This window comes from Neofelis nebulosa, chromosome 5, assembly GCF_028018385.1.
Source record: "Neofelis nebulosa isolate mNeoNeb1 chromosome 5, mNeoNeb1.pri, whole genome shotgun sequence".
Classification (NCBI taxonomy): Eukaryota; Metazoa; Chordata; class Mammalia; order Carnivora; family Felidae; genus Neofelis; species Neofelis nebulosa.
Window position 1 is genome coordinate 30,070,271 of NC_080786.1, and position 144,179 is coordinate 30,214,449.

The 144,179-nt window shown below is 47.5% G+C and overlaps 1 protein-coding gene across 1 annotated transcript; it reads right to left on the reverse strand.

Annotated features, from left to right (window-relative positions):
• Nucleotides 1–1,535: 1,535 nt before the first annotated feature.
• Nucleotides 1,536–85,188, reverse strand: SLCO2A1 (solute carrier organic anion transporter family member 2A1). The gene is made up of 14 exons (XM_058729942.1): nucleotides 84,662–85,188; nucleotides 47,269–47,406; nucleotides 41,995–42,157; nucleotides 22,278–22,505; nucleotides 21,325–21,423; nucleotides 18,867–19,003; nucleotides 17,000–17,078; nucleotides 16,281–16,445; nucleotides 15,037–15,226; nucleotides 12,970–13,135; nucleotides 10,459–10,622; nucleotides 6,993–7,057; nucleotides 4,446–4,569; nucleotides 1,536–3,499 (listed from the first exon to the last, which is right to left on the reverse strand). Exons 1-14 carry the CDS (start codon nucleotides 84,755–84,757, stop codon nucleotides 3,379–3,381), a joined length of 1,935 nt encoding a protein of 644 aa, XP_058585925.1. The 5' UTR covers nucleotides 84,758–85,188; the 3' UTR covers nucleotides 1,536–3,378.
• Nucleotides 85,189–144,179: the final 58,991 nt, after the last annotated feature.

Below are 144,179 nucleotides of genomic sequence, written 5' to 3' on the forward strand. Positions count from 1 at the left end.
TTTTTCCTCCTTGTCCCGTTTCTCTGCGACTCTCCTTTAACTCAGCAAGGGTAATGTTCTTGCCACTTGAATAGAAGCTGGGTAAATGAAGTGGTACCTGGTCCTCCCTACCTCCATAGCCTTCAGTAGATTCTGCCCCCACCATGGGTCAGTGAAGTTCCGTGGGAATAGAGGGGCTTCCCCCCATTTCAGCAGAATAACTCAGTAGGGGCTCTGGGGCTGCAGCTGGGGCTGGAGTAGAAAGATCTGGACAGCCTGGTTTAAGTCCAGACCCAGCCAGGTGTTATATGGGTGAAGTCGGCCACAATGATCTCCTTGATTTCAGATTCCTCGTCTTCAAGTGGGGCCTTAGGACCAGGCTGGTCTCCCTCATGGGGCTGTGGTGAGGATCACCCTAGAGGGCTTTAGGCCAAAGGATAATTTATGAAGATATGGTATTTGATTTTCACTGTGGGCCTAGCCCTGCATCTGGCCTCTGCAAGGTTTCCAGGCTCAGGGGGAAGCAGGGCAACTAGGGAGCCTCAGCCTGGGAAGGGACCAGAGATTCATAATGGCAGGACCCAAGTGCTTTGGGAGCCAGACCTGAGGATGGTTGGTGCTAAATTTCCAGCCAGCCAGCAGGAAGACAGCAAGAAATCAAACATAACTGATTTAAAGAATAATTGTGACTTTTTAAAGCACACGTAAGCTTGGAGAGTGAGAATTCCACTCTCAGTACTGGTATGAACTTAATATAAATGTGAGCTCTTAGACTGTTGTTCATGCCCGCTGCCTCCTGATTTCAGCCACCCAGGAGATCAGATTAACAGGCACCCCTTCCCTAATCATCTTTTACTTACCAAAGGCCTACAGAGTCTCTAAATTTCTCAGTGGCCTAGGCACAAGTGGGCGTCCCCAAGGTTCTGCTGCACTGATGGCCCACCACACAGGGTTTAGAGACCACCCACATCGGCCTCACATGAGGAGCTGGTTGAAAGTGCCACTCCTGGGCCCTCTTAGATCCACAGAGATCAACTCGGGGGCTAGCTGGAGAGGTCGGGAATTTGCATTTTAACCACATCCTCTATGAGTGTCTAGCACTCTAGGAAGTTCCTTCAGCTTTGCTCTAGAAGTGAAATGAAGGTGACACCATTATATTCTCTGCTGGCAGTCAGAAGAAAAGATTTGCTGTGGAGCCGTAGCACTGGCTGTGACCAAGTGACCGATGATGATTATGATATTAATTCTGATTTATGTCATGGACTTAGCTGTTGGTGTTCAATTCCACTTACAGCTATAAACTCAGGCAGGGATTATTAGGCCTCCTGAGAGCCCAGGACCATGGGCTTTGACAGTTATCTGCAGAATGTCACTGAAGGAACAGGGAGCGTCTGCGGCCTGCTCTATACCAGGCTAATGGGTTGAGAGTCTCATTATCTCCAATCTCCATGGCTATGGGCCCCTGAGGTTGTGGCCTGGGCACCTTCTCTGGCCAGAAAGCACAGTTCTGTGGGCTCTCTGACAGATACACATGACAGTACAAATTCATAACCAAGTTACAGCAATAGCAAAATTATAATATATTAATAGCAATATCATAATAGAATAAAGCCTTGGGAGGGCAACCAATCTTCCAGAATCTGCAGGCTGGCATCCGATGTTTGTGAGCTCAGCTGAAGGTAGTGCCTTCAGAATTTGGTTACATCGCAGCGAGAAGGACCAGGATTAGTTGCAGGGAATCATTTTCCAAGCAGACCCATTTTAAATGCTGAAACTGGCCCCTGAGGTTGCATGGAGCCTCCCTTCCTGAGTGAGATCTTTGGAAATAAAAAGGTGGCTTAGGTAATAAAGCCATCTCTAATGGTGGCTTTCACAAAGACTTCAGTCTCATGGCAGTTTGGCCACTGACATACATTTTTTGGCTTACTACCATATAAGCCGTTCTCAGAGGTGGCTTCTGGTATGCTTCTGGAGGGTTCTTCTAAGAGGAGTGGCACTCAAGAGAGTCGTGTATGGCAATAACCAGTTCCCAGCTGCTCCAGAGGACATGGTGAGCCAGGTGTCTATCTGGCAAAGGGCCAGGTTCAGGGGCAACCTGGTGGGACACTGATGGCCAAGATCCTGTTCATAAGCTCTGGGCTCGTGCTGTGCCTCTCCTGCTGCTGTCCACTGAGCACACTCTGGAAGAAGGCCCAGTGTAGACAGAGGGAGGTGAGGGGAGGTCTCAGGAAAGCTCGGTGGAGCACCATGTACTAGCACTGCCTTGCACAAAGCTGCTTTGCAATAAATAAAATACTTGTTGATGAAAGGCCTCCTTTGTGGACTTCTAACTCTGAACCTTTCCCACATAGCAGCGGGGTAGTGCAACCCAGGCCCACAGAGGGGCAGTGAGAAGAGGCTGAGAAAATGTTAATACAAGCTTGTTTGGAACAGGGGAGCCGACCATGCTGGCCTCTATTTTGTGAGCTGCAGCTTGCCATCCAGCTTGGTAGCCCTTGATGTCCCCTCAGCTTCATCACTTGCTCTGCTGACATCTGGACTGCCCGTCTTTACTCTTTGACACACAGGGTGAGGTCCAGACAGGGAGGCTCATGTGAGGCCACCTCGTCTGCTCCCAAGAAAACTTGGGGAGGGTCTTCTCATCAGTCTGAGTCGAGTGGTCTCGTCCTCACTTTGTGGGTGTGGGAGGTCGGGCTACAGACCACTTCACAGCCCTCCTCAAGTCTTCACCATGGTGTGGCTTTCTTAGCACAGAAGGGTCTAGAGTTAACGTGAACAGCATCTGGATGACCCACCCTCAGGGTTTCTTGGTCCCTGCTCTGGTGCCTGAGGATGAGGGAACTGAGAGGAGACTGGCCATACTTCCCAACATGGCAGCTTCCAAGATGGCCTTTAAGAGCAGAACACAAAGATCTGAGGGGAAGGAGGCCAGCCCCTCGTGGGCTCCGTGCTGATGCCGGATGGAGACTCAAAGGGGCTACAGCCAGGCTCCCCTCTCCTCTAGCCTGGATCTGGCCATTAATCATAATCCAGCCCTCTTCCTTTTTCCTCTGGGAAGATATGCCTTTCCTCTCTCCACTCAGGAAACCACCCCCACCTCCCAAGGCTGGTGAGGGGCCGGGGCTGCTTCGGTGGTCATCCAGCACTGAGGAGAGCCTCCTGAGGATCCAGAGAAGACCTGGCCCTCCAGCTCAGTGCCCATCCGGCCCAGGTGCACAGTGGACCTAAGGAATCCTGGGGGAGGAGGAGGCAGGGAAGGCAAATGGTGACTGGGGTTTCTCTCTTATTTAAAAAACAAAAAGGAAGTGATGTGTTAACAGTGAATACAGGTGGGTGTTGTGGGGGCAGGGTCCACTTTCTGGAGCAGGGCAGTGGCCGGGCCGGGCCGGGCATCCAGAGTCAGATGAGGCCCGCAGCCTTCTCCTGCACATTGTATTCCTTGTTCCTCTTCACCCGCCAGCTGATGAACACGAGCAGCAGCGTACCCAGCGCCTTGTAGCCCACCTGCAGGCCCAGGTACCTGTATAGCAGGAGGAGGCGGGGCCAGTGAGGGGGTGTGGAGGCTCTGTGGACCGGGTCCCAGGGCCGTGGAGAAGAGCATCATCATTTCCACAGTGGCTCAGGGACTATGTTGTCAGGTAAGGATCCATTACCACCCAGCTGGGGACCACTTTCCTCATCTCTCTGACCCACGGGCAGGAGCCTCCCAGAGAATAGGCATGATGTTCCCAATCCAGTAGTCCTTCCCCACCCCTGAACTGCCCCCCTCCCTGCTCCCCTTTCCCTGCCCCACCACGCTCCCAGGGCCAGAGACAACACTGCAGCCCCAGCCAGTTTGGAGTATCTGGTCCTCCCAGCATAGCCAGGAGACGGGTGTCTGCTCACTGCCCTCTTGGTCCAGCCCTCTCCCGGCCTTCTATGCCACTCTGACACCGTTTCCAGACTCTGTTCCACCCCCTCAAGCCCACTCTCCCCTCGGTTTCTGGTCTATATGGTGATGGGCAACAGGTGAGATGGCTGGAAGGGGTGCTGAGGCAGGTTAGGCCCACCTGCCCTTGACCTGTGCCATGAGCCACGGTGGGGCCACTTCTCTCAGAGCAGTGGGAGATGGCCTGCATCATTCCACAGCCACAGCCTCGCCTCAGACTCCAGCCAGTCCCTTTCCCTTTGACAAACTTCTTTCTGCTGCTGCCCCTCCTGAGGGACTGTGGACTAGGGGCTAGCTCCCAGTAGTGTGTGCGTGTGCTGGTGGGCTCTCTCTCTCTCCATCACCTGGACGGCTCTCTGTCACCAGTGACCCCTGGTCCCTGTCCATGGCAGCGCCCCTCTAGTCCCCTCCCTCAGAAGCCTGGCTGCCCCCTCCCCGCCCCCCCCCCAGAGCTGCCACAGCAGATGGCTGCCCTCTGCTCTGGGCTGGGGTCTGACCCCCCTCTCCAGCCCCCCAAGGCGGGCTGCCGGGCCCTCACCTGTCTCGAAGAGCATCATTGTTGTAGTAGGCACAGGCCCCGCGCCTCCCTGAACACTGCAAGCTCCACCGGATGCAAGAGTAGTCAATGGTGAGGCCGTAGAGGGCTGGAGACGGCAGCCAGGCTGGTGTTGGTGGGAAGAGAGTTGAGAGAGTCCAGTCACATGGAGCTGCAGGCTGAGGCACCCGACTGGGTGACAGGAGAGCACACCCACCCACCCATCGCCCCTGTGTGGTTTGCCTGAATGAGACCAGCTCTGCCCCAGCCCTGGGAACCACAGTGACTTTGAAAAGCCGAATAGCTTCCCGAGAAGCATGAATTCCTCTTTCACTAGAGGCTTAGAAAAGCGACCTGAGCCATCCTTTCAGGGCAGTGAGTCACAGAGGCCACCATGATGCCAGCTCAGACATACCACATCGTTCTCATGCTGGATTGGTCCCAAGTGGAGATAGGCTGACCTCCACCTTGTGGCAGGAGCCTCCTGAGGGCATCGACTCCTCAAATCCTCACAGGTGGGTGGGTACCCTTGTCTTAAGAAGGAGGAAGGTGGGCATGGCTAGCTCACCGTTGCACAGCCGGGAGGGTCAGGGCTGGGCTCTGAACCCTGGTTTCCTCTGGTCCCACCTTTCACCACAATAGGCTGCCTCAGTGGCTGAGACAGCACCCCCACAAGACCCCCCACACTCTGACTGCTCAGAGCCTCTACCCCAGCCCCCTGAACTTCCCCACAGCTGAGTGGTGAGGCAGAGGCTATGCTGTCCTGGTGTTAAATATTCAGAATGACTCCTGTATTGTTAGCTACGGTTCTAGGCAGTCTTGGGACTGGGGAGGGGCTTGTCCGGGATTCACACCCCAAACTCTGCCCTCAGAACAGTCTCCAGACTGTCTTTAGGGCCCTGTGAGAAGCTGCTTCAGGAGGAAAGAAAGAGGAAATCTGCTTGTGGCTCTACCCATAATGGGAACCTTTTAGAACCAGCCTCTCTACTCAGACCCTGCTCACTTCCAAGTCTCCAGCTAAGCAGGGGATGGAAACTGGCCACAAGGATTGTCCACCAAGGATGCTTCCCTAAATAGAAACAAAATCCAGAGAAATTTTCAACCAAATTTCAGTGGGTAATTTAAAACTTGCTGGGTTTTATCCATGTCCTTCTTTCCACCCCAGAGTGGGGCTGTGTTCATGGGTGATGAATGGAAATGCCTTCAGCCTGGATTTTCTAACTGTGGTTCCAGATGGAGTTGTCTGAGCTCCAGTGAGAAAACAAAGGCAGCAGGTGCTTTGAGCAGGGGACCGTGATTGTTTTCAAGGCGGCTAGGAGAAGGTCCTCAGAGCCCGTCCTCGCTGCTGGCTGTGTTGGGCACAATGCAGGGTTTCCTTCCCAGCAGAGATTTTGGAGCAAGTTATACATGAATCATACATGACAGGCTAAATGACAGCAAGGAGGTGTGGTGATGGCAGTGCCTCTGCCCCCAGGACAGGGTAGAGCCCACTGCCCTGCATCTTCCATGCTGGTAATACAGGCCTGAGGAGGAGGGTCCGAAGGCACCATGCTGGAAGGAGGGGAGCAAGTGACCCGAGCCTGAGAAATCCCATTGAAAAGGCTGGTTCATTCCTCAAAGGTTCTCACTCAGCAGGCCCCACCAGGGACATCACCAACACACCCCAGAACGATAATGGAGGGCCAAGCGCGGCCTAGCTCCTGGATAATAATGCACGGTGAGCCCTGCAGGGATTTCAGCATGTAGGGTCAGAAAGTCCACTCCCATAGCAACTGAAGTCCCTCTGGAGCAATTGCCATATTCCCCACTGCAGTGTGCACACACTGGGTCCTTCATACTCAGTTGAGTTTAGTCCCTTTACTTGGTTTACCTGTCACTGCAAGGGTCTGCACATTGATTCCTGAATGTGTCAAGAAGGGAGGATCCAGCACGAGCCTCTGGGAAAGGGCGGTGAGGTCCACACATGCCCCAGCCTCCTCCAGACCATGTCCCCAGGGAGCTTGCCCTCGGGTGGGGGGTGGGGAGCATTACTGATCCTGTGCTCACAGCTCCATCCCTCCGGAGGGTGGGCTCTGGGCTGCTGGAGCGTGGGCAGGGCTTGTCCGCAGAGGCTTCCCCCCGCCCCACCTCAATGAGAAATATTTGCTGCATAGAGGCAAGGGAGGGAGTTTTGTAAAATGGGAGGGAAGCCAGGGCTGGGCTCAGCTGCTGTTCTGGGACAGGAATGCAGGGTTTTTGTTCCTACAGCCAGTTCTTGGAGAGAGATGAAAAAATACCTGCCTTCAATTCTTTATTAGGTATTCTCAGCTGTGTCCACTTTTCATTTTTCTTACATGGTTTTGTTTGGAATTAATGCCATAGATGGAATCTTTCCTAACCTCAAGGAACAGGGAAACCGTCCATATAGGGTCTTGGCCTTTGCTGATGCTTGATTATGCACAGCTTCTCTTCACAGCAGAGATGAGAGAGGGCTTCCTGCAGCCCCAACCTGCACTTCACAGCCCTCAGATGCCTGGTGCCACTCCCCAGGAAGGAAGGGGAGACACTTACCCAGCAGACGCATCAGCAAGAACTGTACCCCAATGGCAAATGACTTTTCTTCCTGGTTCACCACACTGTAAAGGAAAATTGGAAGTCAGCAGCTGGAGGACTGAGGGCTGTGCGTTCGCTCAGGGGCAGCCAACCTCAGAGCATGCCAGAACCTGCCCTCCAGTGGCCTGACAGCCACCTGACTGACTGGATTCACCTCAGCCAAGTGCTCCTGTTGTTTATATCTGTGGTTCTCAAAGCATCATCGCTGGACCAGCAGCATGAGCACCTCCCCACACCCCAGGAACTTGTTAGAAAGGCAGATTCCCAGGCCCTACCTCAGACCTAAGAATCAGATCCTCTGGGAGCAGGGCCCGGCCATCTGTGCTTTAGGAAGCGCTCCACGAGATTCTGTTGCACACTTGCATTTGAGAACCACTGGTCCCTGTGACTTTCAGGGTTGCCCAGTGTCCCCTCCAAGAGGCAGAGGGCAGAAAAGGCTGGGAATGGACAGAAGGATGGGGAAGGGTGTGTTCAGAGCAGCAGGCCTGAACAACTCCCATGGAGTGTAAATAGCAATAAAGACAGCCCTGATGAAAGTCTAATTGAGGCCCCTGGGCTGTAGGCTTCTGTGTGCAACGAAAAGAATCCTCTCCCTGGGGCCAGCTTCCTGGGCGTGTGGCCTGTGCAGCCTCCCAGGCCCCCACCCTCGGAAAGGCCCCACGTTTGGTTTAACGGTCTGCTGCGGCCGTCTTGAAATTCTCAATAATTTTGGAACCAGGAGCCTCCCATTTTCATTCTGCACTGGATCCTACAGATTATGTAGCCAGTCTTACCCCTACCCTTCTTCCCTCAAGAGGGGATGAATGTTTGGCTGAGGAAGGAGATTCAGAGAGAGATGGGGAAGCTATCTGTCAGTGGTATTGCCAGGCCCTGCCATCCCAGCTGGGCGTGGGGCAGAAAGGGAGGACACCCCATCCACAAGGTGGGGAGCCAGGAGGTGGCCTGCAGAGGCATCAGGCTTCTCTGTGCTCTGAAAACCCACACTCCTGGGTGGGTATGTGTGGGGGAAGGGCATTCGGGGCCGAGGGGACATCAAGGAAGGGAAGTCAGAACTAATCTCCAGGTCTCTGCACACGTTTTGTTCTGTCCCTACAGTCCTGCCAGCAGAGTGGAATGGGACCCTCTTCCAGTTCCTCTGAAGGAAGGCCCAGTGAAAAGAGTACTCATGGGGTGCAGCAGGGGAAAAAGACAGCCACTTGGGACCCCCCAGTGGAAAGTGCCTCAAATCTCAATCTAATGGATGCTCCCTTTATGCCTATAGGTCCCTCCAGTGGACCAATTCATAAGTCTTGGTCATTGTCCCTGGGCAGACTCCCCTAGATTCTGAACTGAATGGGGCTTGGGCACCCCAGTTTGCCTTCTGATGGACAACTTGAGCCTCTTATGGTGTCTGCTGCCATTGGAGGTGAATTAACTCTGGCATTCTGCCCACTCTCTCCTTCCACATTTCTGGTGAAGCTTCCCTCCCAGCCTGTATTTCCATGCCTAGTTGGGGGTCAGGGTACAAACAACAGTTGGGTCACCTACAAAGTCATCTTTAAGCTTCACCTTCTCCACGCTAAATAGCATCCGTTTTCCCATCTTTCCCAGTGGGATTTATCTTTAAACAATTTTGGGGTCCTGGGGCCTCTTCAATTTCGCTTCAGCTCCTGCCAGACTTAGAAGGGAAAGGTTTCCTAGGAAAGCCCATCCTGTGGTTGAAATGATGCTCCTTCTCCACAGCTTCCCTATCCCTAAGGCTTGTTTTAGTCCTCTGGGAGGCAGACTGCTCAGGGACTTCCCTGTGAAATTTCCTTATCCTGTTTCCTCTCCTCATCCTGGCCACCCACAGATCTTTCTCAGGGTTAGAGGGTCCTCCACGGCCCATCTGGTCCTGGTGCAAGAGGTAACCCCACCCAGGGGCCTCAGGTGAAAGTACTCATACTTGGAATGCACAGGGTGGGGAGTGGTAGAAAGAGGGTACTGATGGTATTGGGAGAAGCAAAATGCTCTGGCTCTGAGCATCCCCACACGTTCCTGTGGAATATGCTAAGAACACAAGGTTCTGACTGCTCTTTTTCTGCGCCATTTCTCAGGATGGTGGTTGCAATGAGCAACCTGGAGGCATGGGGTAAAATCTTCCCCTGGACAAAGAGCAGTCTTGGTCTATATAGCTGTGCCTCTCTCAAGCTCAGTGCTCTTCACTGTGTCATAAGCTCACTGCATGTGAAACATACACCTGGGTGCTCCAGGTCACCCCATGGGATGTGGGACACAAGGATAAATGATGTTCACGCTCCTTACTGTGCTGTGAGTAATAGTCCTTTATCTTTGAACCAGGAGTCTCCTGTCTTCTGCCAGCATTCTTGAAACAGTAACAAAAACAGGAGCTCGGTAGTTTGCAAGCTAACTTATAATTAGGATAAAATCCCAGGTCCTGACAAGCCGCTGCTTCTGTTCTTCATCTCCTAGCCTTTTGGGAAAAATAGGTCATTGGCACCTAGCTACCTGTTAATGATTCTTAGAATTTGGTTAATAGTGATAATTAACTAATATGTAGGATACCTTATATTTACAAGGCAATTTACCAGGTAATCCTAACACCAGTCCTTTCCTGTCAATTATCATTAACCTCTTTTCATAAATGAGGAAACTGAGGCTCGGTGAGGTTGGCATTCAGCCAATGCATGGCAGAGCTGGGTCTCTGATCCCAGCGATGGGCATCCAAATCCTGTGTCTTTCCCTTTCTTCTTTCAAGGTGGGTGAGGACAGGAAAGAGGCGGGCAGGGGTGGGTTAGGTGAACTTGGTTGAAATGTTGTTTTCCCTTTTGCAGAGGATGAGGTGAAGGAAGGGTCAGTTCCCTGCTAAAACTTCAGAGACATTTCACCGCCACTGTAATGGAACACCTCTGTCCTCCCCTCCCACCTTGGCCAGCTTCTCCCTTCTGACTGGAGAACTTGGTCCTGGCTCCTCACACACTGGGCTTTTCTTATTTTCATTCTTCCTCATAGCCTTCATTCTGTCTCTGGAAAAACTTTTCACATTTTTCTTCCTTGATTTTGCGCATCTAACTCAATTCTCCTCCTTCTTCTCAGTTCTTCCAGGATTTAAATATGAGTGAATCTACAGGCATTTCCACAGCATGGAACCAGGCAGCCCGGCTTCATCAGGACTTAACTGTTCATGGCTCTGCCCTCCCAGGGCTGGGGTCTCTCAGTGCAGAGTGGAGGTGCCAACAGGGCACATGGGTGCCCTGAGACAGACTGAGGCAGCACAGTGAGGGGCTCTGCACCGAGTCTGGCTCGGCAGGGCCCCCGGCATTGTTGTGTTAGTATTACCATCCCACATCATCCAAAGAGCATTGCAGATTGGCGTTCAAAGGACTCTGAGGGAAAGGAAGGAGAGGCAGAAGCAGGCAGCATGGGGAAGGAGGGGCGCACTCACCGCAGAACCATCATGTAGAGCGGGTTGTGGGAGATGCAGGCTATGAGGGCCACGAAGGAGATGAGGAAGATGGCTGGGAGCAGGAAGTGGGCACAGGGGATGGGGCATGATCCTGTCTTGGCTGAAGAGGACGCCCCGGTCACACAGCTGCAGTTCAAATAGGTCTTGGGAAGGAGAGGGAGAGGGGAGGGGGAAATCTGCTGTTATTATTTGGCCTCCACACATGACAAACACTTGCACCAGCTCTAGCCTAAGAGCCCCTCAGGTTTTGACAGCTCTGCCCTGGGGAGCTGGGCGATGCTGCATGTGGAGGCTGGAGAGCAGACCCGGTGAGGGGTTCAAGGTGCCCCATGGATACCACCTCTGGCCTCTGTTTGGGCAATCAAAACCATCTTCACCAAAACCGGTCGTCTAGCATGGGCTGGGCCCCTCCAGCGGTTCCACTCACATCAGGACATGCAGGATCCCACTGCCAGGCAAGGCCTACCCAGCTTGGGACCAGGGGCTGGGAGGGCTCTCTTCAGGGCCAGGCTGGCCTGTGCCCAGCAGCAGTGGTTTCGTGGGTGGTTGTTCTTGCAGTTTGTGTGCTTATTGCACGGAAGGTAAGAAAGGTATAAATAGGAGACAGCAGTGGGAACCCAGCTGAATCCGCTGAGCTCTTCATCTGTTAGGCCTCTGCCTAAGCGGAACTCCTCCCGTCTGTGAAGGCCTCTAGCGAAGGAGGTCCCTGTCTCAAATCTGCAAGTCCAGATGGTTCAGCACTCTTGTAAGACTGGCCTTGGTGGCCACTGCCCGTGACAGGTGGTCTTCACCTTACCTTTCACAGCATCTGATGGACTAGCCTATGACCATTTAAGTGTCATAGCAGTTACAAGGCTAGGACCAGAACTAAGGAGCTAGTATGCCCTCTTCTGGCAGACAGCAGGAACTACACACCTTCTTTGTTTTGGCTGCCAGGAAGCTCAGAAATAAGTTATGTGCAGTATGGCTATTAGTTCCCTCAGTCTGGATTTTTTTTTAACATAGATCTTTTCCCTTTGTAATTTACCGTCTGTTCTTGATATTATGCTAATGGCTCTGTGTAATTATTGGAAAACTGTCAAGATGATTTCTGGAAGCAGATGAGTCAGAGGTAAGTAAATAAAGATAAGGAAACCACAGAAGCCACCACAGACTCATTTGACTAGAAGGCAATGAAGAGAGCATCATGTCTGCACTCCTTGTCCTCCACCTGCCCACAGAGGTGGCTGTGGGAGCAGCCTTGCCCTGTGCTCTCAGAGGATGATGCTAAGTGGGGCTAGCCTTGTCCATGCCTTCCACACAGGCTTAAAGGAATGAGGCATATGCTTTTCCTTAGGGCATCTTTACCAGAACTGAACAGACTTTCCATTGCTTTTAGGAAAAGGTAGATCCAAATCCTAGGCCTGGCCTGTCCAGCCTTGGCCTGTGTGTGACATGCCTCTCAGCACCAACCCTGGCCTTCTCTGCTTTCTCCTGCACCCAGCTAGGTCATGCCCTAGGGCATTGCTTTTGCTGTTTCTTTACCTGGAATGCCTCACTTCCAGGACTTTCTAGGGTCTTCCTCTTCTGGTTGTTCAGTTCTAATGTCACCTCTTCAGGGAGGCCCCCAGACACTCTCTGTCCATTAAGTCTCTTGGGGGCATGGATTACATTCTAAAACTATCTTGTGCGTTTATTTGATAGAATGCAAACTCAGTGAGAGCAGGCACCTTGTCTGATGGGTTCACTGCTGAATCCTCAACTTCTGTGGCCATGCTGGATGTTCACTAAATATTTGTTGAATAACTGAACAAATGTCTTGACTTGGTTTGCTGCTGAATGACCCTAGAATCCAGGAAGCATAGCACTCAGAGGGCTATTAGAGCCTTGCCAGGTGGGCATAGTGAATGTGGGTTGCACCACTGGAAGGCTGGTGGTGAGGAGATATATGACCTTGAACAGATGTGTCCCAGACTGAGGCCGGGTCCTGGGTTCTAGTCCCAGATCTGTCCCTAAATAGCTCAGGACTTCAGGTCAGTTGTGTGGCCAGGGGCTGACAGGTTCCACTGAATGCCCTAGGTCACACTTCCAGCTCTAACCTTCTGGGGCCACATCACAGAAGATCCTCTGCCCTCAGTTTATCTAGGCCTGCCTCTGTGGCTTTCCACATAGCCAGTATGCAGGATCCAGGATGCCCATTAGGATCCTTCGGGATGAGGCTCAAAGGCCTCAGCTGAAGCAGTTCTTTGGCTTGTTTCTGCTCTGAGCATTGTTAGGCCTCAGGAATGTGAATCTGTTGAACATCGGCCAATCTTTAATTGACTTTGGGCTGTAGGCATCTGGTCATGACCTTAGGGAAGGGGAGGTGGAGAGAGGGCGGGTGTGGCCCAGAGGCCAGAGGCTGGGAATGAGTGTGGGGCGGGTGGCAGTCTGCCCATCCTGGAGCCTAGGAGTGGTCTGCGAGGGCACATGCTAAGCACAGAGACCCCACAGGGCTTCTCCCACCCTTACCAGCTGCTTGGAGGCTACCGAGCTGACGTTAATCTCACTGCAGCCGGCATGGCATGGGGAGAGGTACTCCACTCCATTGTCTCCGCAGACCGGGTGGAAGATGGAATCTGGGCACGAGCAGTCCTTGCGGCAGGCAGGAGGCTGCGGATGTATAGGACTTGATGTCCTGCCAGCAAAACAGGAAATGGGGAATCAAACAAAGTAAGACCAAAGAAAAGTCTCCTCACGCCAGCCCAGTGTGAGTTTCCCGCCTGTTTAGTGTGCCTGTGCGTCTCTGTCTTGGGCCAGCGCCACCCTGGGACCTGAATGATGCTTATCGGAGCTGATGGTGAATTGACTGCCTGATCAGGGCTCATGGCATCACCAGGTGCAGCTCGGCAAGGCATGGTCAGCAAACCCCACACTGAAGAAGGACGTCAAGACACCCAACCAGCCAGGACTCCGATGAAAGAGACGGCAGGTGCTACGCAAAGTCACAGGCAATATTTCCCTTCCCTTCTCCTTCATCTGTGCTCAGGCCGAGGGAAGGCTGGGGCTCCTTGAGGCAATCTGGGGTCGAGAGGGCTCCAGTCTCTGGGTCTATGGAGACATTGCCTAGGTCACTCCACCCCCTGTGCTGCACCCAAGGGGGTTTCACCAGCTGACCTCACCATTCTCACCACCCCACCCCCCCGCCACATCTGATGTTCATGATCGTCTCTGGGGAGGGTCGGCATAGGCTGACAAACCACAAGCCAGGGGGCTGCTAAAACAGTGACACCACTGATAGTTAACAGTAATGGGGTGCCTCTTATGTGCCAGGAACCATGCTCACGGCTTTTCACACAGCCATCATGACAACTCTTCAATTAATTCCATTGTTTCTGTGATGAGAAAACTGCAGATGAGACAAGTAACTTTCCCCAGCTACAAAGGGCTGTGCCAGACTCTCCCCAGTCTGATGACAGAGCCCTGTGCTAAAAACACCCACTGAGGGGCACCTGGGTGGCTCGGTTGGTTAAGCGTCCGACTTCGGCTCACGTCATGATCTCACGGTCCGTGAGTTCGAGCCCCGCGTCGGGCTCTGTGCTGACAGCTCAGAGCCTGGAGCCTATTTCAGATTCTGTGTCTCCCTCTCTCTCTGCCCCTCCCCTGTTCATGCTCTGTCTCTCTCTGTCTCAAAAATAAATAAACGTTAAAAAAAAAAATTTAAAAACACCCACTGAGAGCAGCCCAGGGGCTCCAAGCTCTCTCGGCCCCTCTCAATCCACAGTCAGCCTGCAGGTGACGCACCCTGGTGGGGGGGGGGGTCCCCGCCCTGAGCAGCCCTCCCTTCCCTCCTTCACCCACCAAAGACAGAAGAGGTAATTTCGGAGAAAAAGAGAAAACACCAAGACAGAAAGGTACAGTATGTCCAAACGTCGCAACCTTGTTAGGCAAAATGTAAAAGAAGAAGTCGTTGGAAGGGGCACTCAGGTAAAAACAAATGCTCTTTGTTCAGCACCCTTCCCTCACAGGCCCCTAAAGCTCTTCCTGAACATGACACCAGATTCAAAACTTAGGACCAGGTTGCTTTATGCAAACTGACAGGTGTACTTTACCTGCCCTCTTCCTCACCTGCCCTAATTTTGTTTGAGTCTGCCATCACTTTCATTGTTCTTTCCCAGATCTTTTCAAGTCCCCTTCTCTCATCTTTCTTCAGCAGCTCAAGGAGACTTTGTAATTGTAGCTGGCACAGAGCTGATGCTAAACATAGCTTATTTCCTGGTTCCTGAGGCTCACAGCCCTACAGATTCATCCTGAAACCAAATTAACCAGTTTTTGGTACTTCTTAAAAACAAAACAAAACAAAACAAAAGACAGAACTCTGACCCTGATTGCTGGTGACCCAGTAGGACTCTCTGATTTCTTTTCATAATTGAGCATATTATTCAAGGCCTCATTTTCTAAGTTGCCACACAGGAGATTAGATCAAAAGCGGAAAGGAGAGAAGAGAGGAGTTGAGGAAGCAGAAAGGAAGATTCACGGCAGCCAGATCCAGGCTCTGGCCTCAGTGAAGGGGATCTTCTCACCTCTCATTCCCATTACCTGGGGGGGTAGACCTCCGCTATAGTGGGGGTAGAGCATCCCATGAAGAAGAGAGGGGCACAGAGGATCATGGAGATGGTGATGATGGTGGCAGCCACGCGGGGAATTGTTTGCAGAGAGAAAACGAAACGTTTCATGAGGATTCCTCCAAACAGCATCCCCAAGGCCGCAGCAGGGAGGTTTACAGCACCTACAGGTAAAGAGAAGCTGGTCTGGGTGTACAGGACTGGGAGTCTTGTGAGGAGCCGCAGACATTGAGCTGAGCCATGGACAAGGAGACACGACTACCTGGAGGGACATTTGATACATTCAAATGCTGTGGTAAGAGCTGACATTAATTCAGCGCTTACTGTTTGCCAGACACATCTACAGAGTTCTCTTGATGTAGCAGATTGTCCTGCTTGTGCAAAGGATACAGAAATAAATGGGGCCCTTGCAGTCACAGGGATGTGGGTTGAATGTGCATTTAGTAAGTGCTTTTCATTACCTGGCCCCTCATTGCACCCTCACTGTGACCACATGAGTCACACAGTGGTGCTCCCTGCCTGATGTGCCGGTTGGTGCCTGAAAGCTAGAGGGGTGAGGCCCTGGCCACCTTGCCACATCCCTATGGTCAAGCTCACCTGTGGACTGGGCTCAATAATTCACTTCGGTACTTGGTTGGGACCACATCAGTGATTCTCAATCTCAATTGGCAAAAAATACCAATGCTGGGCCCCACCCAGAGATTCTGCTTTCATTGACTGAGGGTGGGGCCTGGGTATCTGTACTTTTTAAAGCTGTCCAGGGGGTCCTAAAGTGCAGCCAGGGTGGAGAATCACTGGGCCACATACTCCTTACCCAGGCGAATGTATTCAAGTCCTTGGTGAAGAAGGGAAAAAACCAGGAGGCATTTTGCCTAGTCCCAGATTACACCTTTCTCTTTCCTCTGTTGCCCCGGATGATGTCAGGACCTTTGAGAAGCCCTTAGGCTTTCAGCCCCTCTGATGGAAAGGAAGGCAGACCCCAGCCTCTGCCTCTCCCTGCCTGGAATTATAGAGATCTGCCAGAGATCTGCCAAAGACCTTCTAGATGGCTAACCAGGAAAAGTGTCCTTAAAATTCTTTCCCCAGGGCCACAGTCCTCTTCTGGCTCTTATCTGTGTCTGGTCTGGCCTCACCCATCCTGTATGGGCAGCAGAGGGCCCAGCCTCTCCTTCAGGCAGGCCCCCTAGCTCCTACAGCGCCCTTACCCTCTGGACTCACCGATGAGGAAGTTGGCATAGGCTGCGGAGGCACCATACTGCTTCTCCAGAAATTTGTTGAGGAATGTGGAGAGGCCAGCAATGACAGAGGAGAAGGTGCACTGGGCCAGGACCACCAGCATGAAGAGCGGGTTCATCAGCAACCTCAGGAAGATGCGGGGAAACCCTGTAATCAGACGGCTGTCAGGGGCCAGGCCTTCGTGGTAGTCATCCCAGGGGTACCTTGATACTAGGTCACTGCCCTTCCTCCTCCTCCAGGCAGCTCTCCTCTCTTTCTCATGGCAGATCTGAGGCACCAAAGTGTTCAGTGGCCAGTCTGGGGGCACAGAGCCGCTCGACTCCCACTCAACATACTCACAGGCTAAGTAAAATGAGGACATGCCTACAGGATATCAGGCGGAGGCTGGATAGAAATAGGACTAACACCGGGAACATTCTCCTCACATGACAGCCACCTCCATGTGAAAGGAGGGGAGAGAACACGGGGCCAGACCATGGAGGCAGGGCTGACTGCTAAATCTGAGTCTCCTGAGACCTGCAAAGAAGCAGTCACCAGGACCCCTGGCAGAACCCCTCCTGGGAGATGGGCCAGTTACAGACCACCTGTTCTTACTGACCTTCACCACACACAACACCACATGGGCTGGGGTACCCCCTGAACCTCCCTCAAGACAGACCCCCCCCCCCCACCTCCAGGGCTTTGCCAGGTCAGTCAGTTACGTTTAATGAAATCCAGCAGGGAGCTTCTTGGCTTGACCTCGTCCATCTTCCTTGCCTCGTCCACTATGGCAGGAGAACTCTGAAGGCAGCGAAGGAGGTAAATGTTAATGTCCGAGGCTCCTTGTCGTGACCCTTCCCTGGGCCCTTGACCCTTCTGGTCTCGGTGGTTCAGGGATGGGCAGCAGTGAGCTGCCCACCCCAGGTGTGTGTGGGTGTGGGTGTGGGTGTGGGTGTGGGTGTGGGTGTGGGTGTGGGAGGGCACCCAGAGAATGCTCTCTTGAAACGAACACCACCTGCATGTTACTGAACCCAGAGTTGTGGCTGCCGGCCAGAACACATCTATGCCAATGCCTCCTGAAATACCTCTGAGCATGTTATCACCTCTAACTTTCCCTTGACTGATGCCAAAAGGTATCTGATCAGATCTCACTCCCTGTCTCTCTGTCGTGGCTGCACTTCTTCCCTGTCCTCAGATTCCAGGGGCTGCAGGCTTCTGGGATACACTGGTCTAGAATGACCTCTGTTTCCAGCTCTTTCTTTCTATCTCCTCTATGGAGTCACTGCTTCCTTCTGGGCCCAGAGTTGAGTCCTGCTCAACCAAGGCTTGGTCCCGGCCCCTGGCCCATGCTTTCTGTTCATACCACTTCAGTGAGCTCGCCTACCACTTATGAACTCGTCAGCTGCAGCTCTGCACCCCTACACAGGTGTGCATGGCCCCCCAGGGGAACACACTACCAGGCGTGGGAGCTCCCATGCACTGAGTGCTTAGTCCACATCGGACACCGTGCCCAGCATGCCACATGCACTGTCACTCCTCATGGCCTCCTCTGAGACAGGTGCTCTATCTCCAGTATTGTAAAGGAAACTTAGACACGAGGAAGCTTGTCCAAGATCACTTGGCAAGGTTTTAAGTGACACACCGGGACTCAGACTCAGGTTTGCCTGACTCCAGAACGACCACGATGTACTCCCAACCTCCAAAATTCTTCCCCAGGACAAGCGAAGGCTCTCCTACCCCTGTTCCTCCTCCCACACAGGGGCCTACATCTCACTGCCCAATGTGGAGCTTTGGCTCAGAACCTTGATGCTAACTTCGGTCCCTCTTCTCCTCCAGTCTGGCTCACTGCTGAGTCCTTGGCACCCCCTCCAAGAATATCTCTGCCTGCCCTTGCCTCAGCTGTCCAGCAACCACTGCCCCGGTGCTCGGTCTCATCCCTTGTCTCTACACCGGCTTTTTCAGATGGTCAGCCTTCACTCCTCCCTGACTCCCTGACCTTCAACCCAGCTGGCCACCCAGTTACTGCAGTGCCCCAGAACTTTAAGTTTTAGACCCTCAGCCTAACATCAGAGCCCCACCAGACTTCTCTGTTTTCCATTTTCATCCTTTCCTGACTTCGTTCCCAGCAGACAGGGCTGGCAGACACATGGAACGTCCAAGTGCTCAGAGTAAGCTCACTCTCAGGCCACCCTTATGCTCTCTAGCTCTAGGGACCCCCTTCCCACTCAGTCCTGCAGGTTCATATGGTGCCAGGTCATATATTCTGCTTTTACTAGCTCTTAACTCTTCATCACAGTTTAGATGAACTCATTTGTTCAACTACTCATGTAGTTTCCCAAACTACATTCCCTGAAGCTGTCCTGATACCTGAGGTGTTGAAGTGGTAAGGGGACACTGGTGAGAACCCATCTTTAGGGAATTCCCAGCACTCTCACCTAAAGCCTTTGAGAAGTCCTGTATCATGCAACTCATTTAGATTTCATGCAGAATTTGCATAAATTGCTGCAGCTTCTCAGTTCAGTTTAATTTGATCCCCACCTCCCTTTCTTGAAGTTCTATAGGTAGAGTCAGGGGTTCTCAGAACCTTACCTCCACTTCTCTGATCATTGTTCGAGGAAAGAAAAAAAAGGGGAAAGAGGTGAGAACCAAGGAGGCTGAGGAGATGAGCAGCCCGAGCCACCAGGCTCCAATCCACCGGGGGTCTCCGGGGCTCAGGTTAACTGCAGCTGGAGAGAAAGCAAAGGGAACAAATGTTTTCTGGATGAATACAGAATCTCACTTAACTGGAATGAGGGCCTCTGATCAAGGGAACTTTCCTCCCATGATAGAGAAGAGGTAAGCCATGAGCTAGAACCTGGGTCAAGACAACATTCCCTCTCCAGGCCATCTGGTTTCCAGAGCATAGTGGCCACTCTGCATAAAGGAGAGCATTAGAGAATCCCCAGGCTGAAGGAATCAGAACCTTGGCCTCACCTTATTTTATTCCCAACCCCTGGTAGGAATAATAGCAAAGGAGGCTGCATCCATTCTCCTCTAACCAATCAGAACACTGAGGACCAGAGAAGTCAACCTTGCCCTGGTGCAAGGTTAAGGCTAGTGAGTGCCATTTGATTGCTCAATTTTAACCATTCTTAACCACTGAGTGCTACTGCTTCCCAACTTTACTGACCCTAAGAAAGGAGTCCCCATAGTCCTTAGGAGGAGCCTGAAGGAACAACCATCATCAGAGTGGGCTCCTTAGCCTCCAAAGGAAATGGTTTTCCTGGCAGGTCTCCCATCTGCATCTGAGAGTCTGCCATTGTGTTTCTCTTTGTAAAGAAACTACAGGGGCATAGAGGGAAGGAGAAGGTAGCAGTATGGCCCTCAGCCAAACAATGACAGACATCTCTAGGCACTGTCCCTGGTACTGAGAGCTCAGCTGCAGTCTTTTGGGGCAATAAGAGGCAAGAATCAACTCAGGAAGTGCCAGTAAAAGGGCAAAGATGGCTTGACCCTGAGGCAGAAAGCTCCCCCTAGCTTTTCCCCATTATGTGAAGTCAAGGCAGGAGATACCGCAAGGAAGGCATCACGGTCTGATGGTCCCCAGGAACAGGAGTCTGTGGACTCTGGCAGCATGGCAGGTTTAATGCCTGTCTACATTCTTTGTGAGATGGGCAGACCCTGATCTGTGTGTGAAGAACTGTTGAGAGCATTATTCCTGAGGGTCTGGCTCAGACCTGCCTTCCAGCCATATCTTCTGGCTGGCAGGAACTTTACGTATCACCCTCACACCCCACACACATTCCACCTTTTGGCTTTGTCCACGAGTTTTTCTCCACCTGGAGGGCCTTCCCTCCCAGTACTACCTGCAGAAATCCCACCCATCAGTGGGGCTTGATGCAGACATCAGCTGCCTGAGAAGCCCTTCCTGCCCACCTCAGAAAGTAGCACTGTCTCCTGCCTGCTTGGAGCTTCCAAAGCACTTCGCCCGCCCCTCTGTTATAGTGCTGGCCCTCCCTGCCTTGTGGGAGGCTGGGTGCCATGGAACAAGCTTACAAAGTCAAGGAGCCCTCACAGGATTCTTCATGGGGCTGGCTCCATGAATGGTTAACTCAGTGCTTGTGCCCTGGTCTATGGATTGTATTTTCTCTTTCTAAGATACACAGTGATTTAGTCCATACCATTTTGTGAAGAACAAGAGCTCACACCTGTGAACCTCTTAATATATATCAGGCATGTGCTAATCCTTACAACGACTCTATTTTACTATCACTAGCCCCATCTTACAGATGAGAAAACTGAGGCACAGAAAGATAAAGACACTTGCTAGAGAGCACTCAGCCAGTGAGAAGTGGAATCAGCATTAGACACAGGTTGTCTACTACCAATGCCCACAGAGTTAAACACGATGTTATACCCTTCTGGATGTGACTCATAATCCAGGTGTATATTTTGTGTACTGCTTGGTTTTTTTCCCCTCAAAACAGCTCTTATCAGATCTTTTTTTTTTAAACAATCAAAACCATCTTAGAATCAAAGAACCATAACACTATTTTTTTTTTTTTTTTTTTTTGGAGAGAGAGAGAGACTGAGCACGAGTGGGAGGAAGGGCAGAAAGAAAGAAGGAGACACAGAATCCAAAGTAGGCTCCAGGCTCTGAGCTGTGAGCACACAACCAGACGTGGGGCTCAAACCCACGAACCATGAAATCATGACCTGAGCCGAACTGACTGAGCCACCCAGGTGCCACCCCCATAAAACTATTTTTAATACCACCACCAAGACGGGCAGCTGTGTTAGCAACACCTGAGGCCCTGCTCCAGGTCTCAAGGTGTCCTGTTACAAACTTCTTGAGGACAGAAAGTGTGTTTTCCAGCCCAGCCTGGGAAGAGGAGGTGTGCTGTCTGCTTCTGGCTGGCTGTCTGAGGCTCTGCAGGAGTGAATGAGTGAGTGAAAGAGGAGTCCTGAGCATCTGGAGTTGAAGTTTCATTTTTTCCTCGACTGTCTGGGGCTTGGGAGGCTGCTTCGTGGAACCGGTGATGGAATGGGCATCCTCGCCCACACTCACCTGTGTCCACTCTGCCGTAGTCCACGAAGATCTGCAGCATGACGGAGCCCAGCAGGTACCCGAAAGCTGGTCCAAATACAGAGATGGCAAATAAGATGGCTGGAAACGGGAGCAGAGAAAGGAGGCTGAGGAGACTGAAAGGGTACCAGGTTCTTTCCCTAGCTGAGGGATTCCTGAGATGTCAGGAATCTGTCCCCTGGCCCTGACAAGTCCACACTGAAGGCATTTCCCATAGACAAGACCGAATCCCTCAAGGATGCGCACAACCAAAACTGTTTCTCCTCCAGCCAGCTGCCAGAGAGATACACTTGCCGAGAGGAAAAGCCTCCTCAGCACTTAAAGTTTGCTGCTGGGGGTGCTGGTGGGTGAAGCTTCCTGCAAATGCAGGAGCTGTGGGGCCACCAAGTGGGTGGGTGTGCCCTGTCTGCTTTGGGATGTGGGCCCTGAGAATGCTCAATGTGCCGTGCTCTAAGGGAAGGATGGGGCTGTCAGATGGTCATCTGTTATCTGCTTTGCTTTTGCTTCTTTGAAGCCAAACTGCCCCTAAGTGGACGGTTTGAGAAGACATGTGTACCCCGGCCCGTGCCTGGAGGACAGGACAATAACATTAAGGGGCTGATAAAGGAGCTGCCGTGTGCCCAGCATGCGGCTCAGTGGTTATATACATTACTTATGTAATCCCACAGCTGCCCAGTGCACAGATACTATTGGCCCTGTTCTGTAGGCGAGGAACCTGGGGCCCTGGGGCCCAGCCACCTGCCCAGGATCACACATCTGGTAGATTAACAGAGCTGGCCTTCAAACCAGATCTATTTGCTCCCCAAAGCTCTGCCCTCATTTGCTGTGTTGTGGCACAAAGAGGGTTAGGCCTCAATTCAGCCCCTCAGGGCCTGAAGGAGTGCCACATCAGGACTGGGCCCCTCCCCACAGCCTTCCTCAAGCTTGTGACTCACAGATGTACAGGGGTGAGTTGTTGGGCTCAGAGAAGTCATCCACGTAGGAGATCCCGAATGGCTGAATGGGAACCGTCCCAACGCCTGCCAGCAGCTGGGCGACCACCATGAGACCCCACATGCTGCTGGTCTCCTTCCGGGAGTCCCGGGCGGTGCTGTGGCACTTACTGGGGGGCAGGTCCTGCCAGTGCTTCTGACAGAGCTCAGCTTGGAAGCGGCTGCTGTTCCCTGCAATGAGAGAGCATGCCGGTTACCACCACCCCAGTCTCCGGGTTCCACCAGCCGGCCTCCGAGGCTGGCCTTTCTCCCAGGCCTTTTGGGACTGAGTGGAGGTGACAGAAAGGTGAGTGTGGGCTTCCTGTCCTGCAAGCAGCCCTTCCTAGGTGGAAGAGGACACTATCCACTCATGGGGAACCATTCTTTGTCCTCTATGGGTAACAGGCAGGGAGCTGTGCATGGAGACCAATGCCATAATTCCTGGAGGAATCCCCCAGTTGCAAAAGGGGGATCCAGGATCAAACCCCAGGCTTACCAGCCTGAAGTGCTTTGTGCTCAGCCTCAGGCCTGGGGTCCCCAGGGTGTGGCTCTCTTTAGCAGGACAAAGGTTATTCTGTCTCACAGAAGACAGTGTCACCCCCACCTTGGATGTGTCCCTCCTGTGTCATGACTCCTGGAGCCTGATTCCTGGATAAGCCTGGCACTGTGTCATACTGGAGAGCCTTTTGCCAAAGGCATTTAATGTCCTTACCAAACATGGGCAGCAATCAAGAATCATACGACTTGGGAAGCTGGAAAGGACTTTGAGACCTTCTAGTTCAATCTCTCCTCTTACAAATGGGGAGCCAAGACTGCACACCCAGGAGCCAGGCTGCACCTTAGACCCTTCTGTGAGGCCCCCAGAAACTTCCAGTGGGCACCATGCTGCCTGTGGCTGTGGGGACCTGGTCAGGCTGGACTGCCATCTCATGCCCACACCAACCAGTAAGCACTGTCAGCTCTCCAAGGCCTTGAGAGCTCTTGAGGACTCCCTTCCCATAAGATCCCTTCTTTACTTACCTTGTCCAGGCCAATGGAAACCACTGAAGTCACCAATCTTGCTCTACTAACACGATTTCCTCTAATTCCCATTTGGGATGCTCCCAGAGAGGGTATAGCCCTGATCTTTGTGGGCCTCAAAGCCCTACAGAGAGGAAATATGAAGGCTGTGGACCAGATCTGCCCCTCATGCTTTGCCCAGGGCTGCTCTGGATGGTGGGGCTAGGGAGGTTCTGCCCTCCTCATTGCCCTCTCTCTTCCCCCAGGCACAACATGCTCTGTACAGCCTGGCCCCGCCCTCACCTGTCCTCTACGCTGGTGTTTGTATAGGACACACTTGAAAACTGCTGGCCTGCAGGGTTCCCCCATCAAACAGGGAGTCCTGTCCCAGGAACAGCAAGGGACGGCAAGATGTCTTCTTGTCAGGGCCATCCAGACAGGGAGAAAGCTTGGATGCTAAGTCATGAAAAGACTACTGGACCAAATTTCATTCGTCCTCAGTTGTTCAGTTATTTGGCCAATAGTGACTATGGGCAGACACACCACTCAGGTGAGGACAAGAAGGTGACTGAGACAGGCATAGGTTCTGCCCTTACAAATTCTCCAGCTTTTTGTGGTACACAGATCATTGAAGGAGCACCCACAATAGTGCCTGATCCAATCAAAACCCAATGAGATATCTTTGCACACTCATCAGAATGGTCATTGTGTGTGTGTGTGTGTGTGTGTGTGTGTGTGTGTGTATATATATATATATATATATATATATATATATATATATATATATACCAAAACAGAAAACATCAAGTATTGGGTAAAGATGTGGAAAAGTTAAGGCCCTTGTACGTTGCTGGAAGGAATGTAAAATGGTGCAGCCATATGGAAAACAGTATGGCAGTTCCTCAAAAAATTTAAAAATATAACTACCAGGGGCCCCTGGGTGGTTCAGTTGGTTAAGCATCCGATTCTTGATTTTAGCTCAGGTCATGATCTTGCTGTCTGTGGAATCGAGCCTTGTGTCAGGCTCTGCCCTGGCAGTGCAGAGCCTGCTTGGGATACTCTCTCTTTGCCCCTCCCCTGATCACACTCTCTTTCAAAATAAATAAATAAACTTTAAAAAAATACAACCACCATATGATTTAGCATTTACATTTTTGGGTATATACTCAAAAGAATTTAGAGCAGGACTTGAACATTATACCAGCCTTCATAACAGAGTTATTCACAATAGCCAAAATGTAGAAATAATCAATGTGTCCATCAATGGATGAATGGATAAATAAAATGTGATATAGACACACAACGGAATATCACTGAGCCTTAAAAAGGAAAGGAATTCTGACACGTGCTGCATACACAATGGAAGACCCCTGAAGACATTATGTGAACTAAAATAAGCCAGGCACAGAAGTACAAACATCGCATGACTCCACTTATATGAAGCAACTAGAATAGACAGATTCACAGAGGCAGAAAGTAGAATGTTGGTTACCAGGGGCCAGGGGCAAGGGGGAATGGGGAGTTGGTGTTTAATGAGGACAGCTTCAGTTGGGAAAGATGAAAAGTTCTGGAGATGGGTGGTGTTGACAGTGGTACAATAGTGTAAATGTACTTAATGCTGTTGAACTGTACGTTTAAAAATGGTTAGAGGGGCACCTGGGTGGCGCAGTCGGTTAAGCGTCCGACTTCAGCCAGGTCACGATCTCGCGGTCCGTGAGTTCGAGCCCCGCGTCAGGCTCTGGGCTGATGGCTCGGAGCCTGGAGCCTGTTCCCGATTCTGTGTCTCCCTCTCTCTCTGCCCCTCCCCCGTTCATGCTCTGTCTCTCTCTGTCCCAAAAATAAATAAAAAAAAGGTTGAAAAAAAAATTTAAAAATGGTTAGAATGGTAAATGTTATGATATATATATATATATATCATAAATGTTATGATATATATATGTATCATAAATGTTATGATATACATATCATAACATTTATGATACATATATATATATATATATCCACAATAAATAATATAGCTTGGTCCACATGAGTTGGGAGAGAACAGAAGGCACGTAGGAGGAGCACCATACCCAGTGTTGGTTGGCAGAGGGTTTGGGAAAAGATTCCTGGGGAAGATGGCCCTGAACTAAGAGAAAGCAAAGGGAGTAGACAAAGATTGGTAGTGAGGAGGACTGAGAAGCAGCTTGTGGCGGGGCTCAGAGATGTGGGTAACACGCTCCATGGCACAAAATGAAGTTCAGGGTGGTCAGCGTGCAAGTATACTCAGGGTGAGGCATGGCTGCTTCTGGAGGGCTTGTGTGTGCTGGGAAGGGGCATGGATTGTTTCCTAAGGAAAGTTCCAGAAGATCATGAGTGGTGGTAATGCAACGAACACACTGGAGGGATTAAGACCAGTTTGCAAGGCCCCTGTTAGGGAGTGGAATTGACCTGGTAAAGAGATATTTCAGTGGCAAAATAGGTAAGGCTGTGCATTCCAGGAGGGGCAGGGGGTGCTGGCCGCTCCGTGGTTATGTAGATGGTGACGCACAGCCCAGAGGCATATGTGAGACACAGGCCAGGCTGGCTGCAGGAGTGCAGGTGTGTGACAAATGAAGGACTGGAGAAGTATTTTTTTCAAGAGTTGTAGTTCTTGGAGTGCCTGGGTGGCTCAGTCGGTTGAGCATCCAACTTTGGCTCAAGTCATGATCTCACAGTTCGTGAGTCTGAACCCCATGTCGGGCTCTGTGCTGACAGCTCAGAACCTGGAAACTGCTTCATATTCTGTATCTCCTTCTCTCCCTGCCCCTCCCCTGCTTGCTCTCTTTCAAAAATAATGAACACTAAAATATTTTTTTAAAAATTATACTTCTTTATTTCTCTGATTCTTGTTATTTTACTACATTCACATTTAATAGAACACTGTTGCTGTCTTGGCTGGCAGAATTATTTTTTTGTGGGACATTTCATGGTCATCGAAGATCGTAAAAACGTTGACTGGCTTATTGTCTTCACACGGCACCTTGCATGCTACACCAGTGCCACAAAAATACTCACGAAATTTCACCTAATGAAATGTCCAGGAGGCGAAAACGATCTGGGGATCATTTGTTATTATTAACTTCTAAAGTATCAGATTATATGTCAGGAACTGCCTTTATTAAAAATGTGTATTTTAAAAATATAACCAGTTGGCCCCAACTCCAAGTCTACAGAATTCCTCTTTGGCTCTTCTGCATTCCAAATCGATTGAATATCTCCTAAGAAACTCTCTTTTCCTTCTGCCAGTCCTGAGTGGGGCCAAATCCACCCTGGCGCAGGCTGTGACTCATGCGAAATTCACCTGCAGAGGGCAAGGATTCCTTCACCAGGGAGCAGTGCCCTGAGGGAAGCAGCAGCTGGCTGTCCTGGAGGCAGCGAGACCTGGAGCCAGGAGGAACAGGGCACCACAGTGGGTAGGACCCACTGCTCCCTGGCTTGATGTAGGCACAGGTGTTTATGTCAGAGACAGACATAGTGTGAGCTTCCCAAGAACTCATGCCTGGGACTTTCTGCAGTGGGTAGTCATGGCCAGCTTGCTCTGGTGAGAGCAGAGTCTTCTAGAATTTAGACCAGTAGGCTTTTCTCTTAAAAACCTAGAGGACAGGGGTTGGTGAATCCAAGGGCTGGAAGAAGGGGGAGGAAAAGACCTTGTATCAGAAGACTTTGGCACAACTGGGAGTGGTGGGGGAGCTCGGCTTTCTTCACCTCACTGCATCCCTCTCCTCCCTCGAGTGGATTTCTCAGCTTCCTTCAGGAGCTCAGGCCCATGTGAAGGAGAGAGAGCAACCTCTCCCCATTTCGCAAGCATTCCAGCAAAGGGCCTATACCCAGTTACTCTCCATTGACTTATGGAAGCACATCACCCTCCTCTTCCAGTGTTGCTAGCTCCAATCTTCCCACCGTGTCAAATCCGGTGGTAAGGTCAGAAAAATGCCTGCCTCTTCCAGTCACCGCAGACTCCAGAGGCTGCCTGCCCACCCAAGGTCACTTTCCTCCATCTTGGAGGGCCCTGGGAAAGGGAGGGAGGGGAGTCTTCATTAGAGGGATGTCAGTCTGTTTCTCATCTTCCCTGAGGCAGACTTCTGGAAGGCTCAAGTTCATCAGAGCACATTCTTTTCCCACAAGACACCAGAAGTCTGGCTGTGCCAGTTTTCACAGGGCTGTGAAATGCTAACTAGAAACAGGTTGGGACCTCTCCCCTCCTCCAGCTACCCCAGCACAACCCCAGCTGCACGTGAGTCAACCCTCTGACTCATTCCACAATATAAATGCAGAGTTTCAGTTCTAATTTCTAGACCTCTCAGTGGGTTTGGAAAGATAGGGGACTGTGGGAAGAAGGTCCACTTCCCCAGAATGGAACCCATAAAGACAGGGCAAATCTGGGCAGACCTAGGTCTAGCCACTCCATTGTTCAAGCACACACGTTCCAGGTGTGGCCAGCCTGAGGTCAGGCTCCCAAGAACATAAAGATCTGAAACTGGGTCCAAGAGAGAAGCCTAGAAGGGTCAAGCAACACAGGAAGGCCATGGCAAATGGGGCTTTCCTTTGATCATTTCATCATTCTGGTAGAGGAAAGAGAGAGTTCTTCTGGGAAACAGCAAACAGAACAGCAGCAGTGAGTCCTCCTTCAAGTCATTTCCTTGAAAGCCACACATTACCTCCCTGCTAAGAAGATGGCGTGGCTTTGGGTGAGTAGAGTCAAGTGAGGAGGAGGTTAGCAAGACCCAAGTCTCAGATGCAATCCATAAGAGAATAATAGGGAAAGGTAGGAAGGTGCTTTCAGAGAGTTTTCTGGAAACATGGCCAAGGTGCAAGCCCTCAGACTATCAGCAAACTCCTGGAACCTCATTCAGAATGTTCCACTCTGAAGGACCTATTTCCCCATCCTCCTAAATTCAGCTACTCAAGTTCTTCCCGAAACTCTGGCAACACCCACCATCAGGCCTGGAACAGACTGTCCCAAACCTGGTCCATGATTCGAGATCTCAAAGCGGTTTGCAAAGTGGGTTGTTCACACGTCAGAAGTGATTAGATTCTCAGTGGAGTTCTCAAAGCCTTATTAATCTGTAAATACCCCTGTAGTAATATGTGGTCTATTCCCATTAGACTGACTTTCATTTTGGGAAACTAGGAGAACATATTCTTCTGCACCAGCAGAAAACAAAAGAGTTAGGGTTGACAGCCTGAGTCACATCATGGGGCAATGGAAGGAATTCACATTTTGGAGCCAGATAAACTAAGTTCAAACCTTGGTTCCACTGCTCACTGGTTGGGGGACCTCTCAGAACCTCAACGTCTTCATCTTCAAAATAGATATAATAATAATACCTACCTTGTAATGTTATATTAGGATTAAAAATAATGAGTATATATCATAACCTGGGACATAGGGATCACATAAAATCAATTTTCATCCAAAGGGGTCAGAAGCTATAAGAAATTTAAAGGGAAAAGGGAGATGGCAGAACTCTGGGGACAGGCAATAATGCCCAAGTTTCTAAGAACTTGGGGACTGGGTCTAGAAACCAGAGACAAGTAAGATCAGTGCTGATCACTGGCAGTGGATAGACTGTAATAAAGGAGCTGCTTGGAAGGTTTCCTCTCTGTGAAGGAAAAGAGAGCTTGAGGGAGGAAAAGGAGAATATTCTTGTGTTCTGCTCTCAGACTGAGTTTCCAAAACTAGTTCTGAGGCTGAGGCTGGGCACCCCTTCCCACACAGCCACCCTGGCACTAAAGGGGCCCTGGGGAAAATGCCTACTTGTACTGAGGAGGCCATGCAACCAATGAGCTGCGTTGAAAGGGCAGGTCCACTGCACATTATACTGCAGGCAAGGGGCTTACCCCACCCATACCTTTGCCCCTGCACCCTGAGGAATTGCCACCAGGCCAAGGAAGGAGGCATCACCCGGCTTGGCTTGTCATCAAAACTGTTTCTTAGTGGATAGGAGGGAAGGAAAACATACCTCAATGAGCAGGATGGTGGCTCAAAGTCATTTAATTTTAATTCTGGAAGAGATGTGCACTTACTATGCACCCTCCAACTGGGAATGAAGCAGAACTTATTATTCACAGATTTATTCAGTAGGCTGATGAGGAGCTCTTTGGAAAAAAAAAAAAGTGATTAGCTAAGCCAACATGAGTTCATCAAGAGTCAGCCATGCCAAACCAACCTCATTTCCTTTGTTAGTGGGGCTCCCAGACCAGCAGGAAGTTGTAACATGGTGTTACTTGACTGGAGGAAGCCTTTTGACAAAGCCTGTCATAATATCCTGGTAGACAAGATGCAGACACGTGGCTGGAGAGTCCTCTGGGGAGAACTGGCCCAAAGCATGCCCAGGGCAGGCATCAATGGGCCAGTGTGACCCAGAAGATGGTGGCCCTAACTGCCCACAACTCAATACTGTTGTCATGGCCTGGGGTGAAAGCAGGAACAGCTGACAAATTGTGAATGACACAAAGCTGGGAAGAATGGTTAACAAGATAGTCCAAAGCCTGAAAGCTCAAAATTAGGTCTGAGGGTATAAAGTGGGGCTGCAACCAAAGAGAACAAATCTAATAGAGTCAGTTTGGGCTGTTATACCAAAGTGTCATAGACTGGGTGGCTTGTAAATAACAGACATTTATTACAGTTCTGGAAGCTGGCAGTCTGCGATCAGGGAGCCAGCACAGATATGTTCTAACAAGAGCTTCTTCTGGGTGGCAGACTGCTGACTTCTATGTCCTCGCAAGGCAGAAAGAGAGTGAGGGAGTTCTCTGATGTCTTATAAGCACTCTGATCCCATTCATGAGGGCACGACCCTTGTGACCTAATCACCTCCCAAAGGCGCCACCTCCTAACACTATCATGTTGGTCCTGACTTCTCTTTGCTGTTCTCCCCTATTAGATCTGAGCCTCACATCCTTTCTGATGGTGGCCAATCCGAGCTCTGAACCCTGAAAATTCCTCTTGTCCCTGAGAGAAAGAAACTGCTCTTGCTGGTTTCCTGCCTCCTAGTGGGTAGCACACTGCCCAAATGTGCCTGGTGATTCCCATTTCAAGCCTTTGGGCCACAGGAGGTGTCTGGGTACCGCCAGAAGTTCTGCTCTACCAGGTGTGGCAAGAAGAGCAGAAAGTTCCTCCCTGTGTCCCCCAGGGATCCTCAGGGAGCCCCAGGCCTCCTGCAGGAGAGATCAATGGTTTCTTCAAACCATATACTCCAGCAGGACAGGGGCCTGCACTCTTTCTGTGGGGCTACCTCTCACTCCCTAACAGTTTTCCTGGGGTGCCCAAAGCCAGTAGAATTGTAACCAGCCTTTCTTTTCTACTCCATGTGCTGACTCTCCCAAGGAGACCCTCCAAGCCCCCCACCGCACCTAAGGGATCCTGCAGAAGTGACTCTCCCCTGGAGCAGGATGCAGGATACAACTTGCAGGATACAGCTCACCCGGCCCCAAGCACGGCTGCCACCCCAGCCTCATTCCTGAATGGGGGAAATGACTAAACAAGCCCTGAGGGCCTGACAGGGAGGGGGAGCCAAGCTCAGGTCCCCCCCTACTCAGACCTCAGCCGGAGACCCAGGAGAACAGGGGGTCTCATTTCCAGTCTGGCCAAGGTTGGGGGCGGGAATTGTGGCTTGCCCACAAAACAGATGGGAAGAAAGCCTGACAGAGTCGACTACTCTCATATCAACTGCTTGGGCCTTTAGAGAGACCATGGTGCTATTGCCATGGAGATGACCCATTGGCTCCTTCCCCTAATGTCCAACACTGCAGCTCAGCATTCTCTATCACTTCTCCACAGTGGTTTCTATTCTTTCCTGCACTCCGCAGTAAAGAATGTTCCACATCAAATCTCATTAGTTTTTGTTGGGCTCATCCGTTTGGGGCTGTTTTTTCCTCAGTTGATTTAATAACCCCCATGTGTCTTGTGATTTCTCCCCTCTTGTTGTTTTCTCTTTCTTTTCAGGTTAAATAGATCCAACTGCGCCAACTGCCCACCCACTCATGCCCCCCAACACACACACACACACACACACACACACACACACACACACACACTTACACCTCCCTCCATATGCCCCCCACCTCCACACCCCCTCCAACCCCTGCCACACACACTTTTCCCTCTCACGTATATCCCCATCTCCACCCCCCGCATATCCACACTGTTCCCCTACACCCTCCAAACACCTCCCCCACCTTTCTTCCCTTGCATATGGCTCCACCCCCACCTTTCCCATCTCCAAATACATCCACCTCCCCTCCACACCAGTACACCTCAACTCCCTACACATAAAACACCTCCCTCCCCTCCACACCTATACACAATTACCCCACAAACACACTCATACTTCCCGTCTACCCCGCACAGCTTCTGAGCATACCCATCTCACACCACAGCTGGGTGTTCCCCCACTGAACACCCCTAAGCTGGTCTGCCATGAGCAGCTCTCCCAGCGGAAGGGCGCTGCATGACTCCCACCATTCAGTGGAGTGCATTCTGCTCTGGGGGTTGGGGAGCTCATTCTAAGCCTTGCTTATCATCCACTGAGCAAGGGGCACAGTCACTCAGGGCCCAGAGGCTTCCCCTCCCTACACCTCCTTCCCATCCTCCTTCTCAGGGATGAATGAGCCTGGGTGAGGGGCTGGCACATTTATGAATAAAGGACTAGAAAATGACTCTTCCCTTTCTTTTCTTGACTGCTCCAAAAATACAATCCAACCCCCACCTCTTATCTTACAGGAAACTCCTTGCCTGTGTGCATCCATTGTCTGTGTAGGGGCCCACTTCCCTCTGGACTTGGCCCAGGAGCCTTCAGAGGTTACACCTCGTCCTGCCAGACTCTGGTTTCCGAAGACTCCTCTCTTATCTCCTGAGAGAATTGGTGTCACATTGGCCTGTTTCCCATCTACCGAAACATTGCTGCGCCTTCCAGAAGTGGTCTTGGAGGTTTGGCTGGGTAGCTAGTCTTTTCTCTAAAGGCGCCAGGGCACATTTCCGGACCCCTCTGACATTTAGAAAATCTAAACATTCATAAATGTCTGCCTGGCCTTTTTAAAATTAGCAATTAGTTGTTAAAGGTCTCCATGATTTCCACAATGTTCAGCCCCTCTTTTTTTTTTTTTTTTTTTCCTAAAATACATAGTTACTCTTCATTTCCCATGTTCATTTCTGGAGTAGCTTTGCTCCAAGGAGACGAAATCAGCAATCAGGACATAATAGGTCTGGGGGTCATTACTCATGAGTAACAAATTTCAAATGTCACAACAAGGGCAGGCCAAGAAAAATGTGCTGGACAGCTAACACAGGCCAGGCACTTTACCTATACTATCTTGTGTTGATTTTGCCCCCAGGACACCCTGAAAGTGAAGGTATTATGGGTTCTATTTTACAGATAAGGAAACCGAGGTTCAGAAAGTTAAAGTAGGTGCTTGGCAAGTAGATGGCTTAGCCATTTAAATGTTGAAGTCCGTGCTCTCTCCATAATACCAGGCTGCTCTAACTGAGGGTCTGGGAAGAGAGCAGAAAAGCAGCCTAAGCTTCAACTAAGAGGAATCCTACTGACTCACATATGGAGGATGCAGCAGGGACTAGGTTGAGGGACAAGCCCTGCTCTGAGCCAGAGCAGAAGACCTACAGTGAGGACCGGGGGGAAGCTGCCTTCGAAGCCCCCAGGACAACAGGCCCATCAGTCATGAGCTGTGAGACTCTGCTCACCACAGGAAGCAGGGCCCCCCCCCTCATTTGGGACCCTAGTTTAACCAGCATAATACATATCTTGTCCCCACCAAATTCTGAGCATGCATCTTCCCAGCCCTTGAAGCCCTGTGAGCGAGGGTCCATTTCATGTAGGGAGGAACTGAGCCTCAGAGCTGTGGAGGAGGTTGCCTGGGCCACACTGTGAGGGAGTGTCAAATCCTGAGGACTGCCTGACTCCAGAACACCACTCAGGGTGGTGCATTTAATAAAATTCACTTGTTCCTGATCGCCTTGCATAATTCAAAACTAAAGTTCCCATAGGAATGCATTTGAAATAGGAGTCGCATTTCAAACTTTTCCCATGAAGTAAGACTTTCTGAATATTTTCATTTGCACATTTTAGCATAGCGCCAGCCCATGCTGCACTGGAGCCCAGCACACAGCCCCTGATAGATCCGATGGATGTGGCTCCAGAGCCAAAGTCCTCCTCATCCCACCTCCTGGCACTGGGAAGATGCCCTGAAGGTGGCTCTGCCCAAGCACTTCCAGCTGCTGCTCTGAACCCAGCCAGAGTAAGGGAGACTGCTGGCCTCACCATCGCAGATAGAATTTACACACACAAAATGAGCAACAACAAAGAAAAAGTTTCCTCTACTGGCCTGCGATTCCTCCCCACAGGCTGAGAGGCAAGCTGTGGTCCCTGTCCCCATGCCCTTCAGTCCCCTCTCACTGGAGTTTGGCTAAGAGCACTGAGGTCAAGGAGGGAATGGCAGAGTGAACTCTGAGCAGGGAAGATCTTGGTGGGCTGAACCCCAGCCAACGGACCATCCTTAACAAGGAGCAGAGTGACTGCTTTCAGAGGCCCGCCTGTCTCTAACCACCCTCTGTGGTGGCTTCTCTGTGCGAAGGAAATGCCACTGGTATGTGGCCCAGGCTGCAGGCAGCCAACCCACCAACCCATGGTGTGTGGTGCCTGGCAGGAAGCCCTCCCATCAGTCTGGCCCCTGCGCCCCAGGCTCCCTTGCTGATTTCATCAACCCAGTCCTCATGCTGGTGGGGAAGGGCAGGGACACTGGGTCTGGAGTGGGCTTGGCACACAGCTCCTTGGGAGGGTGGCCAGGAACGCCTAACTCTCCTTCAGAGCTGGCCTCAAACCCCTTGTCTAGACTGAGGAGGAGAAAGAGCATGGTAGAACCCCTAGATTTGGTTCTGTCTTCCTCCTGGACCTACCTGAAGGATTCACTCCCTACACAGTCCAAATAGACACAAGGCCACAACGTGTTCCTGATAAAAGATTAGTTCACTGGTGATTTATGTAGAAATCTAAAATATTCCCATGATCAGAACCCAACAGACATCTCATCACTAGATGCTATTATTCCTGTTCCATTCTTTTTCCAATCCAGCCACCTGTCTCTCTCTACCATAGGTCTCACAACCTATAAAGGAATCCCTTCTATCATTCTAAGGGATTCACCTCTCGAATCTGACCTCCACATATAACAACAACAAAAAAAGCCTGGTATTTAAGCAAACAGAAATCAGTTGTCCCTTGGCCTGTTTTCTGATGGCTCATTTATCCTCAGACATCTTCAATTCCAATACAGCGGGGCCAAGGATGAGCATTTGTGGATTGTCCTCTCACTGCTGTTCATCACAAAACCACTGTCCCTTCTTACATCCCTGAAAAGAAGTGCAAGTTTATCCCAAGCCAATACATTATCATAAAATTAGCACCAAAGCAGGGTTTTCCTGGTGTGCCAAGTGAATACAAATGCAAAACCACTTTGTAAGGCTATTTCCCAACCAAGAACACACAAATTTCTGCAGAAGAAAAAAATCCCACTGCAAATGACCCCACAGCCAAACATGACAGAACACACAGGAAATAAGCCACTGTGAACAAGAACAAGCAAACACAAAAATGGGAGGATTAGCATTCCCAAAACTTCAGCTAATGTTCTGAAAAAGACTATAAAATTAAAATGTTTAAAATAACTCAAGAGACCTAAATAAAAATATAAATCATAAGTAAATATCAAAAATCATGAAGATCGAGCAGATAGATTTGAAAAACTATCATAATAACTTTTGGAAGTTAGCAAAATATATAGAGCCATTAAGATATACAATGTATACTAGGAGTTGGACATCAGATGAAGAGAGTTGGAGGGAGACTAAGTGAACAGGAAGACATATCTGAGGAAATCACAAAGGAAGCAGCTTAGATGAATAAGGCACTTGAAACTATGAAAGATGAGAGACAAGGAGAACGGGAATAAAAATATATATATTTATGGATCTTTAGAGGAAAGAAAGGAGAAATAGGGCCGTGCAATATGCAATATCAGGAACATTCTTGACTGAAAACTTCTCAGAATCAAAGAAAAACTTTAATCTTCAAAAGAAACAGCACATTGAACTTCAAAATAGACATGAAAAATTAACACATGCAATACCACAAAAATAGAGAGAAAAATCTTAAAGACAACTAGAGAGAAAAAATGGAATTCCTACAAAGGGATGACAATTTGACTGATGGAAAAGCCCCAATGAGAGAAGCCTGAAGACAGAGGCTTTGAGGTACTTTCAAAGCACTGAGAAGAAATAACTGTGAATTTAAAATCCTGCTTGCAGCTAAACTAAACTAACTAAACTACAATGTAAGAACAAGGGTAAAATTGTCATTTTTCTGACATAGATTTAGATATTTTCTCATCCATGGGTTCACCTGAAAGTAATGCTAAAGAATATATTTCAGGAAAAAGGAAATTAAATCAACAGGGGGTAGGTGAAATGCAAGAAGCAATTGTGAGCAAAGAAACCAGTAAACGTGTGGGTAAATGTGCATAAGTGCTGACTTTATAAGTAACAACAATTATAATGAGCACTGGGGGGAGGTTAAAGACAGGCAGAACTAAAGTACTGGTCAACAAAAACATGGAAGATGGAAGAGGAGACCAAGTAGTAAAACATCCTAGCAACCTTACTTTGTTCTGTTGGAAAATAGAGACATTTGTCATCTTTAGAGTTTGTTAAATCATAGGTCAGTGTGAAAATGTGAGGGTAAGGGTGAGGCATACTGTGTTCATGGACTTGCCAACTGAGTAAACATGTCCATTATCCCCAAATTGATCTATGAATTTAATGCAATTTGAATAAAAATTCCAGAAGGATTTTTTTTAGATATACACAAACTGATTATAAAATTTATATGGGAAGAAATAAGAATTGATAAAATAATTTCAAGAAAAATAAAATTGGAGGAATCACAGTACCCAATTTTAAGTCTCAAAACTATAAAACTGCCTCTTAATTATGATATAATGCTCTTCTTCATCTCTTGTTACAGTCTTTGTTTTGAAGTCTAGTTTGTCTAAGTATGGCTACTCCAGCTTTCTTTTGACGTCCATGAGAATGATAGATGGTTCTTCATCCCCTCACTTTCAATCTGCAGGTGGCTTTAGGTCTAAAATGATTCTCTTGTAGGCAGCATATTGATAGATCTTGGTTTTTTATATGTTCTGATACCTTATGTCTTTTGATTGGAGTATTTAATCCATTTACATTGAGAGTGATTATTAAAAGATATGAATTTAGTGCCATTGTGTTACCTGTAGATTTGGTGTTTCTGGTGATGTTCTCTGATCCTTTGTAATCATTGTTGCTTTGGTTGTCTTCCCTTCCACTCAGAGAATCCCCGCCCCCTACACTCAGAGAATCCCCACTAAACTTTCTTGCAGCGCTGGTTTAGTGGTCACAAACTCCTTTAGTTTCTGTTTGTCTGGGAAACTCTTTGTCTCTTTTATTCTGTATGAACAGCCTTGTTGCATAAAGAATTCTTGGCTGCATATTTTTCCCATACAGCACACTGAATATTTCTTGCCACTCCTTTCTGGCCTTCCAAATTTCAGTGGACAGATCTGCTAATCTTATGTGTCTCCCCTTGTAGGTTAAGGACATTTTGTCCCCTGCTGTTTTCAAAATTCTCTCTTTATCTTTGTATTTTGCAAGTTTCACTATGATATGTCATGGTGTTAACCTGTTTTTGTTGATTTTGAGGGGAGTTCTCTGTGCCTCTTGGACTTGAATGCCTGTTTCCTTTCCCAGATTAGGGAAGTTCTCAGCTATAACTTGTTCAAATAAACCTTCTGCCCCCTTTCCCCACTCTTCTTCTGGGACTCCTATGATACGGATAGTGTTTTGTTTCATAGAATCACTAAGTTCTCTAAGTCTCTCATGATCTAATAATTTTCTTGTCCTCTTTTTTTCAGCTTCATGATTTTGCATAATTTTATCTTCTATATCATCTATTCTCTCCTCTGCTTCTTCAATCCTCATTGTCATTGTATTCAGTCTGTATTGGATCTCAGTTATAGCATTCTATATTTCAGCCTGACTAGTTTTTAGGTCTTTGATCTCTGCAGCAAGGGTTTCTCTGGTGTCTTCTATGTTTTGGGAAGAAGTCCCCATCTTGTTATTTTGGCTAAGTTTCTGTTGTTTGTGTGTTTTAAAAGCTTGTTATGTTTCCAGCATGTAAGAGTAATGCTATATCAAAATCCAAAGGAGAACTCAGGCAGCAATCTCTTTGACCTCGGCCACAGCAACTTCTTACTAGACATGTCACCAGAGGCAAGAAAAACAAAAGAAAACATGAACTACTGGGACTTCATCAAGATAAAAATCCTCTGCACAGTGAAGTAAACAATCAACAAAACTCAAAGGCAACTGACAGAATGGAAGAAGATATTTGCAAATGACATATCTGATAAAAGGTTAGTATCCAAAATCTATAAAGAACTTATCAAACTCAACATCCAAAAAAAACCAAAAAAAAAAAAAAAAAGAAAACAAACAAAACAAAAAACAAAAAACAACCCAGTAAAGAAATGGGCAGAAGACCTGAATAGACACTTTTCCAAAGAAGACATACAGATGGCTAAGAAACACATGAAAAGATGCTCAATATCACTCATCAGGAGGGAAATACAAATCAAAACCATGATAACTACTTCACACCTCTCAGAATGGCTAAAATTAATAGCACAAGAAGCAACAGGTGGGGGTGAGGATGTAGAGAAAGGGGATGCCTCTTACACTACTGGTGGGAATGCAAACTGGTGTAGCCACTCTAGAGAACAGTATGGAGGTTTCTCAATAAACTAAAAATAGGGGCACCTAACTGGCTCAAGTGGTTAAGGGTCTGACTCTTGATTTCAGCTCAGGTCATGATCTCACAGTTCATGAGTTCTAGCCCTATATCAGGCTCTGTGCTGGCAGTGCAGAGACTGCTTGGGATTCTTTCTCTCCCTCTCCCCCTCTCCTGCTCACATGTATGCTCTCTCTCTCTCTCAAAATAAATAAACATTTTTAAAAATTAAAAAAAAAAAGAAACCAACTAAAAATAGAACTACCCTATGATCCAGCAATTGCACTACTAGGTATTTACTCAAAGATACAAAAATAAAGATTCAAAAGGGTACATGCACCCAATGTTTATAGCAGCATTATCAAAAATAGCCAAAGTATGGAGAAAGCTGAAATGTCCATCAAGTGATGAATGAATAGAGAAGATGTGGTGTGTGTGTGTGTGTGTGTGTGTGTGTGTGTGTGTGTGTGTATTCCATTTGCAATGAATTGGATGGAACTAGAATGTATTATGCTAAGCAAAATAAGTCAATCAGAGAAAGATCAATATCATATGATTTCACTCATATGTGGAATTTAAGAGACAAAGCAGATGAACATATGGGAACGGGAGGAAAAAGAAAGAAAGAGAAACAGACCACAAGAGACTCTTAATGATAGAGAACAAACTGAGGGTTGTTGGAAGGAGGTGGGTGGGAGATGGGCTAGATGGGTGATGGGCATTAAGGAGGGCACTTGTGATGAGCACTGGGGGTTGTATGTAGGTGATGAATCACTTAATTCTACTTCTGAAACCAATATTGCACTGTATATTAACTAATTAAAATTTAAATAATAAATGAATAAAATGTTAACCAATACAAAAAAACTATAAAACTGCAATAATCATGACCGTGTGATAGTGGGAGAGAGCAGACACAAAAACTAATGGAAAAGAATAGAAAGTCTAGAAAAAGGCCCCCACAAATATGACCAATTGATTTTTTTTTAATGTAGGCTTCATGCCCAGCCCAGAGCCCAACACGGGGCTTGAACTCACAACCCAAGATCAAGATTTGAGCTGAGATCAAGAGTAGGGTGCTTAACTGACTGAGCCACCCAGGCCCTCCCATTGATTTTGGATAATGGTGCAAAAAATATTAGTGGAGAAAAGACAGTCTTTTTTGACAAATGATACTAAAACAACTTAACATCCATATGCAAAAAGAAGGAAAGGATCTTGTAAAAAAACTGACTCAAGTGGATCATAGATCTAAATATAAAGCTATACAATTTAAGGAAACACAGAAACACACACACACACACACACACACACACACACACACACACACACGAGAAAATCTTTCTGATCTGGGATTAGGCAAAGAGTTCTTAAATGTGCACCAAAAGCAAGATCCATTAAAGAGAAAGAATGATAAATTGTATTTCATCAAAATGAAAAACTTTTGCTTTGTAAATGACACTGTTAAAAGAATATAAAGGAAAAGCTGAGGACTGGGAGAAAATATTTGCAAATCTGATGTCCAGTAAAGAATCTGTATTCAGAATTTATAAAGAACTCTCAAATTCAACCATAAGAAAACAAATAATTCAATTACAAAATGGGCAGAAGGCTTGAACAGACACCTCCCCCAAAAGAATACATGCCTGACAAGCACATGAAAAGATGTTCGACATCATAAACTTATACTTACCAAAAAAAACTATATGTAAATATTTACAGCAGCTCTATTTGTATTGGTGCAAACTGGAAACAATTCAAATGTCTTTCAACGGGTAAATGGATAAACTGTGGTAGAGCCATACAATGGAATACTATTAAGCCATAAAAAAGGAATGAGCTGCTGATACGTGCAACAATGTAAGTGAATTTCAAATGTCTATGGTGCAGAAACAAATCTAGTTTCAAGATGTTATATGCTATATATTTCCATTTCTGTGATATTCTCAAAAGCCACAAATTATAGTGATGGAACTGGGCTAATGGTTGCAGTGGTTGGGGAGAGCATGACCATAAAGGAATAGCATGATGGGGGTGTTGGAGTGATGGGACTGCTCTGTATTCTGACTGTGGTGGTTACACAATCTATAAATGTATTCACATTTATAGAACTGCGTGTCACCCCTAACACAAAGGCAATTTTACTCTCTAATAATTTTTTTAATGTTTCAACACAAGGATAACTAATAATGTATACCTTCCAAACGAGTAGAAGAAAAAAAAATAAGACTAAAGAAATAGGACATAACAGTAGAAGGAAGAAAAGTATACAAATAAACAACAGGCTTAAGCACACCAACTACAGGAGAGTGGCCACCTCTGGGGAAGAAGTGAGGAGTCAAGAGGGTGTTAATGTCTTCTTTCTTTTTTGAAAAGGGGTATCTGGCAACCCAAGTGTCCATCAACAGGTGAGTGGATACATAAAATGTGTTGCATCCATACAAGGGCATACTATTCAGCCACAAAGAAATGAGGTTCTTGATACAAGTTCAACGTGGATAAATTTTGAAAACATGACGCAAATTGAAATAAGCCATGTACAAAAGGACACATATTGTGTGATTCCACTGATATGAAATATCTAGATTGGGCCAATTCATAGAGACAGAAAGCAGGTTAGAGGTAACCAGGGGCTGCAGGGAGAGAAGAATGCGGAGTTACTGTTTAATCAGTACGGAGTGTCTGCTTAGGGTTGACGAAAAAGTTTTGGAAATAGTGGTGATAGTTGCACAATACCGTGAATGTAATGAATGCCACTGAATTGTACACTTCTATCAGTTAAGATGGTGTATTTTATGTTTTATATATACTTTATCACAATTTTAAAATAACATGCCAGAACTGCTGGATTGTACACTTTAATTTTTTTTATGTTTATTTTTGAGAGGGAGAGATAGAGTGTGAGCAGGGGAGGGACAGAGGGAGAGGGAGACATAGAATCTGAAGCAGGCTCCAGGCTCTGAGCTGTCAGCACAAAGCCCAACGCGGGGCTCAAACCCACGAACTGTGAGATCATGACCTGAGCCGAGGTCGGATGCTTAACTGACTGAGCCACCCAGGCTCCCCAAAAATAAAATAACTTTTTAAGAAAAGGGAACTCTTACTGGGCAATCGGGTGTTATTTAATTCCTCATTCATTACTTGTGTAAAATCCTCGTACATCTCTCCTTATACTACAGGGCACATCACTAAGAACCAGGGACTCATTGTCACAGAAAGGCCACTTATCCAAGAATTGGGAGACCCGGGTCTGTCTCTCCCTAACTGACTGGTACCCTTGGGAAAGTTACTGGACAGCTTTGAGTGCCAACTTCTCATCTTAGACCTCTTCTCTCCCCTTCACAGGTGTCAAGGGGACTCCAATGAGATCACAGTGTAAGCGTGTTGTGACCTCAAGAGTGATGGATGAATGTAAAATGTTGGGAAGTTTTAAACACGTGATCAAACATGCAGAAAATCCACAGATCTCATCGTGGTCAATGCTTTGGCCCTCCACAAGCCCATCACAGGCACTGCTCACAAGCGTCCCCACTCGTGTGCACTGGGTCATTCCTGGCACAAAGCACAGGGAATTACAGAGAATCACAGGGGGAGGTGAGCCACCAGCTTCACGCTCTGACCTCAGCAAGCCAGGGCTGCTCCAAAGTTCTTCATGATTCCATATGTTCTCACTTTCAGATGTGCTTTGGGGAGAAACAAAACAATGAAATCCAAGGATGCTTTCTGGTGTGAGGGGACAGCATGGCCCAGAATGGTATCCACTGCCCCAGTGGCATCCCAACCAACTTTGGTGAGATGCCCACTCCTTCCTTATCCTCTTGGAGGCCACTTACCAACACTGTTCAAGGTGTACTGGTAGGGCTCTGAGAGGAAGTGTGGGAGAGTGAGGACAAAGGCACCCGAAGCTAGGAGGAGACCCCCAATGCCAATCAGCCGTGGACGGTGCACCCGGCTGCCAAAGTAGCTGACGAAGATGATGAGGATGGCGTTGCTGATCTGCAGAGAGAGCAGAGGGGGTGAGTGAGACCTGAGACTCTGTCCCTACCCACCCACAGGGAAGACCTGACTGCACCTGGTCCAGGAAAAGCAGAGAGGTGAGAGGCCGCCCAGGGTCAGCCTTGCCCAGAGACCCTCACAGAGGGTCCAGCATGCGCTCTTTCAGCTCTCCCCTATTGGCGGAAACCCTTACCAGCCTCAGCCTTCTGGACCAGACCAAGGGAAGTATCTAGAGACCATGTAAAGCTCACAGCCTAAATTTCAACCATCTTAGAACCAAATCTTTTGGGGACAAAGTCCAAGGGAGCCTCCAGTTCTGCCTGGCTCCTATCAAAGCACATGTTCTCTAAATGCCCTACAGACTCTGGCTCGGTAGTCAGAAAATCACCAAGCAACGTGTGCTATCTCACTTCATCCTGGAACAACTCTCTTTTTATGACAAAAGTGGGGCTCAGAATATCAGATAACTTGCCCATGTTATGGGGTTAGGAGGTGGCATGAGCAGGGACTACTGAATTTAAAGCACCCAGTCTTAGGTAGACTGGTCTCCTGTCTCTCGGAGCAGTGGGTTCCTGTCCCAGCACGTCTGCTACTGACCTGCCCCTGGCCCTCCTTGGGCCTACTTCCACTCCTGCTAGTGAGGGAGGAGGACCAAACCACCCCCTGAGTTCCTTCCAGGCTGCAAACATCAGTAACTCCACATTCTTGGTGCTCCCTGGAAGGTGTGGTCTCTGAGCCCCACCCTGAGCCAGGGAAGGGAACTGAAGGCTCAGCCTGGGGAGCAGGGTCTCAAATGATAAAAGGGGTGCTAGCAGATCTTCTGACTACAACTCTATCCAAAGAGATGTCCTCTGCCCCAGAATGTAAGCTCACCTGGACTGGAGGAGCCTTAAATGCCAGCACTCACAGCCCTGCCCTATCCACACCACAGTCTTCTGGCTGGAAAAGCATGCACCCCTGTCTCAGGAAATAGGGGTCAGAGTCTTGCTACATGGCTCTTGCCAAACCACCAACTGGCCAATTCTCAGTTTTCTTCTTACATGACCTCTCAGCACCATGTGATTCCAATGACCATTTCTTTCTCCCTGAAACACTTCTTTCACTGGGTTTCCAGGACACCCACCTTCTAGTTTTCTTCTCCTGGGGGCTCCTTCTCCATTTCCTTAGCTGGTTCCTCCTTGCTCTCCTGAACTCTCGACTCTGCTCTTGTCTTGGTGACCTTACCCGGTCCCACGGCTTTACATGTTCTGTGTGTGCTTCTAATTCTCATAGGCTTAGCACACCCAAACCTCATGTCTCAGTCAGTGGCACCTGCATCCCGCCAATGCCCCAAGCAAGACACCTGAGCATCATCCCTGACTGATTTTTCACACCCATATGCAACCATCAGCACGTCCCCCTGGCTGGACCTTCAATAGCCACCTGAAAGCTGAGTGCTTCTCTCCACCTCCCTCACTACCTCCTGGTCTAAGCCACTGCCACATCCTGCCTGAACTATTGCAGCAGCCTCCTAACTGGGCCCCAGGGGGGCCACTCTTGCCTTCCTGCAGCCTATTTTCCACCTGGCAGACAGAGTGATCCTGTTGACATGTCAGACCATGCTTCCTTTGCTCAAACTCATAACAGTAAAAGGCAAAGTCTGTCCCAGAGCCTCCTGAGCCCTATGGGGCCTGCCTCCCTCTGTGTTAAGGCTCTGATGTGCTCTCCTCCATCCCCCTTCCTCCCTCGCCCCAGCTGCTCTGCCTCTAGCTGTTCTAACACATGCCCTCGTCGGGCCTTTGTACTTGTTGCCCCTTCTCTTACGTGTCCACAGGGCTCCCTTGTCATCTAACCTACTTTAGACCTCTGCTCAGATGGAAATGTCTCATTAAGGTCTTCTCTGAAAAATAAGGGAGTGGCGCTGGGTGAAAGGGGTGAAGGTGCTCAAAAGGTACAAACTTCTAGTTATAAAATAAGTAAGTACTGGGATATAATGCCCTCCATGGCGACTCTAGTTAATAACACTGTATTGTTTATTTGAAAGTGGCTAAGACCGTGGATCTTAACTGTTCTCATCAGAAGAAAAACAAGCTGTAACTGTGTGAGGTGCTGGATGTTAACTAGACTTATTGCGGAAATCATTTTGCAATATACGCAAAGGTCGAATTGTTAGGCTGTATACCTGAAACTAATATTATGTTAAATGTCAATTATATCTCAATAAAAAATGAATTAAATATAACTCATATTTATGATAATTAAGTATAACTTATAATTTAAGTTATTTTAAATATATTTTATAATTTAAATTGTATTTAAATATTTTTATAAGTTATATTTAAATACATATCTTTTAAATTTATTTTAGAGAGAGCGTGTGTACGTGCATGCACACAAGTAGGGAAGGGACAGATGGAGAGAGAGAGAATCCTAAGCAGGCTTCATGCTCAGTTCAGAGCCTGATGCGGGGCTTAGTCCCACAACCCTGAGATCATGACGTGAGCCAAAATCAAGAGTCAGACGCTCAACCGACTAAGCTACCCAAGTGCCTCTAAATACATTTTATAATTTAAGTTCTATTTAAATATTTTCATAATTTAAATAGAATTTATATAAAAAGTTATTTAAAATAAAACCACCACTTCACTCCATGACTTTATCTTTCTTCATAGCACTTACTGTAATCTGATTTACCAAATTTTATTTATTTCTGTAAACAAATGTCATATTTATCATTAGAATGATATATGAGCAGAAGTTTTTATCTGTCTGTTCATTTCTGCCTCTCCATACCTAGAGCAGTGTTTGACACATAGTTAGTGCTCATTAAATATTTGTTGAATAAATGAATGAATGAATGAATGAATGATAGGCTTTTTCAAGAAGGCACAATTGCTCAGAAGATTCCTGCTTTGTGGCCAAGAGTAAGATGGTTTATAATATATACAGAAAGGGGGTGTGAAGGTACGCGGGGAGGCAGCCTAGCCTGATCTAGGGGGTTGCTCCGGCCCCTGGCTAGACATGGTTCTAGAAGATTCTGAAACCCATACCCGGAAGCAAAGCTTTCATTTATGCTTCTTAGATTTTTATCTCCCCATCCTTTTATTTCTCTATCATTTTTTCAAGAAATGATTGTAACTGTCAGACTAGAAAGGCTAAGCTACCTGAGGCTGACTTTAAAAGGTCTGGGTGAGGAGGGGTAGCAAAGCACCCCACAATGGGAAGGAAGGCCTGTGGTGCCCGAGCCCTGTCCATCTGGATTTGGCCCCTCCAGCACTGCCAGGGCCTGGGCTCACTTCTTGGAGAGAAGTGGGGCCTCCACAGCACTTATGGCTGATGCTGGCTTAAGACCTTAGTCCCCAAAGTTCTCTTCAGCAGTGGAGTCCCTTTGAAAAAGCCATTTTTCCATAGTAAAATATAACATCATTTCATACACATGAATGAGGCGGTTCTAGCTGAGGTGAGGAGGGCCCTGCCATCCACACCTCAGCCCCTCGGCAGCCCCTGAACAGCTCGTTGACATCCCGTTAGACCCCTGAAAGTTGTTACTGAGCCCTTTTGTGACACCTCCCTGCCCATCAGTGTCCCCAAACACGGGTGTCCCCAGGGCAAACTGGTGGCGGGCATTAAGGGTGGAGCCCCGAGGGCTCCCTCTGACTTTGCCCAGGCCTGGCCTGCAGCAGTGAGCAGAAGAAGAGGCTGCCTCACAGGGCAAGATGCCCATGTCTTCTCCCGCCAGCCAAGCTCCTCGTCCTGTCGCTGGCCTTTTGCACCCAGCCCTCCCCTCCCCTTCACTCACCCGCCAGCCTGGAAGGCTCTGGGACCAGGCAGCAGCCCGAAGCCTCATGCACCTGGAGGCTGGCCACACACTCCACAGTCAAGACGGCCTCACCTTCCCCTCCGCCAGGCCCATTCTCCTCTAGCACCTCTCAGGCTTCTGGCGGCAGCCTCCCTGTAGTCTGTGGGACTTCAACCCTGCACTCCAGCAGCTGCCAAATCCTGCCTTTTCTTCATTCGCACTGTTGCTGGGGTCCTCTTCTCCCCCAGCCTCTCCAGCCTGGCTTGGTGGCACCAGCTCCCAGCCAGCTGACTTCTGGATGCACTGTCCCCCACCTCTAGTGTCTCCCAGTCACCTCTTCCAGGGGGTTCCCATTCATGAGACTGTTCATCCTGCCTGGCTCTGTTCAAGTAGCCGTGCCAGTTCCTTACCACCTACCACAAAAGCTGGAAGCCTTGAGCTTGACCATAAAGGTCTCCCCTGATTTGGCTGCCCTCTGCTCTCCTGCTCTGCTGCTAAGAGCCCTACTTTACTACTCAGTCTGTTTCCAAATGCCTGCATCAGAAACAACAAGAGTGTAGAAAGCTCTTTGGCTGAGTTTCCTCTCCTACCTTCATACACTCACCCATCTACCTCCCCCACACACAATGACATACACAAATACACAGACAGATACACACTGGCACAGATCTTCATAGACACAGAGACACAAATAACACACACACATAGTCTCACATAGAGGCACAGATCACAGATACATATATGTAGTGACACACGCAAACACACACAAATACTGAGATACAGATGTACACACAGGAATACACAGTCACACACACACAGGATTGTTAGGTGTAAGAAATAAACCTGCTCGGGGCGCCTGGGTGGCTTAGTCGGTTAAGCGTCTGACTTCGGTTCAGGTCATGATCTCACAGCCTGTGAGTTCGAGCCCTGTGTCGGGCTCTGTGCTGACAGCTCAGAGCCTGGAGCCTGCTTGGGATTCTGTGTCTCCCTCTCTCTCTCTGTCCCTCCTCCGCTCGTGCTCCGTCTCTCTCTCACTCTCTCAAGAATAAATCAACATTAAAAAAAAATTAATAAAAAAAAAAAAGAAATAAACCTGCTTGCAGGGCTGCTGTGACTAGGCCCCAAGTTTAGGTGCTGCCAGAGGCTCTTAGCCCCGTGCCTGGTTCAGCAAAGCCTCGGAAAAGGTAGCTGCCTCCATGCCTGAGGCATCTAGCAGTCTCTAGGTCCCATGTGTGCATCCCCAGCTCCCCTGCCCCTCTCAGAGCCCTCAAGCAGACCCTGTGATCAGGGTGGCACACAAGTGGGGTCCAAGGGACTGGAACCTCCTGCTTACCTCATTCAAGCTGGAAATGAGCCCTGAAGAGGAACTGGAGAGCCCAAAGCGCTTCTCGATGGTGGTGAGGCTGCTCTTGAAGTAGGCGCTGTACAGGAGCTGACAGAGCTGCAGGAGGCCATGGCAGAGCACGAACACCTAGGGGAAGAGACAGTGAGCCCGGGCTAGGACCTTGGCCTTCCACCACGGGACCTCTGCGGCATGGAGCCCCAGCAGTCCGGCCTGCCTCCTCACCTGTTACTTGGGAACACTTACTTTATGGCTAGGTCCGGAGGGTGAAATGATAGGGTTGCATCAGTGCTTTGCCCCACGGACTCACTCAGGGCTGCTGGCCATTGCCATCATTCCCGCCATTCCTAGCCCTGTCAGCATGAAGGTCCCCGCAAAACCACAGGGCTGGAGAAGCACCCTCACCCCCAAGGGGAGGGAAAGGTGTGACTCATCAGCTCCACATCTAGAGCACTCAGCACCTTGAATTGTCCCCTAACTACACCACAGTGCCCCCCCCCCCCGCCCCTGGCACTGCTCTGCCCTTCCTCCTGAGTCCTGTGAAGACTGGAAGCCAATCTCCAGCTGTCCAGGTCACTCTCAGGGACACAGAAAGCCTGAGGGCACTTGCTTCACTCCTCTTGACCTGTTCTCCATTCCCCACTCCACCATCAATTTCCATTCTCCAAGGCTGGTCTCTAATGCACCATGGTGGGTTCCCAAAACCCCTGGTTTGAATGAATGTCCCCCAGCTTGCTATCACCTCTTATCAGGGGTGTCTGTGATTGTGCTTGCTCCTCCATGGATGAATGATAAGGGTCCCAGGAAGGCCCTGGGCCACTGTCTCTTCATCCTTCCCTGCCCTATATGTCTGCCCTAAGAGTATGAGTAAATATGAATGTGAGTTTGGGGTTGATGGGACAGATACACAGCTGGGAGGGTGACAACGGTTTGTAGCACCTGGAGTTGGCTCCAGGCTGAGATCTGGGACCTTGTGGTTCTCAGCCAGTGGGCTGGGCCAGAGCAGGCTCAGAGCCAGGAGTCCCACATCCCTGAGCTCCCCTGCAAGGTGCCCCTTGCTGGAGATTGCACTTTTCCTCCAGGGAAGGGTGCGGTGCCCTTGTGTTTCATAGTCTGCCAAAACTCTTCCCTTAATTAAGGGCTGGCATCTTAGAAGAGCAACTGGGTCTCCTCCTTCATTTCCATTTCCTTGCACAGCCGAGGCCACCCCCTGTGCGGGGGCCCCCCTCCAGGCTGTGGGATCAGAGCTGACATTCCCTCTCCTACCTGCCAGGGCAGAGTCCTTGTGAGGGCAGCCTGGGGCCTCCGACAGGGCCCGGCACTGGCTGTCTGCCCACACATGCATCCATGCTCACAGTCTCCAAATCCGAGGAGGCCAAGACACCCACAAAACCACACACCTCTCCAAAGTGCCGCCTACTAGAGCCCGCGGCCACCTAGCTCCTCACCAGGGACAGAAGGAAGCCTGTACACCTGGAGGTGGAGGGAGCACTCCATACCTGCCTCTCTAGGGAGGCCTTGCTTAGCTTCATTTCATATATTGCTATTCTTAAGATTTTGTGATAAAGATGTTTTTGAAAATGATCTAGTCCCACTGTCTTTTATAAATGGGGAAACTGAAGTCCTGACATGGGGGTCCCAAGTGCCTTGCAGAGCATTCTGTATGCAGTCAGCACTCTGGGCTCGGGTGCCAGGCAGTGAGATACCAGGAGTGCACCAGTTCTGGCCCTGCCTCTTGGGGTCTTGATTTCCCTGTGAGGTAACTGGGCTAAATTGGTGGTTCTTTTTTTTTTTTTTTTTTTTTTTAATTTTTTTAACGTTTATTTATTTTTGAGACAGAGAGAGACAGAGCATGAACAGGGGAGGAGCAGAGAGAGAGGGAGACACAGAATCTGAAACAGGCTCCAGGCTCTGAGCTGTCAGCACAGAGCCTGACGCGGGGCTCGAACTCACGGACCGTGAGATCATGACCTGAGCCGAAGTCAGACACTTAACCGACCAAGCCACCCAGGCGCCCCAAAATTGGTGGTTCTTAACTCAGTTCTCATCCATGATCGCTTAGTGGGGGCTGGTGGTGTCTCTGAAATATAAGGTCAGGCCCAAACTGAGGCCTGCTGAGTCAAAACTGGTGGAGGTGAAGCCCGAAGTGTGTTATTTAGACAAATTCACCCAGCAGAATCCACTGGGCAATGCGTGTTATGATGCCGTGGCTCTGACCATTTGTGTGCAGAGGGTAATGTATGAAGATGAGGAAAAGAAAACAAATTGGACACAGACAGTCCCGAATGTACAGGGGTTTCTGCTGAGGATCGGCCAGATGGAAAAGCACCTTAAGATAGTGAGGGTGGCAGTAAAGGAGAGTGAGGGACTTTTCCAGTATGGACACGGCAGTGGAGCAGGCTTGAACCCCGCTTCCTGGCCCAGGACAGATCCAGGAAAGAGCCAAGTGATCTCAGATGCCTCACCAGACCTCTTCTGACGCTCTGTCTGTGGTCCCCATCTCTGGGACACAACACCTTTTCTGCACACATTCATTGGAAAATCCATTTGTGGCACCCACATCTCAGTCCCTCATTTAGAACTTTCCCCAGGGCTTGACACTCAAGTCCATCCTATTGTTTGCTGACTGTGTCCACCTGGACATTCTCAGACCCACGTCCCAAACATGACTCATTGTCCCCACAAACCTCTCCTGTTTTCCCTTCTTTCCCCAGCACCTTCACTCAGCTCCCCAAGCTAGAAACTGGGAATCCTCCTAGATGCCCGTGCTTCTCACACTCTGACATCTGGCGCCCTTGCTGAGCCCTGTGATTTCTCCTTGGCACCTCTTGTATTTGACCTGTGCTTTGTTTGCACAGCATGCCTTGCCTCAGGCCCTCCCCTTAAAATCCCCCATCCCACCACCCCAGATACAGCTTTCTCAAACTCAGATGCGAGCAGGCTATACCCAAATGAACACCACTCACTGGCTCCCCACTTCCTACATGATAAAAACCAATGCCTTGGTTTTTAAGATGCAATGGCATGGTATTTAAGATACTACAAATCCAAGACTTTGCCTGCCTCTGCCTACTCTGCTGTGGCTGATTGTATTTTATGAAAATGTCTATAACAATATCTGCCATCCCATGTGACAATGACATTCCTTCACCAAGAGGTGGGGTCTTGTGTTCCCTCCCCTTCAATCTGGGCCAATCTTAGTTACTTGCTTCTAATGAAGAGAGTGAAGCAGAAGGTGATGCTATGTGATCTCTGAGGCTAAGTCCTGACACTGACAGAGAATCCTTCTGACTCTCCTGGGTCCCTAAGAAGCCAGACATCCTGCTCAGTAAGGAAGCCCAGTCTTCCCTGCTCATGGAGAGGTCACGCGTCGTTGTCTCAGCCAACCCCAGCTCAAGTTCCAGCATCAACTGCCAGACATGTCACTGAAAGAGCCCCTGGAGGGTTCCAGCCCCAGCCTTCATGCCAAGTGGAGCAGAAATGAGCGATCCCACCAAGCCTTATACAGATGGCAGATTTGTGAGCAAATGAATGCTGTCATTCTTTGAAGCACTAAGTTTTGCATTGTTTTGTAATGCAGCACTAGATTGCTACAACCCCCATGGCCATACACTTTGCCCTTCAAACTCCATCAAGGTCATACTACTCCAGTTCTCCACAGCACACATTCATTGTCTGTGTCTCTGCTCACAATCTGCGCTGAATTATCTTCCCCTTCTTGATCTGGATAACTAACTCTTCTTGGCTCTTCTTGCCCAGCATGTGGCTCAGTTATGTGTCTAGTTCAAGGTTGCTTCTAAAAATCCCAGCATACTATTGCTGCAGAGGCCTCTTGGAGGCTTGGCACATGGTTGGCTTTAAGGGCAGCAGCATCTAGCAGAGGAGTGAGGGCCGTCATAACAGCCTGGGAGAGAGTATGAGATCGGGATGAAAGGTCGGGCAGCGGAGATCCAGGGAGGCACCCACAAAGGTTGAATTCACAAGGCTGTCAGTGATTTGAGTTGGAAGAAAAGGGGCAGAGTTTCCAGCCTCAGGGCCAGGAAGGGGGCAAGGCTGTGTGTGGAGATGGGGTCCCAGGCAGGGGAGTGTATATGGAGTGAAAGGACATTGAGTTCAGTTTTGGAATATCCAAGTTTCTGAGCATAAAGCTCAGAAAAGACCAGTCTCCCTCTAACCAAATTAGTAATGAATTAATAGGAATGACTAACCTCTACCAAATTCCCCAGCAGTCTCATGAGAGGAAGGTGAGGACAGTGGGAGAGAAAAAAATCTGTCTCCAATCTTTCCTGAAAGATCTGCCTTTGCTCTCTCCAGGAAACACAGAAATTCCCCGTTTCCCCCCCCAGATACTAGGTGGGAGCCTCTGCCTAGAGCCAGCTGGCACCTTTCCACATCCTACACCCCCTCACAGAGCCAACCTCATCACCAGCTTTCAGCCAACTTTCACCATACTTCTCCAACCGAACCCTCTCTCTCCCTATCATCTTCAATCCCCTCACTATATTGTTTTTTCTTTCTCATGGCACTTCTTGCTTCCTAAATTATATCATTGCCACTTATTGGCATCTTGCCCCACCAGACAGAGACTGCACAGAGGAAAGATGATGAATGGTTTTTAAGGTGCCACTTCCCCATTGCCTGGAACAATGCCCGGTCCATGTCAGAGCTCAATTGTTGTTGAGTGAATATATGTGTCTTTATCTTTATTTTTTAATTTTGTTTATTTATTTTGAGAGAAAGAGAGAGAAATGCATGAGCAAGGGAGGGGCAGAGAGAGAGAGAGAGGGAGATAGAGAATCCCAAGCAGGTTCCTCACTGTCAACTCTGCCTGATGTGGGGAATCACACTTGATTCCATGAACAGTGAGATCATGACCTGAGCCGAAATCAAGAGTCAGACGCTTAACCAACTGAGCCACCCAGGAGCCCCTGAATGTTTCTTTAAACTCATGGGGTGCCTGGGTGGCTCAGTTGGTTAAGCGTCTGACTCTTGATTTTGGCTCAGGTCATGATCTCATTGTTTGTGAGTTTGAGCCTCACATCAGGCTCCTCACTGATAGTGAGGAGCCCGCTTGGGGTTCTCTCTCTCTCTCTCTCTCTCTCTCTCTCTCTCTCTCTCCCCCTCCCTCCCCCCCCCCCAAAAATAAGTAAACAGAAAAAATAAATAAATACTCTAACTCATGAGTCCTTGCTCAAGAAATTCGTCCATCAGAGCCACTGAGGAAGCTGCAGGTTCATTCCAGTGATCTGTCCTCAGTCATTTATGAATGCCCCCTCAGTGCTGCCTTTGATCAGTCTATAAGCCACATAGGTCTCAAGGCACAAAATCACATTTATCCACTCTGCTGCCCCATTCATTTTCTTGGCTCAATGCTAAGTCACTGTTGGATTTTTCTAAACCCAAACTAAAAAGTTCAACATTCGCATTTATGTCTGAAGGGGCTTTCTGGGGTAGTAGAAATATTTTATATTTTGATTGTAGCAGTATTTACACAGGTGTATACATTTGGCAAAACTCATCAATCATTTAAAATCTGTGCACTTTTGTATATAAACTAGAGTTCAATAAAGTTGATTTAAGGAAAAACTGATTTTAAAAGGACTTGCAACCATGAAGGTATTCAAGATAATGTTCTGAGGCTTTGAAGGGAGTTCCACAGTTTGGTTTTGTTTTTTAATATGAGCATTGGTAATGTCATTGGAATACATTTATTTACTCAAAGAGCCCACTTTGAAAGGGTCAGAACCCACGTAAATGGCTATGTTTGTGTGGTGTGCCAATATAAGCAGCTAGGTTTCTGTGTGTGTGTAAAACTGTACATGTCTTTTGGCACATCTTGTAGAAGGAAGCTCGAGGAGAAGGCTAACACAGGGGAATATTTCTGCAAGGCGTGGTAGAAGGGAAGCTCTTAGACCCAAATGCTCATGCCCACAACCCCATTCCTTCTCTCAACCCTAACAATCATGATGAGGAGGCTTGGAGAGGAGGTAAGCAGGGAAACTGGGGTGGTCATGAAGGTCTTTCTTCTAAAGAAGAGAAATCTTTTTGCTACATGTGCCAAAGATCTCCAAAAGGCTGACAAGATGGCTGAGATGCCAAGTGAGGGTTCAGAGTGAGGCCCTGGGCCCCAGCGAAGCTTCAAGATGTAAGTAATACCACCATAGAGGGTAAGCCATAAGGACAAGGAGGGAAGCCTTTGCAGCTCAAGATAAATGAGAAAGGGTCAAAGTGCAGCTAATACATGGTGTCCTTTACACGTCCATCACCCTCTTTTCCAAACTAAGCATTATGACTATGATCTGAGGCATCCACTCACGATTATAGGGACACTGGGCAGAGGTTCTGAAATGTGATGCCCATGAGGTTGCTACCTGTTTAATCATGGACTCTGCCATCCACCAATTCTGATTTTGTACACACACATCCTAGGGAAGGCAAAACTCTAAAAAATTCACTTGATACGTGATGTCCACTAGGATGTGACATCTCTGAGATAATTTAATCTACCAAGAGAGGCTAGGAGTAGGAAGAAAACTATTCAGGAGCAGGAGGTGGGGCTGGACTGAAACCTAGGCTGTGACCTCCCAGTTTGAACAACTACTTCCCTCCATACATGGCAGCTGCCACGAATCTAAATGGAACTATTCTTTGGAAGGAGGGAAGGGAGGAAAGGAGGGAAGGAAGGAATGAGGGAGGAGGGGGGAGGGAGGGAAGGAGAGAGAAGAAAGAGAAAAGAAGAGCACAGTGAGACCTTATTCTCACCCTCCCAGCAATTCAGGGAGAGTTCAGGGGTGTGCTGAGGGCCACTCAGCAGTTCTCTGAGTGAGGGCGGAGACCCCAAGGCACTGCTTGCTTTCATTCCTCCAACCTCTGGAGTCAAAATCTGGCTCCAGAGACCATTCTGCCGCTCCTGTCCCCCGGCTGGAGCTGACCACACCCCAGACAGGCTCACACGTCTCTCAGGAAGCATCAGAGCTGCAGAGCCACGCTGAAGACCCTCCTGGGTTTGAGCAACAGCTGGCATTCGGAACCCCCTTTCCACAGTCAACTGGAATCTCTCCTATGTAATCAGAAACCCATTTACACTTCTTTTCTCTTTTTCATTCTCTCCCTTCGTTTTGTATCAATGTAAGATGTGCATATATTTTTAAAAATCAGGTAACACGGAAGGGCTTAGACTGCCAAGGCTCTGCCCTGCCCTCAGCTCAAGCCCAGCACCAGTGCAGCAGGAGGTCAGGGACAACCACCTTTGGTCTGAGCTGTTCGATGGATTACATCCACACATATCAGAATAACACGCTTGTTCTGCAGTCTCCTGATTTATCACTTTGGACTGCATGCCATTAGAGGAGAGGATTTAGCTCATGTATTCCTACATCTCCCACCCCTCTCCCAGTTCCTTCCAACTTGCAATAGTTCTACAATATTGGATCTACCAAGTGACCCAACACTGGATCACTTTGCTCTGTGGCAAGCAGGCAGGGAGCCAGAAGGCGCAAAACTTCCCTTCTCAGTGTGCACGTGTGCCAGCTGATGGTTCCTCAGCTGAAGGTTGCCTGTGTTTCCCAAGGGTAAATGGATGAATCCCTTGGGATTCCCTTCGGCCCCACTTCCCATCTCTGTCTCTGCCAGCCCTCCACATTCTAAATTGGTCGCTCTCTAGGGCTGTGCCCAGTGCAAGGGTTCCACACCCTGCAGGCCCCATGCGTGCACCTCACAGCAGGCCTTCCTCAGCCCATCGACGTTCTCAGCTGCCTCCATCTTACTGAGATTATTGCAACTGCTCACCTACTCACAATCTCTCCTTTCTCTTTTCTGTTACTGGCTTTCACCATTCTTTTATTCATCACTCTCATTATACTGAGGGTGATGGAGATGAGGGGAGACAAATATGTGCCTGGCCTGCCATCTTGAATCATAAACGCAACGTCTTTCCTGATGCTAGGTCTAGCAAACAAATTGATAATTCTGTGCCCACTTTTACAACAGAGAAAAAAAAGCAGTATACACCTGTCTGTGGACGAAGTAGTCAAACCAAAACGTGTATCCAGGTCTTTCTCTACAACTCTCCCCCACGACCTCCCTACTACATTCATGCATTCTGATACCTCATTTCTTTGATCAGAATCTTCCACAAAGTGCTATTTCCAGTGGTATCTCCAAAAGAAGGCACATGGCTGGAAGGTGGTGCTGGCTCTAGGTGTCTGCCCATCTCCACGTGTATTTGCGTCTTTCAGTGTCTCTACCCTCATAGCCCAATCTCAGCCCTGGCTGGCAGTTCACCACATGGGTAAAACCTTGGAGGTGAGGCCCTGGGCTCAAGATGCCCTAGTGCAACGGGGACGAAGAAGAGAACTCAGAAAGGGTGATGCTCGCCGTTTCCCAGTGACCTGACAGACCAACGCACCTGAAAGGGGAGGAGGCTCTGTGTTAGCTCCTCTGAGGCCCACTTGAAAGGCCCCTCAGACAGAGTTGGATGGGAAACAGGAATCCCTTTCCCCTGTCCTGACACAAAAAGAAGGAAGCAAAGCAAGGACTCAGAGGCGAAAGGCCTCCTTCATCAGTCGGCTGGCTTACCCCTCCTGTACCTTCTGCAGGGTGTGGCTTTGGATCCCAACCATGGCCCAGTGGCCCCAAAGGGGAACGTCTCTTTCAAGAAGTGATTCAGGAAATCAAATATTTTCCCATGCAGGAAGAATGCCTGAACAAGATAAAGTTCAGAGATTCAAAATAGCCAGCCCAGGGTCAAAGTTGGTGGTATTCATAGGGGCAATAATAAAAGGTATCTTTAGTATTATTATAAACTAGAAAAAGCCTTTGATATGACAGGGCCCTGGGAGACCCTTGGAAGTATAAAAATCAGGATAATCTAAGAAGAAAAACATGATTTCCACCACAGCCTCCTTGTTCCTTAAGAAGGAAGTAGCCAGACTGGAGAGTTGTAACTGGGACCCTGCCTGGGAGGGGAAGTGGTCAAGCCAGGCCCCTGTCTGTTCCCTCCAGCGCCCCCTTGCCAGCCTCTACTGTCCACAGAATGGCCTTACTGTATGGCAGGGTTCTCCTAATATGACAGACAAAGGCCACTCTCTGAGGCCTGTGAGAGCTGCTTCAGGGAGGAGGGAGGCTCAGTGGAGGCCAGGAGGCCACTGGAAACCACAGCAAGCACAGAGGGACATCATGCGCAGGTGGACGCTCTCCCACTTTCACACCGCCTGGGGGGTCCTGGCCAAGGCACTGTTTGGAGCCAGGTCCCCAACACTCTGAATTAGAAAAAAGATCTTTTGGCCATTGTTTAGTCTAGTCTACTCAGCTTAGATAAAAATCTCACCTGAAAACTCTCGCCTGTAAGATGAAACTAGATGGACCTTGAAGGTCCCAATCTGCATAATTCTGTAGTTTTTATTGTCATTTTGTGTGTTCTGTGTTTAATGTTATTATGAGCCAGAACAGGCCTTTGATAAGCCCAGGCCCTGGGGGCCTTGCAAGTACAAAGATCAGAACCATCTGTAAAGAGATATGGGGATTGCCATTCAGTCCTTGTCGGAGGGGACACCGGCACAGGAAAGGGAGCTACATGAGCTTTCTAGCTGCTAACACTAGTGATTCTCAAACACTTTTGGTTGTGGTTGTCTTAAGTTTTATCCTGCTGGTGCCTGTCCGGCACTTGGCCCCAGGGAGGGAGAAGGCAGAGGGCTAGATTGATCTGGTAGCATTTGAGAGGGAAAATAAAATGGAGGACAGAGGGTGAGAGACTGCCTGATATAATAGGGACCTGCAGTTCTGGGCTTTAGAAATCAAATTTCTGGAAGAGATGAGACATGAGCACATGAGACCAAATGAATTTATCAGATTAGCTAGAAGTATGGTGCTCAAGTGTCCCCAGAAAAACAAAAACTTTGAAACAAACATATCATTGACATTTATGTAAATATGTGTCCAAATTCTTCCTCAGAAATTCCCAAAGTTATTATTATTTTTTTAATGCAGAAAAGCTTCCCTTCATGGAGTACAAGTGCCATTTGTCTTTTTTGGAAGTTGGCACAAAAGTAATTTGTTAGATTGAAATAAGGCGTTATTAGGGAAACTTCTTTGAATCCACTTATGGCAGGAAAAGAACATCCAGACTGTATTAATATGGAGACTTTACCTATTTTATATTCTTGCTGTTCTTTGCAGTAACAAGATAGGATGTTAATATTTTCCCTTGCTTCTCTGAAGGGTTTGAAGATTAAGCCCGCAAGGAAGGGAAAGCTAGTTTTTCACAGAGAAAGTGGGGATGGGGGATGTGGAGTGAGAAGAGCCTGGAACCCTGAGAGCTGATCCCCAGGAAGCTGGCCAGAAGGGAGGCTGGCTCGTGGCCATGGGGGAGCACTGAGGGGCTGTCTGCTTTCTTCATATCATCTTGTTTGCTTATTTTTTTCTCTTTCCCTTTCATCAGTCTTGGTCACCCTGTATCTTCTGCATCTGGCTGACCATCTGGCACATAATAAATGTCCAATAAATATTTGCTCCGTTAAGTTAGTCCTCGTACTGCCCTGAGAGGTAGGTAGGATTCCTTTTGTTTATGGATGAGGAAATGGAGGTTCAGGGAAGCTTACACAATTGTCTCATGTCACACAGCTGGTAAATGGTAGGCAGCCAGCTGATGCCAAATCAGGCCATCACCCTGCCCCACCGAGCTGCCCGATCTTATGAGACTTTGGTGGAAGGAAGCATCCCTGAAGTTGTTTTCAGCAAGATTACTGGTTATCTAATTGCCAATCCAGTGGCCTCCAACGGTGGCTCTAAGTTTTGTTAGCATTCGACACACTTGGTTTCCCTCACCTTTGTGATATTACTTATCATCCCTCTTGCTCTGTCTGTCCCTTCTTAGAAATCCTTGGAGGGGGGCGCCTGGGTGGCTCAGTCGGTTGAGCGTCCGACTTCGGCTCAGGTCACGATCTCGCGGTCCGTGAGTTCGAGCCCCGCGTCAGGCTCTGGGCTGATGGCTCAGAGCCTGGAGCCTGCTTCTGATTCTGTGTCTCCCTCTCTCTCTGCCCCTCCCCCGTTCATGCTCTGTCTCTCTCTGTCTCAAAAATAAATAAATGTTAAAAAAAAAAATTTAAAAAAAAAAAGAAAAAAAAAGAAATCCTTGGGGGAGCCCTTTTCTGGCTCCCCACATAAAAAGGGTGGTATCTGTGCTCTATCCTCAGCCTTTTTGCCCATCTCTCTACACACATTGGCCCTGGGAACCTCGCCCACCAGCCCCCAACAGGGCCACCCTGGCGGGATGCTGAAGTCCTGCCATCGCTGGAGGGCAGACCCCTCCTCCTCTAGCCCAGGTCCTGCAATGAACTGCATTCCACACATTTCAGCTTTGACTCTCCTCCAGTATCTGAAATCCATGCCCCAAACCATGATCTTACCTTGGATCTCCTCTTCTCAATGTCAGTTCTCACCCTGGGACTTCAACCTCCAAACCAAGACTCAAATCCAGCTCATGGTCTCCAGCTCCACTGCCGCCCTCCACTCCAGCCAATGTCAGATCTCGCCTGGCTGCAATCAGGTTCCTACCCTTTTCTTAAGCTCACGCCTTCCTCCCTCCAATCTGTTCCTTAGCCAGGAGTCATATTTTTTTTAAGTTTATTTGTTTATTTTTGAGAGAGAGAGAGAGCACGAGCAGGGAAGGACAGAGAGAGAGGGAGGGAGAGAATCCTAAGCAGGGTTTAATCTCATGAACTGTGAGAGCATAACCTGAGGCAAGATCAAGAGTCAGACAGTTAACCACCAGAGCCACAAGGCACCCCTCCTTCCCCCAAGGAGTCATCTTTTAAGAGCTTTGAGTATAACATTCACACACAAAAGGCCTAAGTCATAGAGTACAACTTCGTAAAATCTCACAAACTGAGGACACTTAAAGGACCAGTGTACAGATTGAAAAACAGAACATGTCCTGCTTCCCAAAAGCCCGAGTACCCCTCTCACCACTCCCCACCTCCAGCAGAATGACTCTCCTGACTTCTAGCCACATGGGTTAGTGGCTTCTAGCCAATGGGCTAGTCTGCGTGTTTTGTTTGTACTTTACCGAAATACAATCACATACTATGTCAGCATGATGTTCTGAAAATGAATATCAGAGCCTGTTGTGACCCTCCAATAGATTCCCTCCATCTCAAAGTGAAAACAAGCAAAGTGTCCCAGCCTAGAGGCACCTCCCTCCCCCATCTAGCTCCTGTCTACCTTCTGCTCTCACTGCACTACCCACCACCTGGGCCTTTTCTCCTATGTTCAGCCTGTTGTAGAAAGTGAAAACTGAGTGGAAAATTCACGGCCCCTGTGAGATGAGGTGTTGCCTCAGAGCCATTCGCTTTACCTGGGGGCTCTTTACTCCTGTCCCCTCCCCTGGTTAGCTTCTACTCACCTGTCTTTCTGGTGGCAAAGAGTGGCCCTCCTGTTACACAGTCTCTGTTCCTATGGGGCACTGAGCCCAGACTGCATTTACAACCACCATGAGTGTTTTGGGCCCTGCAGCAATCCTGGAACCTAGCATGTACCTGTCACCTGCCAGCAGGGCAGAGGAGGAGAATGACCACAGAACACGGCTGCTACTTTATGAGGAAGAGGCGATGGCTCCGCAAATGCTTGATAATGAATAAATCAAAGGGAAGGAATACATTTTAGTGAATTGCACCACTGGTAACCTCGGCACCCAAAAACCATAAGTAAGTGGATGTGCAATTATCAAAAGGGATTGCAAATTCCTTGTACAAATAGGTAGGCTTTTTTCCTTCTATTGTACTCATTTATCTTCCAAAAAAGTTCTGGAGGCTGGTAAGTTACTTAGCAAGCCCTTATAAATTCTTTCACTTTCCTCTGAATTAGTGCTGGACTAGCTCCAAATCAGAGCTCCCAAGCATCTCCTCTTGGAGAAATGAAAGCCTAGACCCATCTTTGACTCTTGGCCTTTCCGGGTCTTTTAGCAGACAAGAGACTGGAGACTTGCCCTGAGCGGTGAGGAGAGAGTGGTGAGCGAGTGTCTCTGGGTGTGGCCGGGGGCCACCAGGTGAAGAGCCTGAGAAGGTTTAGTGGGTCTCCTGGCAGAATAAGGAAAGAGCCCTTGCCCAGGAAACCCCCACAGGGGGCAGCCTGTGCCCACCCACTGATGCTGGGCCTCAGCAGCATCAGCTCTGGGAAGACCAGTCCATAGCCTCCCTCAGAGTTCTGGATAAATCACAGCACGCTCAGCCCATCAAAGCCACAGGAGAGGCCTGAGAACAAAGTGTCAAGAACCTGCAAGAGAGTTAAACACAGCAGGTGTTTGAGAGGAGGGTGAGCCGTTGCCCACTCTGAGAGGCCCAGGCTCTGACATGCGTGTGGCCGCCCATTGGCCCAGGCCCAGCCACTGTGCTGGGCACCGCTCCCTGTCAGCACTCTCCCTCCCGCTGCTCTGGTGTCAGAGTGCCTCCCGAGGCTACGGCACAGGCACACACGCACACATGCACACATGCACACACATGCATCAGACAGGTGTGCTCAGCTCGCCACTCCCACCACGTGCACCCACACAGGTGGGGACTCCCCTGCAACAGGCCTGTCACTGGCAGAGACATGCTTTCCTGCTTGGGAACATTGTCACACCCCATCCTGATCACCCTGGCATTCCCCTGCACGCCGAGGGACCCAGGATTCACGGGCTGATCTCACAGATGCCCACACCCTTCCAAAATCTCATTACTCCATGAAAGCTATGCAGCCCCCTAATAACTTGGCCCCAGGTGGAGCAGGCCCTTGGCAGCCAGGATAAGACATTCAGGAGGCACAAAAAAGAAAACCCAACCTGCAACAGAGGGAATTGACTGCTCCTACATAGGAAAATCACCACACTTCTTTGGTTATTCCTTCCCTCTGTTCTTCTGGTGGCAGTTGGAAGGATGTCAGAAGGAAAGGGTTCTTTGTCTCACACTCAAATGTCTCTATCCCATCAGAACCTCAAGGGAATAAAGTGTCTTCCCTAAGTGCTAAGCAATGATCATGATTCCAGATTCTGCCACTTGACCTCCTATAGATCACAGCAATGGCGTGTAACCCAGTAATCTCAGTTTCCCCACTGGCCCATGACAAAATATCAAAGATATGGACCCAAAGGACTATACCACCTACAGTGGTGGTCCCCCAACACTCTTTGTTATGATCTTCATGACTGATTTCATGTCTCTCTACACCAAACTCTCTTAGCCCCTGGAACTCACAGAAAAATGCTAAGGACATTCTCTACCGCCTATGCTGCCCCCAGCTTCCTTGCTGGCTATGATGGGTTTAACTGTGTCCTTGGATTGTGTTAGGGTCAAAGCCCTAACTCCAGGTACTCAGGAATGTGACATTATTTGGACATAGGCTCTCTGCTGATGTAATCAAGTTAAGGTGAGGTCATACTAGAATAATATGGGCCCCAACCCAATGACTGGCATCCTTATGAGAAGAAGAAATTGGGATCCAGAGAAACACAGGGCAATGGAGGGAAAGAATGGATTGATGTGTCTATAAGCCAAGGAATACCAAGGACTTTTGCCAATCATTAGAAGTGCAAGGGACATGCCTTGGTCTTCATCCTCTTGGTTCAGTGACAGAATCCTGTCCCTCTGGCTCAGGTGTCCTCAGCTGACCCTCACAGAAACCTGTGTCACTTTCTCTGGGCCACCACATTACCTCCTCCAGCTCTCAGGAGCGTGTTCTCACCTGCTTTCCAGCTGCTTGAGGAAGTAGGTTGCTTTATTTTTTGAGAGAGAGAGAAAGAGAACACAAAAGAGAAAGCAGGGGAGGGGCAGAGACAGAGGGAGAGAGAGAGAATCCCAAGAAGACTCCATGCTGTCAGCACAGAGCCTGACTGGGGGCTTGATCCCATGAACCGTGAGATCATGACCTGAGCCAAAATCAAGAGTCAGATGCTCAACTGAACCACGCAGGCGCCTCGCTTTATTTTTCTAGTTGTTAAGTCCCTCCAAACTCACCCCAGCTATTTCCTTAATTCCTCTATTATTCACTTATTGTCCACTGTGGACAAACACTGACAGCCAGGACCTTCTGTGCTGGGCACCCATTTCCTGCCTCACCCCTGTTCCCATCCTTGATCTGCTTGCCCAATTTAGGCTCTGCTCCCCCAACCCTGGGTGTCTTCTTACTTGTTCTCAGGTTCCTCTGCCTTCTATTCACAACTGGACGGTGCTGACTGCTCATGTTTCATGAGAATTTTCCCCAAACACACAGACCTCTTTTCCGTGTGAGCCAATAGTCACAGGAAACCCATGTAAAATGTGATGGGGCAGGGGACACTTTCTCTCCTCCAACTGAAATGGTTTACCTCGTACCTTTCAAAGCTGCCATGTAGAAAGACTTGTCTCCTTGGTCGATGGTAAATTCTCACAAGCATCAGAGAATCGTCTGCAGACATTTTGCCAAAGAATATCTACTCACCATTTTTTCTAGATCTTATAAAGGACATAGCTCCAGGTTGACTTGCTTTTCCAGACTTATCCTTTTCCAGACTCCCTCTAAACCATGCCTGCCAGCAGGCACACCTGTAAGAAGCCCCCTTCCTCTCTGTGGCTGGCTCTGGGAGGTGGTGCAAGCCCCATCACACTGCACTTGTGTCCATTCCTTAAACACATCTCTCTTCATCTGGGTAATGCCCCCTGCACATGCTGCTCTCGGCCTAGAACACTCTCCTGTGTCCTCCCTGCCCAGACCTCCTTGTCGGCCTGTGATTTCCTTACCAAGCTCTGTTTGAACATCACTTTAATGCCATCACAGCTGTGATTCCAGGGCAATCATGATTATTCAGGGTTGCGGGGGGGGGGGGGGGCAGGTCCACTCTTAAAATCCTCACTTAGTTCAAAACACACACAAGTCAAGACTTACCCTTCACTGGATGTGGTATCTCCCTAAGACGACTGAAACCGCACCTCCTCTGCCAAAGGTGCAGATATAGTTTACAATTCTTTGGCCTGCCAGTGCTGATAGATTTTACTAGGGGCTGTGTGTGTGTATGTTGGGGGAGGGGGGTACATTATTGCTAATTTTGCCCAGAAGGAACATTAAAAATAATATAGTAAGGGGCGCCTGGGTGGCTCAGTCGGTTGGGCGTCCGACTTCGGCTCAGGTCACGATCTCGCCGTCCGTGAGTTCGAGCCCCGCGTCAGGCTCTGGGCTGATGGCTCGGAGCCTGGAGCCTGTTTCTGATTCTGTGTCTCCCTCTCTCTCTGCCCCTCCCCCGTTCATGCTCTGTCTCTCTCTGTCTCAAAAATAAATAAACGTTAAAAAAAAATTTAAAAATAAATAAAAAATAAATAAAAATAATAGAGTAAGCAGATATTTATTGAACAGCACCATGAGCCAAGCATATTCCAGAAGAGACCAAGGGTCAAGTAGGGCCAGACCCTTCTGGGGCAGTGTATTAGTAAGATGAAACATATGTACACAATAGTGGTAGTAACTACTCTCAAGGCAATATGGCAGACGCTAGAGGAATGATACAAGTAATGGTGCCAGAGGCACTCAGAATATGAGAAGGTGAGGGAGAGGTCCCTGGAGAAAATGAGGTCAGAGCTGGGTTTTTGAGGATGAGGAGAATGTCAGAAAGTGGAGGGGAACAAAGGGGTCATCCTAGCCCAGGAGGCAAGATGAGGAATGGAAAAACACAAGCATGACAGGATTGGGGTCAGGGAATGATCTGGTTAGTCTGAGAAAGTTCTGGCTAGGTGAGAGGGGAAAACCCAGTCAGGAAAGAGGATTGGTGCCCAAGGAAAGCCACAGAATTTTATCTCTCTTTGGCCATCACTGAAGACTTCTGGGAAGACATAATGCACGTCAAACATTTTTAGAAAGGTTAAACTGTAACAGGATGAGGGATAGAGGAGAGAATAGGACAACTGGAGGCAGGTAGGCCAATGCAAGGTTTTGGAACAGGTAGAGGAAGCCTCCAGTCAGAAGGGGCAGTGGACCAGGGGACATCAGCAGGAGAAAAGCTCCAGGGAAGGCAATGACTTGATGACTAAGGGAAAATGGGAGGTAGTGAGTGAGGATCTGAAGACCAAGGAAATGGAAAGAGGGAACTCAAAAGACAGTGGGAACATGGTGAGTGGTGAGAGGCACATGTAGACTATGGGGCTGGGGCAGACCCAAGCGGACATCCAGGGAGCCATCCCTGGGTTTCAGGCTGGCTGGCCAGCAGGTGCCTCTACAGATAGTGAGCCTTACTTCTGACAGCTATTCAACCTCATACCCAGGAAAATAGGATAAGTTCTTTTGGACCACATGGAATACAAGGATCAATCTCCAGAATAAAATGGTGACTCAATAGCTATATGTGGGGTTTTGAAATAAATCCCCTTTGGGCTTTATGCAATGTTGACATTCTTTGGGTGTCAACATTGCAAGAATGCTGCTATGGGAAGATGTCTTATCCCATTATCTCCGTTACCTTTTGTTCCTTCTCCCTGAGGCCAAAGAACCCTATGTTTTGTTAGACTCTACACAGCTGCAAGTTACCATCTATGAGATGCCTGAAATGGAGCCCTGGGGCATACCTCCTAACAGAAATTCACTTTCTAAGTTTGCAGAAGAATCAGGTCATTATCTGACGGATCTGAGTTCGAGCCTTGCTTCGGGTGAGCACAGGCTCCACTTCGGGCTCTGCGCTGACTGTGCAAAGCCTGCGTGGGATTCTCTCTGCCTCTCTCTGCCCCTCATGGGATTCTCTCTCTCTCCCTCTCTCTCTGCCCCTTGCTCACTCCCACCATCTCTCTCTCAAAAAAAAAAAAAAAAGAATCAGGATGATACACAGGCCTTTAACAAGGCTCTCTGGGACAGAAGAACTCTGGCTTTTAAAGGTGAAGGATCTGGAGGCTGACAGAAGTAGGTTGGTTGCTAGCAACGTACATGATTTGGTCCAAGTTGAGTCTTTCGTCTAGCCTCCAGATGGGTAGAAGTCTGCATCAGGATATAGGTGGTCTTCTGTCGGCATTTCTGGCCAGCTATTCCAGCTCTATTCTCTCCATTGCTTCAGCTTCTTTCTGGACTCTTGCAGACAGAGGGCCACTCCTTCTGTGACCTTGCCTCTTTGACTTTCCTATGTGTCTCTCAAGGTCTCCCTCTCCCCACCTCCCCTCTGTTTGCCTTCCTCCCAGTTCCAGTCTTCAGCTCAGCCAGGAGGGCAAGGAGGGAGAAACACCAGTGGGCCTGCATAGGGAAAGGTAGAAAAGCTGGGTGGGAACCAGTCTTCAGGCAGAGAGGAGAGAGAGAGAGAGAGGCAGGCAACACTGCAGAAAATGTCCAAAGCCTCTCTTGGAAAATTTCCTCAGGTCCTAGGCTGGTATTCGAGAATAAAAGGAAACTGTTATACTAGAAGTCAAGGCAGGAAGTCAAGCAAGGCATGCTAGCCTCTTTCCCACCGGAAAGTCATGTTTAGATAAGAGCCACCAGAACATCCTTCCCTGCTACCCACACCCTCTGGCACCCCCTCCCACACCACTGCCCAGGACCCCAGGGAGTAACAAAGGGACAGGGCCACAGTGATCTCCATCGCTGTGGGGAGGCTTCACTCAGGGTGCCAAGGTCTTCTGTGCACTGTGACATGTCTAGTCCAAACACAGGAAATGAGGGAAGGAGTAGGAGCAAGGGGGAAAGCAAGCACATTTCTCAAATTCTCTGTTTACCTACAGGATTTAATTTTAAGCTATAAATATCATTAATTCGAACACCCCTGACCTCAGCCCCTGAGAACATTTGCCATTTCCAAACTACCTGGGGGAATAAAAAGAGATTGAAACGTCACTCAGCCTGGTACAGCAAGTCTGTGGGCCCAAGGCACCTCCGGAGATTCTCTGAATTCCAACGTGTGGCTGGTCATGTTCCTCCAGGCTGAGCACACTGCCCTCTGCACCCTCCCCATCCTCCCTTCTCCGTGGCCCAGAGGCAGGTGTCAGGGCCTGAGCTGCACAGCCCTTGGCTTTGCCTCAGGCTACATGTAGCAAGAAGGTCCCCCAAGTTCCTCCCATCAGTTGTGGCTCCACTTGAGAGACCCCCGTTTCCTGGGAATCATTTCAGTTTACTGGGATCACTTCCCATACGTCACTTTAGTGACTATCTTGGAGACAAGGATATCACAGACAGTCCAGTGACCTCTGATGTGAATCAGTGCTCCGATCTGTGCCTTGCCTCAGAATAGAGGTTCTGGAATTTCAGGGTGCATGAGAATTAGAAAGAGGGCTTGTTGAAACAGCTGGCTGGGCTCACCTCCAGTTTTAGATTCAGAAGCTCTGGGATAGGGCCCAGGAGTCTGCATTTATCACAAGCTCCCAGGTAATGTTGATGCTGCTAGTACAGGGACCACACTTAGGGAACCACCGCCTGAGACTCACGTAGGTCCTCTTGAGCTTTAACCTAAATCTTTCCTTCCAGATATCTCTTTCCTGGAGACAAGGTCCAACCTCTGTATGCAAGTCCATTACCAAAAAAAAAGGGGGGGGGTGTAAAATCGAGAAATCTCATGATTTCTCAGCATTCCCCTTGTGCATCTGCCCATCTGACATGAGGTGTCCTCACATGGTGTGGCTCTGGCTGTACTGTTGGTAGAGGCCGGCACACCAGCCCTGACTGTGTACTTTTGTCCACCTCCCCATTCCTTTGACTCCCCCATGCCACCTCACTAGAGTTGTCGGAGGCAAGTGCAAGGGAATGTGTTTTCATCATCCACACCTGGTGTGTTTTGGCTGGGATTGCTACCTGTAGGTTTCAAGACTCATGAATGAAATCATCAATAAGCATCTTTAGATGGGAAAAGATTAAGCAAATACTTGACGCCTACCAGCTGCAGCCCTAGGAGCAGCAGACATGAGCTCACCCACCTTTCCAACACGGCTATCTACTCATGTCTGCAGCCCAGGGGCCTGTGACCTCAACAGAACAAATACTGATAAGCAACATAAGAAAGGAGTATCAAGGCACTGGTGACATGCTGGGATCTGATCAGCGTAGAGGAGGGAAGAAGACTCCAGTTATGGGAAGTGGATGGAAATGGATGGAATGCCTCATTCTAGGCCTCCTTGCAGCAACTCACCCCAAAGTATGCCTTCCTCCCCTCAGTGATCTCGGCAAAGCCCCTCTGGCCCCTGCGGCACTCCTTTTGGGGTTGTCTATTGCCCGGGAGTTCTCACATTTCTTGGAGCCCTCTGCCTGCTGTTGCCACATTCTGTCATGTACATGTCCTGAATGTCACTGCCCTTTGCCCCTGTGACAATGTTTTTGATGTGTCAGTCTGGCTAGGCTTCAGTCCCCAGTTATTCAGTCAACCATTAAGGTAGGTATTGCTGTGGAGGAAATTTGCAGATGTCATTACAATATATAGTGAGATGACTTTAAGTAAGGAAGATTATCCTAGATAATCTGGGTGGGCCTGATTCAATTAATCAGAGGGTCTTAAAAGCAGGTGTGAGAGAACAAAGCTAGAGAGAGGGAGGGAGGGAAGGAAAGAGGAAGAGAGAGAATGAAAAAGATAGATGCTCCCTGAACAGGAGCTTTCGCCCAATGCCTGTGATCATCTTTTCCTGAATGCCTGCCCTATGAATTTTGGAGTTGCTTATCCAGCCCCCACAGTTGTATAAGCAAATTCCTTGAAATATAAATACATATACATACATATATGTGTATCTTCTATTGGCTCTGGTTTGATTGAACCCTGAAATAGACAAAACAATGACCTCCCCAGTGTCTGAGCACCCTAATACTCAGAACCTGTGAACACATGTTGCCTTACATGGCAAAAAGGACTTAAGTAGATGTGATTAATTGTTTTAGAATAGGAGATTATTCTGGATTATCTGGGTGGGCCCAGTGTAATCACAGGGTCCTTAGGAGGGAGAGGCAGGAGGGTCAGAGTCAGAAACAAAGGTGAGAGAGAGAGAGATTTCAAGATGTTAACTTGCTGACTCTGAGGAGGAAGGAGCCATAAGCCAAAGGATTAGGCAGTCTCTAGAAGCCAGGAAAGGCAAGGAAACAGATTCTCCACAAAAGCCTCCAGAAGGACCACGGGCCTACCAACATCTTGATTTTAGGTCTTCTGTTCTCCACAACTCTAAGACAGTAAATTGGTGCTGTTTTAAAGCCACTACATTTTATGGTGATTTGTTCCAACAGGAGTAAAAATCTAATACAAACCCTGTTCCATCCAGGACGCTTCCCTTTTCCCCCAGTACCAGTGCCTTCATTCAGGCTACCTCTTTTCCCTCAGCAGGACCACATCTCCTTTTCAGTGTCTGCTATAGCGTGTTCTCTTCCTTTCCATAGGAAGTCTCAATCGTCTTGTCTGCTGAGCCCTCCTCCTGAGACCAGCACTGCCTCCCTCTTTCTTTTAGAGAAGGACCCTTATTCAACCACAGGGTTCTAGGAGAAGCCGTCAGTCAGAGGACCTTGCCCTGCCTCAAGGAGGGTACCTGACCTAGCTAAGCCAGAGTCCTTCCCCAGGATTATTTCAAGTTGGAACTAAAATGAAAGGCCACAGGAATGCTGGTTGCTGACCATCACTTAGCCATGAAGACAGACATTTACAGTGGACGATAATGGCAATGACGTTCAGAGAAAAGTACAGAGGGCAGAGGGAGCCCAGCTGGCACTCTAGTCCACCTGCCCAAATCCTTTGCATATTTTTCTATTGCAGTTCTTGCCTCTTTCTTGTCAGGAGATCCTATACAATCTAGATATTGGTCTCTAGTCAGTTTTAGACATTGTAAGCATCTCACAATCTGTCATTCTTTTTGCCTTAACAAACTCTTCTTTGTTATTAAAGTAGATAAATCTTCTCTTTAGTTGATATATCTCCTGATTTATCTGCTTTTGTCCTTCGATTTTCAACATTTTCTTTTAAAGAGCATGTAACTGGATTCTCTCTCTCTCTCTCCTTCCCACCCTCCCTCCCTCTGTCTGTCTCTGCTCCTGTCTCAATCTAGTCTGAGATTCTCTAGCTCTGAAATGGTGAGAGTGGCCCATTTTCATGTGTTGTAATTTCTGACAAATCTAGATGTATATCTACCTCATTTTATCATTTTCTGTTAATGATTATGCATACATTTTAACATACATAACTGACAACAAAGTTAATTAATTAAAAATTAATTAATTTTTCCACTCTCCTCCCAAACAAGCCAAGGACTTATGATTTTAACTCCAATTTTCCCTTCTAATGTTTCTTCCCTCCATAAATCATTATTTTTTGCCTACCACCAATTAATAATTACTACCACTTTTTGCATCCTATCCTTTTTTGTGTTTCATTTCTTGCTTTATGTATTTCACCCTTCTTTATTTTAGTGAGGACTTGTGATTAGTAAATTACCTGCTTTTGTTTGAAAAATCTCTAACTTGTCTCCCTGAATTATTTAGTTATAAAATTTGAATTTGGTGGCAATTTTCTCTTAGCATTTTGAAAATTGTTCCATTATTTTCTAGTATCTATTATTTATTTTGGGAAGACTGGTGTTGGTCTAATTGCTGATTCTCATAAGTAGTCTGTAACTTCACCATAGAACTCTTAAAATTATTATTTTTACTGTTCTGCAGTTTCAGTATAATAAGCAGAGGTGTGCTCTTTTCTTTATTAATTTTTTTTAAGTTTATTTATTTTGAGAGAGAGAGAGAGAGAAAGAAAGAAATACCAAGCAGGCTCTGTGCTGTCAGCACAGAGCTGGATGAGGTGCTCAAACCTACAAACAGTGAGATAACAACCTGAGCTGAAATCAAGAGGGGGTCACCCAAGGACAGAGCCACCCAGGCTCCCGGAGGCATGCTATAATTGTAAATTCCTGTCAGAACTTATGGTGCTTTCTTTATATCATGGTGCCATACGTGTTCTCAATTCTGGAAATTCTCTGTCATTTCTTCAATAGTGTCTGTCACCTATTCATTCTACTCTCTTCTTTGTTGTTCATTTCAGACCTTCATTGCACTTTGTCCTTACTGTTTCCATATCTCTTACCCTGTCCTTCATAGTCTCCGTTTCTTTATTCCTCTGTGCCATATTTAGGGTGACTTCTTCAATCTTATCTTCCACTTGCTAATATCATTAAGCGCAGGTGTGATTAAGTTAAGGGTTTCAAATTGGGAAATTATCTAACCTGCTATTTAACCATTCACTGAATTTTTACTTTCTATATTTTTTTATTTCTAGAATTCCCACATTTCTCAAAACTGCCCATTCATTTTTCAGAGTATTTGTTCTTTCTTGGTATTTTCTATTTCTTCCTACACCTCTTTAAGCATTTTAATATAGTTTTTATAGTCTCTGTCAAAATGTTCCATTATCTCAAAATCTTGAGGTGCTAATCTCCCCCATTGATATATTTGCTGCCTGTTGTTATGGTGGGTCATTTCCTTGTGTAACTTTTTGTTGTAAGCTCCTCTTCCATAGGCAGTCTTCCCTTGGGGATTCCGGTTGGTCTACATTATAGAAGCATCCTTCTGGAGTGGTTTCACTTTTGCGTCTACCAGATGGCAAAGAGTTATCACCAGCCCCCTAACAATTCTTATGCTAATTTATTTGCTTAGAGATTCCCATATCATGTGGATAGCATAAATTCTGTTTTCCATTCCATGTGGCACAGACTTGGGGTTTTGATTTCTTAGAGGCATTATTTTACCCAGAGGTCCTGTTAGAGATCAGCCTCTTTGCTGTCCCTAGGGTGGTGGGCAGAGTTTAATAAGTTCCCTTCTCACCAAGGGGCCAGCTTTAGGCATAAGTCTGAGGACCAGCTCCCCATGTCATCGTTGCTATCTGTGTGATTACTAATACCCAGTCTCCATTAGGGCTTTCTTCAGGGTTTCTTTACTGATCCAGTCATACCACACACACTTTCCCCCTCGATCCCTGCTGCAGGGTCAGCTGGTACACTCATTGTTTTGGTATTCAACTCATTCTTCATTTCTTGCACCTGAAAATTTCACTTTCTTGCAAGCTTGGCTATGCATTTAAATATTTGGTGGTGTTCTATTTTATGCAGTGTCTCGGTATTCATAGTATGAAGTCCCCTGTTATGTGAACCCATCATGCTGATGGAAGCCATAATTCACTATAGTTCTTTATGATCCATCTTATCCTAACTAGCCAGAGCCTTTAAAAGAGTTACCTTGTATGATTTGCAGCTGTGTTCCCCATGGAGAGATTATATATCAGAAGTATGAAGGTGACTTTTTAGAATCTAGAGTTCCTGGCCTCCTATGTATTAAGCAGAATCCAGTTCTGTCTCTACCACCTTCTCCCTCATAAAAGCCAGTTCGGTACCCTCCTATTTGACACATTTTGTAACTACATCTATCTGTGCATCTGCCCACTGTTTATATCTCTCATGAGAGCATAGCCCACTCTTTTTCGTTCATTGTTGTATCTCCAATGGTTGATGGTAAGTGATCAGTAATGACATGGTGCGTGAATGAATGAACAAATGAATGCATCTCAGGCAGCCATCCTGACACCGTTCTTGCCCTCAAAGTTCCGAAACTCCTGCTGAATACACCAGCAGAGTGCTATCTTACAAACAGTGGATAGTGAATCAAGGCTTACCAAATGACTGGGTGAAAATCCACCCAGGGATGTCCCCACACCTTCCCAGGTATAAAAGTCCAGGCTCAGGACCAGACCCCAGGCAGCACTTAGCAGTTCCTGTCCCAGCCTCTATCCTCACTGCCTCCTCCTCAGGCCCTCTCTTCCTTCATGGCATGGAGCCCATCAGATATACTCACTTCCCTAAGATGTTTGGCCATCTTTAGGGTTAGATTCCCAAGCTCTGAGCCAGCCTCTCAGAGTGGGCACTAGAAGAAAGAGAGGGAAGCAGACAAACACCTCTCAATCTTCCCAAAAAAGAAAATGTTCCATAGGTTGACCTCTCTCTTAGAATTAAAGTATTGTTATCTGACTTTATCTCCAACTCTGAGGAGCCATAGCACTCAAATGCGGTAACAGATTAATAATGCAAGGGGGACAGTGATGGAAACTGCAGGAATGGTCTTTCTAGAGAAGCCCCTGCCCCTGCCTGCCATCCTGGCTTCATCATCGGTCCCTCCTCAGGTACGTGGAGACCAGAGGTATAAGATATAATGGATATAAGTCCATTATATGGATATGCAGTCCATCTTATATTGCATTTCATATATCACAGCAGAATGTCTCGCTGCAAAGGGGATTGTGGGGGTCACCACAGACTAGAGTTTTTTAGTTGGCAGTTTTTTCTAATTACAAGTCCAGGACCTGTTTACTGCAGAAAAATGGAAAATACAGAAAGTCACAAGGAAGGAAAATAAAACCATTTGTAGGCTTCCCACACAGAGAACTATCTGTTTGGCTATAGACCCTCTTCAAGTCTTCTTGTGACTTTTAAAAATGTGGATTATCTCTACATCTGGTTGCCTATCCTGCAGCCTCTGCTTAACATTATAGAATGAACCCTTCTCCCAAGTTTAAACTATTCTCAATAGAACTTTAAAAATAATTTGTATATATGCTACAGACGGATGTCCCCTGATGTATTTGACTCTCCAGTTGCTAGATATACAAGTCACTTTGTCATTATAAGCTTCTGAGCATTTGAGTCACATGATAAAATATTGTTCAACTGACTGGGTTTCCATTTATTCTTCCAGGAAGTGTTTCTAAGCCACTTGATGGCCACCCCTGCCCCAAGCCGAGTCCCTGGTCTAAGTGCTTGTGTGATGTACAGCTGGAGTATCTGTCTAGCCTTATCAACATGGGTGAGGGGACATGCAACAAGGAAAGCTGAGGGGGATGCCTGGGTGGCTCAGTCGGCTAAGCATCCAACTCTTGATTTCAGCTCGGGTCATGATCCCGGGGTGGTGGGATCAATCCTTGTGTCAGGCTCTATGCTGAGCATGAAGCCTGCTTAGATTTTCTCCCTCTGCCTTTCTCACCCAGTCTCATTTTCTCTCTTAAAAAGAAAATAGAAAAATAAATTAAAATAATTTATTTAAAATAAAGGTTCAGGTTTTATTTATTTTTATTTATTTATTTTGACAGAGATAGAGAGAACAAGTAGGGGAAGGGCAGAGAGAGAGAGAGACAGAATCCTAAGCAGCCTCCATGTGCTGTCAGCACAGAGCCTGATGTCGGGCTCAAACTCACAAACCGTGAGATCATGACCTGATCCAAAACCAAGAGTTGGGCGCTTAACTGACTGAGCCATTCAGGTGCCCCTATAAAAAAGGTTTAAGAGAGGAAAGCTGAGGCACAAAGAATTACAGGGCTACCAGTGCCAAATTTGGCTTGGGAAAATAAAATACTACAGACATTAGCAGCCCTGCTTGTGTCTGTTGGTATGGAGGACTGAAGTAGCACAGTCTGGCTCAGCTGCTTGGGGTTTGTGGTGTGAAGCAGGCAGCAGTCATAGAGAAGAGAATCATAAGACAGAGTTCCCAGATACCAGCTTTGTCACTGTGTAACGTGCCAATTCCCAGGAGCTTCCTGCCAGTATCCTCCCCTATAAAATGTGGGTAATATGCACCTTGGAGCATGGGAGGGAGGCTTTAGTCAAGACAGCATTTCTGAAAGGACCTAACCTTGTCCACTTATTATTTCACTAAATTTGGCACATAATGGGTTCCCCCAAATACATGCATTTGCATTCACAACTAAATATCCCAATGCCCCCATATATTGCCCATATGTATGTGCCCTAATAAAATGTATCCATCTATGTTATGATAGCTCAGAAAATTGTATCATAAGTTTTGCTAATAAAAATGTGTTGCTGAGGGTGGGAATTCTGAATTTGTGATTTTAGGGCATCCAGAATAGGTTTGTCCCCACTCCTTGCTAAGTTTACATATTTATATGTTAAATTTATAGGTTGACTCAGTGGGACTGTGCTTTCCTGGGATGCTGACTATGAAGAAGAAGGAGTCTCAGGCGAGTCTAGAAGGACAGCCTCCTGATGGCAGGGGCAATATGAAATGAAATGGACAATCACAAGGCTATGTAGACTCACTTTCCAAGTCAGTGACAAGGTCCAGGGGTGGAGATGGTCCAAAAGACAAGGCTGGTTCTACAATAATTTGGCTCTGCCACTTGGGATGGGAGGGATGTATGGGGTGCATCCTTGGAGTACACTCCACAGGTATGTTCCTGTTAGCATTAGGCTAGATCCCTCTCTGAGGGTCTATGCTGGGCCCTCTGGTAATAAAGTTAGAAGGTAAGTCCCCAGTGTGCCCCTCGTCTACTTCCTCCTAAGAGATGTCCTCTAGTTGGAGGCCAGAGAGTAGACGCAATGATTTATCCAGGGCTCTTCCAGGTTTGGCATGGACACTCCATGAAAGCCCCAAAGTCAGGGGGAAGTGAGAGCTGGGGAGTGAAAACAGAGGAAGTTAGGGGTGAGGAGAAGGAGTGTGAGAGACAGGTTGGGGCAGGCCTTGGAGCTCATGAGGGCACAACAAACTTGCAGGGCCTGATGGGTGGCGGTCCCCATCATGGGAAGATCTCTGCTGGTTCCAGAAAACTCAAGGCCCACCAGCCTCCACACAGCCCGAGGGTTCCTCATGAGTACTGACTAAGCTGACCAAGCAGTGACTAGAACCAGCAAGAAGACCTTTGTGATCTGGGACAACAAGAATCAGGGGTCATACATGTCCCCTTAACAACGTCCAACTTCAGAGCCTGTTCACCTTTCAGAGGAAGGTAGCCCAGACCATCTGGCTTTCCATTTCAACCCTGCCTAGCAGCTTTCCAGTTAGAGGGACTTATGGGAGAGGGGAGACTGCTTTCCACTGGAAACATCGAGAGAGTAGCCAGGAAGAGGGGGTTCTGCTAGCTTCCCTCTGGGGATGTACATGGAAGGATAGGGGCAGATTTTGGCTCAACACAGGAGAGACTTAAAGACTGTGGAGCTTCCAGTCCTGGGCCTGCCTTGAGAGGGGGTGAGTTCCCCATTACTAGAGCTATGCAAACAGAGGTAAGGACATCTTCAAAAGGATTCCTGCTTCTTTGAGCAGATGAGCTTTCTTATCACTTTCAATTCTGAAATCCAAATATTCTATAAGCCAGGAAGTACTATCTTTCTACATGTCAGTTTTATCATGACTTACATGGATTCTACAACATGAGAAGTAAAAAATGCTGTAGAAATCATGATAAGCAAGGAAGATAGCAGGACCTCGGTGTACAGACAAGGAGTCATGGGGCTTGCTGCTCCATGAGTCTGCCTCCAGTGTCCTGGTTCCCGCTTCTCCTTTCTTTGGAAGACTACAATCCCTTCCTACCATAGATCCTTGAGGATTATTTCTATCACGGACACCATCCCTGACCCTCCCTCGGCATCTCCACTGCCCCACAGAGGGTGGAAGTCCATTTGTGTACAATGTCACAGCAAGGGAGGCTGTAGGGGACCAACTTGTCCCAATTTGCCCAGAACTTTTCCAGTTTTAAAACTGAAAGCTCTGTGTTCCAGAAACTGCCTTCGTCCTGGGCAAAAAGAGGCAGTTGGTCACATTGAGAGGCAGGGAATTTACAGGCTATCATTTATGGGAAGCTTGGGAACCTCTTAGGGAGCCAAATGCCAAAACAGTAATACCTGGTACAGAGCCTCACACAGTGAATGCTCAGTAAAGGCTTCTGAGTGAGTGAGTCCCAGGCTCCTGCACCAACACTCAGCTCCCGCCAACTCCCTCAAAAGCACTGAGGATCAAAGGTAAAGCAGGAAGTTATCAAAAAGGGCCTGAGGCAAAAGGCAGGAATGATGTAAAACGGAATGAGAAAGTGGTCAATTTAATCCCATCCTGCAAACTCCTTGGCAGTCCAATAAGCAGGGCAAGAGTGGCTCTGGAAGCCTGCTGTCCTCCCAGCCCCTTCCTTCTGCCACCATCCCTTTCCCCCAAGGTCCACAGGGACCTCAGTGCATTCTCTAGCTGGCTCCTCTCCTGGGGTGTCCCACAGGGCTCAGCTCAGGAGCTGTCTGATATCCACACCCCATGTCTGTCCCACTTAAACTTTCTAGGTACCTTTCCCTCTGTGCCTCACAAGCTGGCTGAGTGAACTAACCGGATAAACTAGTTTTGACTTGAGGTCTACCTGTGTTGTGTTTCCCAAACTTGGTATGCCCTACCTGCTAGTCACATCTGGGAGACATGAGCCACATACAGCATAGCTTCTGAGAGTATCAATGTTACTCCAAGATTTGGGGGGAAATAGAACATATTCTTTGGAAACACATACCTATACTGTGGAGGAAAATATAAAATTCACTTGATTTTAAGATTAAAACATAAAATATCACAGAAATGTAATGCTCACATCACAGTTCATCCCCTTCATCCTCTTGTCTACCCGTACGTGGAAACCTGATCACTCTGTCCTAGAATTCAGGGCATCTTGGTGAGGCAGTTTGAAAAACACTAGCTTACTACAGCCCTCTCTGATAACATCTGAGTCTTAACTGAGGTCCTCTGTGCTCTAGGCCAGCATCTCACAAGGATGTTAGATGGGGCATTCTTCAGAACATAAGTAGATATTACCAGTGTTTGAGTAAACAAAAGAAAACTTGTTACCAGGACTCCCAGATTCCTACAGAACTCAGGAACTAAATTTGAGGAACTAGCACACTAAATTTCTAACAAAGGGTTAGTCTGCCCATTTTTGGGGAGGCAGGGGGGCAGCCTGTGGGGAGCCAGCACCGATCCTGACCAGACTGAATGTCCCAAAGCTCATCTGGGATTTACCGTCCCAGGCTGGTGCTGCTCTCCGCCCCCGCCCCACCCCACCAGCCACGCCAAGAGCCTCCAGCATCTCCTCTGAGCCTCCTGAGTATCCCGCTCAACAGGGCAAAGAGGCTGGGAGGACAGGCTCTGGAAGAAGGCTGCTCACTGGAGTATCCACCTGTCCTTCAACAGCCAGAGGACACTCCCTGCCTTGGTTTCATTCCCCACCCTGGTCAAATGTAATCCATCCCAAACAGGAGGACACACCCAGAGAATCAGGGTCCTCTAAACTGAGAGAGCTGGGGATTGACCAAAGATAACCACCTAGCCTGCACCTTCCACTTCTGCCAGGCTTCATAGCAGGTCTCCCAGCAAACCTCAGACCCAACTGGCCCTGCTCCCAGTCTCATCTCCATCAGCAACTTAACAGATGAGAATCTGAGAACTTACAAGAACCTCAGAGATCATTGAGCTCAGGCTCAAATGTTTACGAATGAGAGAATCCAGAACCGAGAGGCATTCTGTGGCCATGGGAAGAAGAGAACTAGGGAGCGCGATGACCCTGGGGAGGGAATTCCTGCTTGCCATTTACTGGATAGGTGTTCTTAAATGAGCCTCCATTTTCTTAAGTATGAAAGAGAGATGCTGAGCACCCCCCACCCCTTGCGAGGCCTGGTTGAGAGTAGAAAAAGTTTAGGAAACTTCTTTTCTTGATTAACAAATCAAGTTCAAGGGAAAACACAACTATTTAGCTAAGCCCAGAAGAAAAGCTGGAGCACAGAAATACACAAGGTCCCATCCAGTTACTAAAAGCAAGCTTCAAATTTGTCTTTAAATCTTCCCAAAAGGCAAAGTAGAAGGGAAACTGAATGGGTTATGAAGTATGGTAACCATAAGATAAACACATACCACTGCAGACTGAAAATCAATCTTCTACCTGATCCTGATATCAAGACTTGCTGTATAGATACAGTGATCAAGACAGTGTGGTATTGGCAGAGAGATATACACATACATCTATGAAACAGAACAGAAAACCCAGAACAGATCCACACAAGCATGGCCAATTGGTTTTTGACAAAGGAGTAAAGGCAATTCAATAGAGTAAGGACAGTCTTCTCAACAAATGGTTCAGTAGCAATTGGATACCTATAGGCAAAACAAAAACAAAAACAAAAAACAAACAAATAAAATAACCTTGACCTAAACTTCTTACGTATACAAAAATTAACTTACAATGGATCATAGATTTAAAGCAAGGTTATAAAACTTTTAGAAGAAGACATAAGAGAAAACTTTCAGGAACTAGGTTTGGTGAAGAGTTCTTAGACTTACACCAAAAGTAGGATCCAGAAAATTAAAACTTGATAAATTAGATTTCATCAGAATCTAAACAATGTTTTCTGTGACAGACCCTATTAAGAAGATAAAAGAGGGGCGCCTGGGTGGCGCAGTCGGTTAAGCGTCCGACTTCAGCCAGGTCATGATCTCGCGGCCCGTGAGTTCGAGCCCCGCGTCAGGCTCTGGGCTGATGGCTCGGAGCCTGGAGCCTGTTTCCGATTCTGTGTCTCCCTCTCTCTCTGACCCTCACCCGTTCATGCTCTGTCTCTCTCTGTCCCAAAAATAAATAAAAAACGTTGAAAAAAAATAAAAATTAAAAAAAAAAAGAAGATAAAAGATAAGCTACATACTGGGAGAAAATACTTGCAAACCACATGCCCAACAAAGGACTTGTATTTCATATATATAAAGAACTCTCAAAACAATAGTAAAAATTCCAATTAGAAAAAGGACAAACTATAGGAACAGACATTCCAATAAAGAGCACGTACACATGGCAAATAAGCACATGAAAGATGTTCACCATCACTAGCCATTAGGGAAATGTAAATGAAGACCATGCTGAGATGTAACTACACACCTATTTGAATAGCTAAAATAAAAAATAATGACAACACTTGGGGCGCCTGGGTGGCTCAGTCGGTTAAGCACCTGACTTCGGCTCAGGTCATGATCTCGTGGTTCATGAGTTCAAGCCCCGTGTCGGGCTCTGTGCTGACAGCTCAGAGCCTGAAGTCTGCTTCAGATTCTGTGTGTGTGTGTGTGTGTCTCTCTCTGCCCTTACCCCACTCGCGCTCTGTTTCTCTCTCTCTCTCTCTCTCTCTCAAAAATAAAAACATAAAGAAATTTTTTAAAAAAGTAATGACAACACCAAATGCTGGCAAACATGTAGAGAAACTGGATTTCTCCTACATTGTTGGTGTACATATAAAACTGTATGGCCACTTTGGAAAAGAGTTTGGCAGTTTCTTAAAAAAAAATCAATATGCAACTACCATACTACCCAGCAAACGCACTCCTGGGTATTTACTCCAGAGAAATGAAAGTTTATGTCTGACCCAAAAACCTATACCTGATTGTTCATATCAGCTTTACTTACAATAGCCCCGAACTGGAAACAACCCAAATGTCCCTCAATAGGTGAATGGTTAGACAAATCACCGTACATCCATACCGTGGAATAAAGCTCAGCAATAAAAAGAAACAAACTATTAATACAAGCAACATCCTGGACGGATCTCAAGGGTATTAAGCTGAATGAAAAAAGTCAATGTCAAAAGGTTACATATTGCACGATTCCATTTATACAACATTCTCAAAATGACAAATTACAGTGATAGAGAACAGATTAGTGGTTGTGACGGTAGTCAGTTGGAAGGGGGTGGGCATGACAACAAAGGAGCAGCACAACAGAGATTTTTGTGGTGACAGAAATAGTTCTTGTGTCTTGAGGCAGTGGGGTGGTGGTTCCATGAATCTATACATGTGACAAAATTGCAGGGAACTATACACACACATTATAGCAATGTCAGTTCCCTGCTTTTGGTATTATAGTGCAATATGTAAGACAGAACCTTTGGAAGAAACTGGGTGAAGAGTATACAGGACATCTCGGCACTGGTTTCCTATGAATATGGGATTGTTTCAAAATAAAAAGTTTTTTAAGAACTCAAAATAAATCAAGCATTGTCTGGTACTAAGAACTCAGCTTTCTCCCATGGTCCCTCAAAAGGAGCCCCCAAGGACCACAGTGACAACCCATCTGTGCTAGTCCTGTGGGGTACAGACAAGTGTAAGTTCACACAGCTATTTCTTCATGTCCTTTATCAACAGAAACTGACAGTGCAATGCCCAAGTACACAGCAATGATCTTATGATGTAAAATGGGGGCCAGACTCGCCCAGCCCCAGGCAAGGTCCTCCGACGGGTCCATTGCCTGGGACCATCCCGAGCTTCTCAGCTCCACCACGCCTAGCTCTCTGGCTTTGGCACACAACTGGAGCTCTCCACAGGCCAGTGCCTCCACAGGCAGAAAGTGGGGTGAAGCAAGGGCTGGGAGTGGCTGAACCCATGAGACAGCATAAGACCAAGCAGGGATGTGAAGAGGGAGAACAAAGAGGGATGAGGTCTACCCTGGGGACCATGCACATTCCTCTGCATTCCATAAACAGGGCAAAAAAAGGTGAGGGAAAGCCATGGTCCCAACCCAACATCCCAACATCACATCCAGGTCTTCGAGAATGGAAAAAAAGTCACTGTCACAGACAAAAGAGAGTGATGAGAAAGAGATGAGCTATCCATAGTGTGAGACATAAATCACCTTCCCTTTGTTCTGTGGCAGTGTAGGTCACAGTTCATCGCCAGGAGAAGGGCTCTGAGCATTATCACAGGAGGAAAAGGCTCTCAGTGACCTGTGACCCCACCCAACCAGTTCCCATTGGTCTCCCCTCCCCCGACCCCCACACAAAAGCAGGGTGGGCATGCCAGGCCCTCTCAGGGGATAGATGAATGCTGTCCTCATTCACATCAGAGAAACACCCACCAGCCTGGGGGAGGAATGGGCACCTCTTAATCCATGAGGTCTGTTAAGTAATTCTTTAGCTCCAGGGATTCTCTTGAAAGTGTTTTCCCCACTTGTGAGCATCAGTTTGGTGGATATAGCACTTTCCTCTGGAAACCAAGAGGTTAAGCCCAAGATGCCTCCCCACAGTTGGGGGTCAAAGGCCTTAGGAAGTTACAGACACAAGCCAAAACAAAGCACTTCTTCCTCATTTTTGGGCTTCCCTCCCAGATCGGAGGTCCCCAGGCCACTCAGGCCAAGCTGTGACATCTGCCTACCCTTTTCTTCACCACTGTACTTCCCCTGCCCTCCATTCGCACTGGACTCTCCCTCACTGATGAGATATGCACTATTTCCCTAAACTGGGACCTGGGGTGTGGGAGTTCGTGAAATTTGGGCAGCAATTACCAATCATCTACTCCTTTTATAAGATAACCTCAGTTTGCCCCCCAAATTTTCATTTTAAGAAGAAACAGATCTCTTTGAGGCTGCCAGGATGAGTTAGCCACAAAGGCTGTCTCCTACCTCCCCACCCACACCCCCATAATCAACCTGAATCAACCTGTTTTTAATTTAGAGTTCTGGATGTTGAACTGCTCTCTCTGACAATGACTAGTGAGCAGGTCTTCTGTTTCTTAAGAATCTTGTAAGCCAGAGGCAATTGAGAATGTCTCCAGATTAAACACAATTATATTTACTACTACAGGAGGGCATACAAAAACCTCACCCCATAAGTCAGAGTTGCCCAGCTCTTTAGGGGAGAGTTATGAAGAATGAAAAGGTGTAATGAGCCTGTTAGTGACTGGGGATATCCATCCTGCAGCCACCACAGTGACCCCTGCTCACAGCTGGGATGTGAGCGTCACCGGGAACTGAAAACAGTACTGACTCTGGGAACAACTATACATACAGTATCCCTAAGTGCTAAGCCAGAATTGAGCAGCACTGTGTGATGGTGAGGGCAGGGTGCATGGTGGTTAGAGTCTCTGACCCTGCAATCTCACATATCTGGTTCCTCTACACTCCACCCCTTTTTGGCTATGTGTCTACACCTCACTAAGCCCAGTTTTCCTCATCATTCATGGGGACAGTAATAATACTCACTAGATAGAATTGTACTGAGGATTACATATGGGTGAAATATATCCAAAGTTCTTGGTACATCCAGATGGCTTCATTAGTGTTAGCTACTATTACCTTTATTTTGGACATGACTGCTAACTATAGTTTCTCTTAAGTATGCCTCATGTGAGGCATAATTGGTGAAACAACAGATCCTAAATGATATTTAAACAAGCAGTCCTGTTTGTTGAGGCAAGAACTGACATTTTATTGATGTCAGTCCTGGAGAGTCTTGCATGGTTTACAAAACCCTTTTCCTACACCTCATCCCACATAATCCTTAAGGAGCCCCATGAGGTAGGGATCATTCATAGTACCTGCTTTTTGTTTTTGTCTTTGTTTTTTGTTTTGTTTTGTTTTTTTAAGTAAAGGTTCTGCAGTCCAGGAAAGGTAAGAAATGCTCCCCTTTGTCACCTATTTAGTAAGAGGTTAGATTTAGAGGTGAATCTAAGTCCCCTGGCCTCATTCCCTTCCCTTAAACCATACGGTATGTGGGGTTTTGCAGGAATGTCATAAAGCCAATTGGTTACTCTGTCCCAGCAATGAGGAACCCAGAAAAATGATGGGTCCTTGGGCTGGGCATCCCCTGTTATCCCCCATGTCACAAAACATGTGCCATCCATACCCCAGTGAGAGAGTGCAGGGCGGCCACTCAACCAACCTCTCATTGGGAGGAAGGAATCTCCCAACAAATAGCAACCCCCCAAACAACCATTACCACCCCCCTGGAAGAAAAGGCTTAAGTGAGTTTAATGGAATTACAAGCCCCAGATTTGCCTTGAGGTATCCAAATTGTACCTGGTTTCAGGTTGATTAAGTGAAGCTAAGTGTAAGTCTCTCCAAACTCTGGTCTCAGTGTTACTATGGATCAATGGAGGTAATAATTAAGAGAATTTGATTTTTAGAGTTAAGAAAAACTCTTAATTGGTATGAGCCTTCAGGAGGCCAACTGGCCTGGGTCTAGGCCTCAGTCACTTGTGGCTAAATCATCAACATGTGATAAATTATCTCATTTTTATGGATCTTCAAAGAAACTGCTGCCATAAACTCATTTTAGGGATTCAGGGTGGGTCTAAATGAATCAACCTCACTGGGGGGTTACCCTTGCTGTCAGGAAACTGTTCTGGGACAATCTATCCCTCTTGCCCTTGTTGGTGAAAATAGGGAGAGTTTGCCCCTACCCTGGCTCTTTCTTGGGCCTCTTTCTTTTCAGACCACCCAACTGTTGCTCCCACCCTTTCCTCCCAGTTCCTAATTTATAAACACCAAATTTGTTACAATTCTCTACTGAAACTTCTCCAAGACTCTTCTGAATGGTGGGACCAAAGCCACACACAGTGTTTTGGCCATCCAGGTCTAGCCAAAGGTGAGGCAATTTGAGGATTATCTGAAACCATCTCAAAATGTCTATGTCATATTTACATCCAACCATGGAATCAACTCAGCCTTTATTTATTGTGGTGTGGGGATAGAGCAGAAGCAGAAGTGGGGATCCCAGCTCCTCTGCTAACAATATGAGTAAATACATTCGTGGGATTCACTGTGACCTCCAGATCCCTTTCTGTTCAACACTCACATCATCAGTTCACAGAGACACTCCTCCCAGACCATCCCTTTAATTGCACCACTGGAAGCTTTACCTAGCCCCATCTGACTGTATGATTGTTGGAAACAACTTCTCTGCACCATACCTAACCCCCCCCCTCTTCCCCCACTGTCTCCAAGGAGCCCTCATGTGGACTCTACAGTCCTCACCATAGCAGCTCTGTCCTCTCAGGACGTGTACTTCTAGGTCACTTCTGCTCAGGTAGAACCAGTTTAAAAAAAAAAAAAAAAAAAAAAGCCTGTTTCAGGCTTCAACTGTTCCAGGCCTCCCTGGCCTGGTGAGGAAGCCGTAAACATTCCCGACCCCCTGGGGAAGAAAGTGTCCTCACCATAGAGCCACTCCCCATAACTTGCTAGGGGAGAGGCACCTGCTTAGATGTTACTGAACATACCGCGAGGGCCTGCTGCTTTCCTGGGGCCGTTTCCAGACCAGGAAGCACGCAGAGTTGGTTGCCAGCCCGGGGGAATTCTGAACCCTGCGCGCGGCAGAGCGGTGGGGTAGCGGAGCCCCTGTACCGCTGCTCGTCGGGCAGAAAAACATCTCTTCTGCCACTCACCCCAGGATGAGTTAGGCTCTGCCCTCCATCTCAGAGGAACCACAGCCTGTCACCCGGCACCTCCAAGCTCACCCCTTCACGAAGAAACTGCCCTCAGGAGACCTAAAAAGTGTCCCGCGAGATGTTCTTTTTTCAAAGAGGAAGACACTATCCGACCAGAGTTGAACCAATAGGTACTGTCATTGTCCTGTTTCTTAACCCCGACGAGGGCGTGAGTGTGAGCGCACACACACACACACACACACACACACACACCCGTGCACACACGTGCGCACAGACACACGCGCGCACACACTCCCAGAAAGAGATCGCCAGTCCAGGCGCCCCCAGCCCGCAGCCAGGCCCGCAGGGATGCTTCGCAGAGCGCGGCACTAAGGGCTGACGGGGAGCCCGGGCGCCCCCTCCCCCGCCCCGGGCTCCCGCAGCACCCCTGCCCGGGCCCGCCAAAGGTGCGCCCGGAGGTCGAGGGTTCTCCGCTCACCTTAATGTTGCTGAAGACAGAGCGGGGACAGCGTCCGGCTTGGCGCGAAGAAGCGTCGCTGTCCTGGCGCGCGCCAGGCTCGGGCCAGAGCCCCATGGTGGCGGCCCCCGCGGGGCGGGACGGCTGCAGGCCCCGGGCGGGCGGCGGGGCGAGCAGGGGCCGGGCGCCTTGGGCCGGGGCGGCCGCGCGGGTGGCTGGTGAGAGCGGCGGCGACGGCCGCAGGAGGCTCGCAGCGCGGAGACTGCGCGAGCGAGTGCGCGCCCAGAAGTTTTATAAGTGGCCGCCGCCGTCGCCGATGATGAAACGCGCTCTCCCTCCTCCCTCTTTTCCTCGGCTGTAGAAGGCTCTGCGAGCCCCCGCCCCCGCCGCGGCCGCCCCTCAGACAGGTGTGACGCGGCGGCTGGCCGCGCGTGACTTCGCTCCCGGCCCGGGGTCGCCTCTGCTCCCGCAGCTTGGCTAGGACCCGCGAGGCTTGACCGCCCCGGAGAAGGTCCCGCCTGCTGGGGAGCCGGGAGCGGCGGCCCGGGGGAGGGGAGGTAGTGGCTGGAGGGGCAGGGGACGATAGGAGGGTGGGGGCGCCTGAGGGACTGGCGGGACGGGGGGTGTAGCGGGGACCGACAGGCGGGCGACTGGAAGGGACCGGAGAAGAGGTTGGCAGGACTCCGGGGGCAGGAGGAGAACCGAGGGGGTGCTGGAGGGGCCAACGGGAGCCAGGGAACTGGAAGGGAGCGGGGTTTCAAGAGGAGAGGGGTGCAGCGGCGCCCCTCCCGACGCACTCGGGGAGATTTACGGAGCGGGTCTCTGCTTGTTTGCACTTGCCGAAAACCTGGGCTCTCGGTTCCGGTGATGGCTCTGAGACTCTCTGAGGCTGTTTGTGTCGAGGACTGATTTATATTTAAACTGCTCTTTGCGCTGGAGAGGGGGCAGCCCGGGCAGGGCCCGAACTCTCTGGACCTGAGCCAAGGTAAACTGCGGGCGCTGTCAAGTGTCAGCATGGCTGGGTCTGGCCTGAAGTACTTCGGGCCAAGAGAGAGGACCCCCCGTGGACATACAGGACGCACCCCACTGGCCTCCTTCTCAGGGCTGGAATAGAACAGCAGCTTTATTTTTCCCCCAAGACTTTTTCCACTAGAATTCCTACTGCAGAGAAGAGAAAGAAGGTGAGACTTTTCAAGAGAAGGATAAGAAAGTTATGCCAAAAGCAGCTGCAGTAATGAATCCAATTCTGGAAGTATTTTTCCAGCTCCCTAATCCCTGTAGTCTCCTGATGAGCCAACCTCTGGAAGCCCACCCTGTCTCCTGGAAAAGTATAAACCCACCTTCAATGCCCAGGAAACTTTGGCTAAGACAAAGACCCACAGGATGATGCCTTTCTGGGCCTGGTCTGGGCTTGTCCTCTGTCTGTGGGCTTCCCCTATGCACCTGTGGTCCAAGAACCCTGGACACAACAGCAGGCAGTGCTGGAAGAAAAGCCATTGGACAGTGGACCGCCTCTGCCCACTTCATTCACCCACAGAGTAAAGGGTATCTAGAGAGGCTTTCCAGAGCCCTGCAGCAGCCTCAGACCCCAGAACAGGCAGGAAACTCCAAGTCACTAGTCTGCCCTCTTAGAGAACTTGGAGCACAATGATGGCTGCCACCGAGAGCACCCAATGTATGCTGCAGTACTCACAGTGTATTGTGCCAGGCATTATGTTGGGTAGCCACACGCGTGATTCCATAGAACCCCAGGGTTAGCAACAATTATAGGTACGTATTACTATCTGGATTTTATAGATGATGATGCTAGAGAGGCCAACTAAAAAAAAAAAAAAAAAATGAGTGAAAGACAAACAGCTAGTAAGTGATAGAGCTGGAACCCAAGTCCAGCTTTGCCTGATTCCAAAGCCCAGACTTGAAGCACTATGCCCATTGAAAAGTTACCTATTCCAGCACACTCATTCCACAAGTAAACCGAGCAGAGAAGGCCGAGGCCACAGGCACACTGCACCTGTGATAGCTAGAGTTTCTTCCTCAAACCCTGAGTGAGGCCTTGTCATGGTCCTCTGATAGAAACCCAGGGAGAGTCAGCTTCTCCAACCCTCATTTTATCCTCCTCCATGAACCTTACCCTCTTCTGGGTAAGGTTGTCAGGACCAGCATCATCTCCAAAGGAAAGGCATATTCAGAAATGCTCCCAGATGGTTATCTCTGCCTTTATCTGCTCTTACGAGGGGGGGTTAGCTAACTGTAATGGAGACCTAACCAAAGTGGCTTCAATGAGATTAATTTGCCTCTCATAATAAAAGCCTGCTAGTAGGCAGTCCAGGGGTCATGACCTAGGCCCGTAAGGATTCTTTAATGTGTGGCTGGCTCATTGTCACAAGATAGCTGCTCCACCTCCAGCCTCTTCTCTTAATTCCAAGAAGGAAGTGGAAGACAGGAAACAGGAAGGGGTTGTGCTCACATCAGGGAAGCAAATCTCTTCCGTGCACGCTTAGCTACCAAGACTAGGTCACATGGCTACCCTCTGCAAAGGGGACTAAGAAATGTAGTTTATGCTCTTGCTACCTCCTGAACAAAATTGGGGTTCTATTAGGGAAGAGGGGAGAAAGGATATCGTGTATTAAACTTACAGTGTCTGCACAAAGAGTAACTGATTTCCTAAAAGCACCCCCAGGGTCTGTTTCCAAGACCCTTCCCAAATCCTTTGATTTCAGCAAATATTTCTTAACACTGTAGAAAAAATAAAGCACAAGGACAGTTCCTGACTTCAAAGACTCCATGGTCTCAGGGTGGGGAGCAAGAAAAGAAAGCATTATGCGTTGTAGAAAGAGAACATAGCTCTCTGTTGTGCACAGACGCTATGGGGGCACAGAAGGGGGCCCTAATTCATTTTGGGGCAGGAGGAAGGTTTCCTGGAAGAGGAAGGGATCCTCAAGCTGAGACCCAGGGACTAGAAAGTTTGGGACAATTAGGGTAAGATTTATCTAAATCTGCTCCATGATTTCAGTCTGGCTGGAGACCCAGGGACAATGGGAATGTGATGAAGAGGCTGGAACATTGAGTGGCATGCTAGGAAGTGTGGGCCTTATCCCCAAACACAATAGGGAGCCAGTCTGACAGCTGGGTAGGAGAGCATTGGGGCTATCCGTGGAAGGAACCCCAGGAGCTATGATGAGGATGTATTCTGCAGCAGTTGGGGAGGGTGGTAGGGGAGAGAGAAAGATGTGAGAGACATTGGTAGGAGATGGCACCCAGGTGTTAGTGAGGGAGATGTTAGGGACAACTCCCAGGATCTGATTGTATTAGTGATGCCAACCCCTAGCAAATAGAACCCAGAAAGAGCAGCAGCTACTGGGGAGGGGGCGTATGCAGGGACACCCCCCCCCCTCCCCCCGCCGGGCTCATTTTGAGTTCAAACTGCCTGGAAGTACATGCAGGTCTAGATGCCCAGCAGGGAGGTATAGGGGTTCAGTGCTCAGGGTGGGCACTGGACTAGAGATTGGGTCTTGGACATCCCACATGGAGGTAAGCCTCGGGAACAGATGGGTCTCCCAATAAGAATGTGTTGACAAGAAGTAGGTCCAGGACCGGCCACAGCAGTATTCAGAGGTGGCACAGATTATGGACCCAGCAAAGCAGACAGAGGGAAGAGCCCAGCAGGCAGGAAAGTAAACCAATAGAGAAGCGGTGCTTCAAAGAGAAGGTCAGGAAACACATCCAGGTTGTGGAGGAGGGAAGATAAGACCTAAGAATGGCCATTGGGCTGGCCACAGGCTGGCATTGAGGACCTTGGCAAGAGTGTTTCCAGTGCGCAGAGATCAGAGTATGGGAGTTGAGGAGGAACTGCAAAGGAGCTATCAGCAACTTTCCCAGAGTTGCAGAGGGAAGAAAGGGAGGGAAGAGCTTTGGGCTCTCCTCTCTGCCTGAATCTCCTGCTTTCTCAGGTTTCGTGCTGGACCAGCTGAAGGTTCACACCTCCCAGCTTTTGCTCATGCTGTTCCCCCTGCCTGCACTGCTTGCCTCACAGTACGTATTTGGCTTCTACCCTTCAAGAGCAGCTCCTGTTACTACCTGTTCTGGGCTTCTGTAACAAGAGTAGAAACATGCCTTGCATGGTGCAGACCTGTCACATACATTATCCCTGCTTTCTCAGAAAACTAGATGTCATTATCCTCATTTTACAGATGAATAAACTGTAAAGGCTCAGGGTTCTTCCCTAGTGCATACAACGTGTCTCTGCCTTTTTTATCACAGGTGACAGTGGAGACAATACATATGGTGGTTAAGGGCGCAGACCTTATAGTCAGACATAGATGCCGACCACCCTTCTCTTCAGATGTGTTTGTTACCTTAGAGGGCCTGTTTAACCTTCCAGATACCCAGTGCCTTCTCTTTAAGATGGAGATATTAATGTGCACCTTCCGGGGCTGTTATAGTGTATAATGAGGTGTCAGTGCTGGTATCTGCTCTTGCTGTGATGGTTGGCAGTGTTGATGGTAATAAGTGTGCTCTATATCTCTTTTTCTTTTTTTTTTTTTAATTTTCCTTTTAAAGTTTATTTATTTTTGAGAGAGAGAGAGAGACAGAGTACAAGCAGGGGAGGAGGGGCAGAGAGAGAGAGGGAGACACAGAATCTGAAGCAGGTTCCAGGCTCTGAGCTGTCAGCACAGAGCTTGATGTGGGGCTCAAACTCACAGACTGTGAGATCATGACCTGAGCCAAAGTTGGATGCTCAACCAAGTGAGCCACCCAGGCACCCCTATATCTCTTTTTTCTAACTCAGCTGTGAGCTCCTTGGGAGCTTCTCTGTTAATTCTCTTTGTATCCCTTATTTGGCCCAGCATATCTTGTTGCTTAAAAATGTTTATTAAATGGAATTGAGCTTAACTGAACTCCAAAAAGACTCAGTGACTGGGAAAGGTTTCATTGTCCTGAGGCCTCCAAGCCACTGTCTCTGTCAAACCCCCATTGCCTGAAGCCATCCCTTCTGCCCACACCTCACCCCCAGGCTTCTTATTGTCAACCTTGTCCTCATTGATGGCTGGCATGGGTCCCTTGGTAAGTTAATCAGTACACAGGCCACACCCCCTACTCCTGCAGCAGCTGGTGAGGGTCTCCTGGCGATTTGGATACTCAAGTGTGATCATGAATTAACTCTGGCCACCTGGCTCCTTGCACATATACAGGCATGGAGGAGGACGTCCCCAGTGACTGTCCCCCCTGCCCCTGTGACAGGTAGAGGGCACATCTGCAGCCAACTGCTCTACCACTTTGTCACTGTCACCGGTGGGGCAGCCTGCTTCCCTTGTGGGCCACCTGGCCACTAGTTTATATTTTTAATTAACAAACACACAGTGTTGACTGTCCATGCCTGAGACCAATACAGTGTTGATTCATCTAATCCTTAAAACAACCCGATGAGAGGGATTACTTTTATTAGTGCCACTTTATATGTGGAGTGAAGTAAAATAACTTACTTGGGGACACATAGCTAGTAAGTGGCAGAGCCAGGATCCAGACACTGGCAGCCCAGTGCAAAGCCCCAGCTCCTGGGGGTTCTTATTCACAGAGACTGAGTCATAGCAGGCAGGCAGGCCAAGTCCAACCCCCCACCCATATGATGGTCTTTTAGGGGTCTGAAGCTCATTTTGGTGTCTTGCCCATCCTTGCCCCCTCAGAACCTCTGCTGCCAGCATCACTGGCCTGGAATGCTTTCCTCAAGTGAGGTCTGAGCACAGGCTGGGGCCGCTGGGGCCCTCCTAGATCCTGCTCCAAGATGCCACTCCATTCTGCTCTTCCCCACTATGCACATCCCATTTTTGCAGCACGTACTGCGTGCCATTCTCTCTTCCATAGGGCCCACCCTGTACTCCTTCAGCCCCACATCTCCCTTTCAGGACCTGAGGCCAACCTTGCCCTCCCCTTCCTTGAGAAAATGCAGTGAGATGAGAGAAGGGCACTGCAGTGCCAGGATGTTCTGCCTCCTAGGACCCCAGCTTCTCAGCATATTACCTGGGGTATAGCAATCCTTGGCACAGGCAGGGGACCCGCAGTGGGTGGATTTCCATTTGCTTCCAGGAAAGACTTCTCAAGGCCTGGCTGTGCTCTTTCCTCTGAGTCTCACTCCGTGGAGGTCACTCTCTGCTTTGGCAGGAGGCATGGTAGGGGCAGGAAAAGGAGAAACCTAAATAGACCTCACCCTGCATCCCTCCCATGTCTGTTCCCTGTGCGTGACGAGCCCCAGCCTGCCCCAAGCCTCTGCACCCCACCCACCCCCATTCGGGTCATACCAGAGGGATACTTATCACAGTCTGTCATCCTGTGCTGGCTCATCACCATGCCTGTGTGACAATCAGCCATTCCTGGAGAGCTCAGACTTCACCTCTGCCTCTTGATCCTGCTGGGGTCCCACATAACACAGTCGGTGAACACCTACATCATCCTTGGCCCTGTTGCAGCCCAGGACTCAGTGGATCCTGTCATATGAATGTTACCAAGTAAACAGAAAACCAGGGCCTGGTCTCTGCCATGATGCTTGTTTTGTTTTTTTTTTAAACTTTGTTCATCTTTATACTTTTTCAAAAATAATTTAACTGCATCTTAACTCTACTAGGAGAGAGAAAAGATGTTTCATTCACCCATCATTCCATACTGCTATTTAAACTTTGCTGAATTTTCTATTTTTTCTAATTCTTCACAATGAGTATGTTTTTACTTAGAAAACTCACAGAATACCATTTGTGTCCTACTTTTTAACAATAAGTATTGTTCTGTGTTGAGAAGGGCTCATCATTCTTTAAATGGTAAGGAGGAGTTATTTATTTTATTTTTTTAAATTAAATTTTAATTAACATACAGTGCAATATTGGTTTCAGGAGTAGAATTCAGTGATTCATAACTTGCATACAACACCCAGTGCTCATCCCAACAAGTGCCCTCCTTAATGCCCATCACCCTTTTAGCCCATCCCCCACCCACCTCTCTCCATCAACCCACAGTTTGTTCTCTTATCATTAAGAGTAATGAGGACTTATTTAAACCCTGCACTGGTGTTGAATGTTGGGGATGTCTCTAATTTTCATCTTTTACAAATAACAACTTGCATAACTTTTTGCAAAAAAAAAAAAAAAAAAAGTTTGCCTTGGGACTGATTGCAAGCAGTGTAATTTGAACACATTTAGATATTTTCCTCTGCAATGTTCAAAATCAGTCCTCATGCTGCATTTCTACTACTTAGGTCCCTTCTTCCTCCCCAGTGATACCCCTCTCAGCCCCTGTAGAGGAAGACCAGCACCACTCTCTTCCAGCTGGAGAGTCCACCTAGGCACTGGGGACCCCAGGGTCTTCCTTATCCCCAGCAGCCCAGACAAAGGCCTGGAGCTCAAAGAGCCAACTCAGAAGCTGATCCAAGGGTGCTATGAGGTGTGGCTGCCTTGATCCAAAATCCTGTTCCCTACCCCTAGTTCTGTAAAAGGAACTCAGCACCCAGGACTATAGGTCAGAGGCCTTGTATGAGAACCTTCCTGGGGACTGCTGGATCCCTCATCTGTATAATCAGGGTATTGGACTTCATGGTCAAAAGGGGGGTTATCCTCTTATGCTTTCCTTGCTCTGTCAACTTGCTAGCTATGTGACCTATGGCAAGTCACTTAACCTCTCTCGGAGGCACTTGCCACTTAGAGGTGTGTGAAGAGTGAACCGGACTCACAAGCCCTCAGTAATGATCACTGTTATAATGTTGTTTTGTCCTAACTCAGCAGTGCTTCCCTCATGGGTCCCTGTTCCTGCTCAGCTGTCCCCCACTTTTCTCCTTAGGAGGGCCTACTTTCTGCATAACAACATCTTCCCAAAGGCTTCTGCTCAGTAGAACCTGAGAGACAATCCAGCCCCCTAAGTGAGCTTGTCTGGAGCCCTGTTCTCACCTAACATTGGGTCCAGGAAGAGACGCCAGGATTAGGTCTCCTCCCAGGCCCTGCTGTCTTCTCTCCTCCCCGAGACTTCTCTGCATTCACATGGGAGAGTCTGGGAGTCCCAGTCCCAGCCCTGGCTTCCACGCCTCTTCCCTGGGAGCCCAAGTCCTGGGCTCTGTTGTGGCTGCAGTGTGGACGGACACACGGACACACACACACACACACCCTCACACCCTCATGGACAGGCCTCCTTAAAGCCTTCTTGGCATTTCCTGGTTGGAGGTGCCCCTCCCTTCCTCACCTCTCCCTCACCTTGTCCACAGCAGGGGCAGTCCATGGAAGCGTTTGTGAGGGAAGCATCTTTTCCATTCTGTAAATTTCCCGCACAGCCAGTAGGTAGTACTTTGGTAATCACTCTGGGCCACCTGTATCCGGCCCTGTGCCCTCTCCCTGGTTCTGAATCTAGGTCTGGGCACATGCTCCCACCTGACCCACCCTCGCTTCTGACGCTTCTGGAAGGAATCTTCTCCTTTTCCCTTTGTCTTGCTTCTTGTCCCTCCCCTTCTCCCTTTCCTTTATTTATACAGGTCTGCAGCCTCTTCACTTACAGGAAAGGTCTCTGCTCTATTTCCTTCCCTTATGCACCTCTGCATGCCCTCCCTGCCTTCCCAGGTCCTGTTTCTCTCACTCGGGGAAAGGGAACAGGTGACCTGCCTTGCCAGGCCACACCCTCCCTACACTGTTTGGACTGACCCTATATCAGTGGATTGTGAGCCTTCGGGGCAGGGACCAAGTTCAAACACAAGTACAGATAGCAGGATGCCACACACTGGAGACAGAGCAGGGACGACAGTCAGAAGAGCTTGCCTCTCCCCTCTCAGGCAGAAGGGACTGGTGGGGACATGCTTGTCACACACTTTATTTCCCAGTTGAACAATGCTTGGGATGAGGGTGGGTGCTGGCAGCCAATGACTGCTCTGATGATGACCTATTCTGCTGCTCTGTCCTTGCCCTTTGTCCCACTCCTAGCCTGGCTCTCCTAGGCAGCATCAACTGCTTTCTCAGCTGTAAAGTTCGGTGCCTGTAAAGTTCTGTGTGGCCCTGCACCTGGGCCTGGGGTCCCTAACACACCCTGGGCCTTGTTCGCTGTGCACTGAGTCACCTGATGAGGTTACTGGAAGTCAGGCCTCCTCCCTGGTCATGGGTCACAGGGAGGGAACACATTGCTGGGGATTCGGGAAGAGAATATTCATGGCTGCCTGTGCAGCCAGCAGGAGAGGAGGCTAAGGAGGGTGACTAGGGTGGGTTCTGATGTGAAGATGGGGAGACCACAGCTCTTTCACACTGGTGTTCAGGAACTAACCTTTGCAGGGGCTCCTGGCCTCACCTGCTCCAAGAACTTCCCTCTGGCCACAGTAGTAGGATGATGGCCAAGGAATGGACATCTGGTGTTGGCCCCTTCCAGAAAGTGTTCTGCTCCTGGTGGAAGCACTTGACATTCCTTTGGTAATGAGGCCTGGTGGGCTCTCAGCAGGGTGGGAGGGCATGGGGGCCAGGCCCAGACATTCTGGTCCTGTGTTGGACAGTCCCTCAGTCAGGACAGCATGCCCTCTCTCAAGGCTGCCAGAAGTAGGGGCATCTCCCTCAGTGTTGGGGTCTGGGGCATTCTAGGGAAGAGGAGTAAATGTGGGATGGAGGTCACTGAGGCCTGTAACCAAGTCCGTCATACTCTGGGTCCCACCAGGCCTCTGTATCTAGACTTTGCAGTTCTGTGAGCCAATAGATTCTCCTTATGGTTTAAGTTGTGCTGAGTTGGATTTCCTATTGCTGGCATCTGAAGTTTCTGATAAATCCAATAAGCCAAGGTTTGGACAATACCAGGCAATTCACAGAGTGACCTCAGGGCCAGGACCTTGCAGCTGCCATGTGAGATGGATCCAGTGGTTATTATCCTCATTTCAGAGAAGAGGAAGTAAGGCTTGGAGGTCAAGAGCTTGCTGATCCCTGTGAGAGGTCAGTGTGGCCTGGGTTCCAGGTCTTCTGCTGGGATCTTGTCCTTGTCCTTCTGCTGGGTCTCATGTCGGGGGAGCCACTTATGCTCTGCTGGAGTCAGGCCCTGGAGGCTGAGGATGCAAGGGCAGAGGAGACACCCTGGGGAGACAGCTGAGCTGCAAAGGGTTCTAAAAACATGTGGAGAAAAAGTGAACATGGCCACTGAGAACATGCTTATGAAGAACAGTGAGGAAAAAGCTTATGTCCTGATGGCAAAGAAAAAATAGGGAAAACCTATAGATTATACACACATACATTATATAAAATACTTTCAATTTATGTTTTTCAAAAAGCTGGTGCATGGAATTTTTCTAAGACTAAAAGAAAATAACGCAAAATGTTAATAGAGATGATCTTTCCACAGTGGGAATGTGAGGGTTTTAAAAAAATTTTGTTTTTTTCCTGCGTCTTTCTGATTTTAATGATGAATATTACTTTATAGGAAAGTAAATAAGCTTTATAAAAAAACAAAAGAAGAGAAGAATCGCTTGGCCACAAAACAGTTTTCCACAAGCACCACTTTCAGAATTGAAACTAAATCTCCATCAACCCCTTGTCTAGATGCGTGTCAGGGAAGATACCTCGGTCTAGCCCTGCTTTGGCCTTGTGGTCTTAGGGGAGGGAGATTCACTGCTCCTCACTGTGTCTGCACAATGGGAGGGTATGTGGGTGGCTTCGAGGTGCTCCCAATGTTAATGTTCCACTCACTGACCTCTGTCAAAATTCACAGTCACACACCCTCATAGGAGAGCTCAACTGCTTTGAGCACTCACAGCAGACGAAAGTGCCCCCTCATCCTGACCCCAGACCCTGTGCTGCATGTTCCACCCTCACAACAGCCTGCAGGGGAGCTCTGGTCACTTGTGCTCCTTTCACTGGGGAAAACACTGAGATTCAGGGAGCCCAAGAACCTGCCCTTGGTGACAGGGCTAGTGAGGGACACAGCTGGAACTTGAACTGCAGCTCATCTGATTTCAAGCCACTGGCTGTGCTGTGATGCCGCCTCTATTCCCAAACATTCCTGGGTGACTTGTTTATTTGTCCATTTCACACATATTTACCAAGCACCTGCTATGCACATGACACTATTCTTGTTCACAAAGGAGACATGGAGGAAATATAAGACACCAGCATATCGCTCCGGCTCATAACACAGGTCTGTGATCTCAAAGGGGAGTGTACTGGGGGCATAGGACCATCCCAAGTGTAGTGGACAGAATATATCACAACTATTTATAGCTATTTCTGTCTCATAATTTTTAATTTCTATTTTTATGATTGATAATATGCATGATATCTTGATATAGTAACATCCACACAAACGTATGTGATAAATCTTTAGTTACGGTGCAATCAGCGAAGATTCACCAATTGTATTTCTAAGTCTATAGCCGTGCAACTATAAAATAACCATTCAAGGTTATTTGAGGATTAAAATGAGTAAATAAAATGAGTTATTTGATTAAAATGAATGTGGTATGAGCTCAGAGGCCAAGGATGATTGGGAAAGGCTTGTAGAGAAAGTAGGAGCTGCATTAGGGTTGGTAGGTTCTATCCAGGCAGAGAGAGAGGAAGGAGGGCATCAAAGCCAGTAAGAGAACATCACCATCCGCAGCTGGATTTGGGAATGTGCCCAACATAACTCAGGGAATGTGATCACTGCCCCTCTGCCCCTGCCTCATCCCTCAGCCTCAGAGCCTGAAGAACATCAGTCAGCTCTGGGCCTACCCAAGCCAGCAGGAAAGCCCCTGCCCTGGCATGGGGCATGGCCAAACCCTCAAGACCTTCAGATCTTGATCCTTTGCCTCCTCCATCCCCAGTCCCCCCTATGCTTCCTCCCAGACCTAACTGCTCCCACTGCCCTGCCCTTCTAGCTCCTCCCACCCCACGTTGAGCCCTGGATCCATGTTCTCCATCCCCCACCTCCTCAGCCTCTGCCCCACTCTGCTCCCTTTTCCTGCCTTTGGCTGGAACTGGCTTCCCACAAGAGCCTACTTGTGCTCTCCTGAGTGGAGCTGCCCGTTCTCCAACACCCAGAGCCACATGAGTGGCCGGAGGCTTTCTCCTGGGTCCCTGAGGCCACCCTTGTTTCTTGGGCCCTGCCTACCATGAGGTTCACATATCCAACCCAGCCCCCATCAGCCCCTTCTTGTTTCTGTCATCCATTCCCCTGCAGGTCCCTCTCTTCAATCCTCAAGAGCTTTTCCTCTGGTTTCCACTCATACCACATGACCACCCTCCTGTCCCCACATCCTCCGTGCCTGACCTTCTCCAGGAGAGGGTGGCCTCTCCCTCTCAGCCACATCAGTCACCCGTGTCTGTCCACACCTGGGGGTTGCCTCCACCAGGAGTTGATCCACCTCTGGAACATCCACTTCTACTCTGGCCACATCTCAACCATAGCTGGCCTTGACTTCACAGAGACGCACAGTGCTTTAATGGCTTCAATCTCCCTTCTGTCTGTCCCCACCTATTTCCACTTCCTTCCAGCCCACAGCCTGGACAATTCCATGGAAGGGCTGTCCCTCTTCTTGACTGAGTGACCAACCCCTTGGGCTGTGCTCTGGGTCCATTCCCTTCAGCTTTCTCAGGCAGATAAATTATTCCTTCAATTTTCCTCCCTCTCCCTGCATCTTCCCCTGCACTCTTGCTCTCTTCTCTCTCTTCAGGAAATTTATTTATGCTCTCCTGTTTCTCCACATTAATAACAGAACAACTCCTTGGCTTCCCCTTGCCACTGTCCTGTTTTTTGTTCTCCTTTATGGTCAGGCTTCCTGACATTGTCTCTATTTTTCTCACTTACCATTCACGGCTCAAACCCATACTAGCTGGCTTGGAGATTTCACCATCACAGTGGAGTCACCCTTGACAAGTTCAACAGGGGCTAGGCTCTGCTGTTGGTGGGCTCTCGGCAGCCTCGACCACTCTTTCCCTGCGTAGCCTACCCACTCTGCCCCTGCTGCCTTTCCCACCCTGACCCTATTTCTCAGGCTCCTCCACAGCACCCTCATGGTGCGCACACCTCTCACATGCCAGCACTCCAGTGCTCTGATCCTCTCCCCACTGTGATCCCCGTGACCTCAGCTGCCACCTGCTGCTGTTAGTCACTCACACCAGCGTTCTGTAACCTGGATCCTCTCCAACTTCCAAATCACCGGTGGTCCCTGCCCGCTCGTCTGGATAGCCCACAGATGTCTGGAACTCAGGTGAGTGCATCCATCTTTCCCCCAAACCTCCTTATCATCCTGCTCACCTGTTTCCCACCAACTCCAAGGCAGAAATCTCTGAGTCTTGCTAGACTTCTCTCTCACTCCTGATGGCCAAACAGTTATACTAGCAGCAAATAGGAAGGCTAAGGGTCATGGTATTGTGCATCCCAGACGGAGATAAATCACTTTCTGGAACCAGGCTAAAGTGCCAAGGGTATGGAGTCTCGGCACCCAGACAGTGAAGATGTCCCCACCATGCACATTATGTGACCACATGGGCTCCCTGCTCTGTACCTCATGCCACCCTCAATCACTCCCCTCCCTCGTTCTGTCTTTTAAAACTATTTCTATCTCCCTAAAGTTTCCATTTTCCTTCAGAAGTTAGCAACTTCCATGTTTTCATGCCCTTGTAAACTTCCACAGACTCTGCTATGGGACGTGAGTCTTGGCCATTTTGTACAAAAAGCTTCCCTATGGTGGAGGGGGGGAGTCATTTAGACTCACAGTGATGGTAGAGGGTGGAAAACTATAAGAATGTCCTCCACTCCAGCTGCAACTTGCTTCTCCCCACTTTGGTATGTCTGGAGACCTAAAACATTCAATGTAGCTCATGTGCCAAAGTTCATCTTTTGCTACTAATGTGAGACTCATTCCCTTAGCTAGCCTAACTGCTCTTGCTATGCAAGCAGGCCATCTGTCCCTTACGTAACCTCGGGTTACCTTGCAAAACACTTCTTCCACCTGTCTCTGAGAGAGTGTCACAGGCCATATGAAAGCATGGCCCATATGGTCTCTATGATAGCACATTTTGGGTTCCATTCACCTCTGATGCTCTGTCTTCCCCACCATTGAGGGCCTGTTGTGGAAGTTGAAGAGAGAAACCAGTGACAGCAGCAGGACACTGGGGAGTCCAGACCCTTGGGCCACTCAATGAGCAGTGGGATCTGGTGTTCTCACCTGTAGGTTAGGTACGACAATACTTACCTGGCCTGTGCAGATGTAAAGAAGATGAATGGAGGTGTTCCATGTAAAGCAGTGAGACTCTCATATTTGAGGGTGTATCAGAGACACAGATCACTGGGCCCTACCCTTGGAGCTTCCGATGCAGTGGATCTGGGGTGGGGCCTGAGAACTGGCATTTCTAACAAGTTCCCAGGTAATTCTGCTGTAAGTGCAGCAACCTTATCCTGAATCCCTCATCAATACAGCAGGCTCATACAAATGCAGGCCACTCCCACCCAAACTGGAGGGATGGTCTGGCCCTGCACTTTGGCTCAGCTGACAGTCGTGCATCCCTTGACATCAGCTTGGTTTTGTGCCTGGACTCACTCTTGGCTCATTTCCTAACTTCCTCTGTGTCATTTTACTCTGTCTGGAGAGCAGAAAGAGGAATCAATCGCTGTTAATGGTGTGCCAGCCATAGGTAGGTGGTAGTGATGGCCATCAGAGGGTGCTCTGCCTGTTTTCAGGTTAGATTCAGATATTCCTTTCTAACTGTTGTGTTTTCTCTGTGCCCCAACCATGGGAGTTTTAAAAGGACACAAAGCCATGCCTCTGCAAAGGTAGACAAATGTTATCAATTACATTTAGAATACTCTCTGTTTCCTCTGGCACTCTGAACTCCCTGACCAGTACCCACAGAAGGACTTTACACACAGGGCAGATGCCAGCCCTGGAAAGGAAATGGAATGAACACATTTGCTGAGGTCAGAGCATGAGCATAGCCTCAACCCAGGCCAGCACTGATCCCCAGGGGCAAAGCCTCAGAGTCTCCCCGGCTCCTTCCTCTCTGCCCTCTGTCTGCAGGAGGGACTACATAAACAGCTTTTACCTTGAGCCCCCAGCCAAATGTCTCCCCTGTTTCCCTCAGCCAGCAAGGGCTGATCATATCTGCACAGGAAGAAGGGGGCTCATTCTCAGAGGGCTGAGGTGTATGTGCTCAAGAACATATGAAGCTGCTGAGGCAGGGGTTGAGTTTCTCTGGATGAAGCCTCAAAGTATTTGATATTTTTTTTGGCAAATGCTATAATAAAACAGTACTCACTTCCTTACCAAGACCCAGATCTGATTTAAAACAGCCATGTTTTAATAAAGCCGGTGGAGCAGTGCCTGGATCACTGCCTGCTACTCAAAAGATGCTCAATAAATATTTGTTGAATGAATGAACGCATTTATTCCAGGATAATCTGTCCATTCTTGAAGATTTGACACGGTCCTGGCTACTCTCCTCTATAACTGAGTTTTTCCTGTTTCTTTTAATCCTTTCTTTCTTAAAGTTCTCAGATGGGGCATAAAACAAATCCTCTTCCATCCTACAGCTGGCTGCTTGGGAACAATGGATTGGTCACTCAGCAGCTCACAAATGAAAGTCCCCTGGCCACAGGCTCCCTGTCCACCTGGCCAGCTTGGCTCTCCCCTCCATGGGTCCCACCCCAGAAGAAACCCTCAACTACCTTCTAATGGCCCCCCTACTGGAAGCAGCATCCATGGCTACCTCCCATTCTCTGGAGATAAAAGATCCAGGAATCCACAAGGGCAGGGTGTCCTCTGATTGCTGTGATGGCATCCCTTCCCTTGTAGATTCCTCATCAACTGATGCTCCCAATTCCCAGGCCTCAGATTTGGGACCTTGAAAGAGGACTAAAGAACAAAGAAGGGCCAGGGATGGGGCCAAGGGTCAATAAAAGGCAGATGAAAGATTTTTTTAAAGAGTTGATTTGGTCACCAAATGTAAACAAACCTGTCTTGCCCAGAGCCGAGAGTTGGGAAGATCTGCTCACAGCTGGGCTTCTTTTCGTGCCTGGCTCACTTTGTTGATGGGACTCTCAGCCCAAACAAATTTAGGCATAGGTCTTCCCTTAGGGAAGTCAGTCTTGCTGGACAGACAAAGCCACCTTACTGAACAAACTGAGGGTTGATGGGGGGTGGGAGGGAGGGGAGGGTGGGTGATGGGTATTGAGGAGGGCACCTTTTGGGATGAGCACTGGGTGTTGTATGGAAACCAATTGGACAATAAATTTCATATATTGAAAAAAAAAAACAAAGCCACCTTACTTAAAATGGCTAAATAACATGATGATGTGGCATAAGTTAAAGAAGTCAGCCTAGGGCACACCAGGGTATAATAAAATGATTACTGACTTTGATGTTTAGATTGAAATAATTCATAGCCATTTACAAAAATGCTAAAGTTTATGTACCGAACATCATTTCAAGCACCCCCATGGAATATGCTCCTTTCTTGGGCAGTGTTGCCCAGGCTCCTGGTCAGGGGAGAATCCCTTGCTCCAGTGGATGACTGTTGTCTCCCAGTCCAGCCAGGCAGGGCACAGCTCATGCTGGATTGGGGGTGGACAGCGTGGCCCATCTGGGTCACGTGATCCAAAGTCACAGCCCCAGGTTTCCTTCTCTGGGTTCAGAGGCCAAAATGACTTTTAGGAGCTCCTAAAAGCAGAGTGAGCAGGAAGCCTGCTCCTCAAGTCTACCAAGGCTGGGGTCTGCCTGCTGCCCCCCAGCTTGGCCCTTAGCCTGCACACACCAAAAGCCATGCAACTCCCCTCTTGTCTTGCTAATTCTTTCAACACTAGGTCCAGCTCGTGACCTGGCATCTGTAGGGAAACCACGATGAGAAGAAATATGAGGTTCTAGCAGGTTTTTGCCTCAACCTGCCAGTTATTTTAGCCAAGGCTGATGTAGAGGGTAACGTGGCTGCTGACCCGCCTAAATCTGGGGGCTGGGCAGGAGCCCAATCCATGACTCCCTCCCAAGGCCAAGAGAGGTGTCAACACATCCCCAAAACACTATGCAGGGAGGCGAAGCAGAGCACGCTCCAGACATTGTGTTTAGGAGCAGTGTTCGTCCCAAAGCATTTCACAAGCATATGAGTAAACAAATTAGTCTAAAATGTGACACTTTACAGGATAAATGAACAAGACTGATCTGTTTTCAAATATCAAATATTTTGCAATAAATATTGATTTTGCTGGCATATCTCCAATCCACAAGTATTATTAATAGGGCTTGCAAGTGTTGTAGATGTCTAAGAATAAAGAAATCTTATTATTTATTTTACAAATGCATACAATGGTGTCGTTAGCCTGGACAGTGTCATAGCAAATACCAGCTCTGCTCTTACGTGGGAATCACTCACAAAAATGTTCACTGCGTCATCCTCACCCAAGTGCAATGTTGAGGTGGGAGTCTTCGATCGGGCTTGCCTTTCTTCCTTTCTGAAAGTGTGTTTATGAGTGGACCTACGGGGCATTACGTTAAGTGAAATGAGTCAGACAGAGAAAGACAAATATCATATAATTTCACTCATATGTGGAATCTAAAAACCAAAACAAATGAACAAACAAAACAACAAAAACAGACTCATAAGTAACAGAGAACAAACGGGTGGCAGCCAGAGAGGAAGGATGTGTGTGAGTATGTGGGGGGTGAAATAGGTGAAGGGGATTAGGAGATACAAACTTCCAGTCATAAAGTGAATAAGCCAGGGGTGCCTGGATGGCTCAGTCAGTTAAGCGTCCAACTTTGGCTCAGGTCATGATCTTGCAGTTCATGGGTTCGAGCCCTGCGTCGGGTTCTGTGCTGACAGCTCAGAACCTGAAGCCTGCTTTGGATTCTGTGTCTCCCTCTCTCTCTGTCTCTCCCCCACTCATGCTCTGTGTGTGTGTCTCTCTCTCAAAAAATGAATAAACATTAAAAAAATTTAAAAAAATAAGCTACTCCCAAGTAAAGTACAGCATAGGGAATATAGTCCATAATATTGTGGTAACTTTGGTGAAAGATGGCTAACTAGACTTACATAATGCATATAAATGTCAAAACACTATGTTTTCTGTACACCTGGAGCTAACATTATAGTGTATGTATGTCAACTACACCTCAATTTAAAGTGTATTTATTTATTTTGAGAAAGAGAGAGACACAAGGCATGAGCAGGGGAGGGACAAGAGAGAGAGGGAGAAAGAAAGAGAATCCCAAGCAGGTTCTGCACTGTCAGTGCAGAACCCAATGTGGGGCTTGAACGCACAAACGGTGAGATCATGATCTGAGCTGAAGTCAAGAGCTGGACACTTAACTGACTGAGCCACCCAGGTACTCCCAACTATACCTCAATTTTTTTTTAAGTATTCATGTGTATCTTAGTCCTTTGGGGCTGTTATGACAGAATAGCCTGGTTTAGAAACAACAGAAATTTATTTCTCACAGTTCTGAAGGCTGGAAGCCCAAGGCTGAAGCACTGGCAAATTCTGTATCTGGTGAGAACCTACTTCCTGGTTCACAGATAGCTGTCTATTCACTGTGTCCTCACAAAGTGGAAGGGGTGAGGGAGCTCTCTAGGGTCCCTTTTATAAGGACACTGATCCTGTTCTTGAAGGCTCCCCCTTCAGAACTTAATCTCTTTCCAAAGGTCTTACCTCCAAACACCATCATGGTGAGGATTAGGTCACAACATATGAGTTTTGGGGGGACACAAACATTGTCTTTAGAATGGGAAAAGAAAGAAAACCCAAAGAGACCATTGAAGTATAAGCTCAGAGCACTGTGCAGATGGTAACTGCTATACAAGCTAATGCACTGATATGACTTCTGTGGGGCTGGGGACTGGGCATCAGTAAGACTGGCGAAAGGCTGCATGCACTTTGTGGGACCTGAGAAAGGGGCATGATGCCAGAGGAGGACAGAATCTGCCCTCATGTGTGGATCTTTGACAAACCTCAGTTCTTTACTACTAGTTACAAGTTCCTTGCAGAGTCTGATGTGGACAGCACACACCAGTGGATATAAGCACCAGGTCAGGGTTGTCAGATAAAATGCTGGATGCCCAGTTCAATGTGAATTTCTGATTAAAAAAAATATTGCATGGAACATACTTATACTAAAAAATTTGTTATTTATTGAAAATTCACATTGAGGGGCGCCTGGGTGGCGCAGTCGGTTAAGCGTCCGACTTCAGCCAGGTCACGATCTCGCGGTCTGTGAGTTCGAGCCCCGCGTCAGGCTCTGGGCTGATGGCTCGGAGCCTGGAGCCTGTTTCCGATTCTGCGTCTCCCTCTCTCTCTGCCCCTCCCCCGTTCATGCTCTGTCTCTCTCTGTCCCAAAAATAAATAAAAAACGTTAATAAAAAAAAATTAAAAAAAAAAAAAAAAGAAAAGAAAATTCACATTGAAGTAGGCGCTGTATATTTTTACTTGATAAATCTAGCAACGCTACACTAGGTGGCTGAGGGCCATTAGGGACTAAGTCCAGGGTGCTGGTGAAAAGCATCCAGCCTGGCCAGGCCTCTCCAGACTATACAAGCTAATGCAGGTTGGAGGTGCCCACTGGTCAGGTGGCAGCAAAGCCACGTTTGAGTGACCTCCCAGAGAACAGGTTCATTTAATCCATTCTATAAGCATGTGTCCTTGTATTAGCATTTCATCTCAGACACACGAAACATTTCAGTGAGATAAAAATAAGCAACAGCCACATTTAATGCGAAGATTGAGGGTGACAAACTGAATCTAGATACTTCATATGAAATGTGTTATTGTTTCTTTGTTTGAGGTCACAGATGTCAAAAGCTTAATGGGAGAAGGACTTAAAAGAGATCATTCTCACTGTTGACTTGCTCTGTGAGTTGGGAAAAGACTGTCATTATTTTATCTGAAATGCAGAACTGTGTATTCCTGAGGAATGTCAAGCATCCACCAAGACACGTACAACACAGGTGGAGCCCCTGGCGGGGGGGGGGGGGGGCCGGCAACAGGTGAAGGGACCAGGAGAGTAAGCCTCAGGCATAACTGGACCAGTTTACAGGGGCCATGAAAGGGAAGCAGGGCCAGCTGTGGGCAGACAAGCAGTGTGCTGACCGGGAAAGATGTTCCTAAGGATGCACGGTGTCTGGTCATGTGTGCGCATGTGCGTTGTTGCTGTTGGGGGCACTCTGGAGAATAGGGGCCCACAGTGGCTGTCCAGCAGAGCCCCAGGACCTGGGAGGGCAATGGTCAAGGGCAAAGCAGGCATGACCCATGTGGGAGGGGACATGGGAAGCTGGGGGTTGGTAATCCAGAGAGAAAGCTAGGCCCGGTCATGGCCAGTCCCATGGGAGAGACCTGCTTGAAGAATAGGAGACTCAGGCTGAGAAGTCTTGGGGGGGACCCCAGGGTCTCTGGGGTGAGTGAGGCCTGAGTCGGAGTAGTCAGGGCCTGCCTGGCCTGCCACCAGATTGGGTAGGAGGAGACAGTGAGGGCCAGTCACCCCTTGTGACTTGGTGGCTTGGGTGGACAGAGGTATTGGAAGCCATGCTGTCTGGCACAGACTGTTAGGACGTGGGTCAGGAGTTTTGCTCCCACCTTTCCTTGCTGTTGGCCAGTCAACCAGCAGTGCTCCACCAATCCTAGACCTGACAGCGGGTTCTCTGGTCCCAGCTCTGGCACCAGTGCCTGCGTCTCTGTGGGCAACCACGCCTCCTCTCAGGAGCTGTTTTCTTAGCAGTACAAATAAGGAGGCCCAGACAGCTACAGTAGGTGTGCTCTGGGGGGTCACAGCACCTCTCTTCAGGTGGGCTGGGCTGGCGGATCGTGGCTCCTGAGCCCCAGTCTCTGTGCAGGATGGCCGTCTTGGCCAGGGCCTCTCATGAAGGCGCCTGAGCCGGCACACGTCATGTCATTGCTTCCCCACCATGTCATTGCTTCTTGGTGTTTAATCAAGGGGATCTGAAAGTGAAAACAACTGGAAGAAAGTGAAACCTGACCTTTCCCCTTCTCTAGGGGAGACACCAGCCCAAGTGGTGGAGACAAAGGTCACTCTGTGCCTCTTGAAATGAAATGAAAACCCAGAGAAGCCTGTGGGATTTCCTCATTCCTCGTCCTCTGTCAGCAGGTCCCGGGACACAGCAGGCCCCATAAAAGCTGTCATTACAGTCCTGTCAGCCAGGTGGCCAGGCAGCCTGCCCCGCCCCATCCTGCACTAGGGCCAGCAGGGCTGCTGAAGACAGAAGGCGATTTCCTCACACACCCACCATGCAGAGAATCTCACACACACTTGGGCATGCACGGCCATTGCCCATACACAAAGCGCACTGTGACCCCGCACTCACCCGTACACGGGGCCACCCTCACACCTGAGCACGTCACCCATCCTCAGGTACACACACTCAGGACACCCCACCATAGTGCTCCCCAGACTGCAAACACATACCCCTCCCTGCAGCCCGCCTTCACACACATCCACCCCGGCAAACAGATGCATCAGTGGACATGGGACACGCTGCACTCTTGTCTATCCACCCATCCCTGTCCACACATACACCCACTTCACACACACATACCCTGGTGCATGGCCTCGTTGCTGAGGGACATCAAGCCCCTGGACAGACCTGGGACATCCTCTTCCTCCCTCCACACCAGTCTTGAAATGACCTTCACCACCTCTCCTCCATGAGCTAGGCTGTGCCCCATAACTGCATGTCATTGTGCACTGACCCAAAGGGCACTCAACACTTAGCCCTTTAAAGGCCAAGCTACCCCCCACAATCTGCGTTCCCCACATGTATAACCTGGAGTTACTGGATGAACTGGGCATCCTGGCCATCTGAGCTCTGGCGTATCGATACAGTTCTTATTTTCACATTAGAGAAGTTCTTCTAAGCTGCAAAAAACACAGACATGCTCAAGTTAGTGGGAGTGGTGGCTGTTTGCTGGAAAGGAAGAAACAGGACAGACAGAGAGATACTTGGGCTGGGCTCCAGCACCGTCTTATAGTCAGGACTCATGGTTTAGTATTAAGACAGCCTTAATAATGATGATAGTGAGCATTTACTGAGCACTTGGCCCACCTGGGTCCCAGACACAACACTAGATGCACCCATTATCATGTGATTCTCACAATAGCCTTGTAGAGTCCCATTACTGCCATTTGAGAAGGATGTTAAGGCTTAGAGAGATTTCTGACTTGTCCAGAGTCCTACAGCTGGCATGTGCACGGCTGGGATGCAAACCCAAGCTGTCAGGATCCCAGCAATGTAGCACAGGAGAACCACTCTGCCAAGGTGACCCCCTGTCTTGATGCTCTCCTGCCCTGATGGGTCTGCTGTTCTCTCAAGATGACTTCCCCACACCTCTGCCTCTCTCCTTTCTCTCTTTCTCAATCTCTCTCTCCTCCTGAAAATCTTCCCCTGCTTCTTCTCTGCATGTCCTGACTCAAAGCTTCCGGAGAGAGGATCTTCAGGGTCAGCTGGGGTCCAGTCAGTGTGGAACCACTCTGAAAGCAAAGCACTTGCCGGGCTGGACCCACGCGCCAGACTCCTTTCCTTCTCACCAGGGAGCAGCTGCCTTCGGGTGGGGGACAGGCAGCTGCTTATGGTCAGTCCACATTGGAACCCTGTGGGTGGAGTAGACACTCTACCAACCACAGATTGTCCACTGTGGCTTATTGGAAATCTTTACTGACCATATTTCTCATTTCCTGACTTTGTAAGATTCATCTAGTAGGCATAATTGAACTTTTAAAACAATTAGGGTTTTATGATTCCTGAGACATTATTCTGAATTCCAACTGGATCAGGCTGCAGAAGTAGGAGGTAGACAGCGCTCATGTATGGTGACAGCCAGGAAACTCCCTAAACATCTTTTAAAAATGCATTCCTGTTTGGTTATTTGCTTTCACCTCAATGTGGAGGCAACAATGGGAAGGAAATTCCCTGGCAGTGGGTTCCTGTGAAATCAGGCATCATGGTCTTAGCTGCAAATGCAGGCAGGCCCCGGGGGATGCAGCTTCCTCCTGTGGATCTTCCAGCTCAGGCTGTTGAGGGGCCTCAGGGACTCCTCAGACATGTGGGGACCTGAGCCATCTCCTCAGTCATCTCCCTTCCCAGGAGCCTCCTCTGCTGACAGGACAGAGGTGGGGCTCTTGGGTCACTCTGGCCTCATAATACCCACAAGCACAGGCTGCTAATCCAGTCCTGGAACTGTCAAGAAAAGCCCATTTTAGTTTGATCCTTTGCACAAAGAGATTAGAGGCCACAGACCTTGACATCTGTGTGTTGTTGGCTTCTGTAAGAAAACATCCATATTTCTGGGGAAGCATGAAGGATGGAGCAAAAGTCCAAAACTCATCATTGAAAATACTTGAGGGGCGGCTGTGGGGCTCAGTCCGTTGAGCGTCTGACTTCCACTCAGGTCATGATCTCGTGGTTTGTGAGTTCGAGCCTCCATTGGGCTCTGTGCTGACAGCTTTGAGCCTGGAGCCTGCTTCAGGTTTTGTGTTTCCCTCTCTCTCTGCCCCTCCCCCACTGGAGCGCGCCCTCTCTCTCTCTCTCTAATAAAAACATTAAAACTAAAAAATAAATACTTGATAGGGACTGAATATTCACACCCAAAGCTGCAGTCTGAATTCTGAACTCATCCAACGTCAGACAGGATTTCCCTGTGGATCTGAAACCCTGTATGCCAGCAGCTACCGTGGAGCCAATGCTTCTGCAGGACAGTCTGTTCCTTTGGGGCTTGACCCCCTGGCTGACCAAGGGGAGCTGAACTTGACTTTTCAACTCAGAGGCTACTGGGAGCAAGGCCTCAGGGCTGGAATTCAGAGCTTTTTCCCTGGAGGCCCCGGGTGCGTCAGCCAGGGAGGGGCTGGGAGCTCCCATTTTCCTAAGCCAGGAGCCAGTCAAATGAGGAAATTGCCTCAGAGCACTTGCTGCAGTGCGACAGTTACATGACAACAGAGCAGCACTCACAGCTACACCAGGCGGGCCTAGATTTAAGGGGAGTCTGTGTGGGTGGCCCTGTGTTGCCGAGAAAACCCATGTTTTGTTTATTTTTTCCTGTTACTCTGCAGAAGAAATGAGACTTTCTACCAAGGTTTTAACAGGATTTCTACCCCAGCACCTGACTTGGAAACCCTTCCAAGAGGGTCAGTATTCACAGCACTGATATGTGGGTCTCATTCCTTTGACCTTTAGCCTGACTGTTGACCAAAGCAGTTGAAAGGGGATGCCTGGTCTGAAAGGGGGACAGGGTTAGGTGATTCTGGGGAAGGCCAGTGGATTATATCTCATGACTCAATAAGTCTAGTGCAGGACAGGAGAGGACAGGTGAGGAAAGGAGGGGAGAGGAGAGGAGAGGGTCATCTGACAGCAGCTTCCTGGAGCCCTGCTTTCTCATTGGGAGGATCAGAGACACCACAGCTCAGAGGCAACCATTTGACAAAAACAGATCTCCCAAACCTGGCAGCCCAGAATGCCCAGACAGGACCTCCGGAGCATGTGGAGGGATGAGGGGCTTTGGGCACAGGGCCCTGGATGTTCGCCCAGCCCTTTCCAGAGAACAGACTTTTCTCTCCTCTGCTAACAGGAAAAAGGAGAGAAGCTGCATTTTCCATTTCAGTCGATGGGACCAACACCCTTCCAGAAACCCCTCCTCGTGGAACCTCAACAGGGTACGTTCCTGAGGGTCTCTACCCAGAGATGGCCCCCATGGTACTGTCAGGACTCCTCTTGAGCTACTCTTCTGGGACCCAGGGAGGCAGGGGGTGGACCAAGGGGCCCTTGGGGGATTAATGTTTGGGGCCTGTGTGTGTGTGTGTGTGTGCGTGTGTGTGTGTGTGTGTGTGTGTGTGTGTGTAGGAGAGGAACAGAGCAGCACCATTCTCTGGGCTTGCTAACATTCAATGAATCCCACCCAGGCCCACTCTATTGGTTTCCCGGGGCTGTGTAACAAAGTAACACAGGCTGGGTGGCTGAAGCAGCACACATCTATTGTCTCACAGCTCTGGAGGCTAGAAGTCCAAGATCAAGGTGTCAGCAGGCTTGGTTTCTTCAGAGGCTTCTCTCCTTGGTTTTTAGATGGTCATCTTCTCTCTGTGTCTTCACATCATCTTCCCTCTGTGTGTGTCCATGTCCAAAATGCCTCTGCTTATAAGGCACCGGCCACATAGGATTAGAGCCCACCCTAATGACCTCACTTTAATTTAATTATTTCTTTAAAGACCCCCATCTCCAAATATCACATTCTGTGATATCCTGGGGGTGAGGACTTCAGCATATTAATTTGGGAGGGCACCATCCAGCCCATAACACCTTCTGGAAGCAGCAAGCACCTTATCCCATATGGGCAGTTATGCACCACACTCATAAAGGCAATCCTGCATTGCCCACAAAGCATGTTCACACATGATTTCTCCTTCAATCCCTTTATTTCCCCCCAAAGTCAGCAGAGAAGGCAATTTTGTCTTATTTAAAACTTTTTTTTAATGTTTATTTATTTTTGAGAGAGACAGAGTACTGTCAGAATCTGAAGGGGTCAGAATCTGAAGCAGGCTCCAGGCTCTGAGCTGTCAGCACAGAGCCCGACACGGGCCTCAAACTCATGAGCTATGAGATCATGACCTGAGCCCAAGTCGGAGGGACGCTTAACTAACTGAGCCACCCAGGTGCCTCATCTTGTCTTATTTTTATAAACGAGACACCTGAGAGGTGAAGCCAGGGGCCCTGAGTGCTTCTGCCAGCAAGTGAGTGAGCAGGGCTGAGTTCTCCTAGCTTACTGTCTGGGACCAGAACACTTCCTGCCAAGGAGGGAAGAAAATATTTCCTCTGAGAAGAGTCTCACGCCCCAATCAAGTTCATGGGTGCTCACTCTACTTGTCCTATTCAATTTGCCAGAGCTTCATCTCATAACATTTATTTGCTAAATAAAGTCACTTCTCCCTGCAGTTGGCTCTCTCACTCTGCTGGGCAACTCACGTGTATTACATCTCAAAATAAATCATAAGAAGATAAAAGTAAGCAGCTAGTCAGTGCTGGAGGAGTGCTCTGAACTCAGATAAAGGTAATTCAGAAGCCCATGCTGTTTACAGGATTGTGACCTTCAAAAAAATTTGTGTATTTATTAAGGGCCCACTTTATCCCAGGCACTGTTCAACGTGCTGTTCAGGATTCTTGGGATTCATCACAACACACACTCATCTCTGGCCGTATGGAGCTTACAGTCACCCAGACGGAGACAAACAATAAATACAATGAGTAAGTAAATTATGTCATCCATTAGAAAGTGATAAGCTGTGGAAAAAAGAAAAGATGCAGAGTCAGGTGATCAGGAATGCTGGGGGTGGGGAGAGGGCAAGTTGCAGTATTAAATAGGTTGGTTTGGGAAAGCCTCATGGAGAGGGCGATGCTTAAACAAAGACTCTGAAGGAATGAATGAATGAATTAAACGATGTGGATGTCTGGAGAAGAGTATTCCAAGCAGAGAGAACAAGTGCAAAGGTCCTGGGGCAGGAGTGTGTCTGATGTACTGCAGGAACAGAAAGGAGGCTGGGTGGCTGTGGAGAGGAAGAGAGTGCAAGAGATGAAATCAGTTGAGAATAGTGACCAGCTGTTGTAGGGCTCACAGACCACTGCCATGACTTGGGCTTTACTCTCAGAAATGGGACCACTGGAGGGTTCTGAGCAGAGGTGGGGCAGGGTGTGGTCCAACTTACCTTTCAGTAAGATCACTGCAGCTGCTGTGCTGAGAACTGACTGCAAGGGAACAAAAAGGAAGTAGAGACATCAGTTAAGACGCTTTTGAAATAGTCCAGACAGTGGCTTGGACAAGGTGGGCCTGGTGCGGAAAGTGACAGACTCTGCTGCCATTTGCTGCTGTTTCTCCTCCTCCTTCTTTCTGGAAAGTCTGTGGAATGGGGCCAACTGCATTCTAGCCCCACTGGTGTGGGGATTTATTGGTGGTCCCAATAAGCAGTTCTGAGGCCAAAAAAGCTGTTTCAGTTCTCTGGATATCAGTTTTCTTGTTTAGAAAACAGGGCAAAGCAGGGTTAACAATGCCAGCCTCACAAGGCTACTTGAGAATTACCTCTGACGATGGGTGTGAAGTGCTGAGTAACAGGTGCTCAGTTATAGATGGCTCTCTGCAGGCCCTCCAGACTCCAGGTCCTGAATCCTGTCTCAGATTAGGGCTCCAAGCCCTTGCCTTCCTGCTCCCCAAATGGAAGGAGGGACAGATCATTCTCTGAATCCTCCAGAATGGAAGGACTTCAGGGCACATGCCACTATGCAATCATTCTCTCCTTTGGGGGGTAGTCCTCACAAATGGATGCAACCCCCTGTGAGGCCCCAGAGGCAGAGCCCGAGGTCACAGGGAGAAGCAGCTTAGGGAGGCCCAGGGAACCACAGATGAACTTCATGTCTTCTGACCCTCAGGGGAGAGTCTGCAATGAGCACTAGATTAGGAGTCCAGCAACTTGCATCTCTCTTTTTGAGATATAGTTGATATATACCATTATATTAGTTTCAGGTGTGAACACAATGATTTGATATTTGTATGTACTGTGAAATAATCACCACAAGAAGTCTAGTTAACAGCACCCTGTATTTCTATATCAACTCTGCCAGTTTCTAGTTCCATATACTTGAAAAATGACTTTTCTCTGGGCCTCAGTTTCCCCATGCGACAAAGGCAGATGTTGGCAAAATTTCTGTGCTTCTCTCCAGCTTTCTGGAGGTTTTCTGGGCCTGAAGAGGAGCCCAGGCAGTTGTGGAGTCATGGATTTACTCACTTCCTTGTTTTCCTACATGACTTGGCCCTATTCCCTGGCATCCACTTCTCCCCAGCTAAGCTCTTAACTTGGTCTGAGCCAATTCTACATGGAGGGTGGGTGATCTGACGTGGGGTCAGAGAGTCCTGGGACAAACCTGGACCACACAGCCTTACTCTCTCCCCTCAAGGTGTGAGATCCTTCTAAGAGATGAGGGGGATGGTCACAGTGGCAGGAGGTTACATGGTCCAGCTGGAAGGTCCCTCAGAGACCCTCCTTTTACAGGTGGGAAAGCTGAGGCTATGAGAGGGAAGGGACTTGTCCAGGACTCACAGAGGTCACTGGAAACATCTGATTTTTTTTTTAAATAAACAACACGTTTATTAAGGTATAATAGGCATGCATTGAACTGCACATGAAGTGTACAATTTGGTGTGTTTTGACACTAAACTATCACCTCCAGAAACTTCCTTATCTCCCTCCCTCTGTCATCTCCCTCACCTCGCACTCCAGGCAACCACATTCTGCTTTCTATCACCGTCAATTAGTTTTTGCTCTACTTGAAGGCAGAGCTCCCAGGACTGGTTGGCAGATTGGGGGTGGGCTGTGGGAGAAAGAGAGGGTGACCATGATTTTGGCCTCAGGACTAGAAGGCTGTAGTTGCCATAATTTGAGGTAAGGGTGGAGCAAAGCTGGAAAGAGCTTCCAGAGCTCAGCTTTGGACATGTGTTCGAGCTGTCGAGTGGTCCCTGGGTGGGAAAGGGTTGGTGGTGGTTGGCCATCCGAGTCTGGGGTTCCAGAGCATCTGGGCTGAGATACACAGAGAAGGACTGACAGCCAGGGACTGGACAGTTCCCCCAAGGAGTGTAGGTAACAACAAGGCCTTGACACTAACAGGTCATTAGGGTTCTCTAGAAAATGTACCCTGGCTCCCAAGTCTGCCCCTCATTCAGGGGTCAGGCCTCCCTTAGCCCTAGAGACAGAGACTTTTGAGGGCAGAGCTATGTCATTCCATCTGAGTTTTTGCCTGGTGCCTGCACAGTGACTGGTCCTTTATAAGAGCCTGGTACATGTTTGTTGAACAATGGGGCTGGGAAGGGCAAGAAAAACTCTCCCCACCTCTCCAAATTTGCAGGAATCCACTTCTGCTTTTTTCTCAGAGCCATGAATCACAGGAGCAGGACCGCTTCCAACAGACCTTCCCCTAACCCTCACCTCTGGCCCGTGATTCTGCAGACAAAGAAAAAGCAAAATGACATTCAATTCACCTTTCCCTCAACTGACCTCCCAAGAACCCCATCGGCTAGGTCTTCTCATCCCACTCTACAGATGAGGAGAGTGGGGCTCCAGAGAGAGGGTGGGGAGATGTGAATGCATGGTCTCTGAATCCACTGCTGACCCCCCTCCCCCCACCCCACAAGGAGGAAGTTCTCTTGTAAGGTGGGGGGGACCCTTGGTGACATTGCATGAAGGCTTGACAGAATCTGCCTTTGGCTGTCCCCCACTGGGCACTGCCCCTTCCATAGGTCTTTCCTTCCTCTGTAAACCAGTGATAAGACAAGCCACTCCCCCTCAATCCTTGCCCAGCACCACCCTTTGGCACCCTATCCTCACCTGTGCTCTCCGTATGAGACCCATAATGCCCCTTACTCTGTCCTAAAGAACCTTCTCTGGGCCATGCATGCCTCCTCCCACTTCAGGTGTGTGCAGGCCCACATGGCAGTACATTCTGATGCCCCCAATCCTGCTCAAACATTCACTTTGCCCAATAAACACAGCTGGGGTGCTCCCATTTTATCTGGTCTGGCACACAAGTGACAGGCACTATCCTAGCCCTCCTGTGGCTGGTGAGGGGAAGTCAAGGGCTCAATTTCAGGTCATTAACCGTGACCATAAGGAGCACTCTGGAGGAAAAGTTCAGGTTATGGGATAGAGAGACCAGCCATCCCGGGGTCCATGAAGGTATCTGAAGATGTGAGGGGAAAAATGGAGCTGGTGGATGAGCATAAGTCAGCAAGGGGAAGACATGAGGAGAGAACATTCCTGGTGGGGGAGAAAGTGGGACAGAGCTGTGAGGGGCAGAGAAGGCCTGTGTGCCTCAAGAGGAGACCAGGTAGGGGACTTAGAAAGTCTGGAGAAGGGCTCCTGGGTGGCTCAGTAGGTTAAGCGTCCGACTTTGGCTCGGGTCATGATCTCACAGTTTGTGAGTTCAAGCCCTGTGTCAGGCTCTGTGCTGACAGCTCAGAGCCTGGAGCCTGCTTCAGATTCTGTGTCTCCCTCTCTGTCTGCCTCTCCCCCACTTGTGCGCACTCTCTCTCTCTCTCAAAAATAAATAAACTTCAAAAAGAAAAAGTAAAAGAAAGTCTGGAGAGAAAGTTAGGACTAGAATTGGTATGTCTTGTCTACCAGCAAAGAAATAGGCCCTTTCCTTAGCTGGATGAATGGCTGGGACCCAGCCATTGTGACCAGGCAGTGGTCCGGGATCCTGAACTACCCTTGGAAGGAAGGTTCCCAGGTCAGTCCTCACTCAGCAGAGACTAGCAGCTCCAAGATCTCTGCTGGCAGCGAAGAGGTTTCTAGTCCCCACACCCCGTGCATTGAAGGTTTCCAGTACAGCCTGGGAGGAGGCCCAGGCCTTCTGTGTGCCGGAGCTTTCTAAGGAGGAAAGGTGGAGCCCTGGAATGTGCTGACCTCTGCCTCCTGCAAGCCCCAGGGTTGAGACCCATTCTTTCCAGCACCAGAGCTCTGCTGTAGCCAAGGGTGGGTGCGGTCCAGTGCTAGCCAGGGCCACACAGGAGCATCCACTTCCCTTAGGATAGTTCCCAGAAGGGCTTTGGCTTCTCCCAAACCTCTGTCCTCCTCCCCAGCATCCTTCCCTAATGAGGAGAGGAAGGCCCCTGAGGCCAGGGTTAGCACAAGTACACAGCCGGGGAAGTGCTGGCTCAATGCTTCCTGGGCAGGGCCTCCCGGCACCCTTGAAGCCAGTGGCCCCATAGCACTTTTCAGGAAACTTCACAGTTGGTTTTGGAAGCAGAGCACACATGGCCTTTGTCCAGAGGGAAGTCACAAGTGGCTGGAAGGGGTGGGGGCTCTGAGGAACCTACAGGGCAGGGCCCGGGTATGGGAAGGGCACCAACTTTGAAGGCCCTTAGAAGGCCACTCACCCTCTCCAAGCCTCAATGACCTCACCTATAAATGGAAATCATGGTTGCTCTGCTAATGCCCCCAAAGAGGTTTGAGGTCGTAGTAAGGTGCTTCCCAAATGTGAGGTGAGACTCATCAGTGTCCAGTCACCCTGTGGAGAGATACTGAGGTAAACAAGTGACATCCTTCATGTGGAACACAGAAGTTGCCAAGCTTCCAAGAGCACAGCAGGACCCACAGAATGGGGAGTTAGGCGAAGTCTGAAGACTTTCTTTGCATCCTTGATTTTGAAGTACAGTGCCCTGGGGTGCTTTACCCCAGATAAACTGAGTTCTGCACTCCCCTGTCATACCGAGACTTGGGCAAGCATGGGGGCCAGTGGTTCTTCACTGGAGGCCTCTGAGAATCTGCCACGGGGGTGGGGGGATGCACACGTGAATATTCTAGAGGCTCAGAGAATTCCCAGGGCAGGGGATACGTAAGAATCCTGGCTGCAGGACCCCTGGAGGTGGGTGTGTAGGAGTCAGGATTAGGCAGGGAACTGAGAACAAGGCAGGAGTCCACACAGCACTCTGAACTGCGTTTTGTGTCTGCCCCCTTACCCCCGTAAGTCTTCCCTGTGGTCAGTGAGTTCTCAAGGATGTGGACTTCATCCTCCTAGAAGCCACAATGCGTGCCACTGAGCAGGGCCTCTGTAAGTTTGCTGGGAAAGGAGCAGAACAAACTTGGTAAACTCTCAACTCAAGCCTCCTGCATACAGCTGGTGCTCAATAAATGTCTGGCAGCTATTTATTTTCCAAATAAACCTGCCCCATGCTCAATATGCACCATTCGGCCTTTCCCGAACATGCCTCTTGTTTGCAGCACTATTCTTTCTGTGGGCTCTCTTTACCAGCTGACGTCGTGAGCATCCTTCATGGACCTCGTTTCTTGGGACACCTTCTCTGACCTGCCTGAGCTCAATTCAGCTCCGCCCCAGCAAAAAACCTCTAAGGACTCTCCTCAGTCCCACACAGACTGCCTGACTCCCAATGCCCACCCACACACCCCAGCCCCCAGCCCTTACCCTGATCCCAACCCTTAACGCAGTGTCCAGACAGACAGCAGTCAGCAACTTACAAACGTGTGTAGACATGTACATTCACTCCCTCAGTGGTGCTAGGAATACACACCGGTAAGTGTGCACACGTACATGTGCTCATTCCCACTCCCACTGTCTCTCAGGAGACACCAGTTTGGCTGAAAAAGCTGAGAGGATCTGGACAAGTCACTTTCCCCCATCAAAAAGCACTGAGCTGATGGTCAGGATGTCTGGGTGGGTGACCTTGGAAAAGTCACCCTGCTGAGCCTCAGATTCCCTGTCTGGGAAGTGAGGAGCTGGACCACATCATCTCTCAGGTCTCTCTGTCAGCACCAAAATTCAAACATGTTGAAAGTGGTCAATCATATCACAAGAACAAAATTCCCCAAAGTGAAGGGTGCCCTGACTGGTGCCTCTGCACTCCAGGCTCCAGTGGGCTTGTCCTGGCAGCTGGGTCAGCCCCCTCTAAGAACACCACCAGAAATTGAGGACACAGCCGACGGGGTGGCTGTCGGTCCCCAGGCCAGGCCTTTGCCACATTTTGCCCTTCCTATTATCAATTCCCACAAGGGTGCCCTGTAGTCAGCTGTCCCACTTCATTTGAGGCAAATTTCTAAGGAGCGAGCCCTGAAATTGGCTTCTAATTTGGGAGGAGGGAGAAAAAGCAGATTCCAGTGAAGGACTATTTTTGCCAGAACATTAAAGCCAGCTGTTGTTCCTGCAGCCTGTGGGCCCCTACTGCGTCATCCCCAGGGTGGCTGGTGCCCTCATCCCTGGGAGCTGGGAGAGATGCTGTCCCCAGCCTTTCATCTTACCACCGCTGCCTACTCAGTTCCATCCAGCAGCACTTCTGCTTGGGTTTTCCACCTTGGACTTGCTCCTGAGAACTTGTGGAAGCATCGAGTTGTGGAAACAGATTGTTTTCATCATGATTATTCTGGGTTTAACCTCCTGGCCCTGCGTCACCAAAATATATGGGGCTCTTTCTTAGAACTGTGGGAGGCCTCACCCCCTGAATCAGTCTTCATTTTTCTTCTCTTCAACTCTGGATTCTCTTTGGAGAGGCCCCCAGGCCCCTGCAAACCCTTTCTGCCTCCTCCAGGCGTTGTCTGATAAGGTCTTGGGATCTCTGGGGCAGCAGAGGGGCATCATGACCCTGCCCTCCTGCTCAGTCATCAGATTCTGGCCTCTCCACAGCTGCTTCCTAATGTGAAACCAGCATCTCTGAACCTGCTCCCAAAGGGCTCAAGGGATGTGCCAACATTTGGTCTGAATGCTTTCATATGAAGATTTTCCTATTCTTCAAAACTGTAATAAAAACAACACACCCACACAAATGTGTTACATACAAATGTTAGTATATTGAAAACTACCAACACATTAACTTGGGCTGCTGCATTAACTTTTTGTTGTTGTTGTTGTAGAGACCTTAGAATAAAACTTCTATTTAATTAAATGTAGAGAGCTGATTTTAAAAAAACCAAAAACACTCTTACCAAATATAAGTACTTCTCCATGTGAAACAGGATTTTTTTGATATTACACAAAGAGATGGCAGTGGTTCTCAAATGGGGTGATTTTGCCCCCCTGAGGGACACCTGACAATACCTGGAGACCCTTTTGGTTGTCACTACTGAGGGGAACATTACTACTTGCATCTACTAGGTGGAGGCTAGGCCTGGTGTTAAACATCCTACAATGCACAGGACAGGCCCCCACAATGAAATATCTAGTCAGAAATGTCAATAGTGCTGAGGTTGAGAAACCCTGATATGTCAGAAGGTGCTGGATGCCTAGGTTGGCATGATTCTGATTGATTTCTAGAACCCTGGATTTCAAGTGCTTATGTTGATCAAATTGCCTGATTGTTCTCAACAATAGACTTGATAAGTACACACAACAAATAGGAAAGCAATAAATAAAGTTATGCTTAGTAAAACACTGTTTACGTGGGGTTCCAGGTAAGATTCTTTATAAAAAGAAATCTGTACCTAAGAAAGTCTGCAACCAGTTGGCCTGGTTGCTGGTCATGATGCTTCTGACAGCCTGACTTTATATCTCTAGTCCATGCGACTTGGCCACCCTCTTGGCTTCAGGAGAGGCACAGACCCCTCCGAGAGAGCCTTCTCAATGTATGGGAAAGAGGGTTTATCATCCCAGTGGAGTGTGGGCTCCATAGGAGAAGGGGTTTTGGTCTGCTTTGTGCCTGGCACAAGGTAGGGGCTCATTAAATAATCACTGAATGAAAGCGAGACTTATTCCCAATGTCTTCAAGGGACTGAAGGTTCTTTCTGACACCTCTGAAGGGAAGGCAGGTATGCTGTCCTGGGAGCCCCTGCCCTGTGCTTCCATGCTGCTCTTGGCCTGGCTGGTTATTTCCCACCCGAGGAAGTCCTGGACATCCATTCACAGGAGACTGACTCCGTCAAAAGAGCCTCTGGACATCCCAGGCACACCTTCCTGGTCCAAATCCTCTGGTCAGGGAGTGACAATCTTGACCTGGCATGAAACGGTCCTCTACTCTTCCCATCCACCTTTGAAGCCTTCGCCCAGCCTCCCACACACTCCACAAAGAGCCTCACTCAGGCCGACTTGGGGCTGGTGCTCAGTGGCACACTCATCAATAGCTTCTAAGGCTAAAGAATATTTTCAAAGCACCATCCCTTCCTAGGGCACAGGATTGGACCCCGAGAAGTCATCACCCGAATCCACCTGCACCTTCTGGAGTCTCACCTGGGCAACCCAGGTGCCAGGGCTGCTGTGCTGATGGTGCAGCAGCCCCAGTCTTCAGTGATTCACTCTTTGTTGACTGGAGCCTTGCCAGGCATCTACAATGTGCCAAGCCCCATGCTAGACCCACGAGCACAACAGACACTGGGCTCATGGTTCACCCCCACTGAAGTTCACCATTAACTATTGTAAGGAAGAGTGTTCTAATGTCTAAGCCCCCAAACACCAGTATCTCAGCTCAGTAACACCAGAAGAACAGGATTCTTTACTCTTGCCCATGAAGGGAACATTTTAAAACAATGACTGGGCCAGAGGCACTGGTCAGGGTGCTGGGCTTAGCTCAAGGTCTTTGCTCTACAAAGCCATGAGTTCCCTGAGGGCAGGAACTTTGTCTCATTCATTCTTGAACTCTCAAAGCAGGCTTGCATGTGTTTGCAAGGCCCTTACCTGTGGTGACTGGTGATGTCCCACCCACCATGAACTGGCACTCTCCGGCTCTGACCAAGAGCAGCCACCACCATGAAGGCTCTTGAATTGGGACATGTGGGCTTCCACTCTGGCCCCACCCCTCCCAGACTATATGATCCAGGCACCTTGCCTAATTTTGCCAAGCCTAGATTTCCCCAACTGTAAGATGGTAACAATAATATCACCCACCTCATTTGGCAATTGTGAGGGTCAGATGGTATAATCCATATCAAGTGCTTAGAACAGCGTCAGGGATAGAGTAAGCCCTCAATAAATGTTAGCCACCACCATCATTGTATTTCTGCAGTGTCCAGAAGCCTGCAGACTAGAATTGGCTGGAGGACACCTATTTGCCTCCTGGTTCATAGGCCAGAGCCCTGACATGGCTTCTTAAAGGAGGAACATGGAAGTGCCCCCACCATGCAGTGGACAGCCTTTTGGGAAGCACTGCTAAGTGGCCAGAACAAAGCCTCAAGCAACAATGTCCAGAAACTCAGACACTTGAGGATTTGCCCACTCCCCAAACTTACAGACCCAGAAAGACCCTCCCACATCTCACTGAAAGCCAGAGTCCTGCCTGGGAAGAACACAGGAACTCTAGGCTCAACCTTGACCTCAGATTTCGGAAGGGGAGTCTCCTTGTAGAAATTATTCAACTTGCAGAGACTCTGGTGGAGGGGAGAAGGGATGTCCCAATAGGAATATCCAATGGGAAAGGTGCTGTTTACATTTCAGCAGCCTCTATTGTTTCAAAAGACACAGAGAGGGCATTTCCCACAACAATGGTGGGATAGGGTCAGAATTCCTCATGTCTTATGGTTGAGGACTGCCTGGCTGGGCTATTTGCTTACAACAAAAGTCATCATTTAACCAAAGTAGCCATCTAGCAGAGTCTAGAAACTATCTTCTAGTATTGAATTAGAGGATTTGGTCCTGAATATGGCAAGTGAGTTTACCTGCTGCCTATGGTCTTCCTACAAAGACTGGGACAGGCTTCATCAGGCCGTTGGAGTGAAAGGAGCAGCCCCTGGACGCCCTACCTGCCAGAAGCCTTACGTAAGAGCTGCACTGCACGGTGGGCTCCAGAAGGGGAACAAGACTGGGTTTTCCTCAAGCCTACGTCCCTAACCACCAAGTATTAAGAAGAAATTGAAACCTGTTGTGGCAAAGGTTTGTGTTGCTGGGTCAGATGGTGACATTGAGAGGGTTTCTTAGGGTCTGTCCCTGTCAAGGGCATCTCAGCACCTGCCCTTCCCGTAGCTTTACCCACCCCACCTTCCAAGTGCTCAAGACAAAACCCCTGGGGTTCTATCAGTGCCTCTCTCACTCTCACGCTGCCCCCCACCCCCATCTCATCCATCACTGCTAGCTCTTCCTTCAGTTATCTGTCCAGACCAGAGCACCTCCCACTACCTCCACGGCTATCACCAGGCCCAAGCACCATCTTCTGCTTGGGTTACTGCCATGGCCTCCTTGCTAGTCTCCCTGCTTCTGCCTTCACCCCTCTATAATCTGTTCTCTCCACAGATGCAGCATGATCTTTTAAAATGTAAGGCTGATGTTGTCACTTTTCTAGAACATTCCAGAGCCCAGGGAACACTTCTGAGCTCGCTGGAGCAAAATTTAAAGTCCCTTCTGTGGCCTGTACAATCTGTTCCCTTATTTGTCTCAAGCTCCATCTTTCTCAGGAGTTTAAAGAAAAGAATAGGCAGGAGTTACCCATTGAGAGTTCCCAGCTGCAGAGACAATGGCTCACGTTTGAAGGAGGGCAGGTCCACAGATGAGACCCGAGGCTGTTGGGAACCCTCTGGTTCCAGGTGCCAATGGGAGCCTTCATGCCCTAGTGAAGTACTGTTCCACATGTATATTATGTTGCTGGTGTGAATGTTAGCATTGGGACTGCAGTAAAGGGTGAGGTTATTGTGTATGAGTGTTAGGGTTTGGGGAAATCCTTTGTGAGACTGAGGGATGCCTTCAGTGGCCTTTGGCTGGCCCAGCTGGTCAGGGAAAGTATTCCAGAGAAGTGTAACCAGGATGAGTGCTCACAACCTCAACAGGTGATGATAATGAACTCAGGAGGCTATTCCAGGTAGAAGAAATGAAATAGACCAAGAAACACAAAAGTTTCCCTGAGCAAGGGCTGGGAAGCTGGAAAACAATGGCCCATCTTAGCTAAAGTATAGGAGTTAGGCTGAGGGACCAGGAGGAGACAAGCAGATGTCTCTCAGGTACCCCTGGTGTACCAGGCCCTGTGCTTAGTGCTAGAAGACAAAAAAGGGCTGATTTTCCCCCACCCCATCGCACCCTGCACAAGGCAGTGGGCATTAGAAAGACACACGTAGCCAGCATCACACACACACATGCACACATACTCTCACACACACAAGGAGAAGATACACTGGGATGAGATAGCTCAATGGCCTTTGTCAAAAGTTTATCCCAACAGAAAACAGGCAGTGGTGCTAAAAGATCCACAGGGCAACCTCGGCTGCACCCAGCTCCTGTCTAGTGGTCCCTGGAGCCAACCTCCAACTTTAAAACAAATCCGTTGGGTAGGTCCTCTTCCTTCCAACAAAGCACGCAGTTACTTCCTCCCATCAGAAATACTGAGACTCAGGGTGCCTAGCCAACTCTTGATTTTGGCTCAGGGCATGATCTTACACTCTGTGCTGACAGTACAGAGCCTGCTTGAAATTCACTCTCTCCCTCTCTCTCTGACCCTCCCTGCTTGCACGCACTCTCTCACAACTTAAGAAAGAAAGAAAGAAAGAAAGAAAGAAAGAAAGAAAGAAAGAAAGAAAGAAAGAAAGAAAGAAAGAAAGAAAGAAAGAAAGAAAGAAAGAAAGAAAAGGAAATGCTGAAACTCTAAGATATGCTGTTAGTGGAGAAAAGCAGGATATGGGACAGTATATAAATAGGTGGACTCTATCTGTGATGTTAAAAGTCACCATAATAAAGGACGCTATGTTAGCTCTGGAAAGAAACAAAGACACTGGCAGGATGGGGTGGGGGGCAGGAGTGGGATAGGGACTTAGTTTTTATTGTGTTTTATTACACATTTTGAATTTTGTAACAGGCTTATGTATTAATCAAAATAAGGAATTAATTTAAAAAATTGTTTTTAATTCCAAGGCTCTAAGGAGCCAGATTGTTTCACAAGCAAGTCCCCAGGCATGGTGGCTCATAGGCCTTCCTCACCATCAGGTACCACCTAAGTGCTGTGGCCCCAGGCACACCACAGGCTCCAGCCTGTACACAGAGCACCCAGGCAGAAAGACACATGGGAGCCTGTAGAGGCTGGGGGCCTGGAAAGCCAGGTTGTGTCTGAGCCACTCCCAGAGCTGCAGCACAAGTGGGTTCAAGTCCAGATGTGCACTCAGCCCTCATATAGCTCTGTTGGAGAGTCAAGGTCCCTAGAGAGGCAGTCCCCTTGACCAGTCCTTGGTCTGGTGCTCACCCTCGGCTACATTAGGGTGATAATGGGAAGAGCCTGGCACAGCCCACAGCGGGGAAGCTTAATTCACTTTACTGGGTGCTGCTAGGTGCCAGGCCACCACAACTGGCTGAACATTTCCTACAGGGATGATGGAACACAGTGCACTTGAAACTACAGGGTAAAAAAATGGTATGGTGAATGGTCAGATCAAAGGAAGCATCTGAGTAACTGCCATAGGAGATGGCATGCATTTCCTATTAACAGAAAGGAATCCTGGGTCTTGAAGAAGTGTGAAGCTATTCTGGACAAAAGTTACACTTTCAGAGGCAATTAACGGGATTTGGTTGCATGAGTCATGTTATACACCCGTTAGGGCTAAAGCCTCAGAGTGTCTGTAGTGCCACACCCTGAGGCTGTTCCTTGGCCCTTCGCAAGGACCAGAGAGCTCCCTGGGAAGCTTAGCAGTCCTAGAATGTCCGAGGTGGGCTGGCAGATACCAGCACATTCCTGGACTTTCTGGCTGAGTGGCCTACTTCTTGGTAATCTTGGGGCACCCTGAAATCTATGGAAGGACATTTTTCTTTCATGAAAATGTTGAAATAATTGGAGCTGAGTGACACAAATCTGGCATGAAAATTCCTGCCGTGAGTCCTGAAGCTCAGGCTGCCAAATACCAGTGTTCTTACTCGCTTGGGTCAGTATTCAACAATGACTTATTCCAGTGAATAGACAAGACTAAATATAGCTTCATAGGATTTCTTTTCATTACATTAAAATTCATACTTCAGAAAAGCTAATAGGCTAACTACATACCTCACTACTGTTATCAATAAAATATTAACTTCAACCATTCTGAGATAGGCAAGGGGGTTTTCAGTTACGGTTGATACCAAAAGGTCAAAGGCCTTACAAAAAACTATTCCCAGCCACAGACTAAGAGAAAGGAGCTGGGTACCCCTGATTTCCCCTGGTGGTTCAGCCTTTCGAGATGAGGTCCCCATTTTAACCTCAAAACAGATCTGGTTCCTTCTGTGAGTAGCTGGTTTTGTTCTGCCATGGGACTGAGAACAGAGGGGTGGAGCTGTCTCTCCCCTCTGGCAGAGGCCCCAGGGCCCCTCAATCCAGGCCTGTCTCCTCAAGAGGGTGACCAACTGTTCCAGTTTGCCCAAGACTGACGGAGTTCCCAGAGCATGGGACGGTCAAAGCTAAAACCAGAAAAGTCCAGGGCAAACTGGGACAAGTTGCTCAACTGACTCCCTGCCCATTCAGTCCTTTCACAGCTGCCCCCTCAAGGCAGATCCACAAGGAGAGGGAGGGGGAGTGTGGTCTTGGCAAGGACAGTTCAACTAATAATAATTTCTCCCACATGGTCATCCACCTACCCCAGGCACTGTGCCAAGGGCTTTTCATGCACTATCTCATCCCACGCTTTCCATAAATGTTTTCCCCACGAGTCCCAGACAGGTTAAGTGACTTGCGCAGGGTCACCCAGTCAATAGATGGAGAGGCAGGAATGGGGACATATGCCTCCTGTCAAAGGTACACTGAATACAACATGAATATAAACCAAGCAATCATTCTTCAGTTTACCATCTAGTCATTTAAAACTTTTCCTTAAGAAACCTTAAAATGTTTTGAAACACTGTACTCTCTCAAAATTTAACTCTATCTTATCATAAGTCTAAATTGCTCTAAATAATGCTGTAAATAATGTCTGATATAATGTAAGTTTTAAACAAAAATGCCACATCCTTCTTTAAAGTGTATGCAATGATGGGAATGCAAAATAGCACAAACCTTGTGGAGGGGAACTTAGTAATAACTAGTAAAATTATATAACTGTTTCCTCTTTACTCAGCAATCCTACTTCTAGAAATCTATCCCAAAGACACACTAGCAAAAACAAAATGACATTATTGTAGGACTATTCACTGAAGTACTGTTTATAACAGTAAAAGACTGGAGGGGCACCTGGCTTGTTCAGTTTGTAGAGCATGTAACTCTAAATCTCAGGGTTGTGAGTTCAAGCCTATACTGAGTGTAGAAATTACTTTAAAAAATATGTATGTATTTATGTATGCATGTGTGCATGTATGTGTATATATACATACATATATATACACACACATATATACATATCCGTATATATATATGTACATATACATATTATAGATATTATATAATATTATAATATTATATATATATCTATAATACACATACACACACACACACACACACACACACACACATATAACACCAAAAGACTGGAAATCCACATTTCTAGCTATCAGGGACTAGTTTAACAAGCCACACCATGTCAACACAATGGAGTTCTATGCAGGTATTAAAAAGGAAGAAGGAGAATTTCTGAATTTTTGGTAAAATCCATAGGGCATATATTGTTATATGAAAAAGCCAAGGTGTAGAATCATATGTATAATATGCTACTTTTATGTGGACTTGGGGAATATAAATAAATAAAAACAAATAAATAAATTCATATTTGTCTACATTTCAAGACAAAGGCAACAACAGTTGGAGAGGAAATGAGCTTCCCACATGAGGACTGTAAAGGAGTTAGGGAAAGACAATAAAAGCTGAACTTCTCTGAATTTACCTTACTTTATAGTTTTGACTTTGGAATCATATAGATGCTTTAACTAAATAATTAAGTAAAATTAAAAATTCTTTAAAAATGAAAATATGAAGAATAATTGAAGAAATTAGAACAAAAGAAGATATACATAAAAACTTAGAACAAAATAAAACAAATGAACCTAACTGGATATCAAATTGGTGGCTTACCAGAATTATTTTTCTTTATTTTTTTTAGATTTATTTTTTTTATTTTTAGAGAGAGAGAGTGAGCGTGCAAATGGGGGAGAGGGACAGAGGGATGGAGGGGGAGACAGAGAGAGGGAGAGAGAGGGGGAAGGAAGGGGGGTGAGAGAGAGAGAGAGAGAGAGAGAGAGGGAGGGAGAGAGAATATCCCAAGTAGGATCCACACTTAGCACGGATGCTGACATGGGGTTCAATCCCACAACCCTGGGGTTATGACTTGAGTCAAAATCAAGAGTTGGATACTCAACTGGCAGAGCCACCCAGATGCCCGCCCCCCCAGAATTATTAAAGTGACCTTAAAATACAGTATTTTGGCTGAACATTCCAAATAAGGCATATGCTAAATAAACTGCAAAGACATCTTAAATTGATTAGTTTCAGTAATCATTTTGTGGTCATAATATTAGTAAAGTTATTTTGAAACTATTATATACAATATCATATCAGTAATTATGTATTAATAGGAATCAAAATTTTTGGTGTAAGAGAAATGAGATACAAATACAGAATTTTAAATTTAAATCAAATTCTGTAACCTTAAAATTTAATCTTAAATAATAATATTGACTCATAATTTATTTTTATATTTTAAAACAAACATCTATTTGCTAGCTCTGTTCTCTGCAAAGACCTAGAAGCAGTGATCCATTCAGTAGCAATGAGCATGTCTAGCACTCAGATTATGGTCTCTAAATATGATCTCCCAATAAAGAGCTTCTTGGAGAAATGTCTGAAGGTCTGAAGCAGGAAACTTATAAGGTGAGCCTGCACTGCTTTGTCAAACTAGAAAGCAAGGATGCTACCCAAGAGAACTAGGGTCATGCCAAAAGATCACAGGAGTCAAGTACCACTGGCCAGAGATGGGACAATTTAAGCATCAAAAAGAATAATGACTGCAATGCAATGAAATAATCAAATATATTAAAAATAACTGAGGGGCTCCCGGGTGGCTCAGCTCTTAAGCATCTGACTTCAGCTCAGGTCATGATCTCACAATTTGTGAGTTTGAGCCCCGTGTGGGGATCTGTGCTGACAGCTCAGAGCCTGGAGCCTGCGTCAGATTCTGTGTCTCCTTCTCTCTCTCTCTGTCCCTCCTACCCCCTCTCAAAAATAAACATTAAACAAATTAAAAAGACATAACTAAGTCTGTACATAATAATACAAAAACAAAAACACTGTCAGACACAGGCCATGGGCCCTGAACATCCCTGCATGATCTTGCTGGATAGGCAAAGAACACAAGTCCCTGATCATTCCATATCCAGGCCATTTTTCAGGGTTATATCAGCAGCAAGTAACCTCAGAAGGAAGAGTAATCGTCCCTGCAGGACAAAGTTGACTCCTTACTGTGATGCAACCCCAACTGCATGTACAGCATCAACATGGGTCACTCCATATCGTCCCATAGGACTTCGGAAAAGGGAACTACAGTAAACATGAAGTTCATGTTGCTTGCTGTGCCATGAGTAATAAAGTCCTTTGTCTCTGCTCCAGAGGTTACAGTCTTCAGCTGATATCCATGAGACTGCGGTGAGCTAACTTGGTGAGTTTTCATGAGATAAGATCCTAGACACCTATCTCACTGGTCACGTTTGGCAGTTATTAGGACACCAGCTCATTATTTTGAAAATGGGTGGAAAGCAAGTGTAATTCCTGCATAAGCCATATTCCAGGGTAAATAGTTGTTCTAGGGAAGTTCTTTATCAGAGAGTTTTAGCTGATAAGTTCAGAAGAGGTGGCTAGAATTTGAAAAACGCTATTTTTCATGTCCTAATGTAATAATGAATTTAAGCAATGTAATGTTCATCAATGGCTGCCTTTTATTTATTTTTTAATTTTTAGGCAAGTTTCATTTATTTATTTTGAGAGAGCACATGTCGGGGAGGGGCAGAGAGAGAGGGAGAGAGAAAATCCCAAGCAGGCTCCACACTGTCAGCACGGAGAACCCGATGCAAAGCTCAATCTCATGAACCGAACCAAACTGTGAGATCATGACCTGAGCTGAAATCGAGTTGGATGCCAACTGACTGAGACACCCAGGGGATCCTAATGGCTGCCTTTTAAAACCACTAGCTAGAATGTTGATAGAAAACTCTACAGTGCATTGCTCTATAATGAATATCTCACAAAAACAGATAACAGACATCATGTGATTCCTGCTGTGATAAAGAAAGAAATTATACCACTTATGAAATGTTCTTATAGAAAATTGCCCATGAATCTGATTAAATCTTTGGACCTGGGGCACCTGGGTGGCTCAATTAGTGAAGCACAGAGCCTGCTTGGAATTCTCTCTCTGCCCCTTCGCTGCTCTCTCTCTCTCTCTCTCTAAATAAATAAATAAACTTTAAAAAATTTGTATACAAAAAAATCTCCAGACCTAAATACCATTCACAAGAAATACAGGGAACAAAGAAACATGTTAATGATACCAAGAGAGTACAAACAACAAAGTTTAGAATATGGGAAACTCTATAGAACAGATTCCTTGGTTTCTCCAATAAATAAATGACTAGAAAAATAAAAAGAGAGATAGAACTGCTAGATATTGCAGGACTTTAGAGAAATGTCAACCAAATGCAATCAATGTGTGAATTTTGGGTGCTGATTTAAACAAACCATCTGTAAAAAGCCATTCAGGAGACAACTGGGGAATTAAAGAAGACGGGATATTGGGGCGCCTGGGTGGCGCAGTCGGTTAAGCGTCCGACTTCAGCCAGGTCACGATCTCGCGGTCCGTGAGTTCGAGCCCCGCGTCAGGCTCTGGGCTGATGGCTCGGAGCCTGGAGCCTGTTTCCGATTCTGTGTCTCCCTCTCTCTCTGCCCCTCCCCCGTTCATGCTCTGTCTCTCTCTGTCCCAAAAATAAATTAAAAACGTTGAAAAAAAAATTAAAAAAAAAAAAAAAAAAAAAGAAGACGGGATATTTGAGGATATTATGTAATCGTTGTTAACTTCTAGGTGTTAGGAGTCCTTCTTAGATACTGAAGTATTCACAAATGAAATAATATGAGTCTGGAATTTACTTTAAATAATCCAGTGGCCAGAGGCAGGGGAAAGAGGAGTAGGGGTTGGAGATGAAACAAGATTCCTCCTATGTTCATTATTAAAGCAGGTTACAGGTACATGAATTTGTTTTATTATTTTCTTTAGTTTTGTGACTGAAAATTTCCATAGAAAAAAAGTATTTTTAAGCAAAATGGTACTATTCCTGGGCTTCTTAAATAATGCAACTAATGAAATCCAGATACATAATAATTATGTATTTGACAGAATTAGGACAGTACATTGAATCTGAGAAGAAGGCATTAATCCTATTAAAACAAAGCTGCTTTTCTAAAAGTTGTGAGCACTCCATCCTCAACAGCATTCAGGAACATATTGTCCCAAGCCCACACTTAAGTAGGCAGTCTGGTTTAAATTTATTTTCTGGAAATTCTTAGGATAAAGAGAAAGTAAAAATACTGTCAATCATGTGAAAGACATCAGACTTTGGATATCAAAAGGGGGTCTATATACTTGGAAAGCTTGGAATCTACTGGAATGGGAATAGGCAGGAATATACCCTCTCAGATGTTCCAGCTTTCTCCACCCCAGCTTCCCATCCCAACCCTGAATCCACTAGGTACCCTTACTCTGCCTCTCAGGCTATGGCCTAAACCTGCCACTGGTCCCTCCTGGGCTCAGCTTGCTTGGGTTGGTCCTTCCCCATTCTCTGTTTGCCTATCTCTCTCCAGCTCCTGTGTCCAGACCTGCAGTCGTGGGCATGTGACATAGTATAGGAAGGGGGCAGGCCCCTGGCTCTAATGTAAATCTGCAAGAAGGCAGTCTTAGTCCTCCCAGAACACAGGGAAGGGCTGTGATCTTTGTCTCCCTCCTCCCCATGGATCCTCCCTTCCATCCTCACGCTTCTCCTCCTTTGAGCCCCCAGAAAGACCTTCCTTCAGCACCCCTATCCAAAAAGGCAGCCTCCTCTGTGTTCCTGAGGGCCCAGCAGCAAACCCACAATAGCTCCTATGACATGCTGGCCTCCTAAGGAAGTTGGCCAAGCTGAACCGCTGGAGCCTTTCCAGTCCTTTGCAGATTATGCTCTTGATGAAAAGAGAACAAAGACTTGCACAAGGAATGGGAAGAGACAGAGAGGAGGGTCAGCACAAAAGAACATGTGGTAGAAGGAGAATGATGGGCTTAAATGCCTTCTAGGAGGGCGTAGTCTGCAAGTACTCAAAGTAAAAGGTGAGTCCAGAAGACAATGAACAGATGGTCAGCAGGCCCTCAATCAGAGACTGTTACTGTGATACAGCAGGGGTGGGGGGGGCAGGGAGGTGGGGATCCTGGACTAATGAGGAGGAGAGACAACTTGGGGGAAGAGAGCCAGTCAACTACTAATTCATTATTCAGAAAGTGGATGTTGTGAGAGACACTGGCTGAGCTTCAGTGCCTAAGACATAGTCCTACAGCTAAAGCCTCCATATTTAAAATTTTATTTTTAACATTTATTTATTTTTGAGAGACAGAGAGAAACAGTGTATGAGCAGGGGAGGGGCAGAGAGAGGGAGACACAGAACTCGAAGTGGGCTCCAGGCTCTGAGCTGTCAGCACAGAGCCCAACGCAGGGCTCAAACTCACAAACTGTGAGATCATGACCTGAGTCAAAGTCAGATGCTTAGCTGACTGAGCCACCCAGGAACTCCTAAAGCCTCCGTATTTAGAAGATGTTACAGAGCTTGATGCCAGAGGGACCCTCATCAGGGCTCAGGGTGCGGGACCCAAATCAGAGGTCAGAGCTCCTCAGGGTTGGCCCCAAGAGCTCCATGGCTTGTAGGAAGGTACCTTTCGTGTTTTAGGGTTTCCAAACCTTGATAACAGGGCCATAGACCCCTCTCTGAGCACTCAAGCTTCTGTCCAGGAAAGCCTGGCTGGTAGTATAGTGATATCAGGCCAGGTGAGAAGAAATAAAGGACCTTCTCAGGAATCTTGCCTGTAGCAAACAGCTGGGCCAGTGTGCTCCCTCAGAGAGGAGGAGCCATCAAATAGGAAATCCCCCCAGGTGAGGGACTGATGAAAAAGTTGGCAGAGCTCCGCCCTGGAGAGGCTCAGATACTCTGACCCTCTCACACCCACCTCCAAAGTGGCAACACTCCCAAAGTGGTAATATAGTCAGGGAGGAGGAGACCTGGAGGAGCACGAGGTCCCAAAGAAAGAGCCCCTGTGAGTCCTGCTACCCCAACACATCTCGCTCAGGGACACTTAGAACTGCTCATGAACTCCTAGTGTAACTCTGGCTCTCTCCTTACCTTCCACTCCTGGTTTCTCTAGGGCAGAGTGGGAACGTAGGGGATGAGTCAGATCCAAGAATGGGCTGGCCAAAAGCAGGAACATTTGGTCAGCCTGGCAAATGTGCACACCTGCCCCACCCTGGCCCTGCCACACCTGCCTCCTCCCACCTGCCCCACTGCATCCTGCACACACTCTCATGGCCACTCAGTGGTCTGTCACTCATGAGGGTGTGTCACTTTCGTCACTTTCCCCATCAGTTCCTTGACTCAGCAGCAGCGCCAGGTCTGTCACAGAGGCATGCGTGACAGAAGTTGAATGACTAGAGGAAGAAGGGAACGGATAACGCTTGTTGCCTTTGGAGCCCTTGGGAAGTGCCCTGCTCATTTGGCCCTTGGCTTCATTATTGCAAAAGGAGACAGCTCTCAGCTAAGCCCAGAAGCCTGCAAAGCCAGACTTCTAAGGAAAAAAGTTCAAAGCATCAAAACTCCCCCGTCCTATCAGGAGAGCTTAGCTAGGGACTGGGATCGGCTTTCCCAGGATATGCTGTCAGTCCTGATGTGTAAAGAGCAAGGGCCTCTGGTCTGCTTGGCTCTCCAGATGGCCCAGCAAGCCAGAGTGGGTACTAGAAGCCCACTTAGCAGAGGCCCCATGGCTCAGGCCCTTACATCACCACTAGATTCCAGTTTGGAACCTCCTGCTTGGGCAGGTAAGCCTGAGCTAGAGGGCAGATGGCAGCAGGAATTTGCACCATCCAAAGCAAGGAGCCTTACCCTAGGCTACAAATCAGGATAAGCTGAGGCAGGGGAGACTTTTAAACATAGTAATATTCTGGTCCCACCACAGACCAAGTGAATCAGAATCTCTGGGGTGGGACTCGGGTCAGGGGATCACAACATGAAGCTAGGACAGAGAACCCCAGGCTCAGTTATAATTGTCCCCAATTTCTGACACATAGTGTGAAGGTGGGTCTGGGAGGTGAACCTCTAGCCACAAGACATTTTGATGACCTAACTCTATGGTCATCTCTCCTGGACAATGCATTAATGTCCTGGTAACTGGTCTTTGTCTCCAAGATATAACACAGACTCTTTAGCCTGGCAGATGACAGAGTGTCCACTGTCCAGAGAAAAACCCTGAGTGGTACAGCATTTGTTCTGGGAGCACTGCTAGGTCTCCTGCTCCTAATGATGTAAGGGAAAGAGGATGGGCACAGTGTAGACTGCCCAGGTAAGAACACAGACTTTGGATCAGTTTGGTTTCAAATCAGATACTGACCTTGAAAAAAATAACTTAACCTCTCTGCCCCCTGTAAACTGCTGGTTCCATAAAATGGTGAAGTTTGGGAGAAGTTACAGAACCCACTGAGTCATAGCCCTGGCTTCTACAACACTTCCAATGCCTAGAACCTATGAGGGAGACACCATAAATGTGTCTTTCCTTGCTTGGGACTGTCAGAGGGCATGAAGGTAAATCCTGAGTTCTGTGGGAACGACTCACGCTTGTCTGTCTGCAAATCCAGGCTTGGTCTCAGCTGCATGGCTGAGAAAAACTGAACCCCTCTGAGCCTCAGTTTGTTCATCTCTAAAATGGAAGTAATGATACTGACCTCACAGGGCAGTGCTGCAAACAAGGGACTATGCACACAAAGTACCCAGCACAGCGTGGGGCATACGGTAGACGCTCATCAACCCATCAGGACCCCCTTCTATTCTCTTCTGCTGGGGATGAGACAATTACAACTCTGGACCAGGCTTCCAGCCAAGGATGCTGACTCACATAGGATGGCTGGTGACGTTGATACAGGTGTGGTAAGAAATGGGTGACCGTGCTTGCCATATCAGAACTGTTAGAAATAAAATCCTCTGAGTCTCCATTCCTAAAGAAATCAGTGGAGACTGGTACAACTTTTATTCCTGAGAAATTGGGTTGTGGCCTTCCCTGGAAGCCTTCCCTGACTGCCTGCCAGGCCCCCAGGGTTATGTGGATATCCCTCCTCACAGTTCCTGCAGCTCCAGCGCTCGCCCCACCGGCAATTTGCATGTATGTCTCCCCTGCAGATGATAAGCGCTGTGAGGGCAGGGCTGGGTCTCATTATCACTGAATCACTGGCACCCAGCACACAGGTCCCTCCATTGCTGCCTCTGGGCTCTAAACAAGAGTGAGAACATGCAAACACCAGGCTGGACCCTGTCCTCCAGATGGCACAGAGAGATATCCTTCCCTCTCAGAAGCCAAGAGACTGCAGTTAGACTACTCTGACTTCAAAACTGTCTAGACATGATACATGGCTCATTAAGAAATCAGCTAACTTGGGTAGCTGATCTTGCTGGGTCTCCCCAGCCTATCCAGCTCATTGGTCTAGGTTTTAAGATTGGCTTATGTGCAGTGGCAAGTCCCTGTTATCTCAGGGAGGAAACAGGAGTTGGGGCTGGGCAAGAACACACTTCCTGGAGGGCAGGGCAACCCCACAATGGGAGTGGGCAGCTACCCTTACCTGTTCCTAACAACTCATGCAACTTCCGGCTGAGCTACTATACTTCCCGTAGTCCACTCCCTAAAGAGGGGAGTGTCTGAACAGTGAGATGTGAGGTTTCCTTAAGCCTCCTCAGCCTGGACTAGCAGGCTATTGTAAGGTCTTTGACTTTGACTTTTACTCTGAATGAAATGGGACCCACTAGAGGGTTTTGAACTAGAGAGTGATATGCTCTGAATTATCTTTTAACAGGATCCATTTGGCTTCTATGTTGAAAACAGCCTGAAGAGGGGCCAGAGCTGAAAGTGTGAGATCACTTATGGAGCTACTTGATACTGACATTCAGTATGCACTTCCCATGAACGAAGGCTTAAGCCTTATACAAAGAAACAAAGCAAAACAACAACAACAACAAACCAAACTATGAAGTAGGTATACTTATAATCATGCTCTTTAATCAAAAGTCTCCCAACAAATAAGAGTCCAGGACCAAAAGGCTTCCCTGGGGAATTCTACTAGACATTAAAATTTTTTAAAAATCTTTATTTATTTTGAGAGAGAGACAGAGTGTGAGCAGGGGAGGAGCTGAGAGAGAGGGTGACACAGAATCGGAAGCAGGCTCCAGGCCCTGAGCTGTCAGCACAGAGCCCGATGCGGGGCTCAAACTCACGAACCGTGAGATCATGACCTGAGCCAAAGTCGGACGCCTAACCCACTGAGCCACGCAGGTGCCACATTACCAAACATTTAAAGCAGAGATAAATATCTATCCTTCTCAAGCGGTTCCAAAAAATAGAAAGGGAAGGAAAACTTCCAGACTCATTCTATGAAGCCAGCATTACTCTGATTCCCAACCAGACAGAGACCCAGCAAAAAAAGAGAACTACAGGCCAATATCCCCAATGAATATGGATGCAAAAATTCTCAACAAGATACTAGCAAATCAAATTCAACAGCATATAAAAAGAATTATTCACCATGATCAAGTGGGATTCATTCCTGGGCTGCACGGCTGGTTCAACATTTGCAAATCAATCAGTGTGATACATCACATTAATAAAAGAAAAGATAAGAACAATATGATCCTGTTCATCAATGCAGAGAAAGCATTTGACAAAATACAGCATCCTTTCTTAATAAAGACCCTTGAGAAAGTTGGGATAGAAGGAATATATTTAAACATCATAAAAGCCATTTATGAAAAGCCCACAGCAAATATCATCCTAAATGGGGGAAAACTGAGAGCTTTACCCCTGAGATCAGGAATACGACAGGGATGTCCACTCTCACCGCTGTTGTTTAACATAGCGTTGGAAGTGCTACTAGCATCAGCAGACAACAAAAGGAAATCAAAAGCATCAAAATTGGCAAAGATGAAGTCAAGCTTTCACTTTTTGCAGATGACATGATACTATACATGAAAAACCCAACAGACTCCACCAAAAGTCTGCTAGAACTGATACATGAATTCAGCAAAGCCGCGGGATACAAACTTAATGTACCAAAATCAGTTGCATTTTTACACACCAATAATGAAGTAACAGAAAGACAAATAAAGAAACTGATCCCATTTACAACTGCACCAAGAATCATAAAATACCTAGGAATAAACCTAACCAAAGATGTCAAAGATCTGTATGCTGAAAACTATAGAAAGCTTATGAAGGAAATTGAAGAAGATACAAAGAAATGGAAAAACATTCCATGCACATGGATTGGAAGAATAAACATTGTTAAAATGTCAATACTACCCAAAGCATCTACACAATGAATGCAATCCCAATCAAAATTGCACCAGCATTCTTCTCGAAGCTAGAACAAGCAATCCTAAAATTTGTATGGAACCACAAAAGACCCAGAATAGCCAAAGTAATATCGAAGAAGAAAACCAAAGCAGGAGGCATCACAATCCCAGACTTTAGCCTCTACTACAAAGCTGTAATCATCAAGACAGTATGGTATTGGCACAAAAACAGACACATCGACCAATGGAATAGAAGAGAGACTCCAGAATTGGACCCACAAATGTATGGCCAACTAATCTTTGACAAAGCAGGAAAGAATATCCAATGGAAAAAAGACAGTCCCTTTAACAAATGGTTCTGAGAGAACTGGACAGCAACATGCAGAAGAAGAAACTAGACCACTTTCTTACACCATTACAAAAATAAACTCAAAATGGATGAAGGACCTGAGTGTGAGACAGGAAACCATCAAAACCCTAGAGGACAAAGCAGGAAAAAACCTCTCTGACCTCAGCCACAGCAATTTCTTACTCGACACATTTCCAAAGGCAAGGGAATTAAAAGCAAAAACGAACTATTGGGACCTCATCAAGATAAAAAGCTTCTGCACTGCAAAGGAAACAATCAACAAAACTAAAAGGTAACCAACGGAATGGGAAAAAGATATTTGCAAATGACATATTGGATAAAGGACTAGTATCCAAAATCTATAAAGAACTCACCAAACTCCACACCTGAAAAAAAAAAATCCAGTGAAGAAATGGGCAGAAGACATGAATAGACACTTTTCTAAAGAAGACATCCAGATGGCCAACAGGCACATGAAAAGATGCTCAACATTACTCCTCACAAAGGAAATACAAATCAAAACCACACTGACGCTAGTCAGAGTGGCTAAAATGAACAAATTAGGAGACTCTAGATGCTGGAGAGGATGTGGAAAAACGGGAACCCTCTTGCTCTGTTAGTGGAAATGCTAACTGGTACAGCCACTCTGGAAAACAGTGTGGAGGTTCCTCAAAAAATTAAAAATAGTTCCTCAAAAAACTAGAAATAGAACTACCCTACGACCCAGCAATTGCACTACTAGACATTTATCCACGGGATACATGTGTGCTGTTTTGAAGGGACACATGCACCCCCATGTTTATAGCAGCACTATCAACAATAGCCAAAGTATGGAAAGAGCCCAAATGTCCATCGATAGATGAATGGATAAAGAAGATGTGGTATATATATACAATGGGATATTACTCGGCAATCAAAAGAATGAAATCTTGTCATTTGCAACTACATGGATGGAACTGGAGGGTATTAGGTTAAGTGAAATTAGTCAATCAGAGAAAGACAAAAATCATATGACTTCACTCACATGAGGACTTTAAGAGACAAAACAGATGAACATAAGGGAAGGGAAACAAAAATAATATAAAAACAGGGAGGGGGACAAAACAGAAGAGACTCATAAATATGGAGAACAGACTGAGGGTTACTGGAGGGGTTGTGGGAGGGGGGATGGGCTAAATGGGTAAGGGACACTAAGGAATCTACTCCTGAAATCATTGTTGCACTATATGCTAACTAATTTGGATGTAAATTTAAAAAAATAAAAAATAAAACAAGTTAATAAAAATTTAAAAAAATTAAAAATAGATCTACCTTATGACCCAGCAACAGTACTGCTAGGAATTTACCTAAGGGAAACAGGAGTGCTGATGCATAGGGGCACCTATACCCCAATATTTATAGCAGCATTTTAAACAATAGCTAAATTATGGAAAGAGCCTAAATGTCCATCAACTGATGAATGGATAAAGAAGACGTAGTTTATATATACAATGGAATACTACTTGGCAATGAGAAAGAATGAAATCTGGCCATTTGTAGCAATGTGGATAGAACTGGAGAGTATTATGCTAAGTAAAATAAGTCAGGCAGAGAAAGGCAGATACCATATGTTTTCACTCATACGTGGATCCTGAGAAACTTAACAGAAGACTAGCGGGGAGGGGAAGGGGGAAGTCACAGATAGGGAAGGAGGCAAACCACAAGAGACTCTTAAATACTGAGAACAAACTGAGGGTTGATGGGGGATGGGGGAGAGGGGAAAGTGGGTGATGGGCATTGAGGAGGGTACCTTTTGGGATGAGCACTGAGTGTTGTATGGAAACCAATTTGACAATAAATTATAAATATAAATATAAATATAAATATAAATATAAATAATCATGCTCTTTATATAAATCAGAAAACTGAAACAAAGAGGTTAAGTGACTACCCAAATACACACAGCAAGTAGCTGGTAAAGTCGAGATTTGAATGTGGGCATTCTGGCTGTAGAGTCCACACATTTAACTAGCTCACTGTATAGAATATGTAAAAGGTCATCTGATTCTGGAAGTATTTCAAAGAAAGAATCATAAGATCTAACAATGGAATGATGTAGGAAATGAAGAAAGAAACCAAGAATGATCCTAAGATGTATTTCTTACCACTTCTATTCACCATAATATTGGAGGTACCAGCCTAGTCAATAAGGCAAGAAAAAGAAATAAAAGGATAAGGATTGTAAAGGAAGCAGTAAAAACTGTCTTTCTTTTGTAGACAACATGTTCATATATGTTAAAAATCTTAAGGAATTTACCAAAAGAAGTTACTAGAAGAAATAAGAGAATTTAGAAAGGTTGCAGGACACAAGATGAAAATACAAAAATCAATCTTATATACCAGCAACAAATTTAAAATGAAACTATAAAAAATACCAGTTATAATGGTATCAAAAATATGATATACTTAGAGATAATTTTCACAAAGTATTAATATGTCTTGTTCACTAAAAATTACAAAATGTTATTAACAGAAACTAAAGAAAACCTTAAAAAAACAAAGACACATACCATGTTCATGGGTTGGAAGACCCTACATTTTTAAGATGTCAATTCTTCCCCAATTTGAACTATAGACTCAATACTGTTCCAGTCAAAATTCTAGCAGTTGTTCTTACAGAAATAGAGAAACTGATATTAAAATTTATATGGAAATACTAAGGATGTAAAATAGCCAAAAGAATCTTAAAGGAGATGAAAAACATTGGAGAACTTATACTATACTTGATTTTCAAATATATTAGAAAGCTACAGTAATCAAGAAAGTGTGGTATAAGTGTAAGATCAATGGAGCAGATTAGACAGTCCAGAAATAAACTCATACATATATGGTCAATTGGTATGCCACAAAGGATATCATCTTTTAAACTAATGATGTTGGAACAACTGAAAATTTGTAAAGGAAAACAAACATCTCAATTCTTACATCATACAGAAAAATTAATTTGAACTCAAACATAGACCTAAATGTAAAAGCCAAACCTATAAATTTCTAGAATAAAACATAGGATTAAATCTTTGTGACCTATGGGCAGGCAAAGTTTCTTAAACAGGATACATAAAGCACTAACCATAAAAAAAAAAAAAAGTGATCACTTAGAGTTCATCAAAATTAAAAACTGCTCCTCAACAGATACTACTGACAAAATGAAAAGACAAGCTAAAAACAAAGAGAAAACATTCATAATACATATATTAGAAAAAGGATTTGTATCTAGAATATATAAAGAACTCTTACAACTCAATAATCAGATGACACTATTTGCAGACGACATGATACTCTATATAGAAAACCCGGAAGACTCCACCAACAAAAATGTTAGAATACATGAATTCAGCAAAGTTGCAGGATATAGAAACAATGTACAGAAATCTGTTGCATTTCTATACACCAATAACGAATCAGCAGAAAAAGAAATCAAAGAATCAATCCCATTTACAGTTGCACCAAAAACAATTAGGTACCTAGGAATAAACCAGAGGTAAGAAGATATGTACACTGAAAACTATAGAACATTTATGAAAGAAACTGAGGAAGACAAAGAAATGGAAACGCATTCCATACTCATGGATTGGAAGAACAAACATTGTTGTTTTTTTTTAACATTTATTTATTTTTGAGACAGAGAGAGACAGAGCATGAACGGGGGAGGGTCAGAGAGAGAGGGAGACACAGAATCTGAAAAAGGCTCCAGTCTCTGAGCTGTCAGCACAGAGCCTGACGCAGGGCTTGAACTCATGGACTGCGAGATCATGACCTGAGCCGAAGTCGGATGCTTAACCAACTGAGCCACCCAGGCACCCCAAACAAACATTGTTAAAATGTCTATCCTATCCAAAGCAATCAAAGCAATCTACACATTTCATACAATCCCCATCAAAATACCACCAGCATTTTTCACAGAGCTAGAACAAACAATCCTAAAATTTGTATGGAAATCACAAAGACCTTGAATATCCAAAGCAATCCTGAAAAACAAAAATAAAACAAAACTGGAGGCATAATTCTGGATTTCAAGGTATGTTATAAAGCCATAGTCAACAAGACAGTATGATACTGGCATAAAAACAGACACATAGATCAATGAAACAGAATAGAAAACCCAGAAATGGACCCACAACTATATGGTCAACTAATCTTTGACAAAGCAGGAAAGAATATCTAATGGGAAAAAGATAGACTTTTCAACAAATGGTATTGGAAAAACTGGACAGCAACGTGCAGAAGAATGAAACCAGACCATTTTCTTATACTATACACCAAAATAAATTCAAAATGGATGAAAGACCTAAATGTGAGACAGGAAACCATCAAAATCCTAGAGGAGAACACAGGAAGTGACCTCTTTGACCTTGGCCATAGCAAATTCTTACTAGATACGTCACTAGAGGCAAGGGAAACAAAAGCAAAAATGAACTATTGGGACCTCATCAAGATAAAAAGCTTCTGTACAGCGAAGGAAACAATCCATAAAATTAAAAGGCAGCCTACAAAATTGGAGAAGACATTTGCAAATGACATAACTGATAAAAGGGTAGTATCCCAAATCTATAAAGAACTTATCAAACTCAACACCCAAAAAAACAAATAATCCAGTGAATAAATTGGCATAAAACTTGAATACTTTTCCAAAGAAGACCTCCAGATGGCTAAAAGATCCATGAAAAGATGCTCACCATCACTCATCATCAGGGAAATACAAATCAAAATCACAATGAGATACCACCTCACACCTGTTAGGATGGCTAAAATTAACAACACAAGAAACAACAAGTGTTGGCAAGGATGTGGAGAAAGAGAAACCCTCTTGCACTGCTGGTGGGAATGCAAACTTGTGCAGCTAAACTTTGGAGAACAGTATGGAGGTTCCTCAAATAAGTTAAAAATAGAACTACCCCATGATCCAACAATTGCACTACTAGGTATTTACCCAAAGTATACAAAACTACAGATTTGAAGGGATACATGCACCCTGATGTTTATAGCAGTATTATCAACAACAGCCAAACAATGGAGAGAGCACAAGTGTCCACCAATTGATGAATGGATAAAGAAGACATGGTATACACACACATATACACATATATATATGATGTGTATATATTATATATGTGTGTGTGTGTGTGTGTGTATATATATATATATGTGTATATATATATATATATATATATATATATATATATATATATATATATATATAATGAAATCTTACTCAGCCAACAAAAAGAATAAAATCTTGTCATTTGCAATGACGTGGATAGAGCTAGGGTGTATTATGATAAGCGAAATAAGTCAGTGAAGGACAAATACCATATGATTTCACTCATGTGGAATTTAAGAAACAAAACAGATAAACATATGGGAAGTAGGGCGGGGGAAGAAAAGAGAGGGAAACAAACCACAAGAGACTCTTAACAATAGAAAGCAAACTGTGGGTTGATGGAGGGAGGTGGTGGGAGATGGGCTAGATGGGTGATGGGTACTAAGGAGGCCATTGGTGTGATGAGCACTGGGTCCTATATGTAAGTGATGAATCACTGAATTCTATTCCTGAAAACAATATTGCACTGCATGTTAGCTAACTAGAATTTAAAAATTTGAAAAGAAAAAAAAATTAGATGACAAACAACCTTAATTTTTTTAATGGGTAAAAGATTTAAACAGATACTTTATAAAAGAAAACTTATGAGTGACCAATAAACACATGAAAGGATGCTCAAGTCATTAGTAATCAGTGAATAATGGATTAAAACCACAATGAGAAACCACTATATATGCAATGATCCAAAAGAATGGTTAAAATTTAAAAACTGACAACACGAAATGCTGGTGAGAACGTGGAGCAACCAAGACTCTCAGACATTGCTCATACATGCTGGGAATGTAAAATGGTAAAAACAGCTTTACAGTTTCTTATAAAGTAAAACACATACTTGCCATATGACCTAGCAACTTAGGTCAAAACCTTCCACTCCTAGGTTTTAAGAGAAATAAAAACATCTGTCCACAAAAAAATTTGTACACAAATTTCAATGATGGCTGTATTATAGGCCCCAAACTGAAAACAACCCAGATATCCTCAACAAATAGGTAAACAAATTATAGTATATATGCGCACCATGGGGTTTTACTCAGCAATAAAAATGGACCAAATCTCTAAAACATTATGCTGAACAAAAGAAGCTAGGCATAGAAGCATATATACTATACAATTTCATTATATGAAACCTTAGAAAAGGCAAAACTAATCTGTAATGACAGAAGGCAGATTCGTACTTGCCTGGGACTGGCTTGCAAAGGGACCGAAAGGAACTTTCTGGGGTCAATGCACATGTTCTACATGTTGATCTGGGTTGTGGTACCCAGGAGTAACCATCTGTGCATACACTTAGAAAGGGTACATTTTACTCTGTATAAATCTACAGTATCTAAAAAATACCCTAATAAAATTTATTTTTATTTTTATTTTTATTTTTTTTTTCAACATTTTTTATTTATTTTTGGGACAGAGAGAGACAGAGCATGAACGGGGGAGGGGCAGAGAGAGAGGGAGACACAGAATCGGAAACAGGCTCCAGGCTCCGAGCCATCAGCCCAGAGCCTGACGCGGGGCTCGAACTCACGGACCGCGAGATCGTGACCTGGCTGAAGTCGGACGCTTAACCGACTGCGCCACCCAGGCGCCCCTAAAATTTATTTTTAAAAATTGAGAGAATAAGAGAACCAGAGACAGCAGAGTAGGGGGAGTTTTCTGTGACTCACGCAAAGCCTATTGTATTGGTATACAATAAATTGTCAAGAATTCTTTTATTTAAAAAAAAACAACAACCTTTTAATGTTTATTTTTGAGAGCGAGAGACACAGAGCATGAGTGGGAGAGGGTCAGAGAGAGGGAGACACAGAATCCAAAGCAGGCTCTAGGCTCTGAGCTGTCAGCACAGAGCCTGATTTGGGGCTCAAACCCATGAACTGCGAGATCATGCCCTGAGATGAAGTCGGACACTGAACCAACTGAGCCACCCAGGCACCCCTCAAGAATTATTTTAATAAATTAAGAGGGGATGGAGAAGGAAAGTGTAGCAGGAAAGGATGAAGGGAAGAGAGAGGTTGCCCAGTGACACTGCCCAGGAAGGCCAGGTGGTAGTGCTGCTTCTCCAATAGCCCTTGGTTGGAGGCCCTCTTACCCTCACTAGCTCTCCTCTCTTCTCAAACCAATCTATGAAAGAGAGAATGCTGATAGGCTGACTTCAGGGGCTGAGATGAAGCTTGGGTGAGATCATTCATGGCAAGGCCTGAACACATCCCGGGCATCAATAATATTAGATGTTATACTTCCAACAGAGAAGCCCCACATAGCTCTGCTGGGCCCCCTCTCTGCTCTGGACATGACCTAGGGAGCACACACATGTCTCTGGCTTCTCTGCCTTCCTGCCCCGCTCTTTCTGACATTCTTGGGCCTCAGAAAGTGAGGGCAGTTATTAGTCCCCAAGTGAGGGTTTCCTAGCTGTCTCTCTGTGGCTGCCGAGGGGACAGGCATGGGAGATGTCTGTGTCTGGTGGGGCCTGAGGACAGGCTCCTGATGCAATCTCTGCTGCTATTCTTTTCAGAGAATGTCTGAGATTCTTTAGATGGGATTAAGTAACAAAGGGGACTTCCTCTTTGGATTATACTGTTTGTCCCAACATCAGAAGCCTCTTTGGACACAGGAGCTCCAGACCTCTGTCCCTTACTCTGTAAAACCACAATGATGATTTATTGGTCCACAGAGATAACAGCAGGGCAAAGAATAATGACTGTGAGGGTGTGCTCCCTGTCTAGGCCATGTTCCTGGAAAGGAGGAAGAGACAGAGGTCAGGGAAGCATGGAGCTGGGAGGAGCCATAGGATCTAGCCCTGCATTTTCCAAGTGTGATAGGATCATTGTACATAGTCTAGGACACACAGTTGTTCTAAATGTATGTATTAATTTTTATGGACACTTCCTATTTATGTTAGGTTTTCCATTCATCATAGGCATACCTGAAGTTGCCTTTTAAAATAACTGCACTTCAGGGGCGCCTGGGTGGCGCAGTCGGTTAAGCGGCCGACTTCAGCCAGGTCACGATCTCGCGGTCTGTGAGTTCGAGCCCCGCATCGGGCTCTGTGCTGACAGCTCGGAGCCTGGAGCCTGTTTCCAAATCTGTGTCTCCCTTTCTCTCTGCCCCTCCCCCGTTCATGCTCTGTGTCTCTCTGTCCCAAAAATAAATAAAAAACGTTGAAA

Bases quoted from the DNA above. Each gene is read 5' to 3' on its own strand.
- SLCO2A1 (XM_058729942.1), bottom strand. From the start codon at position 84,757: ATGGGGCTCTGGCCCGAGCCTGGCGCGCGCCAGGACAGCGACGCTTCT. The intron at 22,506-41,994 runs GTAAGTGGCCTC...CTCTCATTGCAG, and splicing joins GTACACCTTGAACAGTGTTG to GGAACAGCAGCCGCTTCCAA. The intron at 21,424-22,277 runs GTGAGTCACAAG...TCCCGTTTCCAG, and splicing joins CAACTCACCCCTGTACATCT to CCATCTTATTTGCCATCTCT.